At 42.6% G+C, this 113,247-nt stretch overlaps 4 protein-coding genes across 7 annotated transcripts; 1 reads left to right on the forward strand and 3 right to left on the reverse strand.

Moving 5' to 3' along the window:
* Positions 1–6,048: 6,048 nt before the first annotated feature.
* Positions 6,049–33,979, reverse strand: DNAJC21 (DnaJ heat shock protein family (Hsp40) member C21). 2 transcript variants are annotated; one of them, XR_006777642.2, is made up of 13 exons: positions 33,631–33,979; positions 26,631–26,724; positions 24,984–25,107; positions 24,557–24,679; positions 23,853–24,157; positions 22,875–23,026; positions 20,821–20,908; positions 18,018–18,176; positions 17,550–17,592; positions 14,757–14,929; positions 13,580–13,655; positions 12,678–13,072; positions 6,049–8,743 (listed from the first exon to the last, which is right to left on the reverse strand). XR_006777642.2 is itself a non-coding variant. In XM_045787226.2 (12 exons), the coding sequence occupies exons 1-12, from the start codon at positions 33,977–33,979 to the stop codon at positions 12,908–12,910; spliced, it is 1,851 nt and encodes a 616-aa protein (XP_045643182.2). In that variant the 3' UTR covers positions 12,587–12,907. The 2 variants fall into 2 exon arrangements, 1 of the variants encoding a protein (XP_045643182.2); XM_045787226.2 differs by lacking the exon at positions 6,049–8,743 and having other exon boundaries at positions 12,587–13,072.
* A 3,042-nt stretch (positions 33,980–37,021) lies between these two features.
* Positions 37,022–45,938, reverse strand: BRIX1 (biogenesis of ribosomes BRX1). Its single transcript, XM_045787224.2, has 10 exons — positions 45,630–45,938; positions 42,956–43,067; positions 41,465–41,508; positions 39,856–39,926; positions 39,530–39,579; positions 39,351–39,424; positions 39,137–39,187; positions 38,900–39,001; positions 37,723–37,851; positions 37,022–37,499 (listed from the first exon to the last, which is right to left on the reverse strand). The coding sequence occupies exons 1-10, from the start codon at positions 45,786–45,788 to the stop codon at positions 37,230–37,232; spliced, it is 1,062 nt and encodes a 353-aa protein (XP_045643180.1). The 5' UTR covers positions 45,789–45,938; the 3' UTR covers positions 37,022–37,229.
* A 9-nt stretch (positions 45,939–45,947) lies between these two features.
* RAD1 (RAD1 checkpoint DNA exonuclease) lies at positions 45,948–54,141 on the forward strand. Its single transcript, XM_045787225.2, has 6 exons — positions 45,948–46,101; positions 46,572–46,836; positions 47,694–47,802; positions 48,880–49,138; positions 51,250–51,348; positions 51,673–54,141. Exons 2-6 carry the CDS (start codon positions 46,642–46,644, stop codon positions 51,854–51,856), a joined length of 846 nt encoding a protein of 281 aa, XP_045643181.1. The 5' UTR covers positions 45,948–46,101; positions 46,572–46,641; the 3' UTR covers positions 51,857–54,141.
* On the reverse strand, positions 52,423–112,688 carry TTC23L (tetratricopeptide repeat domain 23 like). Of its 3 annotated transcripts, XR_006777641.2 has the most exons (14): positions 112,421–112,688; positions 107,089–107,163; positions 103,115–103,298; positions 99,151–99,274; positions 88,437–88,593; positions 86,851–86,976; positions 84,069–84,246; positions 81,963–82,071; positions 72,410–72,537; positions 71,921–72,070; positions 66,060–66,142; positions 59,157–59,263; positions 57,019–57,199; positions 52,423–56,317 (listed from the first exon to the last, which is right to left on the reverse strand). XR_006777641.2 is itself a non-coding variant. In XM_045787221.2 (13 exons), the coding sequence occupies exons 2-12, from the start codon at positions 107,154–107,156 to the stop codon at positions 59,182–59,184; spliced, it is 1,389 nt and encodes a 462-aa protein (XP_045643177.1). In that variant the 5' UTR covers positions 107,157–107,163; positions 112,421–112,688; the 3' UTR covers positions 52,423–57,199; positions 59,157–59,181. The 3 variants fall into 3 exon arrangements, 2 of the variants coding, with proteins under 2 accessions (XP_045643177.1, XP_045643179.1); XM_045787221.2 differs by having other exon boundaries at positions 52,423–57,199; XM_045787223.2 differs by lacking the exon at positions 112,421–112,688 and adding an exon at positions 111,500–112,414 and having other exon boundaries at positions 52,423–57,199.
* Positions 112,689–113,247: the final 559 nt, after the last annotated feature.

The following is a 113,247-nucleotide window of genomic DNA, read 5'->3' on the forward strand; positions in this document are numbered from 1 at the left end:
TTGCAGATTCCCTCAGCCCTGAGTTCTAAGGTCTCCTGGGGAACAGGCATGTTTCTAAGTGGCTATCAGAATGCAGATGGTGCTAATGATGTGGGAAATTGGAAAAACCTGGGAATATGGAACATGGAAGACTTTCTTTCCCTGAAGACATCAGGAAATGCCTTAGACCTCTCCTGACTGCTTGCAAACCACACCAACGCTCGCCTTAGAGCAAGCCTGAATAAACCCGTACTGATTATGGCTTCTTGGCATTCTACCAGCCAGGCTGTTCTTAGGTCAGATTGTTTTCCGTCCTGTGATGAAGCCGATGGCACGTGAGGAAAGCGTCAGGCGCAAATGATTATGAGATGGGGAGATTTTGCTTAATAAGGTTACCACGTGTTAAAACAACAATGAAGCTTTAGATGTTAAGGCTTCCACAGGAGTAACAAATCAACCCCTAAAATTCCAAAATAGACTATTTAAAAATATATAATACGATTATCAGCACCAACCCCCCCTCCCCAGCAAAGGGTGATAACAGGGAGGTCATTTCATCATCCTCTCAGGAGGCAAGGCTGTGCTAATACTGACAATAACAAAGAATTAAACTGAACATTAATTAAATTTTAAAGAAAATAAGACCTGGGTCTAACTGGCTGAGGTTTCCATTTGGAAATGGACTAGGGGACCGAAACAGACAACAGCCCTCATGCGTGTTTCCGCTTGCCCTGGCAGAGTGACCTCAGGACCAGCCTCCTCGGCAGTGGTAAGTGGAGGGTGTCCTTCCAAAAATTCCATTGTTTTACTCCGGAGGAAGAATGTTAAGTGTGAAATAGCAGAAGAATTCAGAGGAAGAAAAACTTAGACTGAGGAGATACTGGGGAAGCTTCACAGAAAAGAGCCCGTCAAACGACATTGCTCTAAAGCAATGTTAGGGGCGGCAGGGGCCCCTGCTCTGAGCCCTCCTCTTTAGACGGGTCCCACTCCGGCCTTCCTTTGACGTCTAGGCCATAATCCAGACACACAGCTCCCCGGAACTCCCAAATCCCCTGCCCAACTAGCTCCAAGCTCATGTGCAGGGTGTCCATGGGTCTCTCCCCTCCTCAACCCCCCCAACCCCCACCCCAGCCACTAAGCTCGGGGCGGCTGGTCGCAGGCCTTTAGAAGGAACTTGGAAAGGGATGCTGGGCTATGGACACAAAGCCAGACGGAGCTGAGGGTGGGAAGACAGGGGCATGAGCACATGAGCAGTCGGGTCAGGTCTCCCCATGCCACTGCTCTCTGGTAGGGAATGCAAGGAATCTGAGGACTCAAAAATCTGAACCTGACCTTTTGGGTCCTTAAATTATAATTACCAGAGTAGGAGGATAAAGCATATTTAACTTAAGAGTTTGTTAGCTTGATTTATAACTTTGAAATATTTTGACATCTGGTATGTGGGTCCCCATTTGTTCTCCTTCCCCAGGTCCCCCAAATTCGAGGGTGTGCCAAATTCTAAGTGCACAAGGCACCCTTGGACTTCTGAGCCTTAGGGGGAACCCACACTATAATATTCTTTTTCCCAACGGAGAGAAAATGGACCAAGGCAAATGAGCATCAAAGCCCCAGCTTTATTATCCAGCTGCTGAAGGCGTGTGGCAACAGCGGCTTCCCATGGCTAAACCCCAGAGTGAGCCAGAGGCCCCCCCAGTCACAGCAGCACTGCACCGCCACTGGCCTCGCCTCCACTCCCCCCCCCCCCCGCACCCCCGCTGGCCACCCGGTGGGAGCAAAGCCTTCGCTGCTTTGTTCCCCTCACTGTGGGCCTGGATCAGACCAGAACATTCACACTCCACAGGAACATCGGCCAACCCAAAGAGGAAGACGAGCGAGAGGCCAAGCCACCCACACCCAGTTCCTCTGCCAAACCCACCGAATAACCATACATTCTCCTCTAGGCGAGGACAGGCACAGAGAGAGGCTGGACGGTTCCGCTCCGCAGGACCCAGGACCGGGAGATTAGCGAATCACCCCCGCGATGGCCCTGGTGTACAGCTGCTTGGAGTCTGTCTCCTACAAAGAATAGGAGGGTTTGGAAGCTGGTAAATTTCAGATTTCTCTTAAAGAAAAAAATGAGTCGGTTACTTCCGAAAACCCAAAGCTGCGCGCGATTTCACTTTAGAAGGGCCCTGGCGATCCTGACAAAGGAAATGCATTGGATCCCGGGCCGCGCGGGGAGCTCCAGGCCAGTGCAAAGCTCCTCCCGGCCCAGATATCATTCGGGAGGCTTTAATGGCTCCACTTCTCATCACTTGGGTATGGAGAGTGAGTGAGGGTCTGCCCTCTGGGGCCGGAGAGCAGAGCAGGCTCCTCGGATGGATTCCTGTCGTGTCAACTCAGCCAGGCTGGCCCTACTGAACGCGAGCGCAGGCTGCCATCGCCCCAGGACCACTGCCGCACGCGCAGGGGCTCCAGCAGCCAGCCTTTCATAAATCCAGAGAACGGACTGCCGGTGCGCACGTGTCTGCACGGAGTGGACCGCCGCGGGCGGCCGGAGCGCGCTTGGGCGTCTGTTCTCTGTGCTCCGCATTCGCCTGGAATTCGGTTTGGCAAGTACAAGTCCTGGGGCTCCAGCGCTCGGGAAGATGGAGAGGAGGCCAGAGCCCCTACCTGCCCTCAAGCGCTTTACCGTCTCGTTGCAGCCCAGGACCGGTCAGCCCGGGGTGGCGGCGCAGGTTGAGCGCCCCGTGCTTCCCGCCTCGCGGAGATTACCAACGGGGGGGGGGGGGGGGGGGCTCTGCCGCAGCGCTGACTTCGGGGCCATGGCAGGCAGCAGGACGTGCCTCCCGCCCCAAAGACACCTACCTCCTTGTCCCTGAACCCGCACGTACCTACGTTTCCTCATATGGGAAAAGGGACCTTGCAGGGGTGAGGGAGGATCTGGAGATGGGAAATTATCCTGGGCGATCCCGGTGGGCCTGTAATGACGAGGGTCTTTATAAGTGGAAGAAGGTCAGAGTCAGAGGAGATGTGACAAGTGGCCATTTCTGACTCTGAAAATGGTAGGGGACACTTCCCTGGAGCCTCCAGGGGGAACCAGCCTTGCTGATTGACGCCTTGACTGCAACCCAGTGAGACCCACTGCAGACTTCTGGCTTCGAGAACCAGAAGATAATACATTTGTATTGTTTGAAGTCACCAAGTTTGTGGTGATTTATTACAGCGGGCGAGGAAACTAATAGGATACCATTACCCTCCTTTTGCAGGCGGGGAAGCTAGAGCACGGTGAGGTTAAGGAGTATGCTCACGGCCTCTCGGCCGGTGAGGGACAGTGCTGGGATTCAAACCCAGCTTCGGTTCCTTGCAAAGCCCAGGCTCCTGAAGCACGCCGTCCTCCATTCAATATAGAACAGCTCAGGGAACTACAGGACAACACAAGGCAGCCTAGCAGCCAGCGTTAAGTACGAGAGACGTTTCGTGATTTTACATATGCCTATTTTCAGCTGAGGATCCCAGGTTGTTGGCGACATTTCCAGAGCGAAAGAGCTTCCCGGTCTCCAGTGGGAGGAGAGGACCCCAGTTTTCGATGTGTTTCTGTCATGCGCAGCCCCTTCAGGGGCCACTGAGGAAGCGGACTTAGAGTCCCAGGACTGGAGGTGGGGGTAACTGCCTCTTGCAATGGCCCCAGGACAAGAGAACTCACGAAATCAGCAATGAAATCGCGATCCAGAGAAGAAAACCCCCTGTTCAGGGAGTTCTGGGTGCAGATCGACTGGCCATCAAATCCATGCTGCTCGGTGCACTCCAGGGGGAAGGGGAGGGGACCAGGAAGCAGGGTTGGCAGGCACCTGGGTGCCATGCACTCCGCTAGCATTCGAAGAGGAGATGTCATGATTTTAACCACTGAGCTAGGCCGGAGCACTCGTCAGCTCTATTTTACTCCGAAGTTAACAGGCTCAAAGCCTTGACATAATGCGACATGGTTAACAAACCTTGCGAACTCTGGAGCTGAGATCTGAACCCATGTGGCTCTAACTTGAATACCTTTACCCTCTCCACTCCGATCTGCAGTGGAGGAAATAGCTATCCCCACCTTTCGGTTTTGAGGTGCCTCAGAAGGCTGCTCACATACCTGCCTTGATTCTCAAACTGTCACCGTCTCTGAGGATCTCCTTACTGTTGTCCGGGAGATGAGGAGGGCCGGGTCCCTGGGCAGCAGGGCGAAGAGGGACCCACGAGGGAGGTCCCGGGATTACAGAGTGGACACTGGATCCCAGGCCCACGTCCAGCTGCCTGAGGGGGTCGAACCCTGGAAGCTGAGGGGCCTGAGGTCAAGGTAGCTCCAGAGAGTGGAGGGGAGAGCCCGGAAGGCGTTGTCTCTCCAGCTGCTCAAGCTTCTCTCAGGCTGAGCCGGATCGCAGAACACAGTTCAGCCACTTCTTAGCTGAGCGGCGGAGCCTGCCCACCCTGGGTAAGGGGACTCCACCCCAGAGCTCCTTGCAGTTATTTGCCACCTCCATCCACGCCCCCTTTCCGAAACACATCCTTGCGAGGGGAGCAAGCAGATGCATGAAGTACTGTGTGATCGCCGCCCGTCTCCAGGGGCCGGTGGGCCTCTCTGGCCCCTTTGGCCGGGAAGCTTCCTGAGAAGCGAGAGGCTCGGCTTAACACAGAGCCAGAGGGACTTTCAGCACTGGCTGATGCCGGCTTGCTTTTTGCTCAGGGGAGGTACCAGGACAGACCAAAAAACAAGCAGATCAAAGCCAGAAACGATTAAGAGCTCTCTTCATCCATGTGCAAACTCTGGAATTACTTTAAATGCCTGAATATTTGGTTGGTCTTGGGTGTGAGAGTGGTGTGGGGCCGCTGGGAGGCATGGGGCGGCCCTGTCACCAGCTGCTGGTGAGAACGTGCCACCCAGCCGCTCCCAACCACAGGCCAACGGGGGCTGTCACAGAGGAAAACGAGGTCACCCAAAATGACTTTCGACTCTTTCACTTCAGTTTAAGACGTGTTGTGGACAGTTCTGTGGTGTGGCCTGGCCCTGTTAGCCTCTCAAGCCCTGAGAGGAGGACAAGCAGATACGCTTCTGGGGGAAGGCAATCTGGCAGTGCAGGTCAACATTTTATTTTTCAAAAATTTTTTAAAAAAGATTTTATTTATTTTTTTGACGGAGAGAGAGACAGCCAGCGAGAGAGGGAACACAAGCAGGGGGAGTGGGAGAGGAAGCAGGCTCCCAGCGGAGCAGGGAGCCCCATGTGGGGCTCCATCCGAGGACCCTGGGATCACGCCCTGAGCTGAAGGCAGACACTTAACGACTGAGCCACCCAGGTGTCCCCCGGGTCAACATTTTAAACGAGTTAATTCTTTTGACTCAACACTTCCCCTTCCAGAAATTTATCCAAAGGGGAAAAATACAGGCAGCGTCAAGGTAAGTCTAAAGATATCCATTAGAGTGTGGTGAACAATTTTAAAACCTAAGTGATCAGTTCTGTCAACCATATATAATCATTAATCGTGCAGTCTTTAAAATAATATATAGTAGTTTACAAAGAGCATGTGCGTAAGTGGACAGGAAGTTACAAAACTGTATGGAGAGGACAAGCTCAGTTTTTAAGTATCTTAATCTGCCTAGAAAGTGTCTTGGGAGAGTATTCATTAAAATGTTGATACGTGTGGGATTCCAGGTGACGTCTGTCTTCCTTTTAGTATTCTGGGGGATGTTTTGCAAATAGCATTTCCTAATTCTATGGTTAAAGCACAAGCTTCAAACACATGCAAAATCACTTTTTGAAAAACTGTTGCTCCTTTCTGAGAAAAGTGAAGATTCAACTCCAGAACAGAAATAGGACAACTTGGGGCGCCTGGGTGGCACAGCGGTTAAGCGCCTGCCTTCGGCTCAGGGTGTGATCCCGGTGTTGTGGGATCGAGCCCCACGTCAGGCTCCTCCGCTATGAGCCTGCTTCTCCCTCTCCCACTCCCCCTGCTTGTGTTCCCTCTCTCGCTGGCTGTCTCTATCTCTGTCAAATAAATAAATAAAATCTTTAAAAAAAAAAAAAAAGAAATAGGACAACTTGTCCCCGGCGGTCTTGCCAAGCAAGAGCACGACGTCTAAGACATTCAGAAAGTACTTCCCAGCTGGTCAGCTGGCAGGTTAGAACAAGTGTCACTTTGGGAATCAAGAACAGTAAAATTAGTGCCAACAGAGGTGTCCTGAACACAAGGTTGCTAATTCAGAGCGAGCCTATGGCTGGGACAGGCTGCCTGCAGGTGGGGATTCCCAGCCAGGCCCCCGCTGTCACTCGTCACTGGGGCACCTCCCCGCTGCTGCAGGCATCCTCCTCGGCATTTCTGACAGCGAATTCTGTTGTAAAGACTGCTTCATTACGTGCTGAGACTACTGTTACCTTTGGACTCACAGAAGTAGGAGTTCTTATTAAATTTGAATAAAAGTACCTGGAGAGATTATATAAACTATATACCATGTTATCCAAATGCTGAGATACCATGATCTTTTCAGAAATCGTTAGAAGCTTTCTCTAAGAGTGACATTTAAATGATCTGTAGTGCAAAGGATAATTTGAGCCTTTTCTATTTTCAGAAGGCATTTGTATCTGAAAGGACATTAATGATGTTAGGGCCCTGAGTGGCTTTAATGGCAAAGTAATTACGTTTACAAATGCACTGAGCCTTCTAACATAATTACGATCACTGATCTTCGAAACAGTTTCGATTGGTGTCACACCACCGCGCTGAAATAGCATATTTTCAGCTTCAGCCTGTAAAAGTTTTGTTCCAGTTAGGCCAGAAAGAATTTTAACATGTACAAATGGTACTTCTCTTTTTTAATACACTGTAGGATCAATATAATCATGGATCTCTCTGCACGTCATCACTTCACTGTTTGATTTCAGAAATCAAAGTCAACAGTTGAAGTAAGAAAATTCCTAGCAGAAGAGGTGACTGAAAGTAAGTGCACGCTCAGTTACTGAATGCCTACTGTGTGCGGGCACGGTGCTCACACCGGAAAGCCTTAACCTTTACATTTCTGCAAGGTTGGTCTCATCCCGATTTTACAGATTTTTTTTTTTTTTGTAAAGATTTTATTAGAGAGAGAGACAGCACGAGCAGGGAAGAGGGAAAAGCAGGCTCCCCACTGAGCAGGGAGCCCGACTCAGACCTCCATCCCAGGACACTGGGATCATGACCTGAGCCGCAGGCAGACGCTTCACCGACGGAGCCACCCAAACACCCGTTTTACAGATTAAGGGAAAGAAAAAAGGCTTAAAGAGTTTGAATGACCTGCCCAAGTTCGTCTAGTTGGCACTGGAATGTCATCTAAGATCTCAGGGTTCAGAGCCCATGTCCTGGGCACCGTTGGAAGCCGTACCTCTCGTTCAGGTAACTGTGCACATGCCCCATCAGTCAGGGCTTGAGTCACCTGTGACCCAAAGCACAGAACAACCGAGGCTCCGGTAATGCGGGAGTTTGATTTCCCTGGTCCAGGGCCTGCAGGGTCCCTCCGATGTGTGAAGAACAGAGGCTGCTGGGCTCTTGTGGCTCGGCCCTGGGAGACTCGCGGGGAGACGGGGCTAGAGTTCCAGCCACTACCTCTTCGTGTAAGCCGGCCAGAGGGAGGAATAAGGACGTCCCCCATCTTGAAGGACATGTCCCAAAAGTCGCTCAAGCCACTGGCCAGAAAGGACACCTCGCTGCCAGGGCGGCTGGGAAGGTAATCGCATTCTAAGTGGCTTTGTGCCCAGCTAGAGATCAGAGTTGAGGGAAGAAGGGGACTGAGACACTAGTAATGGCCTCTGTCACCATGTGCTTACAGAACAGGCCAGAAATAAAATGTACATCTTAAACCCTTTGTCTTCCCTTTTGTGAGGGTGTATCTTGCTGGCAAGAAGGGAAACATTAACTCGTATTTCTCTGGATGTTTGAGTATTTCCTGAAAACCAGTAACAAACCCTCACTACCCACCATCCAGAATGAACAAACAAACGCTAACATTTTCCTTCGGATCTTACAGACAAGTGGACTCCGTTCGATAGGCTGCCCTTGCCACCACGTCCCACTTCCGTTCCTCTCCCTCCCTTTCCAGAGGCAATCACTCTCTGAACAATGTTTCCCAGGGAGGTTGCTGTACTTTCTCTTCATAAATAACAACAGTATTTTTAAAAACTTAAAAATGGCATTCATTTCATCTTCCAACAGCCTATTTTCATTCAGTATTTTCCCCCCAATGGCTATCACTGAATATTACAGATCAAGTTCACTCACTTTAACTGTTCAATTGTTTGCCATCTTAAAATAGTCCCTAGTTGCTCCATTTTCTTGTTCATGGACACTTAGGCTATTTCCCACCTTTCCCAGATACAAACAATTCGGCTGCGAGCATCCATATGTAATAATACGCAGCCTTGTACGCAAGGGCGTGCGTTCTGGACAGTACTGCTTCTCAAGCTGTAAGGAGCAAGTCAGTCACCAAAGAAATCTCAACCACAGACTCTCACTGGGCACGTCCGGGGTGGGACCTGAGCGCCGCCTTCACAAGAGAGGTCCCAGGGCAAGGCCGTGCTGCTCTGCGGGCACCGGGAAGCGAGACTAGGCATGTGCCTAGGGTCACAGAGCCTACGGTCAGAGGCTACACCTGCCTTCAGCTTTCACTGACATCTCAAATTCAATCCATTTTACTCCAAAAGAAATGAACGTGTTCTCGTTTCTTCATCCTCACCAACATTCGACCTCGATCTTGTGAGACTTTTTGCCTTCTGCCAATCTGAAAGCATAGAACATTAAGTCATATTTCTGTGGTTATCGGTAATGATGATCTTTTCACATTGTTTAACTATTCCAGCTTTTTCCGTTCATAGATTTCACCCATTTTTTTATTATTATTTTTTAAAGATTTTATTTATTTATTCGACAGAGATAGAGACAGCCAGCGAGAGAGGGAACACAAGCAGGGGAAGTGGGAGAGGAAGAAGCAGGCTCCCAGCAGAAGAGCCTGATGTGGGGCTCGATCCCATAACGCCGGGATCACGCCCTGAGCCGAAGGCAGACGCCCAACCGCTTTGCCACCCAGGTGCCCCTCACCCATTTTTCTAATACAGTCATTCTAAGTGTGGTCTGGGAGGCCTAAGGGGCCCGTGAGGTCCCTCCTTTTCTAATTTCCTACCCAGACGAGGCTCCATTTTCTTCATATACTTGAATCAAACACAGAGCAACAGACTGATTGCAGAAGCTGATATGAGAATCCTTAATTCCATTGAGCTAGATAAAGAAATTTAAAAAAATGTGGAATGATGGGGGTGCCTGGGTGCCTCAGTCGGTTAAATGTCTGACTTCTACTCAGGTCATGGTCCTGGGATCAAGCCCCAAATTGGACTCCGTGCTCAGCAGGGAGGCTGCTTCTCCTTCTCCCTCTCCCTGCACTGGCGTTCTCTAATAAAATAGTTTTAAAGATGTGAAACAATGCCTCTCTTCTCATTAAACTTTCATTTTGAAAGTTATTTTTCATATTTGTTATTTAACATGTATTATTTTTAATAAATACTTTTAAAATCCATTTTAATTTCTAAGAGAGTAAGTATCAATAGATAGAAGCCACACACACAAATACTTTCTGGAGTTCTCAATTTTTGGGTGTGTGAAGGGTCTTGTGACCAAAAAGTCTGAGAACGACTGTAGTAATGCACGTCTGTCATTTGCTCACTCATTTGTAGGAGGTACTTTTTCATGTTTTCTGGATGCTAACCTGTCCGTTTTATGTATATATATTGCAAACCATTTCTCCCAGTCTGAGGCTTTTTACTGATGGTGCCCGTTGTTCTACAAAAGCTTTTTATTCTGATGCGGTCCTGTTCTCCTCTAGTCTACTTCTGCTAAGGATACTGCTCCTTTCGAAACAGAAGTCTCACCCCAGCTCTGGCACCACTGAACAAATCACGAATTACGGAGAGAAAACTCCTCATAGAGCCCGCCCTCCATGCATCCTCCACAGCTCAGCCTACTTCAGTCAGAATGGCGCTCCCCACTGACTCGTAACGAGATCAGCGTAAAATATGTGCTCGTGTATTTTGGACTATTCTGTTTTGCTTCAGAAAAATGAAATCGAATGTCCGTGATTCACCAAAAATATTTTACCTTCAGCATAATACATGTTTCTGTTTTCCTCTTCAGAAGTGGATTAGGAAGGACATTCCTATACAACTTAATACATGTTTAATTCAATGTACACCTCAGTCTGCAAATATCTTAACTGAAAAAGATTTGACTTTTAAATTCAACATTTTGTATAAAGCTTTCATATTTAAAAAGCACTTTCATAATACTGTTTTATCCGGGGCGCCTGGCTGGCTCAGTGAGAAGAGCACATGGCTCTTGATCTTGGGGTCATGAGTTCAAGCCCCATCATGGGAATAGAGATTACTTCAAATAAATAAATAAACTTTAAAAAAAATGACAAAAATACTACTACTAATTTATCTGCCCTTCGTGATAATCCTGTATGATAAACGGAGACAATACCATGCTAAGAACTGTGCTGGAGGTAAGAATGAAATTCAGAGAAGTTAAATGATTTGTTGGCATTATATGCACAGGACTACAAATGAGATCGAACTTTCAATCACAACTGATGAAGATCCCTTCAAACTATGGTTGAGTCTTGTCAATCAGAATAAAAGCGACAAGTCACCCCAATCAATCCTCACATGAAGCAGAAACCACACACCTGCCTGGTGGGTACGAGGGAAAGCATAGAATGTCTGAAGGCATTCGCAGGACATTCTCTGCCTTTCAAGGGGACTTCATAATTGTACCGTACATAATATGTGATCAGTATGTCCTCTTGTTCATCGATATTCCTATTCTTATTACAGCCAATTCTCCTAGTTCTAATTAGAGGAGGGTTGCAAGTTTTCAGACCAAGCCTGGGGGAAGAGCCCAAAGACCTGGCTGCTATTTCCCCTGAAGGGACAAGAAAGGGACAAGGGGGGCTGTAATTAGGAGGAATTAGTGATAGAGAGAAACAGAAAGGAAGAAGATAAAGAAAATCTACTTATGGAGCAACCTGGGTGGCTCAGTCAGCTAAGAGTCAGCTTTCAGCTCAGGTCATGATCCCAGGGTCCTTGGATCGAGCCCCACCTCAGGCTCCCTGCTCAACCAAACACAGAGCTCATCGGGGAGTCGGCTTGCCCCTCTGCCTCTGCTCCTCCCCCTATGGGTCCTCCTTCTCTCTCTCCCTCAAATAAATAAAATCTTTTAAAAAATCTACTTGTATCTCTAAATGAAGAAAAAAATTAAAATACAAATGCATATTTTCACGTCAATCACACGGAATGACCCACGCGCTCAGTACTACCATGAGGCTCTCTGAAAAGCCCTTGCCGTCAGAGACTCAAATGTCAGAGCTCATACGTGACTGAAGACTCAAGGATATAAGGAGAGAGCTTCACTGAACACAGAGTATATATTCTAAGCTGTGAGTTCAAAGTCACTCTCAAGACCAATTGTAAGAACAGCCTATTTTGGGGTGCCTGGGTGGCACAGCGGTTAAGCGTCTGCCTTCGGCTCAGGGCGTGATCCCAGCGTTATGGGATCGAGCCCCACATCAGGCTCCTCTGCTATGAGCCTGCTTCTTCCTCTCCACTCCCCCTGCTTGTGTTCCCTCTCTCGCTGGCTGTCTCTATCTCTGTCAAATGAATAAATAAAATCTTTAAAAAAAACAAACAAACAACTGCCTATTTAACCCATCCTCATCCTAAAAATGGACTCATCACCGATCCATATACTTGACCACACTCACTTTCGACCATTCTGTTTTTCGAGGTAATATTCATCTTTGCTAAGAACAGATGGCATAAGTATCAGCCCCATGAAAAAACCTTTAATAAAAAAGTTGTTTTCCATTAAATGATGAAAAAAACAAAATTAAAAACTTCTGAAAATAGTGAAGAAAAAAATCCCAAGGCAGAATATCCTTTGTTAAAGAGTCAGAATAAAGTCGGAACCACCCGACACCTGGATCCATCACGCTTTACGGCCGTCAGAACCACCCGCCACCTGGATCCATCACGCTTTACGGCCGTCAGAACCACCCGACACCTGGATCCATCACGCTTTACGGCCGTCAGAACCACCCGACACCTGGATCCATCACGCTTTACGGCCGTCAGAACCACCCGACACCTGGATCCATCACGCTTTACGGCCGTCACTGTGCCAAAGGAGGGAGTGCCACATACACTGATTTGCTTCCACCTCCACGATTTCAATCAGAGCAAAACACCAAAAGATATGCCTTACTGAGAATTACCTATAAAATCTCAAAGTAAATCACCATGGTTATACCTTGAGATACTAGTCTTGAAACATAACCACATATGTTCAATTAGTTTCTACCTACCACTGTCCTTGAGGAAAAAAATACAGTAATCAACAATAGGTTATTTAGAAATAATTTTAAAATCAGAACTGGAGTCATGGTATCAGGTGAGAAAAAAATCTATGATGATTTTAAAACAAACTGAGTCTTTGACAGATCATGAAACAGAATACAAAAGAACTGAATCATATAAAATTACTATGTGAAATCCATAAAATAAAACAGAAAGGAGCATTTGTATGTGTTAAAATAATTTAATTCTCCCTGTACATTTCTGTCCCTGTGAGCCAACAGAAATCAAGAATGCACACTTTACAATATGTACCTGTTTTGAGACATTCAAGTCAATTCAGATGGCAAAGTAGAATTCAATCACTAATGAAATGTTTAAAAAATATATATTAAACAAAAAAATGTTTTTACAAGATAAAAAATAATCTTCCACAATGCAATAAATTGCAGATCACCGAAATTTTAACTCTTTAGATGACTTCAGTTCAGTTTTTGGTTTCAAAATCTAGAGACAATCAAAAAGAAAAAGCGTTGGCAGAATTTCTATCTGTTTTTACGTTTCTCTTTCTTGCTTCGACTACTTGTTACACTGTTTAAAGAACATGACGAAGGTGCTCTTGCATGACCTGTGGCCTTCAGATGGTCAAAAAGTTTATTCCGGGATGGAAATTCACTATGGCAGGTTGCACAGCTGATAAGAACATCACTCTGAAGAGGGAAAAAAAACCATAAATAAGAGTAAGTGTTATTACCCGAGAGCGGTGATTTGGGTTTTCACGTTGAGATTAAATATCAAATATTTCAAAATAAAGACTTTTTAACAAAATGACAGCCACAAAGACAGGCTCAAAAGAGGCAGCTGTTCTTAGAAGTTAAGTCCCATCGACCAACACCATCAACTTTAGGAGTCCTGAGGCATTCAACAGTACGCACCCTCCGGACTAGATCGAGGTTTTAGATTTCCAAGTAATGGAAAACAGAGCAGTAACTTCTGTTACACTCTGGCATTCCCAACGTGCCTTTTATTCTAGAACAACAGTGACAGCAGCACAGATATAAATTCTACATTCGTCCAGAAAAACTGTGGACGACCCACACCCATACGGCAGGTGCAGCAGGGCTCACCAAATACATCTTTAGAACAAGAACAAAGAGTTTAGATTAGACTGCTGAAACAAGGTCCACTGAAAACATGTCAATATGATTTTGACCTACCACTGTCTGTGGTTCAGCAGGTACTTTGACAGATTTTTTTGTATCTTTGGCTTTCTTTCCTTTGGGTCTAGGAGCACTGGAAAATAAATTATAGAACTGTTACAATCCAATAATAATGTACCCCTTTTAATTGTTATTTTGCTCTCAAGAAGACTCAAAAAGAGTGATATGCACTCTAAAGGCTAATTCATTAATTTTAATGGCCAACCTAATTAATTTTCACATCTCCAATGAACAGCTTTAAAGAGCCACTTTAAAGATCACAGTAGATGTCAAATTGGACACCAAAACTAATGAACCTATGTAAAACGGTTGAAACACAAGCTACAACACCTTACAGGACTGTGCGGTTCCTTGCTCTCCTGCTCGAGCCACAGGCCCACCCCAGGCCTCCATCACCGTGTTTCCCTCACGGACGCCACCTCAGTCCCTAAACCCCCGAGTGCACCGTCCCGCCCCCTCGCTGCTGCTCCAACGGTCATAAGGACTGGCGTCTCAGGCGCCCACTCTCCTCTGTCATGGGAACTCTTTCTCGTGGTCCTGGACAGCGACCCAAGGCTACTTACTGTTCAGATCTTTCCTCAAGAAATAAGAAATTACTCTTGCTCTAGAGGAACAGGGGAGGCTGGAGACAAGAAAGCAAGGCCAGGCAGGAAGAAGAGACCAGGAATGCTCTCTCCCGACAGAGACCTTCCTCTGGCCAGCCACTGTGACCCGGTGCGGCCCCCACATTCCGGGGCTCCTGCCAGCAGGAAGGGCCCAGGCTGTGGATACAGATCCTGATGACCGGCACTGCGGGGCCCAGCACAGGAGGACTGCCCGAGCACGGACACACGGTTCCCGGCGCTCCAGGCAGGTGGGGCGCGGCCTCATCAGGAGGCCTGTTCTCATGTGAGTGTCAGGGGTTACTGATCTGGGATAAAATAAGGACCTCAACAGGATAAAAACGGGATCAAAGGGACTTTCTGATTTGGGCCATGCTGCTGAAATGTCCGCAGGCACACTCCTCCTTTCCGACATGCTTCGCCCGGATACAGGCGGATGTCTGTCTGGATCAACGTACAAGTCACTGATAACACCTGAGCTGCTTCATCAATCATGGGAAGGACGTATTTGAGACATGAAAAGATATTCTTACCACCAACATTAATTAGAAAACACCATCAACTGGACTTACTTCTTAGCTTCACTGTTGGGATCATCACAGAGTTCGGCAGTCTCAGCGACACTGACACTTTCTCGGGGACTACCATCCAATTCTTTGGCACGGTCTTGATTTAAGTTGGTATCTTCTGATTCAACCTTTACTTCTTCTCCAGTTCCATTTTCATTGAAATTATCATCGTAATTCTAGGTAGTAGAACATGTATACATTATAAAATAAATATAGTAATAATCCCAGCTTAGGATACCAAATAATTATACTACACAATTATAATGTCCTGTATGCTCTGGAGGAGGAGATCTTCAGGAAGTAAAAAGAAAAAGCAGATAGTAATTTAAAAACATGAATACTCATTACAGAAATACTAAATTAGGGAAAAATTGGAAACAGTCCATATGTTTAATAAGTGAATGATTGAATTATGAAGGGAATTATGAAGCTCTTAAAAATCATGGTTGCAAAGACACTGATTCAATTTTGTGGAACAATACTTACAACACATTAGCTAAAATATAAAAGAGAAAATTATATATAATGTCTGATCACAATTTAATACTAAGTAGTATCTATACACAGAATTAGGGGTGATATTTATAGTTCTCTGTATTTTCCAAACGATCTGCAATGAGCACCTATTTTATAGTTAGAAAAAAAAAACCAGCAAATAAGCATTATAAAAAAGACAAAGCTTGGCAAACACCCTTCACTACGTGAAGGGTGTTTGCTGTTGTTGGTTTGGGTTGGGGCAACATTTTGCCCCATTTGCTTTCCCTTCCCTTCCTCCCTCCTCTCTGCACACACACACCCTGCCCCCATACCCGGAACGATGCAAGTAAGCGCAGGCAGATATCATGACCCTTCCCCATGTGGCTCCTAAGAACAAAGACATGCTCCTACATCCCCAAAAGACCCTCTTCGTACTCAAGAATTTAATGCTGATGATCTGCTCCATAATCCGTATTCACAACCCAGTAACGTCCTCTCTTGTGAGCCCTGACAGGTCAGGGTGACAGTCAAGGACCCCATGCTGCGTGTAGTGGTCATGCCCTTTGAATCTCCTTTGTTCTAGAACCACAGCCCTACTTTTTGTCTTTCATGACACTGACAATCTGCTGGCTGTTCCGTCCCACAGTTTGACTCTGCCCGATTGTCTCCTTACGATTAGATTCAGGTTACACACTTCTAGCAAAAATATTAGCACCAAAATATCTACTAAGTTCAGGATTTATTTTTTTGCAGGTAATTTTGTCTTTGGAATGTGTCCCATGAAGGGTGTTCAGAGTACAGTGCTCAAAAGTTACTTGGATTCCTCCTTTAGGTCAGCTGGGGTCAGCTGTTTACATTCATTTTCAGTTTTCGGGTTTTCTTTTACTTTCCTGGTTATGCAAATTTCTTTTTCTGACCATCCAGAAAACTCTCCCAGTCTGAAGTTTCCTGATTCTCTGTATTTGCTGCCCGCTGCTCTTTAACCTACTAGTTCACGTCTCCACACCACCTTCCTTTCAAAAAGAACTGAGAAAACATCAGGAAGAGTGTTACATAAAACTAGGTCCAAGCTGGGACTTTCTTCCTGATAGAATCAGAAACCATTGACAAGAGGTATTACTATAAAGGAACAGAGCTTTGGAGGGGAAAAAATGGGGTAGTAAACGCTGCATTTTCGTCGGTAAGAAAACACAAATACATGTGTTTATTACTGCAATCTATAGGACCCACCCTTCCTAACTCAAGACAAGACAGGCTTGGGTTAGGTATGAATCTCTCTTATCTTGTGTTTATGCTAGTGGTTCTGGCACACGTAAAGGAGAGAGGAAATGTTCTAAGCTAATGACTATAGAGTCCTTGGGTAGAAGACGGTATGAGTCATTTTATAAAGGAACATAGAACTTGCTACGTGGTTTTATAATTGAAGCAAAGGTTCCAAGTCACAAATTTTAACAGTGATAAATTCATGTGTCATGTATCATTTTTGGAATATGAGGCAGATAAAACTACTTTCAAATACATAACCATTTAAATAGATAAGCCAAATCTAAAGTTTTATGAAAAATTAATGTGTTAACTAAATTTTCTTGAAAGTATTTTCAGTTTTCAAAAAGAACTGTAACATTTAATACTTAATATAAGCTAATACAATTAGATTAAAGTAGCACAGAAATCAATTCCATTCCCTTAAGAACCACCGAATATTCTTAGTAAAATGGACAAGCTCGTGTGTTTATACATCTACACGATTGTCAGCATCTCTAACAACATAATAACTTATTTAAAAATATTCTTGAGAGATTGGATTTAGATGCCAGGTGTGAAATATTTAAACTACTTACATTTCTGAGTAATATTAAGAAACATTTTTTCAAGAATCATAATCATCACATTTCTAACCAAATGTTCCTTTTGCAAAATTTCATTTGTTGTTGGCAAAAGAAACCTAGATATACAATAATCAACCCTCAGATTTTCACATATTTCTGATTTTAACTGGTGTCTTGATTTAAAGACCCAGTCATCACATGTGTCCAGATATTTTTTTAATATCACTCAGCTAATTAGTGTCAGGGAATTAATTTCATTTGCAAAATTTTAAGACACACCGACAACAGTAATTAAGTAAATTAGCTACATACATATTAATGGCAGAAAAGTGATGAAAAAAGAAAATTGTTTTCAACTCCCTTCAGCCTGTTTTATAACCAACATAAAATTATAGAGTGAAAATCCCTCTCCTTAATACAAACTATACTGGACAAAAGCAGCCCCACTTTATGTTTGACATTTAATGTTAATAAAACTTTTCCAACATACCTGTGCTGGTTTCTGTTTCTTTTTCTTCTGCTTTTTAGAAAGCCTAAGAATAAATATAAATCAAAATGTCAAATATTTAACTCTGTGACTACTTCCTAAGTGGGAAAAAAAAATACTAAAACACTACTGATACAGAGAGAAGTAAAATTTTAAAAGTATTTAATATCACAAGGTATTAAAAAGAAAATATTAACGTTATCATTAGAAAATTAGAACAGTGGTTCCATTGATGGTAATTAGCATATCAATTACCTAGGTATAAAAGTGCTTTTAATACAGTCATAATATATTCTGTAAAGATTATATTTGACATCATGCTTTATCCGTTTCAATACTGTAAGTTCCCTTATGTAGAAAAAACTGTGGAAAATATTAACATAACAGAATAACTTCTTTCAGATAACACAGCATTTAAATGCAACTCATCTCGAATGTGGTAAGTACGTCTAGAAGCATTTTTAGAAGTACTTTTGTTTTGGTGCATCTTCTATTTCTTCCTCAGAATTGGCATTCAATGGATTTTCATCAGTTTGAGGTCCTGAAAAATTTTCTTCCTCCTCCTCCAACTGTTGTTTTAACAAGGCAACCATTTCCCGATGCTTCTTTGATTTTTCATGATTCCTCATGCTGTGAAAGAACAATCTGACGTTAGTAACCACGACAGGATGCACATGTGCCCAAATATGTGGCTGAATAAATGTAACCACGTTAACATTTTTCCCAGTAAGGAAGCAAAATGTGGGGGATCCTACAAAGAGAAGCAGGAGAACCCTGTGAGGACCTCTCAGGCAGGAGGACTCGGCCGGCCCATGCTTGTGCTCTTCTTCCCCGTTTCCCAGCACACTCCCTTCCTTCTGTCCTTTTATCTACATATTTCCTTCCAATTTTTTTTTTGGTCAAATTCTCTATTATTTTTGTTTTCCAATTCTTAAAATTCAAGTCTTCTCTACTGTTTCCTCTTCATCACTGAGTCTTAGCCAAGCGCTTACACGTTCCAGGTTGTACTGTGGGCTTTAGACGATCCTGAGAAATTACAAGACAACCTTCCAACTTGAAGAGAAGACCGCTTGGGTTATGATGTAAGGGCCTCAGGTACCGGGGTAGTTTACCTCCTTTTGCTTTTTTCAATAACCGTCTTTCGCCTTCTCAAGAGGGCTCTCCCTTCTCACTCCCACCATCCTACATGTGAGCTCAGACACATCTACCCTCCTTTGCCTCAAACTCTATGAGCCATGTCCCCTTCAGTGCACGTGCGGGCCACGAAGTCACACTCTACAAAAGAGGGTTGACAGCACATAAGTACCAGAGTTATTAGATGAACAAGAAAGTAGGAAACTTATGTCAATCCCACCAACTTTATCTCATCTGTTCAGACTTGGGTTTTCTAGTTTCAGTTGCTACTCTTCTTTTCCACTAAAATTCTCCTCCTCCCATGGTTTCTTAGAGAAATTGGAACATCTTCTGCCAGAAAGTAAATGCTCAAAAAAATGACTGGAACATGTCAAAAGGACACAGGAGCCACCTTGAAAGAACTCTCACTAATCGTATCTGGAAAAGTTTGAGCATGAAAAGCACAGTAATAAATTTTAAAACACTGAAAAACTTCACAAATTCATACTGATAATAGACAGCTTAGATGGAGGAGAGGCAGGGCTCTTCCTGATAGCAGTAGCCCTAATGACGACTAATAATGGAGAAGGACCACTGGTACCAGAAAGGCCCCTTTTGGAACCATTATGGTGACAAGCGGTACAAGCTGAAATCATCAGTGAATGACAAATCTAGGACGTTTTGATGAGGAGCAAGATACTTGCCTAACTTTAAAGTGTCTCCCCACAGATTACACAGGCTATAAGGTAAAATCTGTGGCAAGGGGAAAAAATACTAACTCTACAGTGGAGAAATGAGACAACGCCCTGGCTGGGTGATCAAAACTATCAAGGAAGGGCAGCCAGATGCTGTACGCTTCCAGAAATGAAGGCCCGGGAGCAGCACGACTTGCTGATGCAGTATTCCAGCTGGAGACACAGAAGCTAATCCTGAGGAGATGGACAAACTCAAGATGATATATACTCCAGTAAAAAAATGTTTTAAAGGGCCCATGCTCTGGAGTAACGACGGCATAGACAAGGGAACTGATCCAGATTAAATAGGACTAAATAAATGAACGCAATCCATGATCCTAGAGCGGCTCCGATCGGAGTGGAAGAGACACCGTACAGGACGTGAACAGAGGGTCTGCTGACAGAAGTGGAAGATGGGCGGTAAAGGACACGAGAGGACCATATCCATGTTACACGTTCCCTGAGGCTGACGCTGTCCTGTGATCACCTAACGGAACACCTAATCTTAAGGAACAAACCGAAGTATTTGGAGGTACAGGAGCATCATGGACGGAACTTACTCTCAAATTCAGGGAAAACAGCGTGTGGAGCAGGGGAGGTGGGGTGCACACCAACGGGGCAAAATGTCAGCAACAGGTGAACCGGGCACTCTATATTCTGTCCTTGCAACTTCTCTGTAAATCTGACATTATTTCCATATAAAAAAATAATTTTTTAAATCTCCTTCACTGTTGCTTTGGTTTTCTTGTTTCTAATTCTTCTGCCCTTGCCACTTCTCTTACCACTCCACAATTTTTCCCTTCAGGGCTCTACACCAACACCTTGTACGACTCCCACACCCCCACTGGCATCCTTCAGTCTCCTTTCTCCTTCCCCGCGTGTGCTTTGTTTCTTTGTCTCTTGCTGACTCTGCTTTTGTGTTCTCCCTATTCTTTCCCCTCTCTTTACCATAGTATCCCTTTAAATACTTTTCTCTTCCTTCTTGTTTCCAAAAGGCGAAGTCCCTCCGCTTCAGCAAATGTAATTTAGGCAGGACATGTTTAAAGCTCCCAGGTTGGCAGCACTGGCCTGCACGGGAGTGTGATGGCCAGAAGGGAGTCTGCCACCAGCGACACAGACTAGCTTTGGTCTAGCCTCCTTGCCTGTGTGACCGTGCCTTCTTTGTGCCAATAAGCAACATTTCTTTCTGGAGACACGTCTGTGTTTTAAAGAGCAGCTATCACGTAGGACTCCTGGCATGAATGAGAATCAGTACAACGTGCTTAACCACTGGTACGAATCCTTCTCCCTCCTCTGCTGCACAGAAATCCCCCCCTGGAGAATGGAGGAGGGCTGGTGACCCACTGCCACGAGCCCTTTCTTTTTAGGACTTCCAGTGTTCTAGTTCACCTCGGAAGAAAAGGGGAGTTCAAAGATCTTAAACTTACGCCTTTTCCGTCTTGAAAGATTTGTCACACGCTGGGCAGTAAAGGTCATCGTACAGTTCAGCATCCTCAGCTTCGTCACTGTCTTTACCTACGAGAGGGGAGCCAACGGTAAGAACTCCGTCTGAGTAGAAGCCAAAATCTAAACCATGTTAATAAATTACATGTCTTCGGTAACGATCTAACATCACACAAATTAGAAACTGTATGTCCTTACAAAAAAACAAACGACGTTCCCAGGATTTGAGCTGACCTTTTGAAAGCAGTCCTGAATTGGAGGATTCCAAATGAACCACTTTGTCTTTCCAGTGCTTCTCATAAGTCTACTGAGAAGACTCAAAGTCTCCTCAAAGTTCTCAGCGTGAGCTAAGTTCAGAAAATCAAATGCCATTTCTATAGTTCTACCACAAAACAGTTTTTTCGACAAAGGTTTTTCAGTTTATCTCTTGTGCAAGATTTGATGCAAACATACTCGTAACTGTAATCTACTCTTAAATGCTTAAATCAACTTAGCTTATAACACTCCATCATTATTCGATGGGCTGGTCATAAAATAGCATCTTATATGTAAACTTTAACGTATCTTTACCCCCTTGTTTTTTTATAAGCTTGGAGCTTTATTAAAATGAAATAATTACTATCAATATAGTCCACAAAATCTAAGCAACTAAAATGCTGAACTGAAAGTCTTTGCAAAATCCCACCTATCTTTATAAGAAATAAACAAGTAAACTGATTGCCACTGAGATTATGCAATGAGATCAATAAAGATCCCAAGGTATCTCTTCTATAGTCTATGTTTTGGTTCTTTATAAATGATATTAATATGATTTTGAAGGACATTCTCACTGAAATCATAAATGATCAAAACTCACCCTACCTAGTGTTAATGTTTAATAAATGGCATAACTGTGCAATTACCTGTACCCTTTCATTATATAAACGATTAATCAAATAGTTAATAAAGAATGTTGGATTGAAGTCAAAATCTGGATCTGAGAATGGTCAGAGGGCAGGCCTATATGCCACAGCTCCTCAGTCTTATCCTCCTCTTCGGTAAAAGGGAAATCATTCTATGCATTTAAGGGGTATTGTGTGAGGATCAAGCAATCTCTTGCATGTGAAAGCACTTCATCAATTTTACATAAAACTCATGCCACCTCACGTTTACAGAATTCATTACAATTTTCAAAAGACTTTCACCCATACTACTTCTAAGTCATTAACAGAAAATTTCATTTTGTAATCATTTTAAGTAAATAAAAGTCCATCATTTTATCATTTGGCTACTAGTCTAAAACATGGCATTTGTAGATAAGGTGAAACTGTGCTTAGATCCTTCCACATTATTCCCCATGGAACAGCTAGAGACAACAGGAAAGGTCGGGTTATTCTCCACAATGCCTATTCCTCGCCTGTTCAGGGCGTCACGTGCCTCGTGCTCTCACGAGAGAGGCCCAGAAAGGACACTTGTCTGCACACCAAGAGGAGCCCCTCAACACAGTCAGAAATGAGAGAAAGAATTTACATACACCACATAGACTCCTGTACAATATCAGTTTTTCTGGAAAGGGCTGCTATTAAAACCTGACCTACCGAGCTTCGTGGCAGGTTTTAAGTAACCAGCAGTCACACTGGTCAATATGCCCATTTGCCGACGTATTTACGCAGCCAGAAGTACAACTGTTTAAAGCATGCTCAGAAAAGCGTTTACGCATCAGATAAACTCTCGTTTCTTACTCTGGTGGTCTAGGGATTCGACGACGTCAATGGACTACCTTTGCTTGGCCTATACGATATTGTTTATCATTTTAATTGTTGCCACAATTCCAGTTTAAAAACTGGAAGAGGTCCCCTAAAAATCCAGATTTCCAGCTCTGCTTAGAAAGCAGACGGCCACAAACAGCCCACCCCCGCCGGCCACCCGCGAGCATCCTCGGTGCACCACGTGGGCCACGAACAGCCCACCCCCGCCGGCCACCCATGAGCATCCCGGGTGTACCACGTGTGCGCACAAACACATTCATTCCCTCGAGTTTCCCGAGGCTCAAAGTTACCGTCGGGCGCGTCTCGGAGCTCAGGTGCCTCGGTCTCCGCCTCATCGGACCCATCTCCAAACTCCTTCTCGTAGCGCGCCTCCATCTCCTTGAGCTCCTTCTCCAGGTCGGCCACAGTCATCCAGCTCTGCTCCTTGTACTGCTCTGCCAGGCTGGGCACACAGCACGGTCTGGTCACGCCGGGAAGCGGGTCCCCGCGCGCTTCTGCTCGCCCTGCAGGCTTCAGACCCGCCCCCCGGAGAGCGGCCTCCTCCCGGACCATCAGCACCCAGCTCCAGGCGGGCAGAGCCACTTACCTGTCGCGTGGGGGATTTTAACTACTCGAAACCTAGAATTCTTAGCAAGTTATTAAAGAAGGCTTGAGGTGCTTTTAAATCCTAAGTGTCGAGTAAAGTGCTCACTTTCCAAAAATGAAGGGTGGGGTGGGGGTAGAATTTGTAAGAAATGAATAATCTTTAAAAGAACGCTACAGTGCTCTGGACGCAAGGTTTTGACACGAACTCCAAGGAACAAAGCTTTAAAGGGCTGAAAAGGAACTAGCGATCTGCAGTGCACCCGACAAAGAGGCAGGACTGCGAGGTGGGGCAGCGTGGGGCGCCGCACGGGCGTCGTGGGTCTGACGCCTGCCTCTGTGACTCCCTCGCTATGGGGTCTTGGACCCGTCTGCCTCGCTTCCTCGAAAGGACGAGGACAAAAGCCAGAACGTACTTCGCAGAACTGCTGTGACCCAAGTGCTTAGAACGGGGCCTGGTCCAGAGGAAGAGATCCACTGACGGTCATTACTATGACGTGTCACAAGAGTCTGGAGAGGATCTCAAGTGTAAAGGCCTCTGGAGGGAAACACGCCAGGCTAGGGTGGCTGACGCAGCCAGGACGAGGCCGTGGCCCCCCAGGAAAGCGCCCCACGAGGCCCGGCCTCACGGCCCCACACCTGGACTGAGCAAGGGGCCCGGCCGCGCGTCCCAGCGCGTCCCGTACTTGGCCTGCTTCAGCTTCTGCTGCCGCCTCATCTCCTCCGCCTTCCTGGCCTTCTGGGCGTTCTGTTCCTCCACCAGCTTCCGGTGCGCCTGCACTCTTCGGTCTCTCTTACGGATGAAGGCCACCAGCTGGCGCACAAGCTCATTCTTCTCCTTTCTCGCTTTGTCACGGATCTTTTTGTTTTCCTTCTCCATGGCTCGTTTCTCCCAGCGGTTTGAAGCTTGTCGCGTGTCGTATTCTTCCTTCCAGGCAAAGTTCTTCTGAGTGCAGAAGCTCTGCCAATAGGCGTAGAAAGGATGGACCACCTGGAGACGAAGAGAGCAAGGAAAATGCTGACGTTTAAGATTGTTTTCTTCAGCAAGGCAGCAAGTATCAGTGACACAAAACATCTTCTCTGTTTTCGTTTACATGACATCACCACTACTCAATGGAGAAGAAGTCCTTTCAGGGCTTTACGGATAAATCAGTCTCCAGAACAAACTGAATGAGGCGATGAACGGGATGGGACCACGCTCAACAAACAGGAAGAAGTACAGAAGGATGCTCGGAGGGCGCCGAAAGCCCCTCCAGGAAGGGAGAGAGGGGAGGAGAGTTAGTTACAGTGTGGGACCGAGAATTAGGATCCATTCTTCTTGAAGAAAGAAATGGGGAGAAGACACACTGATAAATGCTAATTAGAAAACGGCAATGCAGTTTTCGTCTACCGTATCATAGTCGCTCTGGGAGTCTCCGAAAGTGGGGAAATCCTCCATCTCCTCTTCTAACACAGACTCTAGTTCTTCCTTCGCAATCATTTCAAAAACGTTACGATAAACTGTATAAAAGCCCTAAAACACAGTAGCAGGAACACAAATTCTTAATATTTTTATAGTCTAATCACAGAATACGATTTTAAAACGTAACACAAAAACTTCAACGTTAGAGAATTACAGGCTCAAACTCTGTCACTGGCAGAACATTTCAGTTTCAGCTGGAGGCTTTCGTATGCTGACAGTTGAAATATGAAGGCAATCGTTTGTCAGTTTTCAAAATGAACACTGTTTCACCGATGATAAATAATTTTAAGAATTCTCTTTGTGCCTGAAAGTCTCGTGCTTGAGAGGAAATTAAGAGTGAGTTGGTTTATCTTACTTTTTCGTCATCACCATAACCAGAGTAACAGGTCACAGTGAAATAGTGAAGCACATCTAAGCTGTCGTCTTGATATTCCCCATCGAGCCCACCTTTAAGTAGAGCCTCTCTGTGATTATCATACCTAAACAAAACAAATTAGCATCGTCAGTGAACGCTGAATAAATAAGAATTCAGGACTCTTTACTCTGAAACAGCCCAAATATTATTATACATTTTAATGGGTCCAATCCACACTCAAAAAAATTTTTTTAAAAATATCAACATGAAAAAGACTTGATAATCTTTCACAGAACTGCTTAAAACCATCACTGCAACTTCCAGTCCGATGAAGGCCTGACATAGTACTCGCCCATACGAACAAAGGACCTTACAAGCCAGGGAATTTCCACGACTCCCCCAGAAAGGCAGCTGCATTTCTACAGGTAAGAAATATTACTAAATAGGTCAGCACTGGACATAATCGGCTCCACGGACTGATTATATATTTGTGATCGGATTTATCAACATAGACCAAAACAAGACCCTTCCTAGGTTTATGTCAACCATCTACGAGTTTCACATATACACAATTCCTCCTTATAATAACTCTGTAACGTTTAGTTCTCATCCCCAAAGATACAACCGGAATCCGAAGCTCTGCGATACTAAATAATCTGTCCATCATCACAAACCCAATGAGCAGCAAAGCTAGAATTCTGAACCAGGACTTCCGCACTGCAAGGACTGTGCTCCTCGTCACTGTGCAGTCTGGCCTGCAGGTAACAGGAGAGTTAATAGCAGGGGCTTCAGACCAAAAGACAAGAGAGTCCTTAGCACACGAAGGCCACCTGAGATCTGGAGAAGGGGACAGAGCCAAGGAAGTCAGGAAAGAATGTCAAAGTTCCTAAAGGAAAACAAAAGCACTTCTGAGGCCACATCTCCACATTTTTCAAGAGGAGAAAAAGGTAGGATTCCCTCTCTGATTTTCACATAAAAGACAATTTTTAAAGAATTTTTTTTTTTTTTTTTACAGCCGTTCTCTCGAGAGCCAGCCGTGTTGGACGCTAACACACACAAGACTCGCCCCGCACCACGGCCCCCCCTCGCATGTTGTAACAGCAGGTTCTTGCACGGTTATGTCAGGGCTTCAAACCTGTTGCTTTGTAGCAAAAAGTTCATCAAGAATCTGAAAACTCAACTTTAAACATAGAAATTTTTGTCCGGAAAGGGTATTAAATTATCGGGTCATCACAAGTAGAAGTATCTGTCACAGACGCAGAAGCTTAACTCCATTTCCTCATATAAAGTCGTTCTTGGGGAAATCCTGCAATTCTTGCTCTGAAACACTCTGTTTTTAAGGACAAGTTGACATTCTTGTCTAACACCAGTAAACTTGTCCTACACCAAAGAGATCCCATTTAATGAGAAGCTACTTTACAAGTATCAAAGCTAAATCTCTCTAATATTGCCAAGCTTTGTTCCACCACCTGTAACAAGAAATAACTGGAGTATTCACCTCTAAGGTTGCCTCCGATTCTAATACTGCATTTTATAGATGCCTCAGAACACACTGAGACATTTGACAAAGATGCAGTTTTTAAATCTTCTATTGATAATTCTTCCCAACAAAATACCCTAAGAGAGGAGGGACAGGGTGATGCTCACCAGGCTCTTTCCTGAGGGTCACTCAACACGTCATATGCTGCTTGGATTAATTTAAACTGTTCTGCTGCTTCTGCTGCATTATCCAGGTTTTTATCTGTTAAGATAAAGTCACAGATATTCAGTCATCAAACAAGTAGAGAGAATCTCAAAGGGACCTCTTCCGTCACAAACGCCATAAAGAGATGAGGAGTGTACAAAACAAAGAAAAACAATCAGGGAAAAGCAAAGAGAGCCTGGTGAGAGTTGATAATCAGGATATGTGAGAAGTATCTACTTGAGTAGAAATTGCATGCTTTCCCCTAAGCCTTTGTGCATCACTGAGCACTCAATCTGGACATCCACAAATGGAAAACCCCGAGTAGTATCCATTTTATTTTTAGAAAAAGCAAAAAATATATATCAAATCAGTTATAGAAGGACTGCTATTATTTAGTCCTAAATTATGTTTATTGTTCACACGGTCTTTATGTTTTTTCTTTCTTATCAACATAGACCAAAATAAATCTCATAAAGCTTTAAAAATATATATGAATTACTCTTTCCTTAGCTGTGCTTCCTTAACTATGAATTCAGAGAGCATCTCTGCCTCAGGGAGGTACGCAGCTTCCAAGATGGCCCCCAAGGATCCCCACCTCCTGGCGTCCACGCCCTGTGGAGCCCCCTCACAGGACAGCAGGGTTGGTCTGTGTGACCAACAGCAGGCAGCAGAATGATGATGGCACAGTAAGTTACTTCTGAGATTGCTTTATAAAACACTGCAGTTTCCATCTTGGGCTCTCGCTCTCTTAGATCGCTCTGGGAGTAGCCAGCTGCCACAGCAAGAAGACACTCGGGTGGCCCGCGTGGAGAACAGCGGCCTCTGGCCTGCAGCCAGCAAGGAAATAAGGCCTGCCGATACCATGTGAGTGAGACTGAAAACGGGTTTTCCCAATGAGGATACCACCTCATGAGAAACCCTGAGCCAAAACCACCCAGCTAAGCCATTCCCACACTCTGATCCTCAGAAACTGAGTCCATATGACACGTTTGCTGTGTTTACTGTTTTAAGCCCTACGTTTTTGGTAATCTGTTATGTAGCAATAGATAACTAATATACTCAGAAAGTAAAATATTTTCAATCTACTCTGGAGCATACCAAAACAACTCAATACTTGCCCTCTAAGAGGCCGGAGGAAAAGTAGGACAGAAACATATACCCTAGGAATAATCTTGCAGCCTTAGAACAAGGCCCTCGGGGGCACCCTGCCTCCTCTTTTTAGGTACCATCACACTGGTGTCCAGTCCTTCAGGTGGTTTTCTGCCCGACCACTGTCACGGACAACACTTTCTCAAGGGCAGCAATTTGCCATAGCTCTCTTTGCTAAGGTGCTTTAACATAAAAAGCTTTCACTATTTTAGAATCATGGCAACTTGAAATGGAAAAACGCCCCCCATCCCTGCAGCCTCGCTGTAAGTGGCAATAACACAATGCCAGTCTAAGTCCCCTCCCACAGCCCAGCCCCTCTGAAGACAGCCAATGGTTACTCCAAAGTCCACCTCTTCCTGGGAATAAATACTCCCATTTCTCACGGCACCCCGTAATCCTCTACTTCAAATGCAGTCAAAGACAGGCACCAATAATCAAGGAGCCATTCAGTACTTCCTTTTCTTCACACTCTACTTGTAATCACTAAAGCTCATTACAATAACTTTCCACAACGGCATCACGTTACATCAATCTGAATTTACAGCTGACAAAGTTTCACGTATTTTTCATACACAAGCCAAGCGATAACTATATAATGGACTTTTTAAAAACTCAGATATAGCTCTGAAACCATTCTGTGGCAGACACTGAAGTTTAGATCAGCCAACGCCTCTCTCCTTTTCTCTTGCAGCCTCTATTGTGGAGGCTCACTAAGCTCAAGGACTTGCTTTCCAACCTCCCTTGCTGCTAGGAATGGCCATATGACACAGCTCTGATCAATGAGATGACAGCAGAAGTCTAATTATTAGTGTCTTTTCTTTCCTTCCTCTTTCTTCTTGTCTTGCATGTGGACATGATGTTTGGCGCTTCAGCAGCCATCTTGAGACTGTGAAGAAAAAGCCAAGAGATTCACAGTGACATTAATGAATCCCTGAAACAATGCCAGCAGGCACCTACCTTCAAAACTTCTTGTGGGATGAGAGAGGGTGAGAGAGAGAGAAACCTTTATTTAAGCCACTGTGGTTAGGTTTTCTGTTATTTCCAACTAATACTACCAAATTCCATCTTGTTGTGGCCCTGTCGCAATCAGGCTTTTGGTAATGCAGGACACTCAGTGCCCTACTGCAATTATTTTAAATTCTGATTACCACTCTGTGAAAGACACTACTAGCTGCCTACCTAATATCTAGTCTCCTCTTCCTCCTAACAAAACCCTGATTTTGTTCACAGTAACGTACCCAGTCAAAAAAACTCACCTCCCCACACTTTCTTGAGGTTGGGGAGATCGGGTGACCCAGTTTTAGCCAATGAGATACAAGCACATGCCAACCAAGTGAAACTTCCCAGGAAAGATTCCATTTTCCATATAGAGATGGGCTTTGGTGGCACTCACCTTATGCCCTTAACTCAGCCCAAAGTCAGGGTATGAGGCCTACAGGTGATTATGAGGATTGAGACAGAGACTGCTAGTTTATTCCCCTCTTCCAGTAACAAGCCAACCCTGACTTTGTGGTGGGCACCAGGTCCCATTATAAAGACTCCATTTCCCAGTCTCCTGAGAGACTTCGCATGACTGTGACTAAGCTCTGATCTGTAACACCTGTAAAAGCGTTCTAGGACAACTTTTAAGAACTTCCTTAACAGGCTACCAGCACGCACTCTTTGTCCCTGCCCTGCCCTCTCCTCCTCCACTCTGCTCCCTGGGACCCGACCCACCCTGGGCAGTGAGGGCCCACCTGAAGGCTGCTGAGCAGAGTCCACAGACCTCGTGAAGGAGAACTGCTACGTGGTGGCTTGCCTGCCTGTCTCTGAACCTTGACATCAGAGAGCCAGAAACTTCCAGCTCTGAGGCTTAACCGCTGACACTTGGTGCAGGACAATGGAGCAGGTCTTTGATGGTTTCAGCAAGAGCTGGAGCTACCAAGACGGGTCCCCTGTGGATTTCTTGCCAGGTGAGAAAAAGCAAACTGTTTGGTTTAGTGACTGTCGCCACCTTCCTGTCATATGCAGCTGAACGCAGTCCAGATATGCCTTCAAGGCGAGAGTCATGATTTCTACATCTTTCATCATTCAAAAACACTCATGATTTCTACATCTTCATCAAATCATTCATAAACTTTCTGTCATAAATAAAAAAGCACAGTCCCAATTAAAGCAGAATGGCAGAAAACGCCAGCAAATAAATCTTCCCACATAAAACAAAAAAGGTGACTGGGGGAGGTATGTGGGTGGTTCTTCTTCACCTTTTAATCAGTACCGTACTTCGTTGTCCTGTTTCTTCCCACACCCTTTCTTCCTCCCCCAAAGAAGTTTGGAGAAAGCTCAAGCTTTTAAACACAGAAAGCCCATCAGTGTACCGGCTGAAAATAAGATCTAGCCTCTTCCTAAAGAATCTTTCTTAAATAATTTTTTTCAGCCTGTCATATGGCTTATTTCACTTAAATATGCCTGAACTGGTTGACTATAATGTTAAACTGGGATCTAAACACATAAATGCAGTAAGTTAAAAAGCAATAATAAAGAAACAAAAAGCCCATTTATTTTTAGCCACATGCACAGGCCACAGGAATTACAAATCCAGTCATCAAAGTTTAAAAGGCATTCTCACACTATTCTTCATGCTTTTCTCTCCATTCACTCACTCTTCTACTCCCTCCCAAGCTTTTTTACAGTGCCTTCTGGAAAATTCCACGGATTGAGCCTTTTAAGTCCTGCCCTGACTGAAGCCAGGCTCCCTGAGAACACCACTTCTTTGCAGGGCTTCCTTCTCAGGCTCCTTACTCACCTCCAAGGGCACATTAGCATTCCTTCCAGATTCAAACCATTGGCCAACCCCATCTTCTTCCTCTTCTCACCGTCCACACATCACTCAACCACTGCCCCTTAACTCACTGAGAATTCTGGCACTTGGCTCAGAGTTTCCATCCCCAGGTCCTGTGGTCACCATGGGTGACTTCAATGTACTCTGACCTCCCGGTCTCCCTACTCCCACTCTCGCCTGCTCCAATCCACTCTCTCCACGTGGCCGGAGAAATACCTGAAAAACCACCACCTATCTTTTTCCCTGCTTCCCACTGCCCTTAGGCTAAAAGCCAATCTACCTCATCTAGTTTACCCCCACCTCCAAGACCTGGCTGCTGCATAGCTGGCCGCGCTCCCCTTTTTGCCCTCCCTGCACTCCGCCATACTCTGCCTGGCCTCCCTCCACCTGCGCTCCCTGACTTCTGGCTCTCGGTCTCACCTTAGAGGTCACTTCGGGGAAGCACATCTCTCCCACCCACACAGAAACCCAGGCCGGGTCAGGCACGCGTGCTCCTAAGCATCTTGTACTCGCCTTCATACCCCCTGATCTCACCAGCCCGAAACTGCCTGTTTTCCTGGGACTCCCTGATGACTCTATGTGACAGAAGGGCAGGGACCATTCCTGTCTCATTCACACAGTAAAGTGGTCGCAGAAGTCATAAAATAAAAGCCTTCCCTTCACAAGGAGTGATTGCACTAGGAAGTAATGTTGACCCTACTAAAAATTATTTTCAGTTGCTCAATTTAAAAAAACCCAAAAAACACAGAATACCTTTAAGAATGAAAAATGAGCAGCCTTTCTTTTTGAAGTACAAATTATTCTTTGAATCAAAGCCCATATGTTAACCTCAGAAACATCTAACACAGGACCTCCCACATAGAATGAATTAAACATTTGCTAACTGACGGGCTTAACAAATTAACAAACCAGCACAGCAAAATATATCAAGAGCCTGTGTCGCCTGGGGAGTATGTATCCTTTAAATGTACAGGCATCTTCAACCCAAAAGATATTTAGGATGTTATGATTTATGATGACATTCAGAGAAGACATTCACATTTCGTTTCTAACCAGTTTGGTTTCAAAATAGTTAACTGATGTTTTCTTAACGTTTGTATACGTCTTCCTTCTTTCCTTGCACTGATTTCCAATTAATCACCAAATCTGACCATTTTTCCTCCACAGCATGTCTTTAGCCCCGCTTTGCCCTTTCCTCCCACTGACCCCCAGCCTGTCATGGGTCCTTACTTGCCATGGTGGACACCACCTGACTTCTGTCCTCGTCCCTCTTCAATCCACTCAGCCCCCCTCACAGTACCACTTCAAGACATCTTAATAAAACCGGCTTCAACTCTCCCTTATTGGAAAAACCAATTTCACAGCCCTGAGCCTAACATTCAGGACCCTTTACAATCTAATCTTAAAACTACACTCAAAAACATCTTCATATTATCATCAAAATTACATATGCATTTGGTCACAAGCGTTAATCCTCTTCCTCACACTTGTCCAGCCAGAAGAGTCAAGGAATTCCTAACTTCCTTTTAATTCCTAACTTAATTTCTTATGACAACCCCTATTCCTCTAAGTATATGTTTCTATACTATTTTTGGATTTATTAATTTTGGATATAGCTACTAACTTCCTGCTGTGATGAATGTTTAGCTCACTGCTTCCTTTCCGATACATATCACATTTGTTTAGTTCCTGTTGGTAATCATTACCACTTTAAGTAACAAACCCATACCTTTATTTCTTCTTCCACCAACTACAGACCTTTTGACTTTGGGTCCCAGGCCCTTCCTTCAGCTCTTCTCTCAACCCATATTTTCAGATTTCCAATAAATACTGCCTTCAGTCAAACTGTCCCCTGGACCATCTTTGGTCCACCACGGTGCTCTTCCCTCTACTCTTAAGCTCACTTTTCCCAATTCCATTACTCTAAGATCCAGCTTTAAATCTAGACTCCTCTGCCAAGGGGAAGTCTCACTGCCTCTCAGGACATAGTGAGACACACCCCTCCCGAATTCCTGGGGCATTTATTAGTTGTTCTATTAATCCAACTACCAATTACGTATGCTGCACTATTTTGTTTGCGCTTGTATTTAACTTTTGGTGCCTTACAGCATGTTTTCCCAGTAGCACTTCAGAATCTTACTATGGTGATTTGCACATACTGGAGATTCTATAAACACCCTTATTGATCAGTGCTAATACCTAAACCTCTTATAAACCTCAAAAAGCTGATACACAACTACAGCCTTAGTTTCCCAGTCTGAAAGATCAGATGACTTCACAGAAGTCACACAGGCCTGAACTACCACCAAATAAAACATCCAAAAGAAGTCTACTTCTAAGTACACAAACTTCACTAGGGAAGACGACCAATTAAAACTCCAAATCTGCAAAACATCCCAAGTGGAGTACAGGATCTGTATTTCAACAACTTACTGGAAAAGGAGGTGAAAATAAGCACAGCTATTTAAAAGACAGTTTACTAGCTTCTTTGTCTTAATTTCAATAAGGGGCGATAAATTACACTTGGATAGCTGGGATTGCGTGATAAAGTTAAGGGCTGCTGAGCGGCAGAGACTCAAGCAAGGACCAAGCTCGCGAGCTCAGGACTCCTGCTTCTTCGATGGTGTCTGCGAAGGGGTGGGAGGGGCGGGTGAAGTCGCTAGAATGAGTCCTTCCCATCAAGTGCCACTGCGGGTAGCGTCGAGGTTGGTGGGTGGGCGGGGGAACGTCTGGGAAGGGACGGGGTGCCCGGGGCTCAAGTGAAGCCTGGGGTGAGGGATGCGTCCGCCGACGGACGCGGAAAACGCCCGGCGGGAAGAGCACTGCGCAGGGGCACCTGGCCGGGGACCCGGGCAGGGTTTCCAGAGCGAGGGGAGTTACAGGGCGGGCAGGTTGAGGCTGGCCAGGGTCCCGGAGTTACTCTGGGAAGAGGGGGGCGAAGGGGGGCGGGGGCCCGGCTTTTGCAAGGGCTGCGACGGTTGCGGAGTAGTTACCCGGGTGCCATTTCAGGGCCAGCTTCCGATAGGCCTTCTTGAGCTCCTCCTCGCTGGCATCGCGCCGCACCCCCAGCGCTTCGTAGTGACACTTCATCGCCCGGCCGGGCAGGGGGCTGGGGCCGGGGCCCGGGGCGGGGCCGGGGCCCGGGCCCGGGCCGAAGTGGTGGCGGCGGCGCTGCTGGTCCTCTTCGGCAGCGGGAGCCCGGCGCCCGCACCGGGCCAGCCAGCGAGCGCGGCGGCGGCGGCAGCGGCGCGGGGTGGCGGCGGCGCGCGGCGGCGACAGGCGGCGCGGGCTGCGGCACGCGGGCGCGCGGAGGGGGCGGTGCCGGCGGCCCCGGCAGCGCATGGGCTGGGGGAGGGCTCGGTTCCCGGAAAAGCTGCGCGAGAGGGAGGCGGGGCCTCGGAGGGTGGGAGGCGAGGCCGCGGCGGGATGAAGGCGGGGCCGCGGCGGGATGAAGGCGGGGCCCCGACAGGTGGGAGGCGGGGCCACGGTGGGCGTCATTGTGAGGGGCACAGTAGGCGGTCTGTGTAAGGAGCACCAACTGGGCAGACCACCTGAGGGCTGATAGGAGCCTGATGGGAGAAGATTTTGGAAAGCATCTTGTTTTCTGAAAACGATTTCTCAGTGGAGCCCCGTTTTTCCAGATGAGGCAACTTGGGCTCAAAGTCTTCGAGTGGCTTGCTCAGGCCTCCCCAGCTGATCAATGGCAGGATTCAGGTGAACCAAATACAGGATTTAACTCTTCAATTCTCTCCAGTTGCCACTTACCGAGATCTTTAATACTGCTCGTCCTGACCAATATGCAGTGAAATAACAGTAAATATGATGCCTTAACTGGAAGAATTTGAGAGAGCATCAACACATTTTAAATAACATACCAAATGTTTTACCACCAACATGGATAAAATTGTGCTGACCCATTCATCCACCATTCTTTAATCCTAATTTTCTGGCTTCTAATCCTACATTTCCTAGATTAAGAATGCAGTTAAGGGATAGTATTTAACCAGTTTTTGTTGATCTCATACACTGTTATTACAGGATGGAAGATCCCTACAACTGTTCCAAACAATTTGATAACGTGTCAAAATAGTATCCTAATTGTCATTAAAATATATTGGTTTCATATATACACCAGTATATTTCACTGTAATGTGGAATGTTTACATATGTTGTTAGGTGTAGATTTTGTCAACCATGTGTAAAGAGAAGGGTTGGCTCTTGCTAACGTCTATTGTATGAGATGGTCCCTTGCTTCCCTAATAATCCTGCCCGTTGCACAATCAAAACCAACCAATCTTAAACCTCATCAAGTTTCTGCACACACCACTGTTCAACCAACTCATACTCGAAATTCATACACCTCTTTTTCAAAGAAGGAAGATACTATACCACCTTAGTTTGTAAATTGGCAATGGGTAGGGATTGAGAAGTTTGAATACAGGTGAAAATGGTAACTTTCCCCATTTGAGAATGTGACTAGGGGTAGGGGGACAAAAAGTAACAAGAGAACTTTTTCCGTCCTCCTCCTCCATCTGGTTTTGCTTACAACCTGTGAGTCACTTGCCTTTTTCCTCCTGAGAGAAGAGGGAACTGTTTCTGCCTGTAACATTGTACAGAAATATAAAGACAATTACACTAGATACAAATTTCAGTTTAAAGGATTATCTTTATTTAACAAGTTGACTTCTAAATGAACATGAACTTGAAAGAAGAGAAATTCTCATTCAAATGAGGTACCCACATAAATGATCATGAAAGGGAAGTAATTTGAGACAGGAAAATATGTAGAAACTGATAATCGGAATTGTTGAAGAAATTCCACTAAAACTCCAGAACACACACCTCAGAAAATGTTAAAAGTTTGGGTCTTCAAACAACTTATTGAGCCAGTTTATTTTATAACCTATAATTAACTTCTTGGGATGTGGGTGTTTAAATACAAATCCTGAATACAGCTTCTTTTCATCCCAGGCTATATTCAGTTGCTTAAATAAATAAGCTTTTTCTCCCCCCACACTTAACCAGAACTGGCCTTCATTAGCTACACGCAAGTATTTAAAGTGAACCTCTAAACTGAATTATCTGCTTAATGTAGAGTTCAAGATAAGTAGTCTAATTTAGACTATTTCAAAATAAAGTGGCCTAATTGTACATTCAAGGCCTTTGTTTGAAGAAAATTAAGAAAAAATGAAATATAATGGAAAATTGATTGTTCTTCCTACATATTTAAATAAAGAACATAATTAAAATACAAGTGAGGAACTAGGAAAGATGTCTGGAATAACCCTGCCATAGAAAGAGCTCTTACAAATTAATAAAAGATAACTACCGTGCAAAATCAAGATTAGTCACAAAAGAAAAACCAATACCTACCCAAAAAAGGGTATTCTTTTTTTAACCTACCAAATTGACAAAAATTATTTCGCTGTTGTCAAAGCTACAAGTAAATAAATGAACACTGACCTCTGGTGAAGTACAATTATTTAGGGGAATGATCAAAATTTCTTAGTGTTCACATCTTTTGAGCTCCACTTACAGGAAACAAGGGTGGAACAAAATAATTTGTCAAGAAATGTTTGCCATAAGCACCCATAACTGAAATACTATAATTTCCCACAATAAGGGACAGATTGTACAGCTATGGCATGGAGTGGACAATACCACGCGCTCATTAGCCATGTTGTATAATAAAGACATGGGGAAGTGATTAATATGAAATAAAAATAAGTGGGTCACAAAACACCACATGCATGATCCAATCCTATGTTACGTGTATATGTGCATATGTATGTCTCTGTCTTCAGCAGCCAGCTACCTGTCCATGGCCACTAGCACCCGGAGTCTTGTCCTTCCCTCCTACTCACTGACCTCCACGAGGGTAAGCCCTGTGGCTCTCCACCTCAAACAGTGTTTTTATCAGAGGAGACACTCAAATGTTCCAGGGCCCTCTACCCACTGTTCCATTTTCATTTCTTTTACTATTAAATAATTTATACCCACTGCTTCTAAATTAAATTTGTAGACTGCAGAATACTTTCAACACATGTTTTAACTCATTTGATTCTCAAAACCTAATTATTTTCATTGTACTCTTTCTTGAGGTGAGAAAACAAGATCAGGGATTGGCTTTTCCAAGGTCTCATTCATTGGTGACGCGGGGACTCCAACCTCAGTAAGACTTTTTTTTTTCCTACCAGTCTATATGCACTTTACCATCTGAAACTATGCTCTCAAAGTGCCTAATTCATTGTTTTACAACTAATAATGAATGACCCAGTAAATCTGTTTGAATTTCAGTGTCGCTAAACCCAAAATTTTAATCCAAGAAAGCAGGCTTAAACCTGAAGTGTGCTAAATTTTTAGTAATACCAAACAAGCTTTGAAAAAAAAAAAAAAAACAGAAATTAACTGATGAGTTCTGGTGATATTTAGAAAGACATACACACCACTGAAGCCATAAATTTTAATTTGATTTTTCTTTGTCTTAAATGCCACACTAATGAGATATAAAGTAGTCCTGGATAATAAAAAGTATTTACACATTGAATACAAAATAAATACAAAATTACTGAAAAATTAGTTATCCACTGATTCATTTTGCATTCCCACTGTTCATCTTCTGTTTCATTTTTCTTTGCCTTTTGTAAATCCTTTTCTTTCTTGCTTTCAAATCGACTTTCGGCTCTGGTTTTACCCACTGTATTTCTATCGGCTTCTCCTCAGCTGGTATAACAAAAACATCTGCAGTGGGATCATGTGGAAGAACAGTCTTTGGTTCTTTCTTTTTCATTTTCTGTGCATCCTTCACTTGTTGTTTCTCTCTGTATTTTGCAGCTGTGATGGATCTTATGATACGCCGATGCTAAAAACAAAAAAGTATCAGATGTTTCAACATAAAAACATACTACATATTGTATGGATTTCCCTTCACTCTTGTCATTAAAAAAAGTAGTAATTTGCAAGACTGTATGTGGCAAAAAAACAAATTTAGTTTCCAAGTTAACAGAAATCGCTTGACAGAATCATTTTAGCCAAAGAGTTCTGGGCATCGCAGGACCACTGCACAACAAAAATAGCGTACTTACCATGTTTGGTGACTGGTAGTGAGGATTTTCATACAAAGTTGGTCCTCCAAAACTTCCCTGGAAAATCTTTATGAGATTTAAGACAAAGCGAGGTCCTATTTCTACAAGAGCAGCATCTTCTTCTATGATCTTTAATAAAAAGGGAACATTTCATTTTGGTTTGGATATACTATTCCTCAAAGTTACACTGGCTATAACCTCATTACATATATGCCTAAAAGAAGTGAGAACAAATTAAATTAAGGTGGAAGTGAAACTTGGCAAGTGCCAAATTCTCAGTATTTTCTGAACTATAATACTAGTTCTAGGTAATTGTCACCGGAAAATATTAACTTTTTTTCAGAGTGTTCTTTTAAAATTGAGCAATTTCAATTTGGTCCTTATCTTGCTTCTCACAGTGCATGTGTTCTTGAAAAACTGTGGTTAAATGAATTTTTAAAACTGCTACCACTGTAACAAAATGTATTAAAGCACCCTGTGGAGAACCCTTTTGAAATTTAAGTCAACCCCTAAACTGTATTTCTACATCTAATTCAAATTAGATTAAAAGGTATATAAAAGGATACACGGCCAAATTTATTTTTGAATGGCTCCTGATTGTGGAATTAAGAGGCAACTTCTAAATTAGAGAACTAACACAACATTGTTGGTTCAGGTATGTCTGCCCTCAGAGGTTAAGGGGTTGTGTTTAACTAACACTGCAAGGTAGTCAACATAACAACACATGCAGAAAAGAGCCCTGGTTACTTCACATGCTTTTCTTTCCACCTCTCTATCTTTCTAACTTCTTATCCTGCCAAACTCCTCCTTCGAGATTTCCAGAAACACCCCTCCTCCTAAACGAGTCACTGTATGACTCATCTCACCATTCTCACTGAATGCATTCTATAGGGATCATGTCTAAGTCTTAACAACCTCCAGCCCCAGATTCCAACCTCTTTAGAGAGAAACTTCTATCTCACTGAATATATAGTTGCTTGTTGGCAAACCCTTACTCCACACCAACTGATAGCCATGGAAAAAAGGAGAGAAGTAGGCAAAGTATGAGACAGTAGTTAACTGCTATAAGTCTGTGGGGGCAAAAAGCTATTTAAAACAAAAGGACTTATTATTTTCTACAAATGCCATATACTATATATCCCACTTCATTTCAAATTAAAAATTAATTAAAGCTAACCTGAAAGTTCCGAAACCATATCCTATTATCCAAAATGGTGAAAGTAAAAACATGGTCCACAAATGGTTGGCTTTTGGGATGATATCGTGGTGTACTAAAGATCTGGTTAAAAAAAAAAAAAAGTTAATTTCTTATTCTACCGCATATCATGTATGTTTTAGATAGCTAAATTAACAAAAAGTCCAAAAGAAACACTCATTTATATTACTAGAAATATTTTCTAGAAAAGATATTTACCTGAATTAAGAGTTCTTTTAACAAAGCATAATGTGGTAATTCATCAAAAGCCTATAAAAATAGAATGAACATATTATTTGACAACAGCAGTGTTTTGTTTAAAGTTGTGGTTTTTTTGAAATTTTAACTAAATTGAATTATACAACCATATCCACTAAAAAACAACCATGCAGAGTAAGAAAACGAGACCTTATACACTAAATGAGAAACTTACAGGGTCAAAAGACAAAAGGGGCCGAGAACCTTTCAAACAGTTTCCAGTCATCTTTAGTTCAGCTAGGGTATGGACTAGAAAAAAATGTAACAACAAAAATAGTTATAACTTTGGCACAATTATCCCAAAAGAGCATTTTCAATTTTGTCATAAAAAAATCTTAAACTGAGTCAACTTACTGTTTTGAACGAGGAATTTAGCAGATGGCCCATGAGGTGAATTTGAAAACCTGAAAAATATGAATTTTTTCAACTAATTATAATTTAGAATGTAGTAAATTCTTACTACCTCACAGTTTAAAAGATACCAAACTGTATTTGTAACATCCACATATTTAATTTTCTTTAAAGGTTTCAACTTTTGTGAAATCAATGAGTTTGCTTCATCCCCTGGCCCAGTCTTTTTACATAAAAGACTGAAAGGAGTCTATAACCTAAGAGATGTAAATAATAAGTCCATTTACAAGAACAGTTTCACCTAAATCTTGCTTAATACATTCTCTTACCACATATAGAGATCCTGTTTTTTCTTAGCTTCAAAATAGATACATTTATTGCAGTTTTTCATTTCACAAACCTAAACAGAACAAAGTACAGAAAAATGAAGTAGATAATAAAAATGAGAACCAAAGCAATTAATAGCTAGATTCCTCCAAAAATACTTAAGCAGGTTAATAGGCTACAAAGGTCTAAGTCTAGGTAAATTCACAAAAAGAAACATTTAAAGACCCCCTTAGGTATCCTAAGATAAACTAGATACTCTGGCCTCTCTTGCTAATGGGAACCTCTATCTTCCCACCATACTTTCACGTATAACCTACAAAGAGTAAAAAAAAAGATACCCGCAGGATAAAGCACTCGAGCCTCATCAATCTTAGGAAAATACAGTCCTTCAAGAACCAACTACATCCATTATAATGGTTATTTTTATTTTAAACTCTTTAGCGCTTTGATTTTAAGCTCAAGAAATTTAAGATTTTTCTTCCTCATCTGTACTACCATTTCTGTGATTTCCATTCTGTGAAATCACTAAGGGACTAGTGAAAGGCAGAAGTATAGAAAACGTATTTCATCGGAAACCGGGGATGTACTGTATGGTGACTAACATAATATAATAAAAAAAATCATAAAAAAAAAAAAAAAGAAAACGTATTTCAAGCTGAATTAAACTGCAATATCTTGAAGGTTTATATTACTATAAACTAATATAATACTCATCAACTCTCAACTACTTGAGACTTTAAACCTAACAACTTAAAAAAAACTCTTAGGTCCAATGCTTGTTTCTTATTGGTCTTAGAACAACACTCAACAACACTAAGCTGGTTGTTTTCTATTCAAGCCTCAGTTGCTGGAAATGCAAACCCTGTTTTTTCACCTATCTTCAATTGAAATTACACTTGTTCATGGACTGAAGCCCCATTAGAACATAAGCCCCATTGGATGACAGTGTCGTTCTGTTAAACAGTTTCCATGCATAAGAATAAGGCCATTTAGAACAGAGGTTCAAAAATCCATGCTAAATGAATAAAAGAAGCCTTTCTAATAGCAAAAGAAAATTATCTTGAAACACAATTCCTCTAAATTTTTAAAAAATTGGCTTGAAAATATAAGTTTAATACCTTCAACAATACTTTGAAAATTAACCTATTGCTAATTTGTAGTATCTTAAGAGCAAATACCACGTGTTATCACCTTTAATACTGGCAAAATGCTTTCTAAAATATGTGGTTTTAAAAATATTTAACAGACTTTTTACTTATATTGTATATGTTGATAGTTTTTTAAATAAGTACTCATTATAAATTTAGCACTGTATTGTACATAATGAGAAAAAAAGAGCTATAATCCTTGTCTCTCAGAAATTTCAGTATGTTTGGTGAGATTAAGACAAATATAAGAATGATCAAGAAATAACTGTGAGATATAGACAGTATATAAAAATTTATAAGGTAGATTATTGAAGAGTTAAGAAAATTTGAGTTATCTTATACAAAACAATTTAAAAGTCATTGAATAACTGACTTATTGTTTAAATGAACTATCTTTAGTGTTCCAAAATATTTTATTCCTAAATAGTGTTCCTAGAATACTTGAATTATTATCTAAACTCACCTCATTAATGACAAATAACTTGTCTTTACGATCCATTTTTGTATCTATAAAAAGAAAAAAAGTAAAAGATTTCAAAGCTACTTCAAACAAAGCACACACGCTTTCTAGAAATGCATTTTAAGTGTTTTTACAATCTTCAGTTTAAAAGAGATTTTATTAATTTTCAAAATTATTAGACCTAAAAACATATGACCTCTTTAAAAATCTTGTTCATTTTTTGTAAAAATGACTGATTAGAAAATAGTCCTCGAGAATCATAAACTATGATTTAAGCAGTGTTTCTCGTCAACTTTACATATTCTATAAGTCCCTTTCAAGTATGGAAACATTCTCACACACTGATCTATGTTCTAGGATTGCAGTTTAGGAACATTCACTGAAGGAGCTAAAATTGTTACCAAAGAAATCTTCGATTTTTGAATCATAGTTGCCAAGGAAATGGAGTGAAAAAAAAAACTGTTTCAGATTATCACAGAGGAAAAAAAAACAACCCAATAGAAATTAAATCTCTTACTAGCTTCAGAGATATAAAGATATTAACAGCAGACCCCAGTTTGAGAAACAGTGGTCTAAGGAACAAAGTTATTACCTAGAATTAAAGCCAAAAGCTCCTCCCAACACAGGCACAAAAACAGCTGTATGATGGTACCGCCACAGTTGTAAACTTAAAACTTCACTTACCTGCAAGATACACCATTGCTAAAAAGAGTATTTTGGCATTTAGAAGTAGGCTAAGCCCCAACTCAAAGGTGCTTCAAATCCCACTCTAACTTTTTAATAAGAACAGGTTTTGTTTTGTTTTAATGCAGACAGTGGGGCGCCTGAGTGGCTCAGTGGTTAAGCATCTGATTCTTTTTTTTTTTTTTTTTAAAGATTTTATTTATTTATTTGACAAAGAGACAGCGAGAGAGGAAACACAAGCAAGGGGAATGTGGGAGGGAGAAGCAGGCTTCCGGCTGAACAGAGAGCCCAATGCAGGGCTCGATCCCAGGATCCTAGGATCATGACCAGAGCCGAAGGCAGACACTTAACGGCTGAGCTACCCAGGCACCCCTAAGTATCTGATTCTTGATCTCTGCTCAGGTCTTGATCTCGGGACTGTGAATTCAAGCCCTGTGTTGGGTTCCACACTGGGCATGGAGCCAACTTAAAAAAAAAATGCAGACAGCAATATACAGCATTCCTCAGTTATTTAGAAGGACAAACCAGCTCATGACCTCTGAAAGCATTACAATGAAGGCATTCCTGGACCTTCAAGAAATGTTTTGATAATAGTAGGATATCTAAGAAAGTGAAGGGAATGTTTAATGAATTTTGTAAAGAATTTCTAACAAAATATTAACTGGAAAAATCTTGTCACTGTTCTGAGGCAACAGCAGAGTTCTTTACCTGATAAGGCTGAACAAATGACAAGGTTAAACAACAACTTAAAGTGAGAATATACAGACAAATTTATAAATAAGACTTTTAAAGTGTATGATATAAAGGCACCTGCTTTAGAATGAGGCATCAACATTCTCAAGTCTTGCATTAAATGTCTTGTTCTGAAATTTATTCCTCTAGAAGAAAAGATGAGAATCCGTTCCTTATTTTTCCACTTGCCCTACAGAAAAAGAAAATGTTAAGAATTTCAAATCTCATACTGAACCTACCGTGCTTGTTTTTTGTAATAATTTTTTATTATGTTATGTTAGTCACCATACAGTATATCCTTAGTTTTTTACCATTTGTTTTTTAAAGATAGTTTTAAAAGTATCTAGTTCTTAAATACGCCATCATCCTCTAATGTATCAAGACTACATCCTTAATTCTGCCTCTCTCCCATGTGTGTAATTCAGGGAACTGAGATGTTTCACTATACATAGAATCTTTCCACCCCTGAATTCAGAACAAACTCCTCACTCAATATTCCTTTCACAAGAAAACTTTAATATTAATTTAATATTTACTAGGTTCCTATCAGGAGTCAGGCACTGTTCTTATGTGGGAAGATAGTCAACAAGCAAGCAAATCAATAAGGACATGAAGGCAAGAACAACATGAAACCCTTATTCAGATGCTTTGCCATTTCTATTCTATATGATAGATAACCACAATGTATCTGTCATATAGGATAGAAATGATAAAGCATCATGGCATCATGTGATGATGCAAAAAAGGAACTTAAAAAGTCCCCATTTTATCTTAATAGACAAAATTTAGATCCCCTAACTAAAAAAGCAAGCTAAAGATAGTCCTTGGTTGTAATAAAATAACACAGCCAATGGAAAAGTTAACTCCTTGTATGTAAGGTAAGTAGAGACGCAACAGTAATTCATAAAAAGCTTCCAGGTAGCAGGCCAAACAATCCTGACAAATCTCTCAGTGGTATTCATGACCACAGCTGCCTCCCAGAAATGCTTTCCTTGACTTCCTTCATTTTTGGTTTTTCTTCTTCCATCTCTCCAATTCCTCCACCTGACTGGAAAAAGTCTTTCCTAGCTCTCTTTTGGTTTCTGTTCTCTCCAGGATGGAGTTCTCATAATCATTCCATAGCTTCAATTAGCAAATCTATAGAAAGGTAAGGAACTTTCTCCACTCCTAATAATCCAAGTATTTGACTTAATACCTCAAGTTCAACTCCAGAATACTAAACCTTAAACATACTAAGTTTCCTGTTTATTTTTCTAATGATGCAACCATCATTTCCATCCCTCAGGCTTTGAATCATCTATTTGCCTTATTCTCCTATATCATAAGCACTATTACATGCCGTCAATTTCTCTTTCAAAACAACTCTTAAACCCTTCCCATTCACAGTGCCCGAATTCAGATCCTTATCATCTTAAATTTCCTAAATGGCTAGCCTTCCCAGACAGGGGTTTCTCCAATAGGTTTGGCAGACTAGCACCAGCTTAGTCTTTTTAAAGCACTGTTTTAACCACATCCTTAATCTCTCAGGATTTTCCAAAGAAACTCCCAACAGGACATAGCTTGAACACTGAATTTTAAAATACATTTCTATTTTTACCTCACTATTGTCCTAAATCAACCCTTTTAACTAATCTGGCTCTATTTTTTGGATTTTCAGCATTTTTCCTCCACATCAATGCCTTTGATCATTTTTTCTTCTTTGCCCTTGTATTGTTCCCTCTCATTTTTGAATATTGAATACTGAAATTGTGCCCTTACTTTGAGATCCAGCTCAAAGGCTAAATCCTTCATGATCCCTTACCTGACAGTCCTAAGGTGAAAGTAACCTCTATCTTCTGCACTGCCACTGAATTTTCTCATATTATCCCTGGGAGCTAACTCCTTTCCTAGTGCTTTCCACCATAGACGGTCATTAATCACCTACTACCTGCTAGAGTACTAAGCTAAGGGCCAGAAAAGTAGAAATAGAATCAAAACAGAAATAAATCAAAGACCATCTTTGTCTCCACAGTATTTAATCTAGCTTAAGGAATGGAAGTTCCCAACTTCTTGTGTTCACCTTCTTTTGAATACAAACCATGAACTTACATGAGTTCTTAAGTTTCCTTCTAAACTCCCCCAACACTTCAGAAAGAAGGTCACGTTCTAGTTTAGCAATCCCAAAACCAGAGGAAACCTAACTTCGTACAGTACCTGACATATATATGAACAAGTTTGAATACAAGAGAAGTTTGTTCTATTTAGTCCAGCTTTCATCATCCCTTAAGAGTTAAAAACCTGATCAGACATGTCAAAGTCATTATCCCAAAGGCAGCAGCTTTTTAAAGGACCGCCTAACAAGCTTCAGGATCCCTGACTGACAGCAGCTGACTAGGGCGGAATAGTAACCACTGGAACATACATACTCAATAGCAAGAAAAAAACTTTAAGGAAAAGTAATACCACCCCAAGGGGGGTGGGATGGAGTAATTAGAAGACACAACACTGGGACTGAGTACCCCAAAGGTTGCTTCCCTGTGAACCGTGTGAGTGTTCCGAAGCCCGCCCGCCTCCTCAGCCGCCGCCTCCCGGAGACGGCCACGTGCAGGAGAGCTAGCCGTAAGCGCGGTGGCCTTCTGACCGGGAGGAAAGCTGAGACCGAGCTCCGGTAACAGATCCGCAACTCCGAAATCAGCAATGGTCTCATCAGGGAGGCAGTCCCAGGGAAGGCGTGTAGAGCCGCAGGTGTAACCGGGACGTGAGCCCTCTCTACCTTGCAAACGGGCCCTGGGATACGGTCTTTCTCTTCTTCCTCCGCCTCTTCTGCCATGTCGCGCAGCTTAGCTGGCTGCTTGGCATCTTTTTCGTTCCTTTTTGGTTTTTTCGCCTGAACCGCGAACCCTCCACGCCGCTTCCTCTTGGTCGCCGCCATTTTGCCTGACCGCCTTCACTCTCGGCTTTCCTTCCGGCTCTGCGGCTCGCGCCCCTTTCCGATCTCTATGGTACCGCGCGCTCGGCTCTGCAGTCCCCCGGCTCGATGGTACCTTTTTCCGGTTTCAGGAGGCGCAAGTGCGGCTCTCTAGGCCGCCTCTAGCTCTGTGGTGACGGTGGCCGAGGTGGCCGTCTGGTCTGAAAAGAGCGGCGGGAGCCGCTGCATTTCCTCCCCAGCTACCCGGGAGGAGCGGCCGGCTCCAACGGTGACGTGGCTGCGAAGGGCTCTCGGGAGTCCGCATCCCGCCGGAAAGGTAAGGTTTCCGAGCCCCGGATTCCGGGGCCAGTAGATAGATGCCACCTCTCGACGAGCTGGTGAACGGCGTTGTGTGGGACGCGAGGATCTTCCGGGGAATGGGGGCCCGTCCTCCATCGGCTGTTCTATTAGGGGCAAGGCTGGGGACGCCTGACAGCTCAAACCTGACTCTGCAGGGACATGTAGTCCCAGTTTGGCGTGGTGAAACTGGCCCCCCATATTAGTTGCCTGTTTTTATTGTTCACAACTTTTCCCGTGTTACTGGCCCCTGACTAAAAACGAGGAAATCGTAGTTTAGAGAGAGGAGTAATTTCCCCCAAAGTTACAGAGAATCGAAGTGGCAGAAGTGGGGCGCAACCCCTGTCCGGCGGCGTTTGATGCCCAGGCCTCTTCCACTCGCCTCAGCGCAGGTTGACATCGCGGGCCTTGCCAGCATTGATCCGGAGTTTTATTGTCTAATCGCAACAGGTGTTTCGTGATCCTCTGTAGCAAGTGTTGGCACCGGGAACATCCCTTGGGACCAAATGTGCAGTGGACGATGCCCCTCCTAACCCCACAGATCCAAGACGACAATGACTACAGCTTAGTGGCCAGCCTTGACAATGTTAGGAATCTCTCCACTATCTTGAAGGCTATTCACTTCCGAGAACATGCTACATGTTTCGCTACTAAAAATGGAATCAAGGTTACAGTGGAAAATGCAAAGTGTGTGCAAGCAAATGCTTTTATTCAGGTATGGAAATAGGCATCTTTTAAGTGATTTGCCAACAGTCCCACAGTTGGCAAGTGGCTGATTTGGGATGAGAACCGAAACATTTGTTTCCAGAGTATACGCTCTTGGCCAGTACTTCCCTTTTCCCTTTTATTGGTTGTAATCCGTCCTTACAAAGTAATATATGTATGGTTCAGATAGGATTTCAGATTTAATCCAACTTTTTTTTTTTTTAAAGATTTTATTTATTTGACAGAGAGAAAAAGAGACTGAGAGCACAAGCAGGGGGAGTGGCAGGCAGAGGGAGAGGGAGAAGCAGGCTTCTGCTGAGCAAGGAGCCCAATGTGGGGCTCAATCCCAGGGCCCTGGGATCCTGACCTGAGCCGAAGGCAGACGCTTATCCGACTGAGCCACCCAGGCGCCCCTAATCCAACATTTTTTTGAACACCAAAGTGCACAGTGTGACCTCAGGTATAGAAGGATAGATAAGACATGGTTCCTGTCCTCAAAAGAAATTGAAAACTAGTATCATTCATGCATTATCAAATTGTTTGGCTGTTTTCCAAATGACTTTAGCCCTGTTGATGGGCAAAAAATGAGACAAGGGAAAGTCATGTGGGCGATAGTTTAGATCAAGAAGCTAGATGAAAGATCTTTCATAAAGTTTTGCATGGTACTGAAATCAGTTATACCTTTACTGAGTAGTAGTATTCTAGTGGATAATAGTTGAAAAAGCTTAAGATGTTTTGATCGGTAATGAGATATTATTTTCATGGGTTAGCACAATATTGTTATTTTTAAAACATATAAAGTGAAATCTAGAACCTTGTGAGTTTTCATTAATGTATATACATTTTCATGTTTACTTTTTTTCACAGGCTGGAATATTTCAAGAGTTTATAGTTCAGGAAGAATCTGTTACTTTTCGAATAAATTTAACTGTCCTTTTAGACTGTTTATCTATTTTCGGATCAAGTCCTACGCCAGGTGAACCATTTTATTATTATAATGACACAAAAGCATTATACAGATGGTCAGAGAAATACAGGAAAAGTTATTAGAATAGAAGTAAGAAATATCTTGGAAATTGCAAATTCATCTTTCACTGGTTACAATCATGTATTCTAACTTTTCACAGTAATAGAAAGTGTGCTATAGTTCTTTCCATATTTGCAAAAGTAATTATATTAACATATATATGTTTTATTTTTTTAGAAATAGTGAATTCAGTTGCTATGAATATAAAACTACAAGGACTCCCCCAAAGAATGATTTTATTTCACCAGAATCTAGAGATTAGCCAGGGAAAGTTCAGTTGTGGTTCTTTAGAAAATATATTTTAATTTTGTACTGACAGTTCCATTGTTATTCTACATTTTTCTAACACAGCATTCCCTAGCTGGTTTTTCATAAAAGCATCTGCCTTTCCCCATTCCTCACTGTGGCTCTCCATCCAGTGAGAGAAAGGAGCCAGAATCTCTAGTCATATTCCTCCTCCTCTCTAGTGGTTTGTAGTGTTAAAACCCACACCACCATTAACTGCCCTCTCTTTTTCTCCCAATTTGATCTTAAAGTTTGAGGAAATGTAAATGTCTCCCAGTAGGAGAGGTTGGAAGGGTCCTCATCACAGTGAATACACTGACAGTATCATACAGGCGATATTAAAGCAGTCCGCTCTTGCACACATGGCACCTTTGGGAAAGAGCCTAGCTAATTCTGCAGTGATTCTATTACTTGCAGTATTGGTCCATGTAGATTCTCCTTCCTGCAAATTGTAGATATATAAAACCAATATGCTATTTCTGAGGTGTTTCTGGCAAGCTGGAAAATGATTTCAAAGAGTTGTATTTTGTTCTCATTCCCAGTTTTGTTAGTTGCCATTTGAATTGTCTACACGTTACTGTCATCAGGGAAAATATGATCCCTTTTTGTAAAGAGATGCATACATATGTGCTAGAAATTGGGCAGAATAAAATAATCTTCAGGAATTTTATGTATCATTTAAGGAGAAGCGATACCTGCATTATAAACCTAAGCCCGACATATGATTTATTTCCATTGCAGGGACTTTAACTGCACTTCGGATGTGTTACCAAGGTTATGGTTACCCTTTGATGCTGTTTCTGGAAGAAGGAGGAGTGGTGACAGTCTGTAAAATCAATACTCAGGAGCCCGAGGAGACTCTGGATTTTGATTTCTGCAGCACCAATGTTATCAATAAAATTATTCTGCAGTCAGAGGGGCTCCGTGAAGCATTTTCCGAGTTGGATATGACGAGTGAGGTCCTACAGATCACCATGTCTCCCGACAAGCCTTATTTCAGGTACTTGACTGCAAGGCACTTATAATTAATACTGTAGTCTACTGTATCTCCCTGCTTACACATTTGCTTAGGACCCAGAACTTTTATTATCCAGGCTCCTAGAATTTTCAGATCTTGAGAGAGCTCTTACTCTTACTTCATACTTGTGTAGAGCAGAAACCTGAGGTCCGGGAAGATGAACTCAGTATTTAAAGCTCATAGTTAAGTAGTGCTGGTTCGTAGGTGAATAGCCCAGTCCCTGCTTCATAATCTAGTGGTCTTTTCATTGTACTACTTACTGGTGCAGATCGTTACATCACGAGGAAAATTTGGGCTTAAGCTTTTTGACAAAGGTGTTTGTATCATACGGTTATCTCCTTTTCTTTCACGTTAGTATAGGATGCAAAAGGAAGCAGATGTTTTCTATACACGGTTACATGGTTCATTCACGAAATATCTATTAGTCACCTACTATATGCATAACTACCTTTTTAAGCACTTTGGAAAGGAACGGCTTAAAATCAAGGTGGGGGCGCCTGGGTGGCACAGCGGTTAAGCGTCTGCCTTCGGCTCAGGGTGTGATCCCGGCATTGTGGGATCGAGCCCCACATCAGGCTCCTCCGCTATGAGCCTGCTTCTTCCTCTCCCACTCCCCCTGCTTGTGTTCCCTCTCTCGCTGGCTGTCTCTATCTCTGTCGAATAAATAAATAAAATCTTTAAAAAAATAAAAAAAATAAAATCAAGGTGAAGAGAAGATATGTGAAACAGCATAGAAGGAACAGAATTGTGTGCCACTAAGTACCAAAATAATACACAGAGAGGCTTAGAGAACAGTACCTGAGTACTTGGGGGGTCGATCGAGGTAAGCTTCCGGTGGGGGGGCAGTTTTCAGCAGGAATACAATGTCAAAAACTCTCAAGCTGCTCCTGATGTTTTGAACCAACAAATTATGAAATTTTCAGGATTAGAATCAATTCGGAGAGAGGATTTAAATAGTTCTCTTTTGAATTACATCAGAATATTAAAGTGTAAAGGAGCTAAAAATACATAAGGAATGAGAGGTATGTTGTTCTTACACCCAGTCGAGAAGAACTGCAGGCCCTTATCATGACAGGCAGCAGTTAAAAATTTGGCTCCAGATTGGTTAAAATATTAACCAAAATGGAAATTCTACTTAAGCAGTGATAGGAATGAAAATTCTGGGCACTTAAACAGTGCATTTCAGAGGCTCCCCACCGAAGTGGTGTCTCTCAGCACAGGTAACTAGATAGATCATGGTATCTTTCCTCTCCGGGGTGGGAAATGATGAGGTGGTGGGGAACTAGGAGTTGAAATTTTTTTCTGGATTTGTTAAATTTGAGGTGCCTATGACAGTAGGGAGCAGCTGGACATACGGAGCTCAGGACTTCAGTCTAGAATGGGAATCTAGGTTTGGGAGTCGTCGTCACGGCTGGGGACGGATGCGATGGCTGGGGGGAGACGTTACGTTAGAGGAGAGAAGAGATGGAACCTGAGGGGGACCAGCACCTAGGTCTTCTGTGCGCTCACCCAGTACTTACCAGCGTGCTGACCCCATAGCAGATGATCAACACGTTCTTGCAGATTAAACAGACATCTAAACATTTACGAATGGCTAAACACACCAACTGCTGATACTGCCAAGCAAGGAGAACCATGCAACAGCCTAGACAGCAGTCTAAGATACAGAAGAGCCAGAATTCGGGGTGTGGCGGTGAGGGTGGAGAACAGGACCCCAGGCTTGCCGATGAGTTCGATCAGGGTCTTCCATCACTCCTCAAACTCTCTCCTTTTATATGATTTGTGATTTAGAATGAGGAAGGGCGAGTATCAGAGTAGAATTAAGGTAATGAAATTGAGGCAGACACCTCTGGATTCCTTTCATGATTGATTTTTTCCAAAGCTGTTTATTTGTTGCTGGATCTTCTGAACTCCCACAGCATCCTGCGAGAATCTTTATTACCGTAATTGGTATAGTGTGTTGTCAGTGTTTGTTTATGTCTGTCACTCACCAGAATGAGCTTCTTAAGGAAGTGTCGTCTTTACTGAGATCCTAATTGGCTTATTGTTGGACCAGTGAATAAATGAATTGCTCATTTTTTTTTTTGCTGTAGGTTATCTACTTTTGGGAATGCGGGAAGCTCCCACCTTGATTATCCCAAAGATTCTGATTTGATGGAATCATTTAATTGTAACCAGATGCAGGTCAACAGGTCAGTTCTTAATATATTGGTGATGAAGGTGAGGTCGAATATCACATATCTATTAAATAAATGTTAAACTTTCAATCTGTTGCTAAAGGAAAAACATCCTAAAGATATAAATAGTAGGGTGCTGGGTTTACTTGGGGATTTGGGGTCGTGATAATGGATGAAATTTTAAAAATGAAAAATATTAGCAAATTGGACGAGTATTTGATTTTATCCTTCTATTTGTTACTTGGTAGTTCTTGGCTAAGTTTTGTCCTTTACTTGGAGTTATGAGCACCATGTCAAGTGTGTCGAAATAACAACTGCTTTTTATTTACTCCTCCTCAGATACAAGATTGCTTTACTGAAACCCTCCACAAAGGCCTTAGTCCTGTCTTGTAAGGTATCTATTCGAACAGATAACCGAGGATTCCTCTCATTACAGTACATGATTAGAAATGAAGATGGACAGATATGCTTTGTGGAATATTACTGCTGCCCTGACGAAGAAGTTTCCGAATCAGAGTCTTAAGTATGGCATTCACTGTGATCTCTACGTGAACATTGCAGAGAGGTCACATTCTCATTCTGCGTATAGTGGCTCCGTGATACTGGGTTTTCTAAAGGGAAGAAGCATGGAGGAGATGGGAACAAGGCCCATGTAGCCTAACAGTTGCTGTGTATTTTGTAAGCCAATGTTTTCATGTAGTCATAGATTACCCACTACTGGACTCTCCTGTGGTTCTGTCTTTTGAACTCACAGGAATCATTATGAAGCAAGATGAATCATCTGTTTAAGTCAGACATTTCAAGAGTCTAAAAATTTAAACTTTGATGAATCCTTACCTGACATGTTCTTTTATTTATTTACTATTAGACAAAGCAGCAGCGTATGGGCATTGCTTATTAGTTTGAATTCCAAAGAATATATCTTAACAGTGGTTCTCAAAGTGTGGCACCTAGACCAACAGCAGGAGCATTACCTGGAAACTTGTCAGAAACTCTGGCGGTGGGCCAAGAATCTGTAGCTCAGGAAAACTTTCCCCCAGGAAATTCTGATGCATGCTAATGTTTGAGAACCACTGTTTTGAAGGATACTTTTTTTTTTTTTTTGGTTTTAATAGCATTTAATTGCACTGAAGTGATTGTTTTTACATGTGATTTCTTCCCAAATGTTCTGAAGTTTAGGCTTTGCCAAACAAGTCTGAGTAATTATATGATTTATTTTTAAAGTACACATTTTAAAGAAATCTATGAACAAGATCTAAAACAGTCTTCAGAGTTACAGGATTTCTTCTTATTCTCTGCAACTGCTCACTGCAGTAAGTACTGTAGTAAGTACTTATTAGATACCTTCTATTTGCCTGTAAGACTTTCTCATCCAAGATGTTGAAAACCAGTTATTAAGTGATTCTGCACTTTCCGGGGTAGTTTTCAATCAATTTTGATGGCATGTAGATATTTAATAAAATGAAATACTAAAATTATCTGGCTTGTTTTCTAGTAGAAAAAAATATATAACTAGAAGTTCCTATACCGTGTGATACAGCTCAGTGTCGGGCAGGCACTGTTGGCTTTTGTGGGTGGGACAGTTCGTCACTGGGAAAAAAAACTCATCCCATTGCAGGATTCATTTAGCCTCCCTGGCCCCTACCCACTATGTCTGTCCTTGTGACCTGTGACCTCCACCCCCCGTTACTGATGGTTAAGAACCCTTGAATAATATTCATCAAAAACATGCATTAAAAGGGTACATTTGGAATGCCCTCCTTAAAATAGGCCACACGGCATTAGAGGAGATTGGTTTGGAGAGTAGTTCAGCAAAGCACTTCAGGGAAATGCTCCCTGGCACATGGACAGTTCTGAGTGTCTAGCCCACAGTGACTCCCTGATAACTCCCGAGTCCCCAAGTCCTCACAGGATGTCGGCTGGCACAAAAAGAGTTGGAGTTTTGTGAAGTATAGTATATGTTCAAGAAGGAAGTGAATCTACTAAAGGTTGTGCAAACATTTTTTTAGAGAAACATCGAGCACAGAACAAATATAAAACATAATTTTGAAAATATTTAACCCAGTCAATTTCAAGGACTATAATTTTCGTTTAAAATAGGGCAGTTATTTTTGGGTTTTGTTCACTGATACGTCCCATACCTAGAACAGTGCCTAGTATGTAACATATTTAATAAGTATTTGTTAGATGGAAGAACCTCCATTTCAGATTACCTTTTAGCATCTTATTAGTCACTATGATTTCAATTATTTAGCTCTGAATTGATTTTGATCTAATGTATTTTTTAAAAGTTAGACCTGTGAAGGATTTAAAATATATATTGGTTTCATAGGGAAAGATTGACTTTTTGCACATTTAAGACAATCATTTTAGTGGCACATATCTTTAGCCATTTAGAATTCATAAGCTAATGAATGTAATTCTTTCTCCATCACCGCAACAGGAAGGTACTGATTGAATATAGAATTTCCTAGTGTGTTCACTTCAACTTACAAATTTACTAGTTTAACTTTGTTCAAATTCCTATGACAGTCCGCTAGGGGGAGTGCTTTCGCAGGTCGACCAGGACACATCAGTGACGACTAATTCATTTCATGTGTCACACACAGAAAAACAGAATCTTATTTTTAAGACCTTTAGTTTGCCTTTTTGAAGTTGATCTCATTTTCTTATTAAACTGCCCTTACTACAGGAATGGGTAATCTTTTTCTCCATTTTTAATGTTTTTCCCTGTTTGATGATGGTGTGCTTCCACCTGGAATTGATGAAATGAATCAAAATAAAAATAAAATGATTTTTTAAATTCTACTTTTCTAATAACAATAAATCTTGTAACACAATCACTTTTATAAGAAGCCACAGAGTTTCTGTGGTGTATCAAGTAGTCCTGGTAAGAATTTGTTACCGTTGCTGAAAGGGCAGCATGTGGCACTCTTAACAGTTTAGGCTGGGGAATTCTTTGGAACAATGTACTGCCTTCCCTTCCCTGTCTTCACACTGACTTCCCCTTGTCCCCTCCTGAAAAAATCTACTGGGTCCTGAGAAATCGGGGTAATTGTATATTTTCTTTCTTTTCCTAATTCTGCCATAGGTGGTATTTGCACACACAGGTCAGGTTACATGCACACCGGCGGCAGCTGGCAGCCCTAACGGGGATCTCCTACTCCAGGAGTGACAGCTAGTGCCCTGATCAGAAATGCCCTGGGCAACTGTCCGGGTGCTTGTGCTGTCCATATTGCAGTCCCCACCAGAGATTTTGATAACTACTGGAATAAATGTTTAAAGTAGGTTTTACTTTTGAAATGAACAGCTTGTTGATCAATATAATTGATAACAGTAGTGGCTCTCGGCAAAACTAGAGGTATTCAGGATGAGTAGTTCCCCGCGCTTGCATGGAAAGCACAGAAGAATCTAGTGAGGCTTGTAGCCTGTACATTTAGGCTTGGTGTCTGAGGCTTGACCCCTAAAGGGTCTTGCTTCCTGCCATTTTGTCCAGGATTTCTGGTTGCTTGTTGCTGACTGGATTGGGACAGTCTCACCTCTGGAATAGTGTCAAGTTTGCCTTAAGTGGGCCTTTCGTGGAAACTGGTGGGTGGGCTACCAAAACAGAGAAGTGGGACTTCACTGACTTAAAGGAACAGATTGCATAAACTGTTTGCATGCTCGCTGATAAATGTTTATTAAAATCTGTATGTGGGACAGTTTGGGCTTGATTTTTTTCCCTTTTCTAATTTGGTACAGAGATTGTAGGAAAATAGCTAACCCTCGTCCACCTCAAATATTTCAGTTCCTGTTAGCTAATTTAAAAAGAATCTGAAAGTTGTGAATGACCTTATTGACTCAGATCTGTTAGAAACATCAAGTGTTTGATCGGGGTGGATTGTCCAGATTGCTGGTTCCCACTGAATGAATTCCGAAAGTGGCTTAGCCCTCATCTACAGTTTTCTGAGAGAAAGCGAAAGTTTATATTCAGTTTTACTGAGCTGAATATTTCCAAGTGATTTCTTAAAACTTGGGGATTTCACAAAATACTAAAATTTTAAAACTTTCAGAACCAACACAAGTAGCAACTTACTATTTTCTCAGGTATGAGGATATTAAAATATAGCCACCATTCATTATCACCACCATTTCATTAAACAATTTAACATCAAAATCTCACAAAATGGACTACTAGCAACTTTACACTGACAATAAACACTGAAAATAGTTAAGTATTTAAAACTAATTTCAAATGCAATAACAGGATCACACCGTAACATTTTATTTTGCAAGGTTACACTTTATGCTACTGTTTTATTGATATGGGTTTGTCATTCTGGAGATCTTAAAACACTGGGGTCTCCCAAAATATTAATTTAAAAAATTTTAGTGTCATGCAAAATGGAGTCCAAATGGCCACTTCTGTTTGGTACTTTTGTTTTTTATCACAGTCGTTGAAAACCCATTTTCATCTGGATATGTGAAAATGGAAGCAGCTCTTCTGAGGCTACTTTAGTCAATTCAGAATATTCTGGGTAAGAACAGCAGGCCCGTCTCCAGACAGGGCTAAAATTAGCAAGGACAGGCTGGGTGACCAGTTCACAAGCACTGCAGAAAAGGTCAGTGGGATACAGCTGCCTTCAGCCAGGGCTGCAACCTGAGACCTTGGTCCTGAGTGCCAAACTCAAAGCGCTCTGGGAGTGAGCTAAGGGAGAACACAGCTGCAGGAGGAAGACTACCAGTCTACAGACAAGCCATTGGATTAATTGGTATATATGTTCTTATGCCACAGCAGCACACTACTCACCGCTATACCTTGCTTGGGTACTGGCTGATCATTAGGTTTTATAGAATGAACAAAGGACTGAAATAAAAAAATAAATAATTTTTTGAATGAAGAACCAAAATGTTCTTATAAGCACTGACTGAAATAGAGATGTTGTTAGAAGACACTTGGATTCCCAAAGACAGTCTCTGAGCTCCATTAAATCTGCCAATGTAACTGAGAATCGAAAAGAAAAATAAAAGTTTCTTAGATTGTAAACTCACAGGAATGTGATTTTTCTCCCTGGGTACATGAAGAAGACAGTAAGGAATATAATTTGAGATTGCCAATCTCTTTTCCTAGATACACATTTGTTCAGGGGGTAAGGATGTTTTTTTGGTTTTTGTTTTGTTTTTTTTTTAAACAAACTTGGTGAACATTCCTTCCGTAAAACAAGCTTCTTTAATCCAGTTTTGGGGTTGGGGGCAGCAGAGTGGGATGGAAAGTGTAACCTATGATTCAGGAAGTCAGCTTTATAATCACCAGGCTGACCTTGAACAAATCACTCTTTCTTGTCCCTAGTTTCTTCATTTATAATAAGAATCAAAAAGCCCTCTCTGACTCTTAACATGGCATGAGACCAGGGCAAATGTTTTCAGAAATCACAAGGCAGTTTTAGTGACCTGAAACAGGCTATGACTAAAGGTACTAACAAATAGTCTATTAAAATATTCACCAAAAACTACTTAGATATTGCAGAATCTTCTTTAAAAGCCAGAACTGAAAAAAAAGGAAATGTGAGTTATAGGAAATAAGAAAGGCATTAGAGTCCCAGGCACTAAGAGACTAAAAGCACCTGTTTTAAAAAAGATTTCTGACCCCCTCTCTGCCCCAAGTTATCCATCAGGAGCCTTTCTAATGGCCCCTGGGCATTTTACCTGTAATGCTGCTGCTCAGTAGACCTTTTTTTCCTCTACAGTCCTTAGTTCTGCTTTCAATCTGCCATTGCTATCAGTGTTGATAAATACATCTTGTGATCCAGAACTTTTGTTATCAACAGGTTGGCTTTATTGTTGGCTATCTTGTATAGAGGTTTTCTCTTTACTGATCACAGAAGACCTAAAGGAAAGGAGAAAACCATTTGTGCATTTTTCTTTGTTCTTGCCTTCTCATCCAGCTCCGAAGCACTGCTTTATTAGGATAGAAAGCTGGATTCTGTCTGAGACAACTGACTATTTCACCATGTGCCCATACCCCTTAAATGTTGACTCTTCTAATAGGCCTCTAAAGTGATTCTAGAGTCTTGGTTTTTCTCCCTCAAGAGCAGGGAGCTGTTCCTTTGATTTGGATGGCAGCCAAGGATGTCTTAGACACCTGGATTGCTTTTACTCACAGCTGAAAAAATTTACCTAACTTGGGGTCTTTTATATTGTTCATCATTTTCAGGTGATCTCTTCTCATGAACACACACATTTTAGAGCCCAGAGGCCCTGCTAAGTGCTACAAAGAGGATCTATCTTCCCCATTTCCAGCCATTAAAATTCTCATACTCTGATTTCCTAATACTGGAGAAGTTGGGCTGGAGTTAGAAGTAATCTGGTCCAAAAGAAATTTGGTCCAGAAACCTGGTTTCTATTAAGTGTTCTTCAGTCATCTCCTATTTAGACCTCAAGCCTGCAATGTGTGGTTTTCATTGCCCCTATTTGCCTGAAAAAAAGTATTTGTTCCATAGAAACATGAGCTACAAAATTTTATGAGACTTTTCTTATATGCAAGTTCCACTGAAGACTGATTCATTCTCTGTCTACTACTGACTGCATAAAATACAGAAAGCTATCTGGCACTTTAACTTCCTTCTCAGTAAACCAAGAGATAATGTGATTTCAAATCTGAAGAAGAAATAGGCGCAAATTAAGTCAATTGCCCAGGGTCTCATAAACTCAGAGGTGGGCAAAAATCTGAGGGACCTCTGCTGGTGACAGTAACTAGAAATCTGCCTGGGCCTTACCACCCTCCCGCCACAAGGTGGCAGGATTCCCCTTGCCTGAAATCTCCAGGTCACTGAAAGGACACTGATCTCCATCCACAGTGTATATATTATCTTCTTTGAGTTTAAGTAATTGTGTCAGACTGTCTGTTTCTAAGGGCTGATAAGCTCCAGCTCACTTTCAAGATGTTAACCAGCAAAATGTTTTCCACGCCAGCTCGGTGGTAGCTTTTCACCAACGATAGTTACCAATTCTCCTTTTGCTTCCTGCATCAGTGTTGTAACAAGAAGGTAATAAACTCAAAGCCCAGGCTTCAGCAAAAATAAAAGTTGCTGTTATTTTGTTACATGAATGCTGTTAGGTGGGGCACCCTGATAACCACTTTACATACATTCTACTTTCACTGCAACACTAAGAGACAGGTGCTGTTCTCCTCTCCATTCTTGGATGAGAACGACTGGGATTACCTGCAGCTAGAAAGGGGTGGTCCCAGGGTCTGAACCCGGGCTTGTCTGTCTCCAGAGCTAGCTGTCAACCACCATGGATCATAAAGAAAAATTAGTTCATAGGGATGTACTGAAGTCACATTTCTGTCATCAGATAAAATAGTTCATTGGTGAGGTAGTTGTGTTCACAGACTTTATTATGTCCTGAAGTGGGGCCCAAATTCTCTACCCAACTACAAAGCATTCTTGTACCCTCAGTTCAAGCGTGTGCTACACCCCTTGCTTTAAAATAAAACCAAATCTTAGGTAATTTCTCTACTTTGGTTCTAAAGACTGTGTTTTATTTGCCAAAATTGAAGTCACTGACCATTTCACAAAGAATTCAGCTATATATGAATACAGTGGTTTAAAAAAAATTAATTTGGTCTCAATAGGCCAGTAGGGAAGTTTAGTATATTAAAAGTTCTGAGAAGTCTGGGAAATGAACATGTGTCACTGTTTACCCTAGGTTTTTTCCTAAACTGATCTGCCCCAGGGCCTTTCTCCCTCCTCCTCAATGTCAGTGCCACATCCCTTGCAATCAGCAACCTTGCAATACCCTCTAGGCCATGCTACCTTGTATGGCAGCCATAAAGAACTTACCATTGCTTCAATACACTGTCCTCTGTCACGCCTCAGGGCCTTTGCATATACAGTTCCTTCTTCCTGGAATGGTTTCTCTTCTCCACCGGGATGAACTGTTACTTGCCCTTCAAGAAACAACTCAGATGTAACCCTCTCAGTCTTTTTCCAACTTTCTTAGATTGTCTCTCCTTCCCACTCGCACTGCACTGAGATTTCTACTACAGAACTCACTCATTTTCATTAATTCTTCATGGTTGCCTCTCCTACTTGATTCTTGTCTCAAGAGTAATGCCCGTGTTTTATTTATCTTTATTAGCACCCGCATCTCTAACCGCACCTCGTGCTTAGCAGGTGCTCGTGAGATGTTTCTTGAAGGAATAAATAAAGATGAGGACAGACTCAGAATGTTTAGGTGACCAAAGGTCCCGTAGCTATTTCATGGCAGCGCTGGGTGTCACACATGAGGTGCCTTCACTCAAAGTATCCAGCTCTTGTCGCTCTGCCCGAATAGCAAATTTGTGACATTGTGGGGGTCAGCTATCTCCCCACCCGTACCCGACGACAATACTAATAAATCAGCTCCACCAAACCACAGCGCTTTGCTCTGGAATGTCAAGTATGCCTCCAGGAAACCACGAACAGAGTGGGCCCATGAGATGAAAATTATTCGCTCTCCTTGCCCTATTCCACATTATATCCTATGAATCCATTTTTGTGGACAAGGCAGAGGGCTGTAGATGGTAGAATTTCTCCCCTGTTTTGCTACAGACAAGGCACCCCGAACTATCTCTCTGTCACTTAGCAGCCTCTGTTCCTGTTCAGGGAGGCCCGAAGGTGAGGCTAAAGGCTCCCTTCCCCATCTGCCCCGATGCCTCCAGCTCTTCCTAGTATCCTGATTTGGACAAGCTGCTGCCCCCTTGGCATCAGGACCAAGAGCAGATTTGCCTCCCACCGATTCATACACCAAGGTTTGCCCAAATATCCCCCCCGCCCCGTTTTGTTGAGGCAGTGTTGGAATATTTACTGATAGATGACAGGAAAAGAATAGGAATGCAGCGCCCGGGAAACCAGCCGATGGAGCATAAAGGTCATCACGCAGGTCTTGCCAAGGCTGGTTTGGCTGACACAGCACATCAGCTCTTCTCCGCCTTGCCGCACCTCCCTCTGTAGATAATCTCCCCAAATCCTACTTTCCTTGGCTTTCCGTCTCTAGCCCCTCAGCCCAGAAGAGGCTGTTCTGTTCTGTTCCCATGACCAAGAGGACAGCAGACCACTAATCGATCAGTGGGCGCTCCTTCTTTCCCCTCTTGTGAAGAGAAAAGGACAGTTCTCCCTGCTGCTTCTGCTGGTTTCTACATCTTAAGCCCCTTCAAAAGTAATACCGAAATAGCTTTTTGGCATGTGGCTGTCCTAGAAACATTTAAAAATAACAAAAATGAAGTTGATGCACCACACTCTCATCCTTCCAATATGTCCGCATGACTAGCTGGAGTTGTCCAAGTAGCTAGGATTTACTGAGTATTTATTTATTGAGCTAGTATTTATTTACCATAAGCTAGACCCTGTGCCGAGTGCCTTACGTAAAAATCTCATTTATTCTTCATTACGTTTCCCTATTATAGATACTATTCTAGTCCTCTAGTTAGAGCTATACTCTTTAAAAATTTATCTTTTTTACTATCACAGGTATAATACATATTTTTTGTAAGAAAAAGTCAAATAACACAAATACATAATATAGAAGTTGAAAGTCCCCCATAATCCTATGTCCCAGAGATAATTACTGTTACTTTACTAACTATATATTTATATATATTTATGGGTTATACTCTATATAATACTCAATCATATGTATTTTTCATGTTTTTACCTTCAATAATATATCTGCAATATTTTTCTATAACTCTTCAAAGCTCCACTTCATGCTTCTGAATGACCATATTATATGATCATAAACATGGACCTCATTATATTGACCATAAATGTACTGGTGTTGCTACTGGTGGACATTTGAGTTTTTTCTACTGTTTTGCTATCATGAAAACAATCTGGGTTGCCTGGCTGGTTCAGTCGGTTAAGCCTCTGACTCTTGATTTTGGCTCAGGTCATGATCTCCGGTTCGTGAGATGGAGCCTCGCGTCGGGCTCCCTGCTCAGCACGGAGTCTGCTTGTCCCTCTCTCTCTGCTCATCCCCCCCCTCTCCCCTGCATTCTAAATAAATAATAAATAAATAAATAAATAAATAAATAAATAAATAAATAAAGCAAAATCTTAAAAATAAAATCTACAAGGAAGACAGAAGGCCCTCCTTCTGCATGACCCCCAAATAATACAATAGTACTTACAATAATGAACAATTCACAGAAGCTTACTATGTGCCATATATTAAGTAAAGCACTTAAAATAGACTGCTCTTATTATTCACATTTTCAAGATTAGTTTTTAATTTGTTTTTAAGTAAACTCCACATCCAACATGGGGCTCAAACTCACAACCCACAAATCAAGAGGCATATGCTCTACCAACTGAGCCAGCCAGGGGGCCCGTCAGATTTTTTTTCAGATGAAGAAAGGGAGACACAGGAAACCTCACTGCAAATGGGAAAGCTCAAATTTGAGCCCTGCTTTGATTCCAAATCACACTGCATATATTATCTCTAAAATAATCTCTCCCAAGCCCTTTCATTTCACATTTACATATTCCATGGGTTTCTTATCCATTCCCTTCACTTCAGAATCTATCTCCTTGAGCTCCTGGACCATTCAGCCTACTAGACATTGCCAAGTGGATGCACTGTGGGTACCTCACAGTTAACACATCCAAAACAGAAATCATCATCTTCCTCAGACCCTCTAGACATCCTCCAGGATGATCTCCAACTTGTCAACACTATTTTAGTAGCATTGCCATTCACCCAATTGTCCAAGCTAGCAACTTCGAAGCCTCCTGTGACTCCTGCCTCCATTACACCTCACATCTAATTGGTGCTAACGTCTTGTTAGAGCAGGTCACAAACTGTTTCTCAACCCATCCTCTCCACCTTCCTCCTACTATGGCTTTAGATAATTAAGGCTCCCAACACCTCCTCCTTGGATTGTTGTATCTGCCTCCTATCTGATCTCCCGACTTCTAAAATCTCCCTCGGTCCCATCCATCCTTCCACTGCTGTCAGAGTTAATGCTGTAAAGCCAATAATTGATCATGTCATATCTTGCTTAAATCCTTCTGACTAGTAAATAAGTTCTAAACTCCTTAGCATGGCACATAAAACATCACATAATCTGACCCTAATTTATCTTTCTACACTCATCTCCAGCATGTTCTTACTCACGGACCTTAAACTACAACCTCCCTCGGTCACTTGTGTTTCCTCAGAAATATCAAACATCTCCATGCCACTGTGCTGTTGCTCGTGCTACCTGAAATGCCCTCCTCTGGCTTCTCTGCTACCTGCTGATAGTTTACTTTTCTTTGAAGACCCAGCAGCCTGCCCCCAGTGTACACACAGTTTCCACCCATATGTCTAATCTCCCAATTTATTACTTGTCCTCTTTGTTTACATTTCTATTAATGCTTTACTATAGACTAGTCATCTGGTCATGCGTGTCTATTTTTCTGAAAGGACTCTATCTTAAATATATTGTATTTTTAGTGCCTAGAAGGAGCTTGATACGTAAATAATTAAAACTGAAGTATATTTGTGATTTAGCTAAAAGTCTACCCCCAAATCTGAGATGTTCTGTGCCTTTTCAATACATTAAAATCTTTACATGAGGGTTGCAACTATCATTTAACCTTAGAATTAACTCCTATTTCAAGGGGCCATTTCTGCTTTCACTTCTTTGCAGAGGCTTTAAAAGCCAAGGATTTGGGCTCCTGGCAATGAATGTCCAGGGAACGTTGTCACTGGGTTTCCGGAGGAGGTGGGGTAGAAAGCACAAGAGCACATTGGAAAACTAGCAGAGTTCCAGGACATCTGGGATTGATTATTCCAGCGAGATGCTCAAGCAAAGAGAACAATTTTTGTACTGGGTTTTTGGGTTTTTTTTTTTTTTTTTTTTTTTTGACATCTGGGCTTTGGCAGCTCCTCCTATGGCTTTGCTCAGCAGTTCTTGAGGAATGAGATATGGGCCTGTTTCGGTGGAAGAAAAACCTCTACTGACTCAACTTCTCCCACAGCAGAGTCCTTCAAAAGACTCTTCCTCTTACATGGATCTTCTTGGCAGGTCACGGTCTCACGGTCCTTTACAGAGAGAACCGGTCTCCATGCACCTAAAGCAGTTCCTACTACCTGGGGCCTGAATTAGGTTAGACCAACCTCTCCTAATTTCTCCTTCTCCTGTGATTCTTTTCAAACCATGGACAAGGAACAAGGAACAAGGAACAGTGAGACACTGGAGGAAAACCTCAGGCTCCTGAGGAAGTAGATTCACTCCAGCTACTCCGAAGCTTCTCTTGTTAAATACAAGCCGAGTAGAACTTTAGCTCCAGTTTTGAGAGGGGCGGGGGGGAAAGCTGTTTTGCAAACACTGACTGAGCACATACTCGGCCAGCCACCGTCCTATGCATGTCCTATACGTTATTTTATTTAAAACTCACAACTTTACGTGGTATACTATTATCTGTATTTTCATGATGGAGAAACCAAGGTTCAAGGAGGTTAAATGATTTTCCCCAGGCCACATACTTCGTAAGTGGCAGAGGCAGGTTAAGCTGACAGGGATGAATCCAGTAATGCATATTCTTTACTCATTACTTGTAAAATAAAATAATAATAGTTGCACGATAGACAAAAGCTTCTCATTTAAACATTCAGACCTATGACCTCCAGCATCTCAGAAAGATCATCATTATCATTACTATTATTATTATTATTATTATTATTATTATTATTCCAACATCCACTGAGCATTAAGGACCTCTCAGGACTTGATCTAAGTATGCTGTATTATATATAATCCTATTCTCACAAAAGCCATCTTTTGAGCAAGGGACTATTATTTCCTTAATAAATAGAGGCCGAGAAAGGCTGAATCACTTCACTGAGGTCAGAGAGCTGAGGCTGGAGGCTGAGTTTGAAATCCAGTCTCCCTTCAGAGCGTAAGCTGCATTGCCCACAAAGAGCACCTCTGGAGACCTACCTGCTAACCAGGTGTCTCCATATGCATTCTCAGATTCATCAAAGTCAGAATCCCTATTCCATAGTAAAAAGGAGTGTAGTTTTGAAATATGATAGATGTGGGTTCAAATCTTACTTCACTTACCAGCTAGGGGATTCTGACCCTCAGTTTCAACACCTGAACATGGGAGATAAAAACATCTACCTAGCAGGATTATTTGTGGGTTAGAAATAGTGTATGTATTTTACAATGCCAGGGAATTGGAAGGAGTTCTATATTATACCTATTATTTTGTTATGGGGGCACCTGGGTGGCTCAGTCGGTTAAGCATCTGACTCGATTTCAGCTCAGGTCATGATCTCAGGGTTGTGAGATGGAGCCCCAAGGTGCAGTGGCTGCTTGAGACTCTCTCTCCCTCTGGCCCTTCCCCCTCCTAAAAAAATACATATATGTATATATAGCATATATATATTATTATACATATTATATATAACTATATATTTTCTGAAAGTTCATTTCTGAACTTTATATATTTATATACCATCATATATAACTATATATTTATATATATAACTATATATAACTAAATATATAACTATTTATTTTCTGAAAGTTCATTTCTGAAATGAACTATATATATACGTGTATATATATATATGTATATATACACACACACACACACACATAACTATCTATATATAGTTATGGTTCTTGACCAGGAAAATATACTTTCATACCCACTAGCAGGTAGGGGGCAAAGTTCCCCATACACCATCCTCACATGGACATTACTAGAGAGGCTAGAGAACCCTCTTCTGGATACTGACAAAGCAGGACACAGTCTTCTGTTGGGCCTAGTGGAGGTGTGGCTCTGACTCAGGTGGGTGGGGACAGGATGGGCTGAATGTGTTCTCTCTGCTCATCTTGTCCCTCACCTGTCCAGCCTGGCGAGAAACATACCCATTGTGAGCCACCTCCAGTGAACTATAGTCAGGGTCCTGACTCTCACTCCGTAACAATGCCCCTCCTTATCAGAGGCTCTAAGGGAAAAGCACATGGCCTTTAGAGTCCCACTGGCTTAGGCCCAAACCTCTAAGACTAAGTGAATTTAGACAAGTCCCTTCGCAGAACATTGGGCTCCCTTCCGTCAGATGAGAGCTATCATATGGGCATTTGTGAGGAGTAAGTACTTCATGACTAGGATCTAGCTCACTTATAGGCACTTAGTATACACCCAACAAATTTTAATTATCTTCTTTCTTTGAAGAGAATAGTTCAAGGTCAACATCATTCTAATATGAACAAAAAGCAATGATATGCCAAAGACAAAGAAGGAGGCAAGTCTGCACGAAACACTCTTTTAATACTAACTTTGGAGATAATTAAATCCCCCCCAAAAGAAACCTTGCCTTATATTGAAGGACCTAGATTTTGTATATTTAGCAAGAAGAAATAAGTAATGTATTCGTTTACTTTGTATAAGTCCATGTTGGATCTGTCGCAAGTTGTCAGCTGAGACGCCATCTTGCAGGATTTGGTTCCAATGCTCAGCATTGAAAGAGATACTATGAATACTAAGTATTATTGCAGCAGACCCCCATAACATCAGTTTCTGAGGCACTACTGGAAATCGACTAGTTACCTCCAAAGGATGTGGCCAAATCCATAGTACAGGTTGGCATTCTGCCTTACTAGCAAGAACAACAGAGGTGCTAACCCCTAGCTGAATGAATCTGGGTGAGGCCACACTATCCACAGACCCACACGGATGACCTGGTTGATGACCAGAGTCAGAACTCACCTCTGCAACAGGGTAAGGAGGTCTCTCGTGTCTCTGCTCTTACTGTGCTCACTTCCGTAGAAAAGGATTTGAATCATCAGACACTGTAGGTACGTTGAGAAACACAGCAGGTTAAAGAGAATCCGATGGCAAGCACCTTCATAATAAACCAAACTCAGGAGAGCACCAGTGGAACAGAGGTATCATGAGCTTACATTTCAAATGTCTGCAACACATCTCCTCCTGGTTCCCACCACGGAGGACAAGGAGCCTGAGTTGAAGGCTCTGCACACTCCCAGGCTCTATGTGCATCATTCCACCTCAGTGCACCTACCACTGCCATGTGTGGCTACGGGTCACCAAAGTAACAGGGCCCAAACAGGGCTGCCGGAGTGGTTTCCATGCGGATTTTCCAAATAGCTATCACCAAATGGATGGACATCAATGAAATCTGTGTACGGGTCCTAAATCTGCATTGCATTCTCAGGCTGTATCACTTTACTCTTGGGCAGTTTTCCATGTAAAATTTTATTGCTGACCTCTCTTTCCAATCAAGATGGGATAATAGGGATCAGATTTACCCTTGCACTTGAAACAGCCAAAAAGAGAAAGAGTAAATAAAATATATGAAACTATCTTCAAGACGCTGAACATCAGCAAACAAAGAGCAGTGGTCCCTGAGAGAGGGCAATAAGTGAGATAAATGCTATGACTGCCCCCAGATTATTGCTTTGAGAGCATTTCCAGGCCATGATGCAGGGAAAGGAACAAGTGAAGCTTAGCAGACTCCTTGAATTGAGGATAAGGAGATGAGAGTTCCAGGGGACTCTCAGAGCAGAGTAAAAGAGAAGAGACAGCTGCACAGAAAGAGATCCAGGAATATCTGTAGTGGGTCCCCCTGCATATTCAGCAGAGTACTGATTAGCACATCTATGTGAGAAAACTCCCAAAGGTGGGGAAAGAATCAACTGAAGGGGCTGGAGGGAAAGGGCCTGGTGCTTATACAGGGCTAGGTATAGTGCTTATTCCAACCAGCCAATCTGGAAAGCCTCATTTTTCATGGACCTTCGGGTGGTGAACTCAGAAGGCTTTTGCCTCTGTAATGGGGGATAATTAGCCCTTGACTAAATGCTGCTCTATTTTCATCTACTGACTCTTAAAAAGCAAGACCTAAAAGGACAAAACTATAAATTAACTGACTTCCAGAAAAAGTTCAAAAATACTTATAGGAATATAAAAATGTCCAGCACCCAATAAGGTAAAATATACAATGCCTGGCATCCAAACAAAGATAGCAAGGCATGTAAAGAAGCAGGAAAGTGCGATCCATATGAGAAAAATCAATCAAAATCAATCCCAAACTGATACAGATGTTAGAATTAGCAGAGATGTATATTAAAACTGTTATTGTAACTTTAATCATGTATTAAAAAAATTAAGTGGGGACATGAAAAACATATTTTTTTTAAAAGACCCAAATCAAACTTCTGTAGATGAAAATGTCTGAAAGGAACAATACACTGGATGGGATTAAAGAGTTCAACATTGAAGAAAAAAATCAGTGATCTTGAAGGCACAGGAATAGGAACTATCCATAAAAAATAATGGATTATAGCAGTAGGTACAGAAAAATTATTTTTATAATATCCAATACCCAATTTTATAAAATCCAACATCTATTCCTGATTTAAAAACAACAACGGGGACACCTGGGTGGCACAGTGGTTAAGCGTCTGCCTTCGGCTCAGGGCGTGATCCCGGCGTTATGGGATCGAGTCCCACATCAGGCTCCTCCGCTGTGAGCCTGCTTCTTCCTCTCCCACTCCCCCTGCTTGTGTTCCCTCTCTCACTGGCTGTCTCTATCTCTGTTGAATAAATAAATAAAATCTTTAAAAATAAAAAACATTAAAAAAATAAAAAATAAATAAAAACAACAACGATTCCTTAGCAAAACAGGAGTAGAAGGGAATCTCCTCACCCTAAGAAAGTATCTATAAAAAAATCTACAGCTAACTCAAACCTAATTGATGAAAGACTAAATTAGTTTCCCCTGAAAACAGGACTTAGACAAGGTTGCCCGTTCTCACCACTCCTATTGAACATTGTACTAGATGTTCTGGCCAATGTGATAAGAAATAAAAGGCATCCAAATCAGAATGAAAGACGTAAAACTTTATTTGCAGATGACACGATCATCTATGTAGAAAATCTGATGAATCTATAAAGAGCTACTAGAACAAGTGAGATTAGTAAAGTTATGGGACGCAAAATTATGATGTTAAAAAATCCCTGTATTTCTATATACTAGCTCCAACAATCAGAAATTGAAATTCATATATAATACATTTAAAATAGCATCAAAATAGGGAATCAGTATGAATAAAACTAAGAAAAGATGCACAAGATATGTACATTGAAAACTATAAAAAATATTATTGGGAGAAATTAAAGGTCATCTACACAAATGGAGGAACACCATATGTTCATGGGTAAGAAGCTCAAGAGTGTTAAGAGGTTAGTTCTCCCCAAGCTGATGTATACATTCAGTGTAATCTCGATCTAAATCCCAGCACATGTTTTTGGAGAAATTGATATAGTGATTCTAAAATTCCTGCGGAAGTGCAAAGATACTAGAACACTCGGAACAACACTGAAAAAGAAGAACAAAGTTTAAAAACTAACATTACCTGACTTTAAGACCTGTTTTAAAGCTACCATAATCAAGACAGCATGATATTGGCATCAAGATAGGAAAACAGAGGGTGCCTGGCTGCCTCAGTTGGTAGGACTCTTGATCTCAGGGTCATGAGTTCAAGCCCCACGTTGGGTGTGGAGCCTACGTTTAAAAAAAGAGAAAAACAGATCAGTGGAATAGAAAAGAATCCATAAATAAATCCACATCCGCACACACATAAACTGATTTTTGACAAAGGTGCAAGGATAATTCAATAGAGAAAGGAATGTCTTTTCAATAAAAATGGTGCTAGAACAACCAGATAGCCATATGCAAAATTAATTAATTAATTAAACTGAGATCCAGTCCTAGTACCATATAGGAAAACTGACTCGAGTGGATCATAGACCTAAACGTTAAACCCAAAACTACAAACAATTCTAGAAGAAAACACAGGAGAGAAATCTTTGTGACTTCGGTTAGGCAAAGATTTCTTAGATAGAACATCAAAAGCACAATCTATAAGAGAACAAATTGATAAACTGAACTTGATTAAATTTTAAAACTTCTGCTCTTCAAAAGACACTTGTTAATAAAAAGGCAAACTGCCGATGGAGAGAAAATATTTCCAAATCATGTATCTGTTAAAAACGTGCATCCAGAATATGTAAGAACTTTCATTTTTTTTCATTTATAGCATTATTTATGGCATGAACTAGGAACGTGTTTATACAAACACATGACAATTGTACATCGGCAACTTTACAATTATATTAAAGGAGGCATATAGAGGTCTACAGGCACCGTACACACCATGGTTAGGATATATGAAGATCTTTTAAAAAAATCATAAGAAAGCAAACAACTAATGAAAAATGAGCAAAAGATTTGGATCAGCACTTCACCCAAGAAGATAAAATGAGAAATAAGTACAGAGAAAGATGCTTAAGAGAAACACAAATTAAAACCAAAATGAGGGGCGCCTGGGTGGCTCAGCAGTTCGAGCGTCCGACTTGTGATTTGGGTTCAGGTCATGATCTCATGGGTTGTGAGACTGAGCCCCGTCCTGGCTCCACACCCAGCGGGGAGTCTGCTTAGAATTCTCTCCTTCTCTCTCTCTCTGCCCCTCCCCCTGCTCGTGATCTCGCGCTCTCTCTCTCTGAAAAAAAGAGAGAGAAAAAGAAAGAAAGAGAAAAAGAAAGAAAGAAAGAAAGAAAGAAAGAAAGAAAGAAAGAAAGAAAGAAAGGAAGAAAGTGAGTGAGAGGAAGGAAGGAAGGAAGGAAGGAAGGAAGGAAGGAAGGAAGGAAGGGAAGAAGGAAGAAAGAATCTTTAAAAACACACACAATGAGATACCACTGCATACCTGTGAGGGTGGCTACAATTAACAGCACTGGCCACACCAGCTACTGGCAAGGGTGTGGAGGAACTGAATTCTCTGCTTGGTGGGAACATAAACATGATGCAACCATTTGCCAAAATTGTGGCAGTTTCTTAATAAAGGTGAACATGCGCCTGTATTACTTAGCCATTTCACTCCTAAGGACTGACCCAAGAGAAGAAAGTATATATCCATACAAAGACTTGTGCATGAACATTCGTCGCAGCTTTCTCGATAATCAGCCCAAACTGGAAACCGTCAAATGTTCATCAGGTGGGTATGGATAAAAAAAATCATGTTGTTCATGTAACGTAATACTCAGCAATAAAAGCAAACCACGATACACAATAATATGGATAAGTCTCAAAATAATTATGCTGAAAGAACGATGAAAAATGTGTAACTATAGGATTCTACTTATGTAAAATTTTAGAAAATGCTAAGGTAGCTATAGCAACGAAGCAAACCAGTTATTGCCTGGGAGTGCGGTTGGGGGAGGGGTGGAACTGATTAATTACCAAGGGGCGTGGGGAAACTTTTGGGGGTGACTGATATATATTCATGACCTTGATGGTGGTCATGGTTTCACAGGTCAAGATGTTAAAACTGATCAACCTGTACACCTCAAAATGTGTGCGGTTTATCGTATGCAAATAAAAATTATTCCAGCGCAAGTCTGTAATTTTTAAGGTTTGTCTTTTCTTTATCTTCTCACCTCCGCCCAACTACATTGAACTGTGATTCCTTTTACAAGAAAACTGGACTGGCCAAGAAAAAAAGGTTAGCCAAAAGTGTCAGCCCGTTTATGCTCTACTCTGTCTGCCAAAGGGGTTTCCTCACAGCATCAACTTCTGCTGAGGTCTCTTGCCTTCGTTTCAGCTCCAGGAGTAGTTTCCAGTCCCCAGAACAGCATCTATTAACATCGGCTAATTCAGAAACTTCCTTGCCAGCATCCCACTCACGGTGGATCCCCAGCATGTGGAAGGTGTTCGAACCTCAAAACAAGAGCCTTACTGTCAGCATGCCCTTCTACGCCTCCCCGCCTTTCCGGGCTGGGACACTGAACTGGGGTCTAAAGCCCTAAGGATAAAAGCCGATAGCGAAGATCCAGCCCCCTTAATAACATATTTTCTGATTCTGTTCAGTTAACCTGAAATGAGATAAAATCTCTCCAGCCGTGATGTTTGTACAATGTCCACCCTTTGCTCACATGAGTATTGATTGGTCTTTACCAACTTTTCCTCTGACCTTGAACCAATTTAGATTTTATGTAGAGACATCCCTACTGATCTCACCATGTCTTTAGCCTTGGTCTGTCAGTATTCTGACTAGCTGAACCACAGTTTGGTCACATCTCTGGCCAGATCCTACTACAAGACACAAACGTCCAGGGTCGTCTGAGCCTCCCAGAAGGGGAATCGGTATTTGGGTAAGAATGGTTTATACAAGGTGTTCCTGATTCCGCCCAACCTTGAGGGCTTTCCTGATATTCTGCCGCTGCCAGACCTAGGTTCCAACACTGGGGTGTTACTGTTTTAAGACTCTGGTCCAGGCATAGACACAACAGAAGTTTCTGTATCATGTTCTCTCTTAGCACATCTAAGAAAGCGAAATTTCGCTTTACTTAAAAAATAAAAAGGAATAGAAAAGGAAGGAAAAAAGAAGAAAAGAAAGAAAGGGAGGTGAAGGGAAGGAGAAGGGAGGGGAGGGTTGGGAAAGAAAGGGAAAATACACACACACACACACACACACACACACACCCCAGACACATCACTCCTCACATTGTGCTTACAGGCCCGGGAGAAAACGTAAAAAGCAGCCAGCGTTCACCTTCCGTAACAGCTGAATTGCCTTTCTGAGCTCTCCTTTGGCAAAGCAGATCCTGCCCATGTTATAAAACGTTTCGGCCACCTTTTCACTGCAGTCACCATAGCTGATGACCTGAGACTTCAGCGCGGCCTTCAGCAGTCGGTAAGCCTCCTAGGGAATTAAAGAAAAGTGTTTTATAATTATCCTGGCAATTCTGAGGGCCCACGCCAGTTCTAGTCCATTAGCTCTATGGAGGAGGCGTTCTACGCCACACTGACGTAACCCACCAGGGTCAGGCCGTTGTGACCTTGTCACCCAAGTACCGTGTTTCTGTGAAGAGTTAACAGTTCAATCTTACGTTTAATAATAGCAGTTAAGTCATGCATGACTACTCTCTGAGAAAGGAGCCATAATATCTCTTTTCCAGACGAAGGAATGGACACTAATAAAAGCTAAGGATCTTGCCCAAGATCCTACTGCCCCTTGTTGGATTTGCTTGTTCAGATTTACCTGTTTTTCCCCGTTTTGGACAAGCCATTTGCAGAATTCTTCAATGGTTGTCAGGGTTTCGTAATCCGTTGGGCCCAGTGTTGCTTGATATGCATTGATACTTTTTATAAAATATATCTCAACAGCATCTGCAAAAAAGGGGAACATTTAAGGCGGGCCACGAGCCTGTACGAGCAGCTAATACAGCTTTGGCTCAATGAGACATTTCATACTCAAAGGCACTGCCTGTTCTCATTCCAGGTCTCATCAGACCCTCAAAAAGTCTGAGATTTAATTTGATGGCATCAGTTGATATAATTTTATTCTGTTGATGGAAGGTATGGATTTTTCTGTAGAAAAAGAAAGCCATGCCTGAACAGCCTATCCTAACACCCCAAATAACTACCATATTCAACTCCCAAGTGTAATGTAAGACTACATATTTAGCTAAATTAAACTCTGATAGAGAGTATTGTTTACTGGGATTCCTGCTAGGGGTGTGTGTGTGTGTGTGTGTGTGTGTGTGTGTGTGTGTGTAGAGGGAGAGTTTTTGTTTCTAAAGTATTTAAATAGAGTTGTTATTGTTTAAAAATTTACTTTTAATGTTGTCTTTTATTCCAAACATAATAGATGTTTATGTAATCAGTCTAGAAAATGCAATAGAAGCAAAAAGAAAATGACAATTATCTCCACGCACACTACTCAGAAACAGGCACTGTTAACATTTTTTACCACTGTATTAAGGTATAATTGGCATACCACACATTCAACCATTGTAATTACACAGTCTGATGAAGTTTTAGTAAATTTATAGTTATGTAATCACGATCAAAATCCAGTTTTAGAAGATATCCATCACCCCCAAAGTTTCTTCATGGCTGGTTGCAATCAATGCCTGCTCTCATCCCGTCTCAGGCAATCACTGATCTTTGTTTTATCTCTGTTTTTGCCTCTTCTAGAAATTTCATGTAATTGGATTCATACGACGTGTAGTCTTTTGTGATTCCTTCATGCATCATGCTGTTTTTGAGGTCCATCTACATTCTTGCATGAATGAGTACTTTATTCCTCCTGCTGAGTACATACACATTTTGTTTACCATTCACAAGCTGATGAATGTCTGTGTTTGTGTATATAGCCTATTACCCACATATCAGTCAAGTCTCTTCATTCCTTTCTGTAGATTTGGGTTACCATGTGCTCCCATTTTCTTTCTGCCTAAGGGCTTCGTTTAGTATTTATTTTAGGTCAAGACTGCTACCAACAAATCTTGTTTATCAGGAAATGTCTATCTCACCTTCATTTTTTTAAAAGTATTATTTATTTATGCAATCTCTACACCCATGTGGGGCTCGAACTCACAACCCCGAGACCAAGAGTCACATGCTCTTCTGACTGAGCCAGTAAGGCACCCCTCACCTTCATTTTCAAAGGGTAGTTTCCTGAATATACAATTCTTAGTTGAATTTTATTCCAATACTTTGAATGTTTTTCCACTGCATTCTAGCCTCCATTATTCTGATGGAAAATCAGCCATTAATCATATTGTTTCCCTGCACAGAGCTGTTTTTCCACCACTGCTTTCAAGATTTTTTTTTGTCATTCAGCAATTTGACTATGTGCCTAGTTATGGTTCTCTTTGTGCTTATTTTACTTGGCATTGAGAATTTCGGATCTGTAGATAACAAACTTGGGAAGTTTGGGACCATTATTTCTTTGGATAATTTGATGCCTCATTCTGTCTTCTGCCCTTCTGGAGCTCCTATGACATGTATGTTGGTACCCCAGGCGTTGTCCCACAGATCTCTTATGCTTTGTTCATTTTCAATTCCTTTTTTTCTGCTCTTCGGAGATCATCTCCAGCGCCGTACCTTTGAGCTATCTCATTCTCTCCCCTGCCATCTCGAACCTTAATGAATGTTCATTCAGTTACTGTATATTACAACTCAAGAATTTCCATTTGGTTGTTTTTTTCTTAAATAGTTTATATTTCTCTATTGAGACTTCCTACTTTCATTGTTTCTTTTAATTCTTTGGACAGTTTCCTTTAATTCTTTGAAGATATTTATGATAGCTGCTCTGAAGTCTTTGCTAAATCCAACATGTACCCACTTAGAGTCAATATCTATTGACTACTCTTTTTCTGAGTATAAGCCACGGGTTGGTTCTTTGTATATTTCTCTTTTGTTGAAAACTGTACATTTTAGACATTACACAGTAGCAACTACACATTCTGATATATTTTTGTGAGTTTTTGTTTTTTGTTTTGTTTTGTTTTACTGAATTGCCTAGACTTAAACTACAGAGTCTGTCTCTTCCTATGGTGTCTGAATGTTAATGTCTTTGCTCAGGTGTTTGATTTATTTCTTTATTTTTTATTTTTTTTATTTTTTAAGATTTTATTTATTTATTTGACAGAGATAGAGACAGCCAGCGAGAGAGGGAACACAGGCAGGGGGAGTGGGAGAGAAAGAAGCAGGCTCACCCACCACCACGGTATTCCACACAGCATTGCTTTGGATCAAGGAACCCGCTTCACAGCAAAAGTACAGTAATGAGCCCATGCTCATGGAATTCACTGGTCTTACCATGTTCCCCACCATACTGAAGCAGCTGGCTTGACAGACTGGTGGAATGGTCTTTTGCAGACAGTTATGGTGCCAGCTAGGGGGCAATACTTTGCAAGGCTTGAGTTCTCCGGAAGGCTGTATATACTCTGGATCAGCATCCAACATATGGTGCTATTTCTCCAATAGCCAGGATTCACGAGTCTAGAATCAAGGGGTGGACATATAAGTAGTACCACTCAGTACTACCCCTAGTGACCCGCTAGCAAAATGTTTGCTTCCTGTTCCCACAACTTGATGGGAACTGGCCTAGAAATCTTAGTTCCAGAGGGAGGAATGCTTCCCCCAGGAGATACAACAATGATTCCACTGAACTGGAAGTGAAGGCTGCCAGCCGGCCTCTTTGGGCTCCTCATGCCCTGAATCAAGGAAAAGGAGTTCCTATGACTGAGTCTGACTACTAAGGGGAAACTGAACCACTCTTCTATAGCAGAGGTAAGAAAACACCTGTCTGGAACACAGAAGATTCCATCTAGTAGTTCTAAGATGGCACCTCATAGTATCACTATGCCCTGTGATTAAGGTCAATAGAACATTACAACATCCCAATCCAGGCAGGATTAGTAATGGGCCAGAACCTTCAGAAATGAAGGTTTCGGTCATCCCACGAAGATAACCATTACCAGGTGAGGTGCTTGTTAAAGGCAAAGGGAATACAGAATGGGTAATAGGAAAAGGTAGGTACAGCAGTTACGACCACATGACCACTTACAGAACTGAGGACTGTAAGTCATGAGTACTTCCTCATTTTGTTATGAACACGCCTATGTGTACTTATGCGCATATTACGCAAATATCTTATTTTTCTTCTTTTACTCCCTTTCCACGTAACAGAAGACATGCTGATGTCGTATCAGTATTTAAGTATTGTTAGTTTTACATCATAGTTTTCAAGTTATGGAATATCAGAAGAGTAAACATCACTAAGGACTTTATCTCTTCTGGGAAAGGGACTAGTACATTTCCAGTCATACCCAGGGTAGTTATACCATATTAGGCACAATTCTATCTCTATTTGGAGGTTAAGTATGTTTGAGGAGATGCATGTAAGGATCAAGCTGACAAGGAGTGGACTTGTCATGTTTAATTTTGTGTCAACTTGACCGTGCTAGGAGATGCCCAAATAGCTGATAAAACATTACTTCTGGAGTGCATCAGTGAGGGTGTCTCCAAGAGAAATTAGCATCTGAGTCGGTGGACTGAGTCAAGAAGATCTGCCCTCACCAGTGTGAGTAGGCATCATTCTATCCACTGAGGGCTCGAACAGAATTAAAAAAAAAAAAAAAAGGTAGAAGAAGGGTGAAGTCCCTCTCACTAACCTTGAGCTGGGACGTCTATCTCCTGCCCTTGGATATCACATAATTGTTTTAAATTCCCAGTCTGATCATTCAAATATCCCTACTATATCTGATTCTGGTTCTGATGCTCTCTGTGTCTCTTCAGACTGTGTGGTTTCTTAGGTTTGTTTTTTTGTTTTGATTTTTGTTTTGTTTTGTTTTGCCTTTTACTATGACTTATAATTGTTCTTGATAAACATGATGTACTGGATAAGACAAACAGTTCTAAATAGGCCTCTAGTAATTGGTGGTAAGATGTGGGGTTCGGGGGGGGCGGAGAAAGCACTCTATAATTCTATGATTAACTCTTTTAGGAGCCTGTGCCTCTGAACTGCGAACTTCACAAGTGCCTCGCAGTCCCTTTCTGCTTTAGGTGGGACAGGATGGCTAGAGTGGGCTGAAGTTGGTTATTTCCTTTCCCCAGGCTGATTAGCCTCTGAAAAAACCCCCAATAGTTTAGGCTCTGGTAAAAGAGTGTCTGGAGGACAGGCCTTGTTTAGCAGAAAGCTCTGGCATATTTTTAATTGGTTACTTTTCCCCTCTCCCTGCTGGCAGCAAGGGGGCATTTTTCTCCATTTTCAGTTTGAGAACCTGGTCAAGCTGCTGGAGGTAAATTTCTTCAAAGTGTGGAAACCTCACCCCCATGACAGGGTACTTGGAATTTTTAACTCTCCATCTTGTCCACACTGAGTTTCCAGAAATGTATCAGTTACAGGTCAGGTATTCCTACCCCAGTACTGGTTCCTGTAGAGATAGGTACCGGCTCAGGCGAACTGTGGTTCTCTGGATTCATCTGTCTCTCCAGTTTCAGGGGCAGCGGTTTGCCCTGTGACCTCATTTCTCTGCCAGATCAAAGAAGAGTGGTTGATTTTCCAGTTTGTTGAGCTTTTCACTTGTTGTTAGGATGGAGCGATAGCTTCCAAGCTCCCACATGCCAGACTAGAGACCTAAAGTAAACTTTGCTTGGGTTTCAATGCTTATTTTTTAAAATTTTGGCCTGGGCTCCTGGGATTACCCCTCTGCCTGCATAGCTTAGTGTTGACCCAAGTGACTGACTTGGAAAGAGGTTGTCCTCAAAAACCTTTAGAGCGTATGTCTTCCATCCTCTATCGATCAATCTGTATGCAGATTGGGGTGTGCATTCCAAGCTCTGCTGCATTTCAAGTCTTCTTTGCTTATTATTTTCCACATCTTCCCTGCACGTGTACGTCGTTTCCCACTGGGCTGGGGCTTGTGTGGCCTGCTCTGAATTGAGTCCGATGCCTCTGCCACAAAGCTGCTGGTTCTCTTGGCCCAACTCTCATCAAATTGCTCTTGGCGGGAGCAGCCTCAGGCAAAAAGGCCAAAAAGGCTCTCTCTGTACCCAGAGCTCTAGCAGTTTTTCAAGAATGCTTTGCAATTTGTTGTCTGCTTATTTATTTTCAGTGCCCTCGAATAATTGTTTTCGACCATTTTATTCAATTTGATGTGTGTGTGTGTTGAAAGGATTCACAGACCTCATCACAAAGACAGAGCCAGGAGTGTCTACCTGTGTTTATATTGCGATGTACAGTTTGATGCAGTTTCACCTACTCTGCAGTTCATTTGTTCACACACACACACACACACAAATGCGTAACTACAAAAAATAGTATTTTTATGTCCTAAAAATGGAACGTATTTTCTCCTTAATACTGTTGTTTTTAACCCTTTCTATTTATAAAGTCTAATCCTTTTAAAGACCACAGAATTCCACCTCATTAGGGGCGCCTGGGTGGCACAGCGGTTAAGCGTCTGCCTTCGGCTCAGGGCATGATCCCAGCATTGTGGGATCGAGCCCCATATCAGGCTCCTCCGCTATGAGCCTGCTTCTTCCTCTCCCACTCCCCCTGCTTGTGTTCCCTCTCTCGCTGGCTGTCTCTATCTCTGTCAAATAAATAAATAAAATCTTTAAAAAAAAAAAAAGAAGAATTCCACCTCATTAATATACCAAATATTCCTTTCACTAATTGATAAACATTAAGATTGTTTCCAATTTTTTTATAATTACAAACAGTGTCACAGTGAACATCCTTATACATGTTTCCGTTTGATTTTACTAGGTATTATCAGGTTGTTTTGCAAATTTCATATCAATTGATACTATCACTCCTACTGTCTATGAATGAGCAGACCTGTTTTCCCACAATCGGGCAAATGCTAGAGATTTTCATATTTAAAAAATTTTTACAGAGGATGGGTAAAAATTTGATTTTAAAGATACGTATAGTTTGAAGAAGTGTAACATTCTGTCAAATTATACTTGAGTTTGTATCAAATTGCTCTCATCAATCCTAAATGCTATCATTTTTTGCAAAGTTGACAATCAGATAGAAACTTGGTATCCTTGCTCTTCTATATTTCTCATTATTACTATGATTGAAACTTTCTCATGTGATTATTGGCCATTTGTTTTCTTTATGTAATGCTCGGTCTTATTTTTTCCCCTTATTTTTCTATTGTAAAATTAAATGTAAATTTTAGCTCTTACATTTAGGACAATGATCCATTTTGAGTTAATGTTTGAGTATGCTTATGAAAGTGGGTTTTTTTTTCTTTTTTCTTTTGGCACATGAATACCATTGTTCCAACTGTTCCAAGACTATTATTGAAAAGACTATTATTTCCAAACTGAACTATCTTAGCATCTTTGTCAAAAGTTGGCCATAATGATACAAGTCTATTTCTGAACTCTATTGTGTTTCAGTGACTCTGAACTCTGTCCCTTCATCAATACCAAACTCTCTTGATTACTGTTGCTTTAAAATAAATCTTAAATCAGGTAGTATGATTCCTCCAATTATATTATTTTTCAAAATTGTTTCAGCTGTTCTAATTTCTTTGCATTTCTATATAAATTTTAGAGTCAGCTTGTCTATATTTACAAAAACTCCTGCTGGGATTTTGATGTCAATTTGTGTTAAATCAATACATCAATTTTTATAGATGTGACAACTTTACTGTGTGTCATCCAATCTATGAATACATTATGTCTCCATGTATTTCGGTCAGCTCTGATTTCTTTGACGAGACTTTTGTAGTTTTTAGCACCCAGATACTGTACACATTCTGTTAGATTTACACCTAAGTGCTCCATTTGGGAGGAGGTGGCTACGGTGAGTAGTATTTCTCAAAATTTCAGTTTCCAGTTGCACATTGCTTATAGAAATATTTCTGGGTTTTGTGTGCTGACCTTATATTCTGTGATCTTGCTAACCTTAAACGCAGTTATTAGTTCTGTAATTTTTTGGAATTTTCGACAGAAACAGCTGTATTGTTGCAAATGAGGACCATTTTATTTCTTTTAAGCTATATGTCTCAGGGGCGCCTGCCGGGCTCAGTCAGTAGAGCGTGTGACTTCTGATCTTGGGGTCATGAGTTCAAGCCCCACACTGGGTGTAGAGATAAACTTAAAAATAAGATCAATCAGGCTGTATGTCTTTTTCTTGCCTACTGCATTGGCTATGACTTCCAGTGAGTATGCTGACTAAAAGAAGTGAGAATGGACATCCTGGTCTTCTTCCTGATCTTAAGAGCAAAAAACTCACTCTTTAACCATTAAGCTTGGTGTTAGCTGTAGTCTTTTTTGCACATGGCTTTTATCAGATTGAGGAAGTTCCCCTTCCATCATGAAAGGATGTTGCATATTGTCACATGCTTCTTCTGCATCAGTTGATAAGATTATGTGCTTTTCATCTTTGGACTGTTGATATGGTAGAGTACATTCATTCAGGCTTAAATGCTGAACCAGCCCAACAGTCTCAAGAAAAAAGCTCCACTTGATCATGGTGTATTATTCTTTTTTATGCGTTGCTATATATTTTCTTGAGGACTTTTTGCATTTATGTGCATGTATTGTTTTATAGTTGTGATTTGTTTTTTTCTTGTAATGTCTTTGCCCAGTTTTGGTATCAGGGTACTGCTAGCCTCATAAAATGAGTTGGGAAATGTTCCCTCCTCTTCAATTTTCCAGAAAAGATTACGTAGGATGGGTGTTAATCCTTCTTTAAATGTTGAGTAGAATTACCCAGTGATATCATATGGACATTGATAGTTCTTTCTGAGAAAGTTAACTATAATTTTTTTTTTTTTTTTAGTAAGTAAAGGCCTCTTCGAGTTATCTGTTCATCTTGGATTACGTTGTTTGTTTTCATTTTATTTGTGGTATTTTGTGATAGACACAAGTTTTAGACCTTTTTATAATTAAACCTATCAATCTTTTCTTTTCTAGTATAACTTCATGTGCTCAGAAAGTTCATCTTTCCTCCATTTAGGAATTTTAGGAATTTTAGGAATTTTGATTTCAGTGTTGTATTCCCTTCTGGATAATTTATATTTTCAGTTTTGATGTTAAAATGTGATCCATTTGGAATTTAGTGAATGATAGGAGGTGAAGATCCAAATCTTCTTTAAAGTTAAAAATTAGTATAGAAGAAAAGAATAAGGTGACCTTAGAATCTCCCAATTCTAGAAGCATAAAATTTTCTTATTTGAACAAAATTTTTACATATTCACATATAGACTAAACGTGTTATAACCATGAAGACTATTAAAAAAAATTCAAACATATAGACGGAGTGCAAATACTGTGAGTAATAAACAAGACAATTTTTTAAAGAAGAAAGATGATTAGCTAGAAAACACAGAATCAGGAAGTCTTCAATGAACATTTATGCTAAAGAAAACAATAATCAAAATATGAAATAATTTCTGAAAACAGAACAAAACTGTTTAATGGCTTCAGGAAATATAAGAGTAGAAAAAAGTAGGATGTGAAACTTTCCCTATTTCTTTCTCTCTTACTCTTCCTCTCTCTCTCTCTTTTCACATATGACTGGAAAATAATGTATACCTAAATGTATTCCTTTTATAAGCAGAGAAAATCAACGTTTTTAAATGTTTAAATCATATTCTGCACAAATCCCAAATTCCTCTTGATGGGCCACAGAATCCATTAGCGTCCACTAATCTGATCCAGCCAGCTGAGCAGAGCATGCAGTCCTTCCTCACCAGTTCTTTTGTGTCTCTTCCAAAGCTACTCACTTTCCAAAGGATGACCTTGCCTGAGAAAGGACTACTGCTGATGGTTGAATTCATGCCTTGGTTTTCCTCCAGAACCCCTAGTACCTCAACTTTTGAATATAGGTCATGAAAATTCTAGCTGCTGCAAACATTCTCTCTTGTCAGCTAGAGGAAAAGAGTCAAGGAGGTTGAGAATGGAGGAGTGGGGGAGAAGCCAATATTTTTGTCTTTTATCACTGGATTTCCTCATCAACCGATACCACAAGTCACATTCATAGTGTGTATGATCTCTCTACTCTTTATGCAGGTGAATTCTGCTGAGATTCTAAAGGAGTAAAGGAAACAGAAATCAGATGATATTATTGGTTTTGATGTTCCAACTTACTTGCGGAGATATTGTGCCTGAGTTCATGTGTAAATGATTTTGTACAAAATGGCGTCCAGTCTCATTTTTCCATCACAGTCATGAATAGCTGATTATAATCTGTCCATATTGATAGATAGACCATTGCCAGTGTGCTTCCCTCCCATGGGAAATGATGATAACTGCAAGCTACTCCCTCCACCTACCCCTGTGTTGGGCCTCTCCAGACATGGCATGAGCCTTGGCTAGTAACGCGCTTGCCTCTGCAGTTTGGGGGCTGACTTCAGTGAACAAAGAAACACAGATAGAATAGGCCTGGAATAGAGAAAATCATGATCAAGTAAGTACCCAAATGACAGTGTTTCACTGAGTATTTTCTACAGCTCTCATGAAATTGCTAGTTGAGAGCTGTATATAGTTAATCATGGAGTTACAAGAGAGATGAGTTTGAGTCTCAGCTACTTCCTAGCTGGGAGTCTTGAGCAAGTAACTTCACCTTCACATGTAGAAGAAATATACAGCTTCCATCAATTAGGGTTTGGAAAAGATTAAATGAGATGGTACATGCAAAGCACTGGGCATTCACATTATCATCACATGGTAAGTCCTCAATAAATATTAGCTATTGTTATTTCTTACTAAGTTTCATAGCAAAATTACAATCACAACTTCAGCTCAGCCCCTCAAAGGTTCATTATCAAAGGAAGTCTAGGGGAGTCGAGCATGGATCCTAAAGCCATACCGCCTGGGTTCCTATCACAATTCAGCCACTTATGACATCAGGCAAGTCACTACGTTCTTCAAATTTAAAATAGGAATTTCAGAAATAACTGTTGCAAACAGTTGCTGAAAAGATTAAATGAATTAATATGTAAAGTGTCTAGAATACTACCTGAAATGTCATAAGCATGAGAAAACTGGAGATTTTTTTACTATTATCATTCGTACTAAAATGGAAGGAGGAAGAAGAGAGAAAACACCCGGTCCACACTCACGAGCAAGAAAAAAATCACCCATGCTTCACAGTTCACGGGTCAAACATCATGAGGTATTTTGAGGAGCTCCAGCGATTATCAGACAACATTATGGAGCTAAGACAGTTCAGAGTTGTTAAGAGTACAGGCTCTGGGGGCTCAAATTTTCTAAGTTCAAATCCCTGCTCTCCTACTTGTCAGCTACACAACTTCAGTTGAATTAGCTAGAATTCCTTATGTTTCAGTTTCCTCACATGTAAAATGAGATAAAATAATAATAATGCCTCCACGGCATAGGGTTATCACATGGATGAAATGAATACACCCTCAAGTACACATAGTAAAAGCATTCCATCAATGTTAACTATTATTATTTGTTGTTGTTGTTGTTGTTGTTGTTGTTGGGAAACACTGATTATACATTGTTTTATCTATTCTGATCCGACCACTGCTTGCACAGTGTCTTGGACACAAAAGCCAGACAGCTTTCTCTGTAAGCAGTGGACTCCCTGCTCACAGAGCAGTATTCCCTAACATTTCTTTATTATATGATACTAATAACTTAGATTGTGGGATTACCTGCAATGCCTTTGCTACAGTATCAGACTGTTCTCACACCTACCGTTGAATTGCACTGCACGTTTTCTATGATATAGAAAATTAGTTATTTTGATCCACTTTTGACTTTCAGAGATACCTGAAGCCACAAGCCGGGTTCTCATTTGAGGAGAGAAAACGTGAATTCAACAAGCAGTTTCAAGGAAAGTTTCAAGTACGTGATAGGTAAAAATGCCCTATACTGTTTTCATTGTAAGACTCAACATTCCGTCCTGTTTTGTTTTGTTTTTCCCCTGGGGATTTGTCAAAGCAGTTCCGTCCAAGTGAAACACGCTTTTGTCAGTTTAAGTTTAGGCTTATTGATACAAATAGCTAAACTAGACTAAAGGACAAATGACAGCATTACACCAAAATATCATGATTTTTTCATTTAAAAAAAAAGCCCTTTGTGTTTGCTAAAGACTTAAGTTTGGTTGCCCCTATGGCTTTTTTTCCTGGAGTAGACTCACTTGGTTACTTCTTCCTAGCACCCACAGAGATAAGGGGAGGCCTGGGAGGGGAAATTTGGTCTCAGATCAGGTCAAAGAGTAGATACACCTGCCCTGAGTCAGTGTTCTCTGCCCATGTTGTTTAAGGTTGAGGAAGGGCTCTTATGTGGATCTGGCAGGAAATCTATCCCACCCCCTTGTACTTCTGAGAAGCCCAAGCTTCCCTGGCCCTGCGAATAGGGCCTGGGGCCAAACACGGCCTCTAGGCTGGGGCTCCAGCCAACTCACCAACCTGCTGCAAGTACTGGATGGCCCGATCATGGTTCCTCCTCAGCTGCTCAATCTGAGCAATTTCCTCATATAGACTGACCAGGTCCAATGTCCTATCACCCTTAGTGGCAATAACATTGCCAACCGCCTTTTCAAAGTACGCCAGAGCGAGGTTCAATCTGTGGATGGCCAAGGAGGCTCTATGAGAAGAGGGACAAAGATGCAAAGTCAGAGAGGCCCCTTACTTGTGCAGACACAAAAGGAACCGATTCTAAGAACAAAACAATTTGGCCTTCGTAGGCCAATCATTTCAGTGGCTAGCTAAAAAATCCAGTCTTGCTACAAACAAACTCCTTTTAACCTTTCACCTACCAGATTCCACCGACTATCATTCACGTCTATTAATATAGCATGCTGTAGTCTAATTTCATAAAAAAGCAAATGGAAAAAATGGCTTCCAGCAATTCACAAGGTGGGATAATTTACCCACAAACACAGACTTTCTAGACTCAAAATAAAATTTTATTACTTCTAGCTCCCTCTCTTTCAGACCAATGCAAAGTTATTGCTTTGTCTTGTTTGATTTAGTTTATTCCTCCTCAGTAAAAAATGAGAGAGGAAAGAGAAAACAATGTAAATATCCCCTCCAAAAGGCAGTGGTTAAATGAATTATGACATGTGATACAATAAAATACTTCAGACTTTAAAAATCATGCTTCCTTTTTAAACTAAGTAATATGGGGAAAAATTAAAAGTGTGCTAAGTTTAAAAAAGTGATAGGACTGTACTTAAAATTAACCCTGACATATCTATCCTATCTGTCGATCCACCTATCTCTAACTAAAATGTATATCCATCTATCTATATCTATATCTAAAATGTCCATAGCAGTTATGTTTGGGGGGTAAAATTAAAACTTATTTTCTTCTTTGTATCTGTATTTTCAAATCTTCTAAAACAAAATATAATTTTTAAAAATGAGAATAAAATAGCATCCCATTCAGGTTTATCCCTCTAGAGACAGTAAGATACAAGGAGAAGAACATGGTAGTTCAAAGCTGTTTCTCACAAGTTATTGGCTTTACAGACAAACTCCAATAACCAATATTTCCTTCCAAATAAAACAAGGTTAAGAATACCTAAATTACAAGGTTGTTGTAAAGATTAGATTAAAATTTATACATGAAATCACTTAACATATAGTGGATACACAATCAATATTACTCCCTCTCACCTCTTGCTTCCATCTTTGTATTTCCAATCGAAAAAATATGTGTGTGTATAAAACGATTTTAGATAAGGCATTCTGCAAGTTATGATTTAACAATCAACAGAGTACTGGCCCAGACCACTATTTCCCTTGAGCATAACAGCAAAAGTTACAGAATGAAAATGCCTCTCATCAAGAGCTTGTGGGGAGATATTAGCCAAGTTGTCTGGCCTACACAATCACACTTTATTTTCCCCACCTTTAAAATGAGAAAAGGGATTTGCCCTTACTAGATATTTGTTCAGCATAAAATATAACTCGACGTGGTACGGCAGGTGAGCTACGAATTCAGATGCCCCATCTACGTGCGGGCCCCTCTACTTATCCATTCTGTCACCTTGAGTTACTTACTCTTTCTGTGCCTTAATTTTCTTATCGGTGAAATGAAAATAAAAATAGCCACCTCATAGGCTTGTAGTAGATTGACTTAAATAAATAATGTGAAGGACTTGGACTGGTGTCTTGGATATAGCTATACTTAGTAAGAGTTCCAACGCTTGGAACGCTGCACGTACAAAATAGATACTAGGTAACTACTGCAGGATGAATGAATGAAATATGCACTAGAATTTATTCTGAAAAACGAGCAAGGCTATCTTTCACATAACGCACACAAACTTTAGCCACTGACCCATGTGACAGCAGCAGACATTCACTAGACTCTAATTTATGGCCCTCTGGACTTACAGATATAGATCTGGGCATGCCAGCACCGCCCCGCCATTTCCCATTTGACTTCTAGATTCATGGTCAGAGCAGGCAGACATGACTCACGTACTTCACTTACTTACCCTTCCGTCACCTTCCCTACCATGCCAAGTGCTTACAGTTTTGGAAACAGATTGCTTTCAAGGATGTGAAGATATTTTAAAAATCTAGGGAATAGTAAACCTTTTATTGTTCTTTTTGTCTGATAATCTGATGGGCCCACTGTCATATGTAAATATCATGACTCTCTCTGAGGATACCTAAACTCAACTGCAAAACAGCTTGAACAGATCCCATGTACTTGGTTTCCATATGGAACAGAACTTTCCTTAAAAATGCACATGCTACGCATAGCTTCCATGGGCCTCCTATAAACGGTCTTCATGAAGTGTTCTTTCCTCGTCTTTTAAGATATGATACTTAATGACGAATGTGGGTGGCGACTGAGAAAAAGACATAGTTTGAGAATAAGTGAGAGGCAGCATAAGGGCTAGGAGTCCATGAGTTCAGACCACGGATCCAACACTTAAAGCTTTTCACCGTGGATGGTTTGATTCCTCTCAGCCTGGCTTTCCCTGCCCTCTGTCTAATGAGATCGTAACTGTGCCAGCTACCTCAGCTGTGTTTTAGGATTAAAGGGCACCGTACACAAAGTTCAGACCATGGGCTTGCATTTGGGAAACACAAGCCTGTTTTACTATCATTTGAGGCTCTGAGGTTTTTTGCCCCGAGTATTTTTGTCCCCTTATATAAAGAGCACACAGAACAATCATGTAATTCCAGTCCTCATTCACAAAGCCTAAGCTTCTCAAAGCCCCGATCTTACCTGCCCAAAGCAACGGTCAGGTCTTTCTCCGAGACTTGGGATTTGCGAACACATCCTTTAAATAATTCTTTCAGCTCCTTCATGTTTCTCTCTGCCTTCTGCAGGTTGAAATAAGCCTCTCTGCCAGTGAAACAGTCAAGGAAAAGGCCAGGCACACAGACTCCCCCACGGCCCAGGGACAGCAGTTGATAAGCAAATAAAAGGGCCTTTTGGGACAATGAAGCAGAATTTGAAAATGGGCACTTTCCTGTGTTATTTTCCTTATGTGTACGTTATCAAGGATTCTTTAGAAAATGAAAAGAGCCCTGGGTTTCCCATGCTGCTAGCCTGACTCCAGGGCTGGGGTGGGTGGTGAGCATGGGGAGGTGTGAACAGAGACTGTACTCTACCGGCTACATTTCCCGTGGCGTCCACTGTGTGACAAGAGCCGTGCAGTTTTCCCAGTTGGTTCCTATGCATGGTGAAAGAGAGGAACTAAGTCTGCTGAAAGGGACTTTCTGGATCATTTAGAAAGTCCAAGCAAAGCAGGTTTTAGGCAAGAAGCAAACAGCAGGAAAGAAAATCCCCTTAGTTCCCAAACAGCCTTCTACTTCCCACATTTTCAACAGCCCCTTCGAAGGGCATAGCAGAGGAAGGCCACAGATCAGTCTTGGCAAGTTGCGTATCAAGACCAAAAGAGTAGAGAGAGGCGGATGTGTAAAGAGGAGAGACCGGGGACACATGGTCTCAAAGACGACTCATGAGTAATTTTTTTTTAATAGGGCACACTTTACCAATGTGGGTGTCGCCCTTGTGCAGAGGCCACGCTAATATCTGCATCGTTCGGACTGTGGTAGATGATCGTTCACGAACATGAAACGCCCTTAACAGTTCTCAAGCAGAGATGGTACCAAAAGGCTGTCAACATCACAAGCTTTCACACAGTAACAGTCCCCCCTGGGACACAGAGAACTATTTCTTTTGTCTATTTTGTTTGGCCTCCAGCTTCACGGGCAGTATTCTCAACAGCACTTCAGAAAAACAAAAATGATCAAGAGTCTATTAAATCAGAGGTTTCTGGCTGCCTATTACAATCACCTGGGGGCCTTTTAAAAAATCTCAATAAACAGATGCACCCCAGGCCTCTTAAATCAATCTCTCTGGGGCGGGACCCAAACAGCAATAATTTTTAAAGCTCCCCAGGGGATTACATGTGCAGTCTCGTTGGACCAACAGTGCTTTAAATTACTACCGGTTCTCCCTCTTCCTGACATTCCTCCCACCACAATCGTCTGTGTCCTCACTGCTAACACTGATCTTCTCGGGTGCTCAATGAAGGGCAGGACGGAGGCTGAAAACTTTTTGGGGATGTGTCACCAGTGAGATCCCTCCCATGGCTCCACTCAGAGTTCATATGAATGGATAGAGGAGGAACATTCCTACCTTTCTAGATGGAGATGAAAACCTGGGGAGGGGGGCAAGGTGGCTGTTGGAACAGAGCTGCGAAGCCTGGTTCCATCTCCCTCGCTCCTGTATAGACAACCCATCCAGCAGGCACAGGGGCCCCTGGCTCCGATCACCAGACCCCGCTAGGAAAGGAAGGATATCGGTTCTGCAGGAGCCAGGACACCCCGAGGGTGTAGTACAGCATGACCAGAGCTTCCAGGATGTCCTTCTTCTCCTTGTTTGAGGTCACGCTTCCCTTCCAGGTCAGGAGCGTGTTCTTGGCGGACTCGGCATGTTTCTTGGCCTGCGCTGGGAGGCCTGGGGAAGTTTGAGGGTGGGTGGCAAGATGAAAAACATTAAAAAGGCATGTTTCAGTCAAAGACATTTCTGGGAGGAAATAGGTGGGTAGTATGGTTGTCACATGGTCTATAGTGTGAGTTTCCAGAGCTGGCTGTGCATCAGAATTATCTGGAATGCTTGTAGAGAATACAGATGCCTGGGTCCCGCCCCAAACCTACTGAGTTGGAATCTCTAGAGACATGGAGTCCAGGAATCTATATTTTTAATTAATTCCACAAGTGCTTCTTATGCAGCCTTCACAGCATTTCTGTTTGGAAATCACTGATCGAGACAGGAGCAGAAGCTGCGTATCCTGTCCCCAGTGCTGCCGCTAACACCGTGTGACCTTTTCAACCCACAAAGCTGCTCCATCCTCCAAATGTAAAATGACAATAATTATAGAAGCTGCCCCTTGACCAAATACCTGGAGATTGTCCAGGAACAAACTAGGTTATGCCACAGAGTGCTACGCTTTGAGCTTTCTGGAAAAGGCATTCTAAAAATACAAGGGCTTATGAATACAATTACTTCCATCTGGGGACTTTTCTCAATCCAAGATGAGGCTGGTTATACTAATTGGTCTCGTACACACACACCACACACACACACACACACACACACACACACGCAGGCATGGAATCCAATTCCTAAATGCAGTGAGGCCCCTCACTAAGACGACAAAGGGAATGCCAAACTCCGGTCAGACAGAACTTGTGCTGTTTCCCCTTGTTTTCTAAATAAAGCCTGGGGTTCCTGGGCACCCACTGGAACTGCTATCTGTCCAGTTAGTTAACAGAGGTAGACTTGGCAACATTCAGTTTCTAGACCTCATTCTTCATCTTCTAACCTAGCTCACGTCTAGGGATCCCTGATGGGACAAGACACACCCTGGAGAAGAGAGAAAGGTCAGCAGAGAGCTCATTATCCTAGGAGTTCTCCACTCTACTGGAGACAGTCATGGCTGGTGGTGCTTTTCAGCTCTCCTCTCTGCAGGTGGGTAAACATATTCACTCCTGTCAGGCAGACCCTCTGTGCCCCTGATTCTCACTTCACACCCCCAGCCATCAGTCTGCTCCACCTTTGGCCCTTGGAGCCTGGTTTTTCAGTGCAGGTATAGTCAATGGCCATAAAGATGGCTTGAAGACTTGAGGCCTGCAGCCCTCATACATTCCAGACGTGCAGGACCTCCTTAATGAGCTGCCACAAGGGTGGGGGTTGGGGGGGGGAGGTGGAAGGGAGAACAGAGCTTCTCTGGGAGAGGCCTACAAGAGACCCAGAACCCACTGTAGAACACTCAGAGATGCCTGTCCATAGGTCTCACCTCAAGAGAAAAATGGAGTCTGTGGCAGAAGAGAGGGCTGTGTCCCAAGTTACCAGGTAACAGCACCCTCAGACAGCACTGCACACCATAAACACCCTACTAAGATGCAGATTCCTGGGCCTTGCTTCCAGGAGTTGTGGTGCACAGCTTCTGAGGTGAGAACGGAGGATTCACATTTATAACAACCATTCTAGCTGATAACTTGACGCAGGCTGTCTAAGGACCACACTTGGAGATGCATTGAGTAAAGTCTCTATACAAGAGGTAGGTCTCATCTTATTTTTGAAGAGTAGATAGTTTGACTGATGGAGAAGGATGAGGAGGGGTTTCCACTTGGGGTGAACAGCCTGAGGCCATAAAGACAGAATAAGCAAAAAGTGTGTGGGTGTGTACAAACTGGTGGGATGGGATGGGGTATGTGGGAGTGTCAGGGCAGTAAGGAGACCAGCCTGACTGAAGGGGAGGTTTAAATGTAAAGACACCTAAGGTATGAATTCGATAAGTAAAATGAAGTCTTGGAGGCGCCTGGGTGGCTCAGGCGGTTAAGTGGCAGCCTTTGGCTCAGGTCATGATCCCAGGGTCCTGGAATCAAGCCCCGTGTAGGGCTCCAGCCCCTTGTAGGACTCCCTGCTCAGAACGGAGTCTGCTTCTTCCTCTCTGCCTCTCTCCCACTGACTCATGCTCTCTCTCACTCTCAAATGAATAAATAAAATATTTAAAAATAAAATAAAATGGAGCCTTGGATGCCAAGTGAGGAGGTTGGATTTGATCTGTTGGGTAATGGGGAGTCTTTATAGGTCTTGAGGAAGGGAGCAGCAACTGAAAAGTCTGCCAAGGACATCAGACCAAGAAAATAAAACAGGAAACTGAGAAAGTCTTTTTATCAAATAGGCTGTTTCCCACAACTAGGTGGGCCCTTGAGAGTATGTCAGAAAGAAGTGCAGGGGGGCGCCTGGGTGGCGCAGTCGTTAAGCGTCTGCCTTCAGCTCAGGGAGTGATCCCGGCGTTCCGGGATCGAGTCCTACATCGGGCTCCTCCGCTGGGAGCCTGCTTCTTCCTCTCCCACTCCCCTGCTATGTTCCCTCTCTCACTGGCTGTCTCTCTGTCAAAATAAATAAATAAAAAATCTGAAAGAAAGAAAGAAAAAAGAAAAGAAAAGAAAAGAAAAGGAAAGAAAGAAAGAAAGAAAGAAAGAAAGAAAGAAAGAAAGAAAGAAAGAAAGAAAGAAAGGAAGGAAGGAGTGCAGGAATCCAATCTAGAGGTTTCCTTCTGTCTGTAGGAAGGAGAAAAGTGAAACCGGCTGAGCCATTGAAAACCACCCCTGAATCAGCACAATGCTGCTTCTGGGCTCCTGAATGGAAAACAAGTGAGAAAGCTGTCCTGAGTCTGCCCTGCCACCCACCCCCCCAGTGCCCAGTGCTGGGCTGTGAAAGCCCCAGAGGAACACTTTTCCTCTAAGCTCAGCAGCTAATGAATTATAACGGTTCCTCATCTCCACTTTATCACACCCCACACTGTGGTCCTTCCGATGAAAAAGCTGAGCTGGTGACCACTGGGCTTGAGCAAATTGAACTAGGATCTCGACTGAAAATGGATCATCACGGGGCGCCTGGGTGGCACAGTCGTTAAGCGTCTGCCTTCGGCTCAGGGCGTGATCCCGGCGTTCTGGGATCGAGCCCCACATCAGGCTCCTCCGCTAGGAGCCTGCTTCTTCCTCTCCCACTCCCCCTGCTTGTGTTCCCTCTCTCGCTGGCTGTCTCTCTGTCAAATAAATAAATAAAATCTTAAAAAAAAAAAAAGAAAGAAAGAAAATGGCTCATTAAACTTTAAAGTCAGCCCTAAAGGAAAAAAGTCATTCCTTTACTGTTCCCAGAATCCACTCTGGTCTCCAAAGTGGGGGGCAGGTAGCCCTACAGCATGCAAGATGCCATAATGGTAAAAAAGACAATAATTTCTTTATTTAAAAATGTTTTGTTTTCTATTCCTATGAATATTTATAGTATTACGTATTAATATCACTGTACATAATTCATAATAAATACACACATATGGAGTTTGCTCAAATTTGTTGAAGTGCTAAGGGAGCTAATTCTCAAGGGTTTGGAGATCACTGCTCTAGATAATGTGTTCCAACCTTTTCAAGCATGAAAGAGCTCTTCCGATGTTTCAAAAAACCCCTCACTGTGTGATATTTTTGTGGCTATTCCTACAGGAGAAAATTCATGACAACAGAGAGTACTATGAATCAGCATCAGTGAACATTTGAAATAGAGTTGCATTTTATTAATTTTGAGAACACCCTCTTTCATGTAAAGACAACACTGCATATACGTTTATATGCACGTCACACGTTAACTCTCTCTGGAGGAAGCTCAGAGATCCGTGATCTCGTTCCCTAACTCCCAAGCCCCACCTCCCCAGCTCCAGTGTCAACTCTGAGAGACCAAGTCATTTTCCTTTCCTTGCCTTTCTTCCAAGCCAAGGACACCCTCCTTCTCCCCGCACCAACAGTGCAGCAATCACAGGTCTAAGTCAGACCCACTCCTGAAGCCTGAGATGCAGAAATGACAGGGAGCTACCGATGAACTGGAAACTGGGCCCCAGCATTGTCCACCAAACATGTCAAATCATTTTGCTTTCGTTTGGGATGTGATTCCGCCACTGACATCTGTTACTCTGACGCAAGCCGGAGAGAATCTGCTCAGGGATACCCAGTCTTTGGAGCTGCTGCTGTCGCTTTTGATCATCAACCATACTGAACAAGTTCGAGCGGACAGTGATTAAGAGCAGGGCCTAGAGCCAGACTGCCCACATCCCGAGCCCGCCTTAGCCGCGTCCCACCTGTGGCCTTAGCAAGTCACTTCATCTACTGGTGCCACAGTTTATGCACCTGTAAAGTGGTAATGGAAGGTTGTTGTAAGGATTACTTTGTGACACAGAACTAGTGCCTAGCACATAGGAAAGAAACGAGTTTGAATAAATACTAGCCGTCATCACCATCATTACTACTACTGCCGCTACTGCCACCAGGGGCCATTCTCTTAAGCAGTTTATTACATTTGCCCTTACTCTGGACCTTTGTCATAGAGCTGCTCCCAGAATCTCCGCAAAAGGCTCCATTCTCAAATGCGACCTCCTTGCTGGCAGGCATGAGGCTTCCCGCGGGTCAGATCACACCCGGTTCTTATCATTCCCTGTCATTCCTGTGCAGTTTTGTTTTTTTTCAACCAACTGGACAGAGAAGGTAAGGTTCGTCACTTACGCTTCTTTTTTCTGGATTTTGCAATACTTAAATAGAGCCTGGGATCCCTAGAAAGTTCCCAGTAATAACAGGCTGACTCATTTACTGCTTCATTAATAATAAGCAACAGATTAGGAAACTGCTTGTCCGTGTCACTGTAGTCTCCTTCCTGGACTCTCGGATGGCAGTTCGGCACTAGGTGACAAAGCCCCTGTTCTGTGGCTGCCCTTGCCTGGCCGCTGGAGCACTGGGCTCATTCGGGCCACCACTGGGTCAGCTGGCACCGGAGTCCCAATTCTGCCCTTCCCCTAGTTTGCCAACCAGCAGCCTTTACACCTGCTTTGCAAAGGCCTCGGGTTCTCTTGTGTTATTGACTCCTGAACCCTGTTCCATCAACTGCTCTATTTCTTAAAACCTCCTAACTCTTTCTTGAAAGTCTCCTTCCTCACTGCCTAAACTCTATCTCAGTCTCCTTTCTTCTAAAATTATCTTCATGTGACTTTTCTGCCTTCGCCAGTGACCCTATTTTCCCTCATTCCTTTCAATAAGCGGTAAGTAGCATACATCGTCTGGCCTCCTGGCCCCCGCTCCCTGCCCTCATGCCTGGGATCTGGCTTCTGCTCCAACCGCTCTGCACAAATTCTGCTGAGGCCCCCAAAGACCTCCTACTAATAAACCCAGTCACGGTTTCTCAGTCAGACACTCAGCTGCTTGGCTTCCCCTCTTGGCCCCGATGACACTGCACCAACTCAGTTCTCCTTTAAAAACCTTCTCTCATTGCTTCTTTGCTAACCCTTTCCAAGGGTCGTTTGTTCCCTTCAAGGGTCTGTCTTTCAGTTTCTTCCTTTTCTTCTCTCTCTCCCTCCCAAAAGTTCTAACAATCTTTAGCGTGTCCACCTCAGCCTCCATGCTTACAATTCTCCATTTCCCCTCCCCAGTTCTGCTCTCAAATATTCCTCCATGCGATACTCCGTCTGTCCTCCCAAGTTCTAGTCCCAAATTTCCAGCACCAAGTAAAAACGTGCTAGTGGATTTCTCTATTGCAATTCAAAATCACCAAAAGCTGGACCCGCCACTCCTCTCCCCAGTGCACTCCCCTTCCTGCCCAACGTCTCCCCTTCCTGCCCAACGTCTCTATGGCACCTGCAGGGGCCTGACCTTCATGGTCATTGTTGGGCCTCACTTCTCCTCAACCCCAAATCAAACATCAGGTCCTGCCAATTCTCCCTTCACAGTCTTTTTTTTTAAAGGTTATTTGTGAATAAGTAATACATTTCCATGCTTTTAAAGTTAAAATTATATGACAAGGTCAACATTGAGGGGTCTCACTTCCACTCTTATTCCTCTTCACTGCAAGGTCCCACTAGGTAACTTGTTTTTGATTCTGTCTTGTGTATCCTTCAGCGTTTCTTTATGTAAATATAAGCACAGATTCTCTCTCTCTCCCCTTCTTTCTTACACAAAATGAGGCATATTAAACCCCACATTGTGCTGTACATTCTCTTTTGCCAGGAGCCTTTTCCCTAGTAGTATATGGCACTTTCTCTTGTCCTTTCTGAAGCTGTGTATAACCTGCTGTGGGTTATTAGTCCTCTGGTGATGGGGACACTGGTTATAACCAATGCTGCAAAGAATGATCTTATCCTTGTTCTTTTATAAGTGTGGACTTAAGAAAAACTCCCAGAAAGATAAAAGATGAATGCATCTGTCCTTCAGAGACTCTTAAATCCTTACCTTCTCACTCATTCCATTTGTCACCAGCATGGTGTAATATCTAGAACCAGATAGCTTCCCTGCTGGCTGTCATTGCTACATTAACCTCTCCAAATCGCCCTTGGAAGTATTCATCTGCCTGCTGGAAAACCTCCAGTCATCCTCCTCGCTTATCAAATAAATCACAAACTCCTTACCACCATGGTCCGCCAACATCCCCTCCTTTCTGGGTTCCTCTTAACAGTCCTGCCTTTCGCTAGACAGCCTGCCCACTGCTTTCCAGATACATGTTGTACTCTCATCCCCCCCAGGCCTTGTTCTTCACCAGAAGCGCTCACTCCTTCTGTCTATCCAAACCCTGCTCCTTCTTTAAGGGTCTTCTTGAATGGCACTTCCCCTCTGAGTCTATCACTTACCACCTCAGCCAGAAATAATTCCACCCAACTTCCGGAAAGCCCTGTATTTAAATCAATTACATGGCATTTGCCTTATGGTGCATCTGTCATAACTATGTGTGTGTGCAGCTCACCTTCCACACGAGGTTGTGACTTCTTTGAAGGCAAAGACCGTGTCTTCTGTACGCGGTATTTCCCGAAGTGCTCTTTATGGTATTGCAAATACAGAAGTCCCCCAGCGAATACTCACTGGAAGATTGTTTATTGAGAGAAATCAGCCTTTTGGCTTGGCCCCCACCCCCCAGGGCTGGCAAAGGCTCACAAGGAAATGAGGCAAGAAGGTCTGATGGCTATAAAACACACGCACACGCAGCGAGGCATGAACACGCACAGATGCATACGTCCCGTCTACACAGAAGGCGGCTCATAAGTTCCACCCATTTTAAAGCAGTTAAGGATTAATGACAACAAAACTAAGTGAAACTTGGAAAGCACTTCATCCCTCTCGAAGGTTTGTGATTTTTCAAAGCTTGGGTTGTTTTATGCCATGGACCACAGACTTTAAAAAGAGTTACAGTGAAGAGACTGGGTAAGTACTGAAACTGAAATAAGAAAGGGGTTATTCTCAAGAAAAGGTCACGATCATAATCTATTCTGGAAAACATCAGGACATTGTTTTTCCCATCTAGGAAAAACAAACAAATCTTCCTATAAAAGGAAAACATTTTCCCCCTCCAACATACCACCCCATGTGTGGTTTTCCATTCATGTGGCAGGAAGAACGGTGAATCAGGGGGAAAAGGATGATGTTCCCATCATCTTCTGTGATATGAGCTGTTCACCTGTCTTGACCCAACTTGGAATCTAATTGGCTGTTTGTGACTGCTCATGGAACAGGCTGATTTCCGAAGATGAGGACCAACTTCCTTCCACAGACCTCCCATGATCATCTCTCCAAACACAGGGAGGCAGCCTCCGGCCCGGCCCAGGCTCCGGCAGCTGTCCCCTTCAAACACTGCTGGTGCCCTCTCTCCAGTTCAAGCTGCCATCACTGCAAGGCTGAAGTTCAGCAAAAATCTCCTAGACAGCCTCACTGAATCTGGGCTCTCCTGGGGTCCAAGGAGTGTGCTTGTCGGTGCCAAACCAAGCACCCCTGAATCTCCAACTGCCAAACCCACGGGTCTCTCTTCGGCCTCCGCGTCATCCGACCTCTCTCTGAAACTGCTGGAACCACGCTGCACTTCTTTTTGAAGCCCTTTCTCTCCCCTTGGCTTCCCTGACACGGCCCCTCCTGATTCTTCTACTTCCTTTGCTGCCTCAGCTTCCACAGCCTTCCCGACGCTCTCATTCTCCCTTCTTCTCTCCTCCGCCCTCTTTCGCTTTCTTTCTATTTTTTCTGATCAAGCTCATCCACTGTTAGGGCCTCAACTTGCCCCTCGGTGTGGATCGCTCCCAAACTGACATCCTTCCCAAGCTCTGGGTCCACTTTCCAGCTGCCTCCCGAACATCTCACCATGACGCTCCATGACCACCTCCCACCGGCAACGGTCCGGCCCGTCTGAAACCAAACTCAGCAGCTTCTCCCCGCTTCCCCCGTCAGCCTCCTCTTCCTCTTTAGCTCCTTATTTCAGCTACCCATCCAGATCATGCCCTAGTCAACTCAGCTCCTCCCTCAGCTTCTCACCCCGTATATAATTGCCCACTACATGTCACCAGTTCTGCGTGTCATTTCTGCCGCATTCCAACTGCCACGGCCAACGCCTTCACCGACTCTTGTCTGGCAGGATAATGGCCCGACTGCTCTGCACCTCTACTTTTTCTGTCAGACCAACAATCCTCCAGAGTTTCTCATTTCACAACATAAGCTTGATTATGTTACCACCTCAGCCAAAACCTTTTAATGACTCCCTAAATTCCGTGATACCTGGGCCCCAATTAACTTTCCAGTGCCATGATCAGGCAAGACCAATCTGTCCTGAGGTATCTTCTGTTCTACCCTAACCTGGGTCCACAGGGAAACTACAGTGTTCTGTGTAAGGAGTCTCACAGAGCCCCTCTCACCTCCCACTCCTCGGATCACTACCTGAAGGGCCATCTCCGGGTTCTCTACTGCACCCCCTGAGATCTACCTGTTAAACCTGTCCTCATCCTTCAAAGACAATGTTACGTTCTCTCTGCAGCCTTCCCTGACCGTGGCAGAACGCCGGATCTGTGTTCCTGCCTCTATGCTAAGCTGCCCCTGCCTACTCCAGGATCCCTGTGTTGCCAGGGGGCAGGGACTAGCAGTGTTCATTCATACGGCGCGAGTGTCTAGCGCCACCACCACGGGAGCTCTCCAAGTGCTAAACTGGCGCAAAGCTAAATTTGACTCTTATGAAGGCAGCGAGTTTATGAGGAGATCAGCCTGAATGAAACAGAGAAATTCCAAACGAAGAATAATGTAGCTCCATTAGGAGATTTTCTTTTGCTGAAGGCCCTCCTGATGTCCCTTAAATCTCACAGACAAGTGCTTGCCTGTTCTGCCACGAAGCGAGGGCTCCCTCCTCTCCTTAGCCACGTCAGTCTTCTCTCAGAACACAACAGATGCGTTCTTAAGGTCTGAAAGAGCCCCACTGTGACCTCATTGTGGCCCGCTGCTTCACCGTCCCCAACGTCCCCAACCCCTCACGGGCTTGCCACATCAGTGGCCAAGTGAATCTAAAGTCTCATTAAAAACATGAGCTCAAAAGGGCCCAAGGAGCCCTAAGAAGGAACACATGTTCTGAAGTTAATAGAATTAATTACAGAGGTTAATAAGAAATTGAATTCCATTTTAACTTTTTCAAAAGCTCTGATTTCTGATATCTAGGCTCCTTATGGCCCAGGTCTATTGGTTCCCTTCCCCTGTAACCCTCAAACCTTCTCAAGTCCTTAAATCACTTACTTGTTAGGTAAGTTAGGCCCCACCTGAAGACCCAGGTCCCAGGGGTACTTGGGAAAGTCCTGGGCCAGTGGCTGGGTTCTATCAGGCAGTGACATCTGCTAATCAATGCTGTGTACTGGAGACTGTATCAGGTTATAGGGGAGACGCAGTCCCTGCTCTCGGGGAGTTTCTCTTTCAGAGACAGAGGCATGTGAACAAAGCACATGGGAATCTGTACAAAGAGATCCATGGTAGTCTGTGCGGGACGACACGGCTGGCCACGGGGCACGAAGCCCTGAGCTGACCCTGTCCTTGGTTCCAGAGACATGTTCTTGCCTCAGTCCGTCTGAACAAATATTCACTCAGCCTCTACTGCCAGGTTCCTGCCCTCATGGATCTTACACTTGGGTTTCCGTTTTAGCAAATGCATTCTGATCTTGTTCTTCTGTACAGAGTACCTTCCAGAAGCACCATTTCTCTAGGATGAGGGCTCTGTGTTTTCCTCAGCCAGACCTTCCAGGAACTTGAGTTCTATCCACGGAATCCAGGTCCTATTACTGGGACATTCACCCTGATGCTGAGCATATTTACCTGCCTGTCCTTCCCCTGTGGACCTGTGGCTGGAACTTCTAATACTGTTGTTTGCCCACTCTGTCTCCATGCCCTCATCTGTAAACTGTGGATAATAATAGCATCTCCCCCTAAGGGATATTATGAGGACTAAATGAGACTAGCTTGGCATATGCTAAGTACTCAATAAATTAGCTATCATCATTATCTTTATTTCTAAGATCCCTGCCACACGGCCTGCCTCATCCCAGGACTTTCCCACCTCTTGCTGAGGTGTGAGTTGGGGCAGAAAGGGCCCTCCCCCCCTTCCCCCCATCCCCACCATGCTTGTAGGTTGGCTTAGTTTGGCTCTCACAGGCTGGCCCACCCAAACCCAGCAGGGGAAACCACGTACCTCTCAGTGTCAGGTAGCCATAAGCCAGGCTGGCCAAAGCCTGTGCACATTTCCAGTGTTCTTCCCCAAAAATAATCCGAGAAAGGATGACACAGCGAATCAGCTCCTTGTTTGCTTGGGTATTCTGCAGAGAGCAAAGATGTCATTATGCTTTTCAGAAAGGAGCGAAAGCTCTAGCCCAGGCTCTCCTCACAGGAATATAGGAGGAGTGAATTCACCTGTCTTTTTCTCTTCTCTCCCCTTCCTATCCCATGACCCATCCAACAAGGCCTGGTGGCTGTCCCTTGTTTCCGAGTCCTCACACCAAGCTCTGCTCCTCACTTCTGCCATGAGTACCTGGTTCAAAGCACCCTCACCTTTCACCCAGCTGACCATGACAGTGGCTCCTAACTGCTCCCACTCTCGCCGCCCCCCTCCCCCGCCCCCCCCATCCTCCGCCACCGTCTACTCTCAACATCATAGCCAGAGGGACTTCTTTTAAACTTTCATCATGAAAAACTTTAGCAATATACAAAAATAGCATGGAGAAGGGCTCACTTAGTTTCATGAGGGATCTACTCATAGTCAATCTTGTTTCATATCTATCCTCCTCATCCACCTACCCTATTATTTTGAAGAAAAATCAGATAGTAAATCATTTCTCATCTCAGAAGTATTTCCCAAAATATGGACTTAGACATATAACCAAAAAAACACTCTCACCAAAATATTAACAATAATTCTGTAATATTAAATATGTAGTCTCATAAATCTAATAATTATCTCATAAATCCAATTTTTTTTTTTACAGTCTGCATGTCCATATGTTGAGATCAGTCTCCTGAGTCTCTTTTCACCTATAGGTTCCACTTCCATCTCTAGTTCTTTTTATTGCAAATTATTATTGAAGAAACTGGGTCATGTGGACCACAGTGTTTCCCAAACACGTAAATTTTTTGAATGCATTCTTATGGCGTCATTCAACATGTCCCTTCATTCTCTGTTCTGCCTTTACATTGGGAGCTGGATTTAGAAACTGGGCTAACTTTAACTGTATTTTTTTTTAAAGATTTTATTTATTTATTTGACAGAGAGACAGCCAGTGAGAGAGGGAACACAAGCAGGGGGAGTGGGAGAGGAAGAAGCAGGCTCCCAGCGGAGGAGCCTGATGTGGGGCTCGATCCCAGAACGCTGGGATCACGCACTGAGCCAAAGGCAGACGCTTAACGACTGTGCCACCCAGGCGCCCTGTATTTTTTTTTTTTTAAGCAAAACTATTTCATGGGTTCTCGTGTGTTCTTCCACCAGAAGACACCTAATGTCTGGTTGCCTCTTTTCCTGATTATTGAAACAACTACATGGATTCATTCATAAAAGATTATAAAATGCTGATATCCTCATTCTATCAGTGTTTCTTCATGTGTTAGCTAATAATTCTATAAAGAGAACTCTCCCCTCATCTACTTTTTGGTTACCCACTAGTAGAATTTATAACAGCAGGAAAGATACATGACTTACTCTTTCTTTTTATTTGCTAGCTTTCAAAATAATGAGTTCAGTCACTCACATCCTCCACTGGTGACCAAATAACTTGTTGTTGTTGTTGTTATAAGCAAGGGTTTTAAAACAAACCTGATGCTCCCGAGCATGGCAAACTAATTTCTAACTCGCCTTTGGCACCTACTATCTCCCCGCTGGCACACTGAACCCATCATTCACCCTCGCGTCATCTTCATTTTGTTCACTTCAGAGAGGTCTGTCTTGGCATCTTATCGAAAACAGCCTCTCACCCCGTCACTTACTGTCCCATTCCCTATTTTATTTTTTTCTTCGTGGCACTTACCTCTTCTGATATTGCACTGTTATATCTTGTCTGTCTCCCCAAATAGGAGTTCCTTAACAACAGAAGTGTACTCCTCGTGTTCACTACCGCACGCCCCGTGCAGAGGCGGCCCTCATCCACCCGTGCTGAATGACTCGTCGCTCTGCTGGCCAGGATGAGGATGGCGTGGGGAAAGAGCCCCCTGCTGCCACAGAACTCACAGAGCTCTCCAGGAGACCACGGAATTGCAACTTCAAGTCATGGACTTCATCCACTTGACAAGACAGAGAGCGACTGGCTGCGCGGACTGATTAAAATCAAGCATTTATTTCCTGGTAAGGTGAAAACAGCACTTCAAAGCCTCAAAAGCTTGGAGTTTCGGCTCTGGTTCTAATGTTTACTGTCTGTGGTGCTTTGGGCAAGATGGCCCTGAGTTCCAGCTTCCTTTTCTCTTTGGAAACCCATACCATCCCCCTCAGGGAGAGATTGTTAGGAAAATGAATAGCATCAAAGGGTTGCAAGTGTGTTACCAAGTGTCATCCAGGGGCGCCTGGGTGGCTCAGCCGGTTGAGTGTCTGGTTCGACTCAGGTCGTGATCCCACAGTCCTGGGATCGAGTCCCGCATCAGGCTCCCTGCTCAGCGGGGAAGGCTGCTTCACCCTCTCCCTCTGCCTGCCACTCTGCCTGCTTGTGCCCTCTCTCTCTGTCTAATAAGTAAATAAAATCTTCAAAACAAAAAAATGTTCTCCAAATGTGAGTCATCGATGGGCTGTACACAGACACAGCGTCGGAAGACTGCTCCCGCCTCCTTCCTAACCTGCCGCCTCACTGCTCCCCGCTCACAAGCACACATGCAGAGTGTTACAGGGCATTCCCTCATGTTTTAAAAACACCCATTCAGTCAGAAGCGCTGAGAATTCTCCATGGGCTGACCACCGAACTAAGTTTCACTCTGAGGAAGAAGCATAGTACCATGAAAAATCATCGGAACGGAAGTACAAAGGCTTGAGTTCTGTCCTGGCTCTAGACATTCTGTTTTCATCCGGCCTCAAGCTTCCTGCCCTGGCAGAACTGAGGAAACCAACATGGGCTCTAGAGCTCTGCTGCTGGGGCCAATCCTCCCGCCCTTCCGGCCTGTGAGCACCGGGCTGCGCTAGATTTAACTCCTAAATCGAAATCTTTCTCATTATCCAAACTGGCCAAGGGGCTGTCGAGCCTTAAAAGCCCACACTTGCACTCTATGGCGGATGGTACTTGTCTGTTTCTAAAAGCGAAGGTTCTAGCGTGGGTCTGTGACATGCTAATGGGTACAGGCCAAGATGACTGTCCTCCGCAAGTCCTCTGGATGATTGACAGAGGTAAATTTATAGATATATCCAAGTACGGGTATCAGCTTCTACCTTCTACCTGGGGGGTGCCTCTTGGTCTTTCCTAAAGCCATCTACAGACCTCTTCTCCACACGCGATTTTAAGCTTATTTTTTGTCCTGACCAGGAAGTCAGTGTATGAATTCCTCAGTGGATAAATCACGCTCCGGAAGCATGCTGATGCCTGCATTCTAATAATGAAGGTCACTGGCATCCTGTCTCAGGCTCCTGGATTTTGAGCATTCTATTAACAGCACTTGCTCTGAGGTGCTCGTTACCAAGTCTTTGCCTCGCTCTGAGCAATGCACCTCTGGACTCTGACCTCTGCGGCTACCTCCCCTGTCTGGTGCTTTAGTTTGCTTATGAGTCCACTGAGCCACCGGCAGCCGAGCCTGGGCCTCAGCCTGGCTACCCTTGTTCTCAGCCTCCTGCCTCCCTATCTTGGCCTTCTTGTTACCCAAGAGATCTCATTCTGAAAACTTTCAGGAGAATTTTTTTTTTTTTAAGTTTTTAAATTAAAGGTAGTCAAACATCAACACAAAGAACAAAACATTCATTTTCAATCTAAAACCAGGAGCATAAACTCTGCACGAAGAAAGCACAGTGACCCAGGTGTGGAACCCGAAGGCAGGGTGGCTACCCCACTGTGCTCTGCCCTGTGTTCTCCCACTTATAAAGAAATATAACAACTTCCTCTACTTTGAGTGCTTCAATGTCCACTGAAGGCAGAGCTTCCGTAATCGTGGATATATTTTTATTAAAGGGAAACTAAAACCTAGTGAGCTTTTTGTTTTACCATTTTTTTCTTAATCAGCTGAGCTATTGTCTTCTGGCATTGGGCCAATTTCTCTTTAGGAAGAGACATGCAGCCCACGGCCTTCTCCTCCTTGGCTGTAGTGTCTTCTTCACTCTCTCCAGACCCACTAGAGGAACACAATTCATCTCTTCGCTGGTATGCTGGGACCTTGGCTTGCTGTGACCTGTAGATACCAGAGAGGGACATGGATGCACATTTGACCTCTGCGTATCTCAAACCAGGTAAAATTGAAGGACAGAGTGCTCCCAACTGGGGAGTAGGGATATGCACTCTAACAGAAACGTGAAGAAATAAAGTCTGGGGATAAGCTCGTGTCCCCCTTGAGGCCTAGAATCAGGACAGCAATGTGGTGACTCAAATGAAACAGATTTGTTAAACCAACCACCTCTCTCAGAGTTCCAGCTCTGCTACTTACTGACCATATGACCCTAAGCAAGTTATTATTTAATTCGTTTCTTTGTAAAATGAGGTCAATCAGATGAGGTGACTAGATTAAATCAGATAATACTCATAAATCACTTAGCATAATGCCTCTTATTTAGTAAGTACTATTTTAATATTAGCTATTATTATTCTATTAGCTCCATGACTGGGTTTCTTCATCTATAAGACTAAAGTGTTGAATTGGAAGATCTCAAAGATGTTTTATATTCTAAAAAGAAAATCAATACAATGAAATAATCAGTAGGGAATTAACAGTTTGAGGCTAGACTTCATTGTCCTCTTCCATATTTCTTAAAAGTAGTGGCCAACTAACTAAAGAGGATGTGGTCCCAACAAGGAGAGGGGAGGGAATCCCACAATGTCAAGAGCAGATTCAGAAGCAAATGGCCTTCTCAGTTCTGTTAGAAATAAATGTGTTGAAAAACAGCTGAGTGGGTTGAAAATCTCCCCCTCTCCACTTGCTTCTCTCCCTCCTGCCCCCTCTCCCTCTCCCTCCTACCCTTCCTTTCTCGCTCCCACTCTCCCTCTCTCCCTCCTGCCCTCTCACCCCCCTCTCCTCTCTCCTTCCTGCCCCCTCTCCTGTCTCACATGCACAATGTAGATCTCTGACTTCAATGCTAAACATGATTATGAATGGGTAATTGGAAATGGTAAAGATAAAAGTCAAAGGAGGTTCTATTACACAAAAAAAAGACATAACCACGTCTTAACATCACCAGAAAAATCAAAGTGACCCTGAAAAAAACAGAATTCTGAAATCTTAAGAGCAGCAACAGAATGTTTAAATAATTATAAACAAGTCTCCTAAAGGAATCACCTTGGTATATACAATAGCTTTTAAAAGTTCAACCACTACATAGTTTTAAGAATAAAATTTATCTTCCTTTTCCACTGATTAGATAAGTCATAAATGCTCACTGTAAAAAAAAAGAAGAAAAACAAATGCCAAGTGTAATCTTTCACACTAGGTTTAAAAAAATGACATGTTAATATCCATCCAGACTTCCTGTTCTAAATAACCTACCCAGAGGCACATGAGCAAACCAGGTCACGTGGACAGGAGAGCGACATTTCTTCTGGCCCAGGCCCTGGCAAAATCACCTTCTGCCCATAAACAGAAGTGCGCTTTCAGAAGACATGCAAACTCAGTGGACAAGCCAGAGAACATGGCTGATGCAAAGTGATCACAAGGTAGGTGCGAAGCTTGCCTCCTCTCTGCCTGGTGAATCCCATGCTCCTTCTTCAAAACCCAGCTCAGATGTCACCTTTGCTGGAGTCCCGTACCAGAGTAACAAGAAGAGCACCCTCCAAAGGACTTGGAAAAATTTCCTCCAAACTTCTACCATAGTGCAAATCACGTTATAGTCACATTTTCAAAATTCATTTGTTTTGTTTCTGAGTCGTCTTTGCCTTCTAGCAAATAATCTCCACCAGGGCCAGGGCTAAATCTCATTTGTTTCTGAAACCCTGATACCCGGCTTACAGTAAAGATAAATAATGGCTTGTTAAATGATGCACCAATAAATGAAAAAAGAAAACACAGTCTTTAGTAGGACACTTGAAAAATACTGAAGATAAGAGGAATCTGTGGCAAAAGATCCTAAGTCAAGACAACGAACAGAAAATTTAGTCCCTCAATAGAAGACGTTGCTTAGGCTGTGTCTTTCATAGACCTGAAGCAGAAGTTCTATCTACTGGGATCGCCAAAGAGATTGCCAATTATGGATCTTACAAATTATAAGCCCTAAATATTTTAAGTTCAGCCTTCAATAAAATTAAGCTGAGACCAAAGGCAGGAGCTTCAACAGCAGCGACCACAAAGGAAGGAGAAACATGGAGGTCTTGACAAATGACTTGAGAATGCAAAGCCCTAAACTAGCTTTGAACATCTTGTCGTGAAATACAAAAAAGATGACTGAAGAATACTGACCAGTCAGATATCTTGAAAGATAAAATAACAGTCAGAATAAAAAGAATAGGGGCGCCTGGGTGGCTCAGTCATTAAGCATCTGCCTTCGGCTCAGGGCGTGATCCCAGGGTCCTGGGATCGAGCCCTGCATTGGGCTCCCTGCTCTGCTGGGAGCCTGCTTCTTCCTCTCCCACTCCCCCTGCTTGTGTTCCTTCTCTCGCTGTGTCTCTCTCTGTCAAATAAATAAATAAAATCTTTAAAAAAAAAAGAAAGAAAGAATAAAAAGAATAGGTAGGTTGAATGAAAGGTCTGTCTTGCCAGGTTTATAACTTATTCTATATATTGCCATCATAAATATGAATTCAGACTAGTAATAAGGAGTATGAATTATCTGATTACTTCCAAGATACTCTACTGTGAACTCTACATCTTAACTTCAATTTTTATAGTTATACAATAACCTTAACCTCAGGATATTTTATGAGGTGGTACAAAATTACTAAAATGTTAACCAGGAGTCACATGTGGCACATGAAATGTAGCGAATTTGAATTGAGATGTGCTATAAGTATAAAATACACATTGAATTTCAAAGACTTAGTATGAAAAAAAATAAAATATTTCACTACTTATTTTATAAAATATTCCAGATATATTAAGATAAATACAGTATTAAAATTAAATTTACCTATTTCTTTTTCATTTTTTAATATGGCTACAGGAAAATTTTAAATTACAGTATGGCTGGCATCTGTGACCTGCATTATATTTCTATTTGATAGCATTGGTATAGATCAATGGTTCTCAGCCAAGGGTGATATTGCTCCCAGCGGACATTTGGCAATGTCTGGAGACATTCTGGTTTGTCATTACTGGGACAGTGCTACTGGCATCTACTGGGTAGAGAACAGAAATGGTGTGTAACATCCTACAATGCACAGGTCAGCCTTCTACAACAAAGAGGCAGCCAACCCAAAATGTCAACAGTGCCAAGGTTGGGAAACCCTGGTAGAGAGAAATGGTTAAAGAATTGACTCTGTAATCCAGCCACCCAGTCTGAATCACTAGCTGTGTGATTTGGGGCCAATTACTTAACCTTTTTTTTGATTTGTACTCCTTAGCTATAAGATTATTAGTATAATAGTACTATCAGTACAGGGATATTGGGGCAATTAGATGACTTCATGTAATGACTTAGAACAGTGCCTGGCACATAGTATTTGCTCAATAAGTATTAGCTATTATGATGTGAAAGTTTTACTCATTGTCTCATTATTTCATAAAACAATTTTAATTTACTCATTATCTTTGTTATATTTAATTCTCCATGACTTTATCAATCTTCGTATGATTAACTATCTATAAAAAATAAAATTTCCCTTCAGTTAGGAAAAAACAATTAGGTTCCTTCTCACATAGGCTGCACAAGTACAAATTGATTGCATAGCAGAATCGTTATTAAAACACACCACAGAAGCTCAACCTTCTCTTCTATATAATATGCATGCAAAGCTCCGAAAGTCCAGCTTTGCCTTAAGTGGGATGTCCCAGTGTTCCAGGCCAGTGACTGAGTGCGATGTCAAGGTTCTGTGGTACTTACAGGTGGAAGCAGAAATCCCAGTCGGTGTCATTGCTGACAGTTGGAATGCGGATGGGGCTGGCTTGCATCTTCTTCCTACCAAGAATCACAAGTCAGTTTGGCTCCGGAAAAAAAAGGCTTAGAAGTCTGTTCTATTTTCCCTCTGTTGGATGCTATTAACATTAAACTGAAACTGCCCAAATACATAACCCATTTGAAATCCATAAATAGACTATCCACACTCATGTATAGAGACATCTAGAATGCAAAAATTAAAGGCATTTGCCAAATTAAACCTCTGAATTAAATTTCTTTCCCCTAATTCCTACTCCATAGTACCTCCAAAATCCCTGACTTTTTTTTTTTACCCCCTTAAAGCCAGTGTATTTACAGCTCCAGAATCATCAAAACTATGTTCTCCTACTCAAGTCAGATATTGTTTTTGCCAGATGGATCCAAGCAAAGGAACCAGTTCTAAGCATTAAATGAAGTATAGTCAGCGTATTGGTTAATTCTCCTTGTCCCTTGGCCATCCCACTATTTAATAGGAGGTCCTAGTTAAAGAACACACATGCCTCTGGGTATTGTCCTTAGCTGATGGGGGATATGACTGAAACCTCATGACAAAAATCTGATTTATAATTATTTGCGAAATTCAATTCTCATGGCTCTCCCTTTAAATCAAATCTAAATCGAATGCATAGTTATGTATTGAACATTAACACCCATCAAGTCGCTCCTCATTTCACCCTACAGAATGTCACTCGTTCCCACCTGAGTCCTCAGCAGCTCTCTCTGACCCAGGCTCCAGAACATCCACAATCCAAACACCAGAAGGAGATTAATTTCTCTTTCTAATCTCTACTTTCAAAACTATGGCCTGGGCGAGGATTTTGAGTTCTCACACTCCTAAATTCTGTTCTATGAGGTGCCATATCGCCCTGAATGAATTATAACACCAAACTTTGGCCCCTCTCTCAAATGCAAATCGCTTCCTTCTTCCTTTCACCGCAACTTCGTAAACCCTGACGCCACATTCTGAGCCCCAGGCGAGCATCCCGAGACTTTTTTCTTGCGGCTGCTTCCCCCACCACAGAGGCTCCAACTCGAAAAGTACACGCGGGGCGCAGCAAGGCGAGGGTTGGGCCGCCCACCTGGCCGAGGGCAGAGAAGCCACGCCCCGGAACTAGCCTTCGCGGCTCCCTCAGCGGGAGAGCTCGGCTTCCTCGGGCGGCGTCAGCGTCCTGGCTTCCGCGGACCTCGTTCAGAGCGCCGCACAGGTGCCTGGAGGAAGCGAGGCTCTCTGCGCGGTTGGCCTGGCGCGCCAGCAGCTCAGGTTCCGGCTCGGGAGACAATGGGGTTGCTATGGGAACGGAACGCGTGGACAGAGTCCGGAGCGTCCGCGCCTGTAGCCATGGCGACGCGGGGCACTTCCGGTCCCGGAAAATCCCGGGCCGCTCCCGGGCGCTTCTGCAGCCGCGCAGCCTCGGGCTCGTCCCCAAACTTCCCTCTATTGCGGTTGCATCTTCACCTGTTGTTTCTCTGAAAGGGACTTTAGCTCTCAGGCATGAAGATGCAGGAAGAGGAGAGAAATCCCGTCGCAGGATGGAAGAGGGCGCCGGGCTCCACGACCCCACCTACTTAAAGTTGCGGCGTACCGGGCTGAATGGGCGCCCTGCGGGTCCCCCGGGTGTTCTGGCTCTCCGGGCCGGAGAGGACAGGCTCAGATGTAACTATTGATGGTGTCAGCACTGTGTTGACCCTCCCGGTAAGATTTGAGCTATGCTTGATCAGAAAAGCGGAGTGCCCTAAATGAGTATTTTAAGGAATGGACCAGTAGTTCTGCTACTGATTAGAAGTTCCAACAATATTTTCGAGATGTGGGGCACGTTTGGCAAACACCACATAGCCCTAATTTATGCAACAGGTATTCTTATACCATTCCTCTTCAGGAGCCTGAAATACACAATGATAACAATAATTCAGATCTGACTGGTGCAGGGCTGTTGGGGCCAGTACCCAAACCAACAGCACCGGCTCCGCAGCCTTGTGCGTAAGGGTGTTATCACAAACCCTCCAGTGAACGAGGAGCCTATGACAAGTCAAGATGAGGATGGTATGTCCTCGTTTAAAAAAAAAAAGAAAAGAAAAAAAGCAGGCTCGGTAGAGGGAGAAGGAAAATAATTACTAAGAACTTGAAAGGTGGTGTTTACATTTGGTGTTTGTTCTTTCCAATTCCAGGTTGACGTTTAATTGCCATTGATCCAAGACTGCCAAGATAGGCTTTCTGCAGTTAGGTTAGAGGAGCTATTTAAGAGTTTGCGTAAATATCTCTTAAGTAAAACCTGGACAGCATCTTAACTTAAGGTTTAAATCTCTACCCTCAAGATCCTGATCCAAAATTTTAGAAAGATCCCACCCCCTTTATTCTGTTTCCTAAGAGAACTCCCAACATGGAACAAGGATGAGAGCAATGAACTCCGCTTCAAGATTTCAGGACTCAAGTTTTGACTCTGTGTGGCCCGGAGCAAATCACAGCTCGTGAGTCTCAGTTTTCTTGCTCATACAATGAAAGTATTTGTTACCACTTGCTTTCTACAGCCCCTCCCAGTTCCCAGGATTCTGTGGTGGCAAACCGCAGATTTTTGTGACTATGTGAACAATATTTAACACATATGGGGATAAAAAGGAAGAACTGGTTTTCGGTTCTCTAACACTGATTCCCTGTACCCTTGTGAAGTTGGTCTTCATCAAATTGAAAAGTTTTAATGTTCTCATTCTAGGAATTGGCTGGGAGGTTGTTTCTAAGTATATGAAGTGTAACTTCTCGTTCCTGAACACCAGCTTCTGCCCATCATTGTGAAGTGAGGTACCGGAACAGGCACTGAATTTCCATTCTAAAAATGACAGTCTGGTTCCACCTCCATTTAATTAGCTTTGACCTTGGGGCGCCTGGGTGGCTCAGTCAGTTAGGCGTCTGCCTTCGCCTCAGGTCATGATCCCAGAGTCCCAGGATTGAGCCCCACTTGGGGCTCCCTGCTCAGCAGGGGGTCTGCTTCTCCCTCTGACCCTCCTTGCTCTCGTGCTCTCTCTCTCTCTCTCGCTCCCTCTCAAATAAATAAAATCTTTAAAAAACAATTAACTTTGACCAGAAGCAATTCACCTGTATAATTAGAAATCAAATTTAAAAAACGTTAAACGGTCAGAGTTCCAAACCCATGTGCTGTTTTTTTCCTTCCCTTGCCATCTTCACCCTGTCCCCAAATATAAACCTTAGTTATAGGTAAATGTGCTTTCGGTTTGTTCATAACTCTGGAATGGGATGCTAGTAACCTGGGTGGACACCGAGCTTCTATAGTGTGTTCATGCACAGTCCCTCTCTTGATCCTGAGGTAGAAGAGGCAAGCACTGCTATTGCAGAATCACACAGAGGAAGCATGTGTGCAGGGTACTTCTAGATTCTTCCATCTCCAAATAAACTGTGATTGACTCCAAATTAACCCCAACAACTGTGAAACTTAAGGACAAGGAAATCAAATAAACTTTCCTTTGGACTGTGCAGTTTCTTAAAACACATTTTCTGTCCTTTTAAGACAAGGTTAGATTCCTTACTTCTGAGCTCCCATACTCTCCATCCGCAATCTCATCTTGACGTTCACAATTATATTGGCGCTCTCTGTGAATCACTCACATGCCCCATGTATTTGTCCACCCACCCAGGAAAAAATGCACATTGAAGAATACCTGCTATGTGCCCGATACTGTTCTAAGCGTTAGGGAAGCAACAGTGAACAAACAGACAAAGATTTTGCTCTTCTGGACCTTCTATTCTAGGTGAAGAAAAATAGGGCTACTGGTTTTCTGATGTCTCTGCAAGTTAGAAAAAGGCACAGGGCCAGGGGAATAGGCAACAAGTTTGTGTGAATTAGGGAAAAAGAAAAAAAAAAGCAAGCCTCTTCCTCCAGGCAGACTCAGGCCCCTGCTAAGCAGTAAAGCTTTGGGAACAGAGGGTGGGCTGGATTTTAGGGCTCCCTTCCCTCCTCCCTCCCTCAGCTGGGTGAACCACCTTACATGGAAGTGCCAAATTATATGGAGAAAAAGCCAGATAAAAGATCTGGAAAGTGATGCGGACATGTAGGGTGTGCTAGCTTATACAGTGTAGTTAAGGAAGGCCTCTCTGACAAGGTGGCATTGAGTAGAGTAAGTAGAAGGAGCAATCATACAACGTCAAGTTTAAGAAAAGATAACAGCAAGTACAAAGGCCCTGAGACAGGAGCAAATTTGGTGGGTTCAAGGAAAAGCAAAAGTGCAATTAAGAATGAGAAGGAGACAGAAGAATGGGTCAGCAAAAGAGCAAAAAGCATGCAAGGCCCTATAGGCAATCCATTCATCTAAATATCCACCCACCCATCCATGAAAACTGAATACTCACTAGGTGGCTGGCCCCGTCTGATCAGTGGGACCTCCTTGCGGGCAAGAGCTCTTACGGTTCACCATCCAGCCTTTAGCATTCAACATAGCGTCTGACTTATTATCAATGTTCAATAACACTTAAGAAACTTGGGATCATCTTCAGGAACTCTCCAGTAGCAGAGATTCTGGCCCTTTAGTATGTATATCAGTTTCTGTAACAAGTGACCACCAACTTCATGGCTTAAAACAACACGAGGTTATTATGTGCTAGTTCTGGAGCTCAGACGTCTGCGATGGCTGTCCTTGCGCTAGAGACAAGGTGTGGGCAAGGCTGATTCTTTCTAGAGGCTCTCGGGGAAAATTTTGTTTTCTTGCCTTTTCCGCATGGAGACCACCTGCGTTCCTTGCTTTGTGGCCTCATTTTCTACCTTCAGAGCCCGCAGTGCAGCTTCTTTAAATAATTAACTCTTGACTCCTTCTGCTTTAACAGACCCTTCTGATTAAATCAGGCCCACCAGATAACCCAGGATAAGCTTAAGGGCAGCTGATTAGCAATCTTAGTGCTCTCTGCCAACTTAACTTTTCTTTGCCATGTCACATAAAATATTAAGAGTCCAGGGATCAGGACGTGCACCTCTTTGGGACGAGGGTTGGGGGGGGGAGTGCGGGGGTGGTCCGTTATTCTGCCTCAGTGTATTTAACCTGACTTGATTTGCTTAGTTAAGTTTAAAAACATCCAGAAGTGACATAGGGAACGCTTACTACCTGTCCTCCTCCTGTGAAAAGCTATTATTTGGCGGTGTCTTGCTTGTTTCTCTCCCCTGCCCATCTCCCATTTATAATCCGGTACATCCCGTCACAGTACTTGAATATACTGTTTCTTCCCATTTGGGGGCTTGGTTCATAATGAATGTGCAGGAGTGTCTTCCCTTCCACTCACCTCTTTCTCTTGGGGACTTAACTCTTCAGAGGAGCCTTTCCATCTGCTGGAACCCACATCGATTGCTCCCTCAACCCATGGGCTCCAATGGCCTTACCGCAGTCATCATAGCTGAGCTCTTGTCCTTTGATCGCTTCACAAATATGCAACTCTCATGCTTGAGTTCTTTGCCCTGAGGGGAACAGAAATTGCTACTCTGTGAATGCCTTGGTCTGTTGCTTTGCCCAGCCCCCTCTTTGCCTTGCAGTCGGCCTTTTAACTTTGCTCACAAAGCATCATCACCCCCTTCTTTGCTGGATAGGGTTTCTGCTGCTGTCAGCACCCCGCATTCCAGTTATGCCACGTTGCACAGGGTTGTGCTTTGACACGTTCTGGGAGCATTTCCCCCACACAGCATGTCATGTGTTTATCTGAAGATGGGTGGGTTTAATTATTAAAGGCTTTGCAGTCTGTCTTCCAAGTTTATGTAAGGAAAACAAATTGATGAGTCTTATTCAACCAATGTGAAGAAAAAGGCCATTCTTTCTCACACACTGTGATGACACAGACACTATTCTACTCTTTTTTCTCTGCATTCTTGTAGCATATGATGGGCATTATTGCGAAAATGGGCAATTTGAAAATTATTCAAGTAGTCCTCACATGTGTGCATAGAGACATACGTAGGGCAGTCATCCCATCATTTTTAGGGCTGTAAAATACCGGAAGCATCGATAAGGAACTAATAAAATACAGCACAATCGTACTATGAAATATTATGCAACAGTTAAAAAGAATTAGATGTGTGTGCCAACGGAGAACAATCTCTAAGATATTTTAAGTATCTT

Source organism: Ursus americanus, chromosome 15, assembly GCF_024610735.1.
Source record: "Ursus americanus isolate L20-20 chromosome 15, mUrsAme1.1.p, whole genome shotgun sequence".
Classification (NCBI taxonomy): Eukaryota; Metazoa; Chordata; class Mammalia; order Carnivora; family Ursidae; genus Ursus; species Ursus americanus.

Excerpts from the sequence above, each read along its gene's own strand:
- BRIX1 (XM_045787224.2), bottom strand. The coding sequence starts at position 45,788 with ATGGCGGCGACCAAGAGGAAGCGGCGTGGAGGGTTCGCGGTTCAGGCG. Across the intron at positions 39,002-39,136 it reads TAAAAGAACTCTTAATTCAG|ATCTTTAGTACACCACGATA; the intron begins GTAAATATCTTT and ends TTTTTTAACCAG. Across the intron at positions 37,500-37,722 it reads ACTACCAGTCACCAAACATG|CATCGGCGTATCATAAGATC; the intron begins GTAAGTACGCTA and ends TTTTGTTTTTAG.
- DNAJC21 (XM_045787226.2), bottom strand. The coding sequence starts at position 33,979 with ATGCGCTGCCGGGGCCGCCGGCACCGCCCCCTCCGCGCGCCCGCGTGC. Across the intron at positions 14,930-17,549 it reads AGAAACAGAAACCAGCACAG|AATTACGATGATAATTTCAA; the intron begins GTATGTTGGAAA and ends TCTACTACCTAG. Across the intron at positions 13,656-14,756 it reads CCCAACAGTGAAGCTAAGAA|TGCTCCTAGACCCAAAGGAA; the intron begins GTAAGTCCAGTT and ends TTTATTTTCCAG.
- RAD1 (XM_045787225.2), top strand. The coding sequence starts at position 46,642 with ATGCCCCTCCTAACCCCACAGATCCAAGACGACAATGACTACAGCTTA. Across the intron at positions 46,837-47,693 it reads AAGCAAATGCTTTTATTCAG|GCTGGAATATTTCAAGAGTT; the intron begins GTATGGAAATAG and ends TTTTTTTCACAG. Across the intron at positions 49,139-51,249 it reads CCCGACAAGCCTTATTTCAG|GTTATCTACTTTTGGGAATG; the intron begins GTACTTGACTGC and ends TTTTTGCTGTAG.
- TTC23L (XM_045787221.2), bottom strand. The coding sequence starts at position 107,156 with ATGCAAGCCAGCCCCATCCGCATTCCAACTGTCAGCAATGACACCGAC. Across the intron at positions 72,538-81,962 it reads TGGAGAGGCCCAACACAGGG|ATGCTGTTGAGATATATTTT; the intron begins GTAGGTGGAGGG and ends CCTTTTTTGCAG. Across the intron at positions 59,264-66,059 it reads CTCCTTACCCTGTTGCAGAG|GGCAAGTAACAGTTCATCCC; the intron begins GTGAGTTCTGAC and ends TGTTTCTTGAAG.